The sequence below is a fragment of the Taudactylus pleione genome, unplaced genomic scaffold, assembly GCF_031769625.1.
Source record: "Taudactylus pleione unplaced genomic scaffold, aTauple2 ptg000995l, whole genome shotgun sequence".
Taxonomy (NCBI): Eukaryota; Metazoa; Chordata; class Amphibia; order Anura; family Myobatrachidae; genus Taudactylus; species Taudactylus pleione.
This window is the reverse complement of record NW_028285396.1, coordinates 713,277-857,455: the sequence shown is the minus strand read 5'-3', so window position 1 is coordinate 857,455 and position 144,179 is coordinate 713,277. Positions and strand designations below refer to the sequence as shown.

The following is a 144,179-nucleotide window of genomic DNA, read 5'->3' as shown; positions in this document are numbered from 1 at the left end:
CAACTGAACTTTATGAGTGAGTCAAGATGCAAACGCATCATGAACCAGTACGATGAATTCATCTTATTGCATGCATTTATAATGCACTCTTTTTAGATGCTATTATTGACCATGTGTCCACACCCAGTGTCCCACTGGGGCATGAAGGACCCACCAGAATGCAGTTATAGGGGCCCATACTTAGGGGTGTGGCCAGCCTCCACAGAGGCTTGGCTAACCATTACAGCAGTGATTTTCAACCTATTTCAACTCGAGGCAGACTTTGCAAGATTTTAAAATTGTCAAGGCAGTGACGGCGGAGCTGGAGGAGTGTACCATCTCCTGTTATCCTATCTAGGCAGGGAAAATTTAATAAAAATGATGACTTTCCCACGCTTACTGTACTTATTTCAGTCTTTGCCACTCTTACTTACGCACAAAGATACTTTAAAACTTAACGCTTTGTTTAGAAAATTCCTTTGGAAGGGAAGGCGTCCTAGAATAGCTCTCTTAAAACTACAGCAGGCCAGAGGCAATGGAGGAATCAACTTCCCGCATTTAACTTTTTACAATCAGGCATCTGTTCTGCGCTATTTGCGCAACTGGCTGCATAATACTAATACATATACAGATCCAATTATTTATAAGCAGTTTTTACCTAACGGTAACCTGATTAGTTTCTTACACCGGCATGATGCAGAAGTTAGTCCGGAGATACTAGAAAATCCCCTGTTGTGGTCCACGAGGAGGCTGTGGCATATATTACGCCATCAACATAATCTTAATGCACATAAATCATTATTTCTTCCTTTGTTTGTCCAATCCTGACTTCCAGGACGGACTAGCATCTTTTCCTTTCACTTTATGGTGGAGGGAGGGAGTGAAAGATATAAGTAATGTCATAGGCCCTGATTCAGACCCACTCGTAAGCGGCTGTTCGCTCGCAAGTGGGTCGATGGTCTGCACTGAGCATGCGCACGACGGAGGGAGCTCCGTCGTGCGCATGCGCGAGACGCGATGAGCGAAGGACTTTCCTTCGCTCGTAGTGTCTGATCAAAGGGGGCGTGCTGTCGATGTTGATTGACAGCACGCCCCCTTTGGTGGGCGTGCCGGGGGCGTGCCTGCCAGACGGAGGCGTTCCCAAGGGAACGCCTACCATCAGAAGCCGGCCCCACTGACATCACTAGTGATGTCAGTGGGAGTGATTTTGGCTCTGATAGAGCCAAAATCACTCCAGGGCTTGCGGTTGAGAAACTCAACCGCAGGCTTCTGCTCGCAGTGGCGATGGTCGCGATGGTCAAGACCATCGTGACCATCATCCTGCACGCTCGAATATGCTGTGGGTGGTGACACTGGTCAGAGCGTCCGGCTCTGAATCAGGGCCATAGATGTTTCTAATAAACGTTTATTAACCTTTGCTCAGGCTAGAGACAAATACCCGATTGTCACGACCCTGTCTAGTTGTCACCTTTTTGCCTTGAGACTTACCCCTGTCAGCTGTCCCATGGATCTGTGTTTGTAGTTCTCCTGGGGGATCCGTTCTGACTTCTCTATGCATTCCTGTCACAGTGATTATTGCACCTGGTCTCTCCTGTCTGTGAGCACTGCTAGCCCTGATTGGAGTCGCAGGTGTGCTTCTGATTCTCAGAGCTGCAGAGATGAATACTCCCTCTGCATGTTGTGCCTTCCACCACTCAGAATGCTACTGCCAGACCATCTGTCCGTATCCACCAATTGCTGCCAGACCCAGGGTATATATATCCTCCCCTGATAGCATTCTGGGCCTGAACATCTCGTCTTCCCGTGGTGTATGGTTCATGCTGTTTCTGTGTTCTAGTGTATCCCTGAAACCTGCTACAGCAATCCCTGGTGCTATCCAGAAAACCTGTTACAGCTATACCTGGCAATCCAGTAAACTTGCTGGCAGCAACCCCCGGTGCATCCTGAAAACCTGCTACAGCCAAAACTGGCAATCCAGTAAGCCTGCTGACAGCAACCCCTGGTGCATCCCGAAAACTTGCTACAGTAATACCTGGCATCCAGACGTCCTGTTACAGCAATACCTGGCCTGTGCTCTGCTGCTAGTCCTACTCCTGGTTGGTCCCTGGCACTCTGTAAACCTGCATCGTGTCACCCTGCCTTGCTTCCTGCTGTGGATCAACTCCTGCCCCTTTTACCTACCTACTCCCTCCCTGAACTTAAAATTCCCAAACCTACCCATTCCTTCCAGAAACCTGTTATTCCCAATTATCCAATCCAGCCTGCACCTGAGTTCCAGCCTTTGTCATAGAAATTCCAGATTACCCTGTTTAGCCCTCGTCTCAGCATTACCTGACTTCCCATCAGTTCAGTCCACATTGTTCCAGTCCAGAGTCAAGTTCCAAGCTCATCAGTTCAGTCCACGTTGTTCCAGTCCAGAGTCAAGTTCCAAGCTCATCAGTTCAGTCCACGTTGTTCCAGTCCAGAGTCAAGTTCCAAGCTCATCAGTTCAGCCCACGTTGTTCCAGTCCAGAGTCAAGTTCTTAGTTCATCAGTTCAATTCAACAAGTCTTCCTGCCGGTCCCAGTCCGGTCCCTCCAGTTTCTGTCATTTATCATCAAAGGCAGTTTTCACTGCTACACAAGTCTTGTAAATAGAGCTATCTACATCACCTGTGGTTCCAGTCATGCCGGCCTCCGTTGAAACCCGATCACCACCTGAGACAGGTAACTCGCAGACACCAATTGTGACAGAATGTTCAGGCCCAACGATGGTGGCAGATCAAGCACCTATTAAGGGACTAGATGCTTTCCGTAACCTGGTCACCCGCTTGGATTCACAGGAGGCCGTACAGCATCAAGTACTACAGCTTTTGCAAATCCTGAATAACCGGCTAGATGTTACCCAAACCTTACCTGAACCCCTAACTACCTTCCATCGACTGCTGGAACAGCTTCAGGCTCTCCTCAGCAAAATTTTTCAGATCATTCCTGAATTTCTTAGAGCTGCCTCTATCTCGACTAAAACCTCTGCCTTGGAATCCCTAAGAAACAAGGATTCTTCTGAACCAAGTAATGTCAGACATCGTAGTTACCCATGCCCCAAGCTCTCTGTGGCCGAACGCCAGCGGCGCAAAGATTTACAGCTCTGCCTCTATTGTGGGAGTTCTGACCACTTCATTAAAGACTGTTTCCTTTGCAACTCCAGCAGTGGTTCCAAGTGTCAACGTCTCAGTGCCCATTCCGGTCCCAGCCCGGATTCTGCCCGTTCCGGTCCCAGCCCGGATTCTGCCCGTTCCGGTCCCAGCCCGGATTCTGCCCGTTCCGGTCCCAGCCCGGATTCTGCTTGTCCCAGCAGGGGACTCCAGTCAACAGCCCCAGGAGGGGTCTCAAGTCTCACACCCCAGGAAGGGGTTTCAAGTCTCGCACCCCAGGAAGGGGTTTCAAGTCTCGCACCCCAGGAAGGGGTTTCAAGTCTCGCACCCCAGAAGGGGGTTTCAAGTCTGGCACCCCAGAAGGGGTCTCAAGTCTCACACCCCAGGAGGGGGTTTCAAGCCTCGTGCCCCAGGAGGGTGTCTCAAGCCTCGTGCCCCAGGAGGGGGCCTCAAGTCTCGCGCCCCAGGAGGGGGCCTCAAGTCTCGCGCCCCAGGAGGGGGCCTCAAGTCTTGCGCCCCAGGAGGGGGCCTCAAGTCTCGCGCCCCAGGAGGGGGCCTCAAGTCTCGCGCCCCAGGAGGGGGTTTCAAGTTCCAGTTATCAGAGAGAAGTGTCTTGTACTACAAAATCTGATTATGGTTCCTGTTCACCTTCTCCTGCAAATATCGTTCCAGAAGATGACAATCTCTGTAGTCTGTTCTCAGCTTTGATTGTTGATGCTACTGTCTCTAGCTCCTCTGGACTCCTTCCAGTTCCATCAATTGGTCAGAATTCCGAACATCTGTCAGCTTCAGTTATTTCGACTCCTCATCAATCGGAGCATCCTCAAGTTTCCTCCTGCCAGGCACCTGAAAGTGCTCCACCTTCCTTGAACACACAGGATTCGTTGGATTCTCCACCATGCATTTATTTTGATGGGGACTTATCTCAATACTATGCTTTATTGAAACAATTCTTCGGTATGATGAATTCTCTTTTGTCATGTGGAGTCAAGTCTACTAATATGGTAGAGTTTATTATCTCATCCTTTCAGGGTAAAGCTTGGGACTAGGTTGCCCCTATTTACAACTCCAATGATCCAATGCTTCAAAATATAAAGACTTTCAGTGAAGCTGTTGTCAAAGAATTTGGTCCTTACCCTGTAAACCAAAATTCTAGTGAAGTTCTCCGTTCCAAAATATTGTCCAATCACTCTGTTTGTGCTGCCAAGAATTCATCCTCCACTCCTCTGAAATCCGAACAAGGTCAAGTTTTCAAGGACCAGCGTACTGAATTCCAGGCATCCCAAGAGAGCAGCACTTTTGAATCTGTAACCCAGAACATGACTTGTGCACACACCTCCTTGTCACCTTTGTGCTACTGTTCTTCTGATCCTGTCCTTTCCAGCCACATATTTCCACAGGAGTTACTAGAGATTCCTTGTCTGTTGGTTGGCACAAAACGTTCTCGCAGTAAAAAGAAGAATCGGTGAAGGTCTTGAACTATCTACTTTGTAGACTTTGCACTCTAAGTACCCCAACAAAATTGAGAATTGGGAAGACCTTTGAAGAAAGTTTTTTTTTTTTTTGTGTGTCCGGAGTCCACCCATAAAGAGGGGGGTACTGTCACGACCCTGTCTAGTTGTCACCTTTTTGCCTTGAGACTTACCCCTGTCAGCTGTCCCATGGATCTGTGTTTGTAGTTCTCCTGGGGGATCTGCTCTGACTTCTCTATGCATTCCTGTCACAGTGATTATTGCACCTGGTCTCTCCTGTCTGTGAGCACTGCTAGCCCTGATTGGAGTCGCAGGTGTGGTTCTGATTCTCAGAGCTGCAGAGATGAATGTTCCCTCTGCATGTTGTGCCTTCCACCACTCAGAATGCTACTGCCAGACCATGTCCGTATCCACCAATTGCTGCCAGACCCAGGGTATATATATCCTCCCCTGATAGCATTCTGGGCCTGAACATCTCGTCTTCCCGTGGTGTATGGTTCATGCTGTTTCTGTGTTCTGGTATATCCCTGAAACCAGCTACAGCAATCCCTGGTGCTATCCAGAAAACCTGTTACAGCTATACCTGGCAATCCAGTAAACTTGCTGGCAGCAACCCCGGTGCATCCTGAAAACCTGCTACAGCCAAACCTGGCAATCCAGTAAGCCTGCTGACAGCAACCCCTGGTGCATCCCGAAAACCTGCTACAGTAATAACTGGCATCCAGACGTCCTGTTACAGCAATACCTGGCCTGTGCTCTGCTGCTAGTCCTACTCCTGGTTGGTCCTTGGCACTCTGTAAACCTGCATCGTGTCACCCTGCCTTGCTTCCTACTGTGGATCAACTCCTGCCCCTTTTACCCACCTACTCCCTCCCTGAACTTAAAATTCCCAAACCTACCCATTCCTTCCTGAAACCTGTTATTCCCAATTATCCAATCCAGCCTGCACCTGAGTTCCAGCCTTTGTCATAGAAATTCCAGATTACCCTGTTTAGCCCTCGTTTCAGCATTACCTGACTTCCCATCAGTCCAGTCCACATTGTTCCAGTCCAGAATCAAGTTCCAAGCTCATCAGTTCAGTCCACATTGTTCCAGTCCAGAGTCAAGTTCCAAGCTCATCAGTTCAGTCATTATTGTTCCAGTCCAGAGTCAAGTTCCAAACTCATCAGTTCAGTCCACGTTGTTCCAGTCCAGAGTCAAGTTCTTAGTTCATCAGTTCAATTCAACAAGTCTTCCTGCCGGTCCCAGTCCGGTCCCTCCAGTTTCTGTCATTTATCATCAAAGGCAGTTTTCACTGCTACACAAGTCTTGTAAATAGAGCTATCTACATCACCTGTGGTTCCAGTCATGCCGGCCTCCGTTGAAACCCGATCACCACCTGAGATAGGTAACTCGCAGACACCAATTGTGACACCGATACTCCAGAGATTTCCCTTAGCATTCTTTCAAGCGCAACATTATGCAAGCACTGTAATATCCGGATTTTCTAATTCGGACTGGCGAAATGTTGTGCTACGGTCTCCTCCACCCACCAGGAAGGGAATATCATTACATTACAGTATTTTAAGAAGGCAAATGGATCACGTACAGGTTAGACCAGGAGTCAGCCAATGGCAGTCTTCATTTCCTTCACTAACAAGTGATGTCTTGTTGGACAACTTTGGTAGCTCCTGTAGACTGTTGCCTGCGGCGCAGTATCAAGAAATGTTTTAAAACATATTCCACTATTTCACTCCCCATAGGCAATACTTTGCAGGAATGATCCCTTCACACAACTGCTTATGTTGTCAGGCCCCTCAGGCAGATTTCCACCATAGTTTCTGGTCTTGCCCGTTACTACGCCAATTCTGGCTGGCAGTTAGGAAGTTCTCCCTTTAGATAATTATTTCCCATTTACGGCAGAATGGGCTATATTTGGAATGGTACCCGCCACACAGAGAGTTTTAAGGGGATGTAAAAAGCTGCTCTTAACTTTCCTGGCAGCCGCACTTATAGCTATCTTACAAAATTGGATATCGACCTATCTTCCATCATTGCGTATGTTTAAAAATAAACTATATCATATTTTCAACATGGATTGGATAGAGACTTCATTGAACAAGGAGCGTTTCCCCACGATTTTTTGACACTTGGGAGAGCTTACATCTCCATTTTACCTGGGGAATTTCAACATAGAATCGAAGATGTTTTGAAAAATACCATGTGGTATGAGCAACGACGACTTTTTGGAGTTTTTCCCTTTAATACGCAGTGACCATATTGGTGTTTGAGATAGCTCCTGGAGGCTGGGTCTTGTTGTTCCGTGCGGCTCCCCCCTTCTCTCATTAATTGGTTTTCTCTTTGCATTAGTTTAAAATGTCTCTTCATACCAATTTATTGTACTAATTTATCTTTTATGATGAATAATATTCTATATATTATGGATACTGAAAAGTAATTATTTCCGCTTATATTTAAATGTATCTTGTTTTTATTTTTCTGTGTCTTCTGTTCAGAAACATATAATTGTTTGAATGTTTATTTAACACTATGCAATTGTATTATTTGTATTGCATACTAAACATTTTGGATCGCTGATACTTGGTGCTTTATACAATAAAAGACTTTATTGGAAAAAAAAAATTGCCAAGGCACACCACTGGCAATGCGGCATACATGAACTATGAAAAAACATACATATTGACTCCCACATTACACATCACACACTACATTTGCCTCCACAGGAATAAAACACACATACATTGGCCCCCGCAGGAATAATACACACTATATTGTCCTCCACAGGAATAAAACATACATACATTGGCCCCAGAAAAATAAAACCAGTGTGCCGTGGCCAAAGATGTAACTAGATTTTTTGGTGCCCTGGGCCAGAGAGAGCATTGGTGCCCCCCCCTCCATTTTTTAAATAGGGACATAAGATAGTGCACCTGAAAAAGGGCCATGGCCTCATGGGGAAGGGCCAGGAAAGAGATAAGGGTACTCCTGCGGCAGTCAGAAGATGCTGGGGATAAAAGGAAGCTACAATTGAGAAGATAATAAACAGGAAAATTGACAGCCCCAAACACCCCCCCTGCCCTGCGGTGCCCTGCCGCACTAGTTACGGCCCTGGTCGTAGCACAGCGGTTGAAAAACGCTGCATTATAGAGTACATTGGCCGGGCCCCTTCAAAAAATAAATCTATCTATCTATATATATATATATATATATATATATATATATATATATATATATGTGGTAAATACTGCTGTTGCATGCATGATAATGTACCAGATTAATTATGAAAATAGATCATAATTCTGTGCAGCATAATGTAAATATGTATAATTCAAATTCAGTCTGGAACATACTTGCCTACTTTGCTGCCCCTCCTCCGGGAGGGGGTTGCGAGTGGGTGGAGGGTTTTGTGTGCTGGAGATGGATGGAAGTGCGGGAGACTTGCCTACTTTTCCGGGTGGTCAGGAGTGCCAGTACAAATACAAACTGACTTGACCAATACTGTTCTTAACTATATTTATTTATTAACAGTTTCTTTATAAAGCGCAGCAAATTCCGTTGCGCTTTACAATTTGAATCAACATTATCATTTTACTGGGTTATAAAAGACATATGTAAAAGACATACATAAGGGTAAGAGGAGATGCAGTCAGGAAGCCGACGGTCGCAATGCTGACCGCTGGCTTCCCGACTGTTAAATCCTAGCAAGTGTCTAATAACAGGTGTCAAAATCCCGACGCCTGTCATTAGACCTATGCCGGGAGCCCGACACCCGGCTTACCGATCGAAGGTAAGCCGGGCACGGACAGCCGCGGGGGAGCGGGGAGGGTTAGGTTAGAGGCTCCTGGAGGGGACTTATGGTAGGCAACCCCCCAGGAGGTTAGGGTTAGGCTAGGGGAAGGGAGGGTTAGGGTTAGGCACCCCCGGGGGGGGGAGGTTAGGGTTACGCACCTCCCCGGAAGACTTATCAGGTATGGAGACACTAGAATGTTGACAGAAACCTTGTCAACATCCTCAGAATGTCGACATATTCACAATGTTGCCATGTGAAATGTTAACATGCTATCAAGTCGACATGTCATCTGTGTATACATGATAGATGTTGACATTCGGCATACTGGCATTTTGACCATGTCAACATTCTCATGCCGGCATAATGCATGTCGACATGATAACTGTTGACCTAACGAACCACACCCATGTTTTCAGTAGGAAAAATAGCATTTACATGTAAAATGTAGGGAATTGTTTTGCAGATTGTTATAAACTTATTGCAAAGAGTTTACCTATTAGCATATAAGTACATTTTGCAGTAGCTGAGTAGGACAGTTATTATCTACTAACTGATATGGGGATGGAAAGGTTTGGTCATTTCAAGGGAAATGAGCAGCAGGAGGAGAGGTTTGACAGAGGCGCTTTAAGAGAGGAGGGGGCCCATGCACAGGCTCCAAACGGGCCCCTCCTCTCTGGCGGCGCAGTAGACTCTGGCATTGTGCCAGAATCTACTGCGCATGCACAGGTCTCCGGGATCATGGTGCCCGCGCCGCGTTCCTGGGACATCTCTACTGCGCATGCACAAATCACCGGGGAAATGGCCACAGTGACCATTTTCTCAGTGCTTTATGCAGCAAGTGCTGTGCTGACAGAGAGGTGAGTATATTTGATTGGGTGTGCGGTATGTGGGCCTGTGTGCACCACACATCTTGCATGCATTATAAATATGCCCCTGCAGTTTGATGATGATCAGTATGGTGAGCAGCAGGATGAGCAGTTTGATGATGATCAGTATAGTGAGCAGGAGGATGTGCAGTAGGATGACTAGCAGGATAAGCAGTTTGATGATCAGTATGGTGAGCAGCAGGATGAGCAGATTGATGATGATCAGTATGGTGAGCAGCAGTATAAGCAGTTTGATGATGATCAGTATGGTGAGCAGTAGGATGAGCAGTTTGATGATGATCAGTATGGTGAGCAGTAGGATGAGCAGTTTGATGATGATCAGTATGGTGAGCAGCAGGATGAGCAGCAGGATGAGCAGTTTGATGATGATCAGTATGGTGAGCTGCAGGATGAGCAGTAGGATGAGTAGCAGGATAAGCAGTTTGAGGATGATCAGTATGGTGAGCAGCAGGATGAGCAGATTGATGATGATCAGTATGGTGAGCAGTAGGATGAGCAGTTTGATGATGATTAGTATGGTGAGCAGCAGGATGAGCAGCAGGATGAGCAGTTTGATGATGCTCAGTATGGTGAGCAGTAGGATGAGTAGCAGGATAAGCAGTTTGAGGATGATCAGTATGGTGAGCTGCAGTATAAGTAGTTTGATGATGATTAGTATGATGAGCAGCAGGATGGGCAGTTTGAGGATGATGATGATCAGTAATAGTGAGCAGCAGGGTGAGCAGCACGATGAGCAGTTTGATGATGATCAGTATGGTGAGCAGTAAGATGAACAGCAGGATGAGCAGTTTGATGATGATGATCAGTATGGTGAGCAGCAGGATAAACAGTACTTTTTATTGTATAAATTTACATTTTTAGAACTAGTTTTAGAAACAGGAAAAAATCAGTAAAATAATTTCAGAAATAAATACAATAAGCATCTGCACACTGATGCAGAGTGTGAGAGCTACTATATTGTATCAGCTTGTAACTTTAGGTTTGGTCTGCATATTATTACTACCAAAGAACCTAAATCAGATGCTAAATCAGGTAGCTCTGACACAGGGCGTGATAGCTGATTATGAAAATAATTTAATACCTGTAATTTCAGACAGGGAGTTGTACCTTTCCCATTAACAACTGTAAGGGAGACTCCTACAGGGTGGACTACCTGTTTGGGAACCGCTATTGTCATATTAGTGGGATTAATACAGTTCACATTTTAATTGGCACTTTTCGAGTCAGTATATATCATTACAGATGCTAGTCCCCATATATCCAAGTTACCAATAAACATAGAAACCTAGAATTTGCAGATAAGAACCACTTGGCCATCTAGTCTGCCCCTTTTTAACCTTATGTTAAACTCAAACCTTTCTTGATCCTTAGATCTATGTAAGGATATCCTTATGTCTATTTCAAGCATGTTTAAATTGCTCTACTGTCTAAAGGTCTGAATCAGAGATGGTCGCTAATGCGATCGCAGCTTCAATTTAACACAGAATGCAGCTGCGAAAACATGCTATTAGTTCCAAAGCTTACTAGAGCATAAGGATGGCCACCGCTGCCTTCTCACCAGCATACGACGACGCTTACCTGCGTAAGTATCGGTAACATCAACACACATTGAGCACCCATCTTGGCCTTGTGGCCGATCTGACCAGCCGCAAACACTGCAGCTCTGCTGACACGTAGAGGGCTCTCATGCTGCTTATGTAATAGCAATGGCTAATTTATGCATGCTCAAGTAACGGCGTTTAAACTACCCCCCCATTACCTCCCACAAACACTGACTACCTGTCACTCACTTTGCAAATGGATTCTATGTGTGTGCGAAATCGCAAGGCAATCACAGCGCATGCGCAGTGTGGCTTATATGCATGAGCAATGGAGATATCTTCTTCAGAACTGAACACAACAGGATTCTAGATGAGGCCGTACCAATGACCTATACAGTGGCATTATTACTTCTTTCTTCCTGCTACTGATTCCTCTCCCTATGCAACCAAGCATCTGACTTGCCTTTCTCATTGCTTTGTTACATTGCTTATGTGCCTTTAATTCACCTGAATTTGTGACTCCTAGGTCTCTTCCCTCCTCTGTACTTTCCATTGTAGTGCCCTTGCTACTAAATTTATCCTTTGGGTTTTGAGACTCAAGTCTCTGATTTTGCATTTTTTGGTGGTAAACTGTAGTTGCCACGCTCTTGACCATTCCTCTAGTCTACCTAGATCATCAACCATTTGTTTTACCCCTCCTTTCAATAAGACATCTTAGTTATTTTAAATAGGCTGGGGAACTTATTTGTTTCTAATACATACAGATTCTGACATTATAATCCATTTTAAGAATGTTTCAAAATGCACAAGACTAACTTTCATCAATAACAAAATTGCAGCTGGACTAACTGTGTAAAGGGGCCTATCCATTGGCGACCTGAAAAACTGAACGACTAGCGTTCAGTCCTTCAGGTCGCCTAGGTGCGGTGCCCTCACTGAACGTCATTCAGTGCAGGAGACCGACCTCCTATCTGTGAACATGTGGAACCTGACGATCGTCGTCAGGTTGACGAGCATGTTCCACAGATGGTCGGCGTCGGCAAGGACCCAGCGTGCACGCGCATCGCTGGTCCTTGCCGGCTATCCATTAGATGACTTTCTGAATGATCCGACCAAAACCTCCTGGTTTTGATCGGATCGTTCAAAAAGTCGTCTAATGGATAGGCCCCTTAACTCTTATCCACAAAGACCCATAGTATACAGTGTATCGAGATTTGTTAGTAATTCACTGTTACAATATATCTGCCATATAGGCAAGCTGGAATTTAAAGGAGATCATTTTATGATCTATAGCAGTTATAATATATAGCTTTGGTTTAATCACACCATAACATATACTTACCTTTGCTAACAAGACACAATTTTGAGAACAATGCACAGCAATTTTAATACACAATTGTTTCATGTTCCTTTCACTTTCTATTCATCTATATTTTAATTTTTCACTTTTGTCTAAAATAAAGATAAAAATTATTTATATAATTAATATGCATCTGAGGCATTATTACTGTTTTTATATGTGTATTATTGGGGAATAGATATGATAGACGTTTTCCCTTTTTAATGCAGACCCAATTAGTATATTTTAAGACTGAGGGCATAATAGTGTGTGCACCCTTAAATAGCTTTAATTATCCTTTGTTGTTTTGATAACTTCTTCTGAGTACCGGCACCTTTTCCATAGAAAAAACAGCAGCATCCCGACAGTCAGAATCCTAACAGTATCCTAAAAAAAAACCCTAACCCTAACCCACCTTTCTCGCAGCCTAAACCTAACCCTCCCCTCTGCAGTCTAACCTTTACCCTCCCCCTGCAGCCTAACCCTAAACTCTAAACCTAACCCTCCCCCTTACCCTAATACTTACCGTCGGGACATCAGCGGCTGGGATTCTGGACCCGGGATTCTGACGGCTGCCAGTATTCTGGCGCCATTATTCTGACCATCGGCATCCCATCTGCCATGATGCTGACTGCATCCCATATGGTGATAGGCGTCCTTGATGTCTATGTATGCCAACACCTCGTTTGCTTTCATCCCATTTATGGATGACCTTATAGACACTATCCTGAATTTGTCTATTTTTCACCTTAAATTTAACTCCTTTAAGTTTAAGATTGGTCTGTGACTGCTATCTGGTATCTGAACCAGAAAAAGATTGGAATAAAACCGGCTTGCACTAATTCTAGTGACCCTGAGATTTAGACATCCTGTTTAAATTCCATCGTTCTAACGACTCATCATTACCACAACTTCTTCCCATATGTGTGGTCGTATCATGGCTCCTATTAGCATTACTGCTGTGTAGCCTCCAGGTTAAGTGCCTGGAGATATTAAATTGACTGCATTGCGCCCGTCAACCCGGGAGTTGCATCATCACTAAACCCCCGAGAGACCACCACTAATTCCTGGGGCTTTGTTGCCATAAACTGCATCTCTCGGGTTAAGTACCAGGCATGATGCAGTTACTGCACACAGTGAGCTTGCGACTAGCACTGAGGTACTAGTTAACAGGGGGGTGCGAGCAGAAATCCGCATTAAGGGCTAGTTGTGGGTATACAGTAGGAGTAATTGAATATTCTTTGCTGCTCTTGTTGAGTTAGTTTGCATCCAGTATCTCATATCTCGCAGCTTCTGCGGAGATAGCTTATATCCAGTGCCTCACACCCCACTACTCCTGTGGAGTTACTCTGTATCCAGTGCCTCACACCTCACTGCTCCTACAGTGTGACTCTATATCCAGTGCCACCATGCACCTTACTACATTCCAGCCTTTTCTATTTCTGGGTCACTTTACTATCTCTTCCCACACAAGTCTTGCCCTGTGCTAACCCTCAGGCCGCGACATACGCGCTACCAGCAGCAAAGTCCATCCCACCTTGCTGTGGTTCTTGGTGAACACCAGAGAGTTAGCTAGACTCTGCACCTCAGATTTAATTGTGCCAAATTGAGACAACTCCAGGATCATTAGATCGAGTACACAAAGTGGCCGATTGGTAAGCTGCACACACGTACCAATTTACTACTCAATATGTCTTGGCTGACTTCACAACTGGGCAGGCATCTAAATTTGCCCGTCCATTTGAGATGTCCGTGTCGGGGGAGTCCCTGCAGCAAGTGTGCAGGGCGGTAGGCGGGTTGCCTGTACACACAGCCTGATGCACTGATAGATCTTTTAGATATATCAGCATCGGCTATGCTGCATTGCCCACCTGCTATGTTTGTGAACGATTTAGTGTACAGACATATCGTGTGTACACATCCATCGATGCACTCGTGATATATATTTCCTTGTGGTGTGATAGTAACTAATTTAATTAGTGGTAAGGGAAGGTGGCTGGGAGCCCTTAGCTATTGAATTTTCTCAGCAGTATGTCCCAGGTGCCAGGGAGAGCTGAGAACAGGGACACACACTACTTCCCCCTGGCTCTCACTGTGCACCCGGTAGACAGACATAGGGGGAATACAATAGTGGACGGGATTTTTAAAAACCCTGCAGCGCTGGGTTTGTCCGGCAGCCGTGGGGTTTTGGTATTCAATTAGATGCCTGAAAATGGGACGTGGTGAATTCTATAGAAATCACTGCGTCTTTTTTCTCACACCTCCAGAGCTAGTCTGATTTTTCCTAAAATTAATGATTTTAGGAAAAATCAGCGGGACTTGCTCTGGGTCACCCCGAAGTCTTTTTAAGCAATTGGAAGTTTCCAATTAACTTAATTAGTCCTTAATTACTCACCTTCCGAAGTGGTGTCTTCTGCATCCAGCGTCAGGAGCCAGGTCTTCTGCAGCCGGGTGAGTACGTGAGTTTGTGTGTTTGTTAGTGTGTATGAGTGAATGTGAGTGAATGTGTGTGTGCATGAGTGTGTGTGAGCGACCCCCAGTGTGTGTGTGTGTCCCCTTGTGAGTGTATACCCCCCTGTAGCCGGCGCTGGGAGAACTACATCTCCCAGCAACCCTTGTGCCTCCCTGCAGCCCCCGGGACTAACAGAAGCCCCCTCCCCAGATGGAAGGGAGACCACCGGGAGCCACGGAGACCACCGGAGACCCCCAGACACGTATTATTTTCATTTTTACACTCCGCAGGGTTTTCAGCTCATTGTATTTTTGTCTCCCGTATCACCTACAACAACTTTTGTTTTTTACAGTATTTCTGTACCATATACATCAGTGTGATATTGTCCCCACATTAATCCAATCTTTATATCCACATATTAGCTACTAAATAACAACTGTTATATGCAGGTGTCATCAGCAATTTTTGGTAAATTATCTCTGTACAAATTATATATCAGTGTTTGTTTTTCCATGCACTAACCACATCTTCCCACCCCTATATCAGTTATACCCCTTTTCCACTGCTGCAAAAACCCGGGTTATTGCCGTGTCAATCCAGGTCGTGGCTCAGAGGAAAAGGGTCCTAGGAAAAAATCCCGGGTCGCGAGCACGGTTCTACACAAGTAAAACCTGGGTCTTGCTCAGTGCAGATGGGTAACCCAGGTCATCCAACCCGGGACCCATATACAACATGCTGATTGGCTGAAACTGGAAGCTGTTTGTGACAGCTGTCACCAGGGAGGGAGAGATTGCAGCCTCCCCTTATGGACTGGACCGTTCAGGTTTTTACTCCAACCCCGCTTCTCACGGGGAGGCTGTAATCTTTCCCTGCATGTGCCTCCGGTGACAGCTATGACATCAGACAGCCTCTTGTAAGGACACCACCCCGACCCGCCGAAAGACACTCTCCCCTGGTCACCGATCCGGTCTGGCATTCAGGGGAGATCATGAGTTTCTGGTGCTTGGTGATGACATCATCTCCAAGCGCCGGCACTGCATCCGTGTGCAGTGTGAATGGCGCCGACCCGGGATATTCCCGTGTCGGAGCCGCAGTGGGAACAGGGTAAATCACGGGTCTTACCCGGCTTGGAACCGTGTCTCAAATCCCCGTTCAGACCTGGGATATTGGTGGAAAAGGTGTATTAGTAGATACCAATTGTCCTGTTCAGACTGCAACAATATATTTGTCATTTATCTCTCTACATTTTACATATCCAGCTAATAGGTAAAGTCTCTACAATAATTAGTTGATAAAAATCTGCATAACTCTTCCCTTGTATTCTACCACTAACCACCTTTTCCTCTACAGAAAACAGGCACTGGTGAACACTATTCCACTGGTTCCAGAGGCGTAACTAGGGTCTTTGGCACCCAGGGCAAGATGAAAAATCACTCTGGGAACATTGCTTTCCAATCCATATGCACCTTAATGTATGGTGGTTTCTCATAATGGGGAACCACTGAAGAAATGTATCCTCCCTGGGCAAACGGCATCTTCAATTGGTATTCACTATTCATGTAGGATATCTGGAAGATGCCTGTTTGTGTAGGAATATTACCAAGGTTATCATCATACAACAGCGGATCAACCAGACTCAAGCCCCCTGCATCTCTCAGCCACACCGTTTTTCCCCTGCATCTCTCAGCCACAATATCTCCCCCCTGTGTCTCTCAGCCACACCATCATCACCTCCTGCATCGTCTCTCAGCCACACCATCATCTCCTCCCTGCGTTGTCTCTCAGCCACACCACCATCTCCTCCCTGCGTCATCTCTCACACACACCATCATCTCCCCCCTACATCTCTCAGCCACACCATCATCACTCCCCTGCATATCTCAGCCACACCATTTCCCTCTGCATCTCTCAACCACAACATCTCCCCCCTGTGTCTCTCAGGCACACCATCATCACCTCCTGCATTGTCTCTCAGCCACACCATCATCTCCTCCATTCATTGTCTCTCAGCCACACCATCATCTCCTCCCTGCGTCATCTCTTAGCCACACTATCATCTCCACCCTGCATCTCTCAGCAACACCATCTCCCCCTGTGTCTCTCAGCCACACCATCATCTCCCCCCTGCATCTCTCAGCCACACCATCATCTCCCCCAGCATCTCTCAGCTACACCATTATCACCCCCTGCATATCTCAGCCATACCATCATCACCCCCTGCATATCTCAGCCATACCATCATCACTACCTGCATCTCTCATAGGAACGCCTCCGTCTGGGCAGCAACCCCCCGGCCCACCCACCAAAGGGGGCATGCTGTCACTCAACATCGACAGCACGCCCCTTTTGGTGCGAGACCAGGAGTGACGGATTGCCCCTTGCTATCCCGGTCTCGCGCATGCCATGCTCTGTCATGCGTATGCGCTCTGGGCCACCATCGACCCGGTTGCGAGCGCTCAGCGCTTGCGACCAGGTCTGAATCAGGCCCCGTGTTCCAAATCCCGGGTCAGACACAGGATATTGGTGGGAAAGGGGTATTAGTAGATACCAATTTTCCTGCTCAGTCTGCAACAATATATTTGTCATTTATCTCTATACATTTTACATATCCAGCTAATAGGTAAACTCTCTGCAATAATTAGTTGATAAAAATCTGCATAACTCTTCCCTTGTATCCTACCACTAACCACCTTTTCCTCTACAGAAAACAGGCACTGGTGAACACTATTCCACTGGTTCCAGAGGCATAACTAGGGTCTTTGGCACCCAGGGCAAGATGAAAAATGGTGCCCCCCCTAATTGTGTGGGGCATGGCCACTGGAAAATGGGGGTGTGTCAACATGACATGCCACCATTTTCGTAACTCTGGAAACATTCCTTTCCATTCCATATGCACCTTAACTATAAGGTGGCTTCTCTCTCCTGCGTCTCTCAGCCACACCATCTCACCTCCTGCATCTCTCAGCCACACCATCATCACCCCCTTCATCTCCTACCTGCATCGTCTCTCAGCCACACCATCATCTCCTCCCTGCATCGTCTCTCAGCCACACCATCATCTCCCTGCGTCATCTCTCAGCCAGACCAACATCTCCTCCCTGCATCATCTCTCAGCCACGCCATCATCGGCTCCTTGCATCGTCTCTCATCCATGCCATCATCTCCCCCCTGCATCTCTGTGCAACACCATCATGTTTCGTCTGCATCTCTCACCATCCCCATTCACTCTGTGTCTCTCAGCCTCCCCCTTCACTCTGTATCTCTCAGTCTCCCCCTCCCTTCATTCTGTGTCAAACAGCCCCCTCTTCATCCTGTGTCTGTCTTTGCCCCCCTTCTTTCCGTGTCTCTCTGTGCCCCCTCCTTCATTCTGTGTCTGTGTGCCCCCCACTTTTTGTGTCTCTGTGTCCCCCCTCCCTTCTTTCTCTTTTCTGTTTCCCCCCTCCCCCAGTAAATGCCAGTCGCCCTCACCTCTGCCTTCTGTCTGAATGAGCCACAGACAGTGAGGACAAGCAGACACCGGGGCTCTTCTTCCCAGTAGGACAGGGAGTGTGATATCATGGGACGCTTCAATCTCGCTCCCGGCAGGTGGGAGGTGCAGTCATGCCGCCGAGTACCATGGGCCTTGCTCAGTGGCGAGTCTGTGGCGGGCGCCCAGAGCACGTGCCCGGCTCACCCTAATTACGCCACTGACTGATTTTCAAACTTTCTTGTATCATGGTGCCTTAGAGTATCAGCATATTTTTCATGGCACCACCTCTAGGCCAAAAGTTTCTTATGGAGAAATTTCTAAAAAGAAATAAAAATAAAAAGTAATTTGTGCATACCTGTCATCCTTAGACTCAGTTATATGGTGGCGGACAGGGTTGCGCTTCTGTTTGTCTATATATTTTTTGAATGGTAGTGACCAGCACTGGTTTTGCCTATCATATCACAATGACCTTAAATAATTTTATTTGGTCCTGGACCACCAACCCATGGCAACTCTTGAAGTACCCTGAACCACTGTGATATTCCCTGCAAGGATAACCAATACATTCATCATTTAGTCCCTACAATTATAGCCGGTAATTTCATCACTATTTAACATCTACCAGAGCAATGGTTCTTACTTCAGTCCTCAAATACCACTAACAGATCCTGTTTTGTGGATATCTTAGAACATGCACAGATTAGTTAATCTACTTTGTTTGGTCAGTAATAATACCACCTGTATAATACCACCTGCTTCCACAGACAGAAATCTTCAAAGCATGGCCTGAGGTGAGAACTAATGCACCAGAGTAATGTAGGAATACTGTGTATTCCATCCCCATCCAACAGGAAATACAGTCCTGTTGGATGGGGATGGAATACACAGTTATACCCCTTTTACACCGGAGCTAAAACCCGGGTTTTTGAAGGGTTAACCCGGGCAGCTCCCTGGTGTAAAAGGGCAGAGAGTTGGATCGCCGGGTCGAGTGACCCGGCAATCCAACCCAGGTAACTAGCAGGGTTTAACACGGGCGTAGCCCGTGAAACCATGCTGTGATAACAGCCTACTCCGGGTCACGATGACCTGGAGTGCGCTGCTAGCCGGCCGATTGGTCAGTGGCGCTTGGAGATGACGTCATCTCCAAGCGACCACTTTCACTCCGCAAAAGCCGGGTCTATGCAGACCCGACTGCGGTGTGAGCGGCGCTGACTCAGGAATATCCCGAGTCGGCACCGGCAAAATTCCGGGTCTGATCCGGATAGGAACTTTGTTCCAACTCCGAGTAAGACCCGGAATTTAGGTGGAAAAGGGGTATAACTGATTCCAAATGCAAATGTCACACCTAGAATCAACTCCAGACCTTTTACCTGCTTAATTGATAATGAAATAACGAGGGAATAGCCCACACCTGTCCATGAAATAGCTTTGGAGTTGATAGTCCCATTACTTTTGGCCCCTTAAAAAGTGGGAGGCACATATAGAAACCGTTGTAATTCCTACACCGTTCACCTGATTTGGATGTAATTACCCTCAAATTAAATCTGAAAGTCTGCAGTTAAAGCACATCTTGTTTGTTTCATTTCAAAGCCATTGTGGTGGTGAATAGAGGCCAAAATATGAAAATTCTGTCAATGTCCCAATATTTATACACCTGACTGTATATTCCTGTATGTGCCACACTAACACAAAACAACTTGCAGATAGGACAGGAACACCAGAAATACACAGTATGGCAGCAGAATATCTCCATTTCCTGACATACCAAGCACAGGAACACCAGAAATACACAGTATGGCAGCAGAATATCTCCATTTCCTGACATACCAAGCACAGACGGTCTCTCAGCAAACAAACTGATAACACTTTAGCCCACTAGTAGAAATACTGATGCTAAAAGAAGATTAACAGTAAATAATCAAGATATGGTAAGTGATCAATTCAAATAGGAGTGAATTGGGTCCTGCTAGGAATGTAATGCAAATACAGTATAGCATTTTTCAAAATAAAAAATTAAATAATAAAATCTTGTCTTGTAGGCACAGTCCTGTATGTACAGTATTACCAAGTACATGAGTAAAAAGCAGAATGCTGAGGACATCTTGTGGCCATAATGCATACTGTGCTAGTAAAGTAAAAAAATCAGTGACTGGAATAAAAGGGATGCTTGTAGCTGATTCTGGAGTGGTCTGAGGAAATGTCTTATTTTTATGTGGAGGCCTTACATACAGAACCTGCCTGCAATATGGTAACAGTAAATGTTTAAATTCAGATCTGTACTGACTATGTTTACATCATAGAAGAGGGACTGTCTTTATTTCATATCATTAGACTTACTGAGACACTCATGAATTACACAGGTTCTGTGGCTGATTAAAACCAGGTAAAATGCAGACTTGAGATCAGCCGGCCTCTGGACCTGTGTAATTCATGAGTGTCCCCATTTAAAGGAATCGTATGGTAAGCCTACATATCATGCACCATTTCAAGCTGCATCTTGTGTGTCTGGGCGTGATTCAGCGATGTACGTTAATGCATTCGCAGCTGTGATCTCTCACACAACTGCCATGTGAAATTATACTATTGCTGTAGCTGGCTGGAAATGTATTGAGACTACAACCGGCAAATTTGCAGACCCAAGTGCATACAAATACGCAGCCGCCGTCGCAGACCATTCGATAATCAGCCATCTGACTCACTGAGTAGCCTATGGTCATGCAGAATGGCCGCCTGTACTGAGATGCTGGAACCACTTTATCTGCTTACGGGATCGAAGACATAGATTGTGACACGCCCTGAAAATGGCTGAATTTTTGGCACCACTCCCCGTTACCTCTCCAAATGGTCCCTGACAGTCATTCACTTTGCGAAGAAATCCTCATAGCCAGAGGCATTGCAAAGGTACCTCGGTGCGTGTGCAATGTGACCGTGACGCATGTGCAATTGACCAATAATCAATATTTGCAACTGTGCAAATATCGGAATACCGTACATCTCTAAATCAGGCCCTCTGTTCTATTACCCAAAGATCGGACATACTATATTGCTGCACTATAAGCCATTACTGGAGGGACTTATTATATTCTGTAAGACCGCCCATTATTGCTTTACTCATAAGTAAGTCTGTGTGAACTGATGCTTATTACAGTCACATACATATTATTTTATATGCTATCTTTATGAATGTTTTTTACATAATGTTAGTGAGAGGGGAGCGCTGTATGTGTTTGAAGGGAGGAGAGAAGGGGGAGAACTTTGTATGTGGGAGGGTTTGTGTGAGGAGGGGAAAGCAATGTGAGGGGGGAGATCTGAGTGAGGGGGGGTCTGAGCGGGGTGGGGAGAGCTGTGAGGTTTATATATACTGTATGTATTTATATATACATTAATATGGGACCCTGCGGCTGTATTTTGCCTAGGGCCCTGTGGGGTCTTAATCCAGATCTGGGACTGAGCAGAAGTGAGGAGGGATAGACACATGGACAATAACAAAGAGGGTGGAGTAAGCGGTACCCTCCCATCATAACCCCCGACTCCTCCTTTTTGCTTCTAGTGAGCTGGGTCCCACCTCCCACCCTGGCCCTGACATCAGCTGACCCGGGTTGCATGAATTAAGCATCAGTCACACAGGAAAAGAGAACATGGCAGCTGTGTCCCTGCTGCTGAGAGGGGCCTTAACCAGGTGCTGCTGCTAAGGGCACGGTTCGCGGCACCCATGACTGGGAGGAGCCTTAACGGTGAATCTGGTGAGGTGAAGTCGGACTGCTTTGATGCCACATGCCAATAAGGGGCACTACTGTTCATAAGGGGTACTACTGTGGCATAATGTGTATAAGGGACACTATTGTGACATAACAAAAATAAGGGGCACTGCTGTGTGGTGTAATATGAATAAGGGGCACTACTGTGGCCTAATGTGAATTGTGGGCACTACTGTGTGGCATAATGTGATTAAGGAGCACTACTGTGGCATAACAAGAATAAGGGGCACTGCTGTGTGGCATAATGTGAATAAGGGGCACTACTGTGGCATAATGTGAATTATGGGCATTACTGTGGCATGTGAATTGTGGGCACTACCATGTGGCATAATGTGAAAAAGGGGCACTACTGTGTGGTATAACATGCATTGGAGACATTCCTGTGTAGCATAATGTGAATAAGGGCACTATAGTATGGGATAATATCAATATGGGGCACTACTGTGGCGTAACATGAATAAACACTACTGTGTGGCGTAATGTGAATAAGGGGCACTGCTGTGTGGCATGTGAATTTTAGGCACAATGGGGCCTATCTATCAACTAGTTTCATCAAACGTGTGATAAAACTTGTTGCGTATGATAATAGTGCTCCAGCCAATCAGCTTCCATCTGTTTGAAAAATGACAGTTGCGAGATGATTGGTGGCAGCACCATTTATCATACGCACAAATGTTATCACTCGTTGTGTATGATAAAACTTGTTGATAAATAGGCCCATATGTGTCAATCTGAATTGTGGACATTATATTACAGTACATATAATGTAACATTGCTTATTTTATATTACTGATGTATATATTTTATTAGTGGAATTACTTAGTGGTTTGAAATATATATAGCCGTCAATGCCCCAGTTTGATACTGCCCCTAATGTTTATTTCCCTTTAATTTGCCCCTACATGCTGGGCATGCCCCCTACCTGGCACACTTGGGAGGGGGATATGACACACATGCTTCAGGCACCATGGCTACACACTACACCTCTGACGATATATATTGTTCCAAAGCAGATCGGATATTTTATTATTATTATCATTTATTTTTATGGTGCCACAAGTGTTCCACAGCGCCTTACACAGTACATAAACAAATAGGTTGATTTACAGTGACTTACAGTACAATACAGGACATGGATAATATACATTGCTACATTCGCGACCATAACACCCAGATAAGCAACAATGCAAGGCAACCAAGTGTTAGGTCCCTGGTAGAATAAGAAGTAGATGAAGGTAGAGTAAGGAGAAACACAAGAGGGTAGAGGGCCCTGCTCATAGGAGCTTACATTCTAAAGGGGAGGGACAGACAAAGAGGTGTGACACAGATGGGGTAGGCAGGGAGGAAGCAAGTTAAGGGAGGAAGCAAGTTAAGATGAGAGCTGGAAGGCTTTGATGAAATAGTGGGTCTTGAGAGCCCGTTTGAAGGATTAAAGACAGGTGGAGAGTTTGATGGGAAGTGGTAGAGTCCCAAAGGTGGGGAGCAGCGCGGGCAAAATCTTGGTACCGATCACATAGTGTGTACGGCCTGCACGTGCCAATGGGTCGTTCATCGCATTGTCACATCTGCTATGGTGCACAGCAGATGGGGCAATGTGATGAATGACCACCACTTTTTCAATACTAATTAACTATATATAGATAATTATATATATTGACATTTGCAGTACTGCACCAACTGGCGGTGCAGTGGTTGCCTATATCTTTATTTTTTATGGTAGTGCATAGATCCACTTCAGTATTTGTACCTGGAAGTGACGTTAAGTAAGGGCGGAAGTGCAGTTCCATGCCCATAAAGGCCACCAATAGAAGAAATTTGTTCGCTCGCCACAGGTTTATATTCCCCCTCTGTGTTCACGTGGATAGTAGGGAATGACGTTGGACAGTAACCATACCTCCCAACTGTCCCGTATTCAGCGGGACAGTCCCGTTATCCTGGGACTGTCCCGTGGTCCCACCCACGGGCCGCAGTGGGGGCGAAGTTGGGGAGAGCACATACCGCTGCTCTGCAGATGCCGTGCGCAGATGCCTGTGTATGGAGAGCCTGGGGATACGCCCCCTATAATGACACAAACTGGGGTTGCTGCGAGGCTCCGCCCCATTTCCAAGAAGCCACGCCCCCTGCGCGTGAAGTGTCCCTATTCTTGGTGCACACAAGTTGGGAGGTATGCAGTAACTGATGATGTCAGGGTACAAATACTGAAGAGGATCTATCCACTACCATTTTTTTTATAGCGCTTAGGGGGGGATTTAATAAAGCTTGGAGAGAGATAAAATTGGAGATAAACAGCACCAACCAATCAGCTCCTAACTGTCACTTTACAGACTGTGTTTGAAAAATGAAAGTTAGAAGCTGATTGGTTGTTGCTATTTATCTCCAATTTTATCTCTCTCCAAGCTTTATTAAATCTCCCCCTTAGTTTTGCCAATATTTATCCCCTCCACGGAGAGGTCATCAGCCAGTATCCAGCGTCATTCCATACGGTTGGCTTTATTTCCGCTTTGTGCTAGGGACCTGGAAGTGACGTGAGTGAGGGCGGAAGTGCAGTTCCAGCCCATGACAACCAGCTAAAGAAGTACTTTGTCCCCACTTAGCCAAGTTTGTTGTCCCCTCGCGGGCTTGCTGCGCTCACCACGCTTCGGGGACGGAGGCTTGCTACGCTCGCTACATGGTTATATTCCCCCTCTATGCCCACTGGGATGGCAGGGAATGACGCTGGACACTGGCTGATGACGTCAGAGTCCTCTCCGTGAAGGGGATTAAGACAGTACCCTTCCAGCATTGAAGGGGAAATAAGCTCTACCTTGCCAATATCTAAAATGGCGCTGTACGAATACTTCCATGGCAACTGACCAAACCACTTCCGTCTCCTTCATGACGTATGGAGTGCGCCGGACACAGCAGAGTGATACAGGGATTTGCCGGGAGCAGAGATTGTACCGGATCACCGAGGAAGAGCGGAGAAGTACCACGGGACAACATGATTACCTCGGCGGGTGAGGAATCTGGCGCCGGAAGGCAGAACTAGGGGCATATCGGGCACAGCGTGAGAGAGTCCGGATTAGCTGACTCATTGTTCGGGGGCTCTGTGTGATTGTATGGGAATGTTGTCCCGGCTCCGGTGAGCTGCGGCTGCCCCTGGCACCCTATAGTGGGGTAGCCGGCAGACTGTCCGCAGGAGGGAAGGTAGTGCAGGAAGCGGAGGCAGAGGCACATGCTGAGTCACTTGCGGCGGAGGGAGGGAGGCCTTGTGTCATCTGTGTGCTGCTGAGCACCGGCCATGCTCTTCCTCCTGCTCATTCTGTGTAGCTATTTGCCCACTTATGTACCCCAGCTCTATGATGTGTATGTGTGCCCGTTGTGGCAACTTATTTACAATTGTGATATATTCACTTCTGGATGTAAGCAGTTATAGAATGTCTAATAACTTGTAAACATCAAGTATCATTGAAACTTTCACTTCAAAACAACTTTCTATATATACTTTAGATGTTAAAGTGTGTATACAGATGAGTGTATATTGTGTGTGGTTCGGTTAGGCGTTATGGGGGTGATTCAATTCAGTGCGATGTTGAATAGCGCTAGGAATATTCAATTAGAGGATTTCTGGTCGCACCCTCCTGAGGTGCGAGCAGAAGTCTGATTAAACTAGTGCCGCAATGCTGTTTTCGGGCTTAGCAAGTGCGCTAACAGCATCGCGGCTGGCACTTATGTCGAAGAATGCAGGTTACCGCGACTAATCGCGGGCTTAAGGGGGCAGATGTATGAAGTTCTGGAAAGTGATGAAGTGGAGAGTGATAAACGACCAACCAATCAGCTCCCAACTGTCATGTCACAGGCTGTGTTTGAAAAATGACAGTTGGGAGCTGATTGGTTGGTTGTTTATCACTCTGTACTTTATCTCTTCCCAGAGCTTCATACATCTGCCCCAATGTGTGGTAACCGACATCTCCCAGCTTCAGTGCAGGGCATGATGGGGACAATTTAATAGCTCCGGGAATTCCTGGCGTTAGTCAAATTGCGCTGAATTGAATCGCTCCCTTTGTCTGTACAATAGGATTTTATTAATATGGAATTTTTGCTTGTAATGGGGGGTTGGGGTTTGCAGAGAATATTGGATACTAATTCACCTACCTTTATAAAAGTAGCAGTAGCCAGACAACATCTGACTAAACATTTTACTGCTGGGGCATGTGGTTTAGGTGCAACTTTTGTATGTCTGCCTGGATGCAACATTTTTTGCCTTTAAAATATTCTACAGCCTCCTGCATTTTAACATTAGTTTGGTCACCAGTAACAAAAAAAAAATTACTTTCAGTATGCATTTGTAGAGATTTGACATCTTCTGCAGTGGTGTATCCTCCTGTAATATATACACACACACCTCCTTTGGATTGCTGCGACTTACCTCTCCTCCATGAGACCGAGCTCTCAGTCAGCTCCGCCTCTGACAGAAACAGACACCATTGTATGTCTAGCAGTGCTCTCAGCTAGCTCCACCTCCGTCAGAAACACACCATTGCATCTCTAGCAATGCTCTTAGCCGGCTCTGCTTTCGTTAGAAACAGTCACCATTGTATCTCTAGTAATGCTCACCGCTGGCTCCGCCTCTGTCAGAAACATACACCTCTAGAGAAATCTCTAGCAATGTGAATCTAGAGTTCTAGACCATTGTTTCCAAATTCCTTAAATGCTCCCAATGGGCTCGATTCAATTCAACGCAAATTGAATAGCGCCGGGAATGAGCTCCCAGAGCTATTCAATTCAGCACGCTGTTAAGCCGACTAAGGATCTGTTCTCGCACCCCTCCTGGGGTGTGAGCAGAAATCCATTAAAACTCCTGGCGCAATGCTTTTTTCTGCCCTTAGCACAGCGGAAACAGCACCGCGCTGGGCAGTTTAGTTGGAGAATGCCGGTTCTCGCGACTAAACACCATGTTTAAGGTGCAAGAGCGGGCTTTCTCCGACCTAACAGTGTGCTGAATTGAATAGCTCCGGAAGCTTCTTCCCGGCGCTATTCAATTCGCGTTGAATTAATGCGTGCCCAATGAGCCATGCTTTTAGAGGCCCTAGGCCATCATACTCAAGCAAACTAGTCTATCTGATTTGGTCAGTAAATATCCACATAGAATGAAAATATGACTTGTTTGGGGTATTTGTACTGTAGCCTGAAGTGCTGGTTTTGATCACAATAGCTATATAATAGTTTCTTAAGGTCTGTGTGTCTCCTTCGTGCATGCGCACCCCTCCAATGGCTCCCGCTGCAGTGAGTGCCGGGAAGTGCTAAGTATATGCAGTGGGGGACGGACCAAGGTGACCCATTATATGCTAAGGGGTCTATTTACTAAGCATTGTTAGGAGACAGAGTGATAAGGTGCCAGCCAATCAGCTCCCAACTGTCATTTTTCGAACACAGCCTGTGAGATGGTAGTTAGGAGCGGATTTTCTGGCACCTTATATAATTTCACTCTGTCTCCTAACACTGCTTAGTAAATAGACCCCTAAGTCAAATACATTAGTATACAGAATGGAAGTTGCTTAATCAGTTTATTGGCCCATCGCAGGTGAGTGTAATGGTGGGTACACACCTAAGCGATATATCTGCAGATCGAGTAATCTGCAGATAATGGTCGTTCATACACGCTGAACCATCATCTGCATGTTGCAGCGGGTCCCAGCGGTGGGGGTGGGTTGGGTTGGGGGCGGGTTGGGGGCGTGTCCCGCCTCTTCCCTGCGGCTGCCGCTGTGTGTGTGTGTGTGTACGGGCGGTCTGCAGACCGTCCATACACACCTGCCGATGGACAGATATGTCTGCAGACATATCTGTCCATCGGCTGTGCAGCGCAGCCAATGCGATTTGTTTGTGAACGACGCCGTTCACAGACATATTGCTGGTACACACTTGCCGACGTGCAGCAGATATATTGGCCGATCAGTTGATCGGCCAATATATGTCAGTGAGTACCCAGCATAAGGGATGGTTTAAACTAGATTAAAAAAATAAAATAAAATTTTCCCCCAGCACTCTGCAAAGGATCATCAAAGGAGACTTGCAACCTACGTAATAAAACGCAGAGGACTCAGTTACACACATTTGCAAACATATTAACCTACCGGCCACATCAAGGCGTTTCTGCTCTTGTAGTCCTTCACTACACTATAATAGCACCACTGTAGGTCATATATCTATGCATTTCTAAACTTAGAGCCAACTCACCTGGAGACACCCCTGGATGCCCAAATATGGCACTACATGAAGCAGCATACCCTCCATCTAATGATTCCATACCTATTTTCTATTTTGGCAGGGTAGGGTCACATGGGGCATACTGCATAATTGGAAACTGGTCATTCATTGAAGTGTCAAAAGTCATGGGATAGCAGTATGTAATGGTGGTGGTAGGTGGCGTCACTGTACTGTGACATCTTGGAAATGCCCAGACCTACATCAGCTTTAATCTGCCATCTTGTGAGTCAGTTTGAACACAGGCTAGGCAGCTCATGGCAAAACAATGTGAATTATCAGCGCTCGAAAGGACATGATGGTGCCTGACGAATTGGACATTCCATTTACAAAGTTGTGCGAATATTTAACATTCCTCGCTCTACGGTGTCACGTGTGTAACGGGAATACCTCACGGAAGGCATTACCACTGGCTTAAATCGCTTCCACATTCTATACAGGAGGTACCAGGTGCATATCCAGCAGGTCAATGCAGCATTCTTTAGCTTACATGGGATATGGGAGCAGAAGACCCACCAGAGTGTCCCAGTTAACACTAAGACACCATATAACAGCGCCTCACCTGGCTCCTGACATCACTATTTGGGCCCTGGAAGATTGGCAACATGTGGCATGGTCCAAAGAGTCACGGCTCCAATTCTTTCAGGCTGATGATAGGGTTCGGGTGTGGGGGGCAGACCCCATGAGGCCATGGACCCCAATTGTTAACATGGCACTGTGCAGGCTGATGGTGGTTCCATAATTGTGTGGAATGTGTTTGCGTGGCATGGGTTGGGTCTGTTAGTCCGCCAGAACTTGTCATTAACCGGTAACCACTGTTGCGTTTCTTCATGACCATCTGCAGTCCTTCATGGACTTCATGTACACCCACAACGAAGAAATATTTCAGCAGGTTAATGCACTGTCAGCAGTCCCAAGAATTGGTTTGAGGAGCATTCTGAAGATTTCCGGCGAATGGTGTGACCCACCACGTTCGCCCGACATGAACCCAATCGAGCATTTAGTGGACTTGATGGAGAGGTTCATTCACACCCTAGATCCTGCACCTACAAATATTAGGGATCTGTGGGAAGCTATCCAGAAGGCATGGGCCAACATCTCTCCAGAGGTCTTCCGTCCACTTGTGGAATCGATGCTACATGAAGTTGCTGCACTTCGCTGGCTAGAAGGGGTCCTGGGGAAGAATAAGTCTAAAGCGCTGGAATTCGTATCAATCTAACAAAGGATATATATCAAAAAAATCATAAGATCTAATAAAAATATTGATTAGTCCAATTGTGTGGATAGATACACCTGTTGATAAGCAGCAGTTAAACCAATGGTAGCAAACCAAGAGACATACAAGAAGGAAAAAAAATCAGGTAACCGCGCTCTTGAAAGTGTAAACCATCAACAACGTGTGATTAGAAATTACATTTAATCCAGATATATGAACATGTAAAAAAAAAACACATATAGACACAATTAATGTACTAGGTAACACAATAAAAACTGGTGTATTAAATTCCCATCTAATTGGGTAATGTCAGCTGATAGCTGATTGTTCTGGTTATTCAGGATATGTGAGCACCCCACGCTCTTGGTGGTCTCCATTCCGGCATCAATAGCCTGCATACAGACCACGACGGGACCTGCAGACCAAGACCAGTATTTACACATAGAGGAGAAGGGAGAGCGGTGGGCGCCCACACACTGTGCAGCTAACAAGCATCACACACCGCGCTGACAGCACCCCCAAAACTTCATCCTCAATCTGGTCCAATTTTTCTGGTTCAACAAGAACTGGGTGAGTGACAATATATTCACGCTTACAAGGACAGAGCTTATTTAATGCACTGTATCTATACAGTTCAAATCAACATAAGCACCATTAAAAGTGAAATACAATTTATTCACATACTCGGCTCCATATTAATGTGAACAAAGTGGACACTGGCATTCTTAACTCTCTCTGAGGGATTGCTGTCATTCCATATACACCGGTGAATTTCCTATACTGATTCAATTAGCCGGACGCGGCTAATCAGTTAGGACTACCTAAGATATTGAAGATATTTATGTACACAAGTTTATTAGAACATCAGAGTTCATTTCAAGAGTTATTTTTCCTGTGAATTCAATACAAAGAACAATCGGCTATCAGCTGACATTACCCAATTAGATGGGAATTTAATACACCAGTTGTTATTGTGTTACCTAGTACATTAATTGTGTCTGTGTTTTTTTACATGTTCATATATCTGGATTAAATGTAATTTCTAATAACATGCTGTTGATGGTTTACACTTTCAAGAGCGTGGTTACCTGATTTTTTCCTTCTAGAAGAGGTCCTACATGATACTAGGCATCTATCCCATGAAGTTTTTCATTTCTCAGTGTTTAGTAGTTGTTTGCATATGCAAGGAAGAACAGTTATCTCAGATGCCGGTAAGGAATACTGATGTGTGATGTGCTGGAGAAAGTCTCCTCTGCCCACCAGTCTTTCATGCTGAGCGCTTTTACCTGTTGAGGTGCCAAGAGCAATGACTGATAATTTAGGAGGGAGTTGCTAGCAGATCAGTTTTTTTATCTGATCTGTTTATATACACCTCTATCACGCTTCTTACTCCTGGTATCTTGACTCCTGAGGTTGGTTACTAAATTGTACTCATTTGTTGAGGCTGTGAAATATCAAGGTATGGGGGAAATTCAATTCTCTTTGTAGGGATGCAGCTCCTGGGTTAAGTTCCCGGAGCTATTAAATTGCCTGCGCAGAAACCCGTGACTAGTAGATTTCTGCTCGCACCCTCCTGAAGTGCGAGTAGGAATTTGTGTTAACTATTGCCTTGGGGCTAGTCGTAGTGTTACCCCTTGCGGTAAAAGCATCACATACGGCACTTAAGCTGGGAGGTGCTGTTTACCGCGACTAAGTCCTGGGCATTAGTCAAGGTACGGTGCATCTGCCGGCTTAAGTGCTTGGCACGGTGCAGTCAATTGCATAGCTCTGGGCACTTAACCCAGGAACTGCATCCTCCACAAAAATAATTTCCCCCTATGAGCTTTTTTAAATGACAGATTATGATTAAAAGATGGCATTAATGGTGTTTGGTATGCTGTAGTTTTCACATACCCTTATTAGATTGTGAAGCAAATTTATATGGTGTGCTGTTAGTGATAAGATGTATATAGTCATGAACTGTAAAGGTACGAGATTGCATATGTTGAATTTGGCATTCATGTTATTTGCAATTAATTGTATTGTCTTACACTCTCACAGCTGGTATTCTTTCTCTTCTTGATGAAGATGAGCCTCAGCTCAAGGTATAGACTTTATTTTTTTGTTTTCATCTAATATTTTTAAAATTGGTTTAGATACATTATTTTAAGTATACTGCTTATAGAAACATTTTCCACTCCGAACCTGTAATCCACATGATCAAATATTTTTCTACTTCAGGGTCCATAGGGTATCCACAGGATACCTTGGGGTATAGGTGTGACGTCAGTCGCAGGGCACCAAAGAGTTAAGCTTTCAGCCTCCCAGGATGCACTAGGTCCCCCTCCTATACCCCGCCCCCGGGCCAAGGCACCCCAGTTTAGTTTGGTGCCCGGCCGGAGTCGGGTGCACCTGTTGGAGTGGGGGCTAGAAGAGCCCCTGAAGCTTTTTCTTCATGCAGCTGTGGCTGCACATCTGGATGAACAGCATGGACAGTCAGTCCTGACGTCCATGCTGTCTTCCCTACACCCCGCCGGTACCAGAACGCCGGTACTGATCCGGGGATGCTGGTGGGCGTCTGGGGTCACAGCTAGCGGTGACCCCAGATGCTCCGGACCATGGCCGGATTCAAGGGGGACAGAGGTAAGCAGCGAGGTCCCGCGGTGGGTCCCCGCTGATCACATGGTCCTAAGTCCCCAGGCAGGGGGCTCCCTGGGGACTGGCTGCAGCGTGGAGCCAGGCGACCAACCTGCGCTTCCACTACCCCCTGGGACAGCGGACCGCAGCAGAGCGGTAGCGCTGCGGCGTCCCAGGGGTTAAATGCATGCCAGGGGAGCGTGCCTTCCCTGTCTCACAGCCGGCGCCTCCCCCGCTGCACACAGCCCTCTCTGCACTGTGCTGACTGGTCCTGTGTCAGCGCTCCTCCCCCAGGCCAGCTTCTCTCTGCTCCTCGGCGGCCATCTTCTCTGCAACGCATGGTGAACGCTGCTGGAAGTCTGGAAGGAAGCATCGTGGTCTGGGTCCCCCCGCATACCTCTCCTCCGCTGTGGCTCAGGTCTGTGTATGCAGCGCTGTGTCCTACCAGGCCCTGTGTCTGTGTCTGTGTAGTTGAGTGATCAGCGCTGTTAGTGCAGGAATTGTTATTTCTCTGCATTGTATGTGACTGTGCTAGCGCTGCCTGTAACTTTTCTTCTCTAAACTGTCAGCTTTATTACTGTCCCTGTTCTTTCTGCTAAAGCCCTTGCGGTGCGGTGCTGCAGGGTGGTCTCTCGCCTATTTAATACTTAATTGGTGAGAGAGGTCACATACGTGGTGCCATCATGTCTGAAAGTGATTTTCCCCTCCGGCTACAGTGTACCACGTGCAAAGTACCGTTAGCGGAGGGGGAGGGTAGCGCGGAGGGCCTTTGCCGGCAGTGTTTGTCCATGGCGCGGCCTATTACGGTTACAGCACCGGTACAGGAGCCGCCCTGGGCTTGTTTCGCTCAGGCGTTAACAGCTTTAGTGGGCCAGTTAGCTCCGCAGCCCGCGTTTACTCCGATGGGTTTGTCCCAGCAGTCTGTGGTGTCGTCACCCATGCAGGGGTTCCCACGACAATTGGTGGTACCCCACAGTCTCCCTATTTCCCCGCTCCCGGGTTCTCAGGAGCCAGCGTGGGTTAACTCCCTGACGAGTTCTGTACAGCACTTGTCGGATGTGTTGCAAGGGGAGTCTGTGATGCGGCCTCATAAAAGGCCGGTGGCGTCTCTGTCCGCTCCTTATGAGGATGACGAAGGGACGTCTGATGATGGGGAGATTCTGGATCCTTACGATCAGGAACCTCTCCATACTAAGGACGCTGATGCTAAGTCCAAAGTATATATTCCTGGACTTATTTGGGCGGTCCGCACAGCCTTGGTGATTGAGGACGAAGTTCCCCCAGCGGCTAAATCTAAGTATGCCTTTTTCAAAGATGTGAAGGGCGATGCCACAGTCTTTCCTCTTTCGGGTCAGTTGGTGGACCATTTAGAGGAGGCGTGGAAACAACCTGGCAAAAGATACCAGCCGCAGAGACGCCTGGCGGTGGCTTATCCGTTCGCGGATAATTATTTTGCTAAGTGGGAATCCCCTCCACAGGTGGATTCTCACGTGACCCGTCTTGTCCGTAGTGCCACATTGCCGATGCCATCCATGTCCTCCCTTAAGGATGCTACGGACCGCAAGGTAGAAATCTGCCTGAAGTCCGCTTATTCCCTTGCAGGGGGGGCAGCACGGCCGGCTATGGCCATTTGCTGGGTTGCCAGAGCGATGGAGCGCTGGGCGGATTCATTAGAGGCTTCTTTTGAATCCGACTGTCCGGCCGAACAGGCGGAGTTGATTGGCAATCTCCGTGATTCGGCCACCTACATCAACGAGGCAGCTCTAGACATTAGTACTCTGGTGTCTAGAATTTCTTCAGCAGCGGTAGCTGCTCGTCGCACCTTGTGGCTGCGATCCTGGAAGGCGGACGCAGATTCTAAGAAAGGTCTGGAAGCGTTGCCGTTTACCGGAGAAGTTCTCTTCGGTCCGGATCTGGATAAGATTGTGGCCACGCTGGCGGCAGCCAAATCTGCTTGTCTCCCGTCGGCCGCTGCTCCTTCTGGTTCTGGACCATCTTCCTTTCGGTCATCTAGGGCCCAGGGCAGGCCCAAACCACAGTCGTTTCCTCGACAGGCTGGCCCTAAGAAATCGGTCAAGCCCCGGAAACAGGCATGGAGTACCAGACGTCCGGCCCCCAAGCCAGATGACAAGCCTGCGGCCTGACGGTCCGGGTCTCCCCTTGGGGGATCCCAGGGTGGGAGGCCGCCTGCTGCAGTTCTCCCGGTGTTGGTCGTTCACTACGACAGACACTTGGGTTCTGGAGGTGGTCTCCCACGGGTACGCCCTCTCCTTCCGGCACAGACCCCCGGCTCGATTCTTCACCACGGGTCTACCATCAGACCGGAACAAGGCTACGGAGCTGCGGAAGGTATTGCACACTATGCTCCAGGCTGGAGTTATAGTGCCTGTTCCATTCTCCCAGAGGGGCCAGGGTTTCTATTCAAATCTATTTTTGGTACAGAAACCCAATGGGTCATATCGTCCGATTCTCAACCTCAAAGCACTCAACAAGTCTTTGCGGGTCCCGAAGTTTCGGATGGAGACCCTACGGTCCATCATTCTGGCGCTGGAACCTGGGGACTACATGGTGTCATTGGACATACAGGACGCTTACCTGCATGTCCCTATAATTTTGCGCCATCAAGAGTTCCTTCGGTTTGCAATCCGCAGCGACCACTTCCAGTTTCGGGCGTTACCTTTTGGCCTGGCGACAGCACCACGTGTTTTCACCAAGGTGATGGCGGTCATGGCGGCTTCTCTGCGGCTGCAAGGAGTCCGCATGTTGCCGTACTTGGACGACCTGTTATTGGTGGCAGGATCTCCAGAGCTCCTGTTATACCACTTGGACCTGACCATTGCACTGCTGCAACGGCACGGCTGGCTAATCAACTGGCAGAAGTCCACTCTAATCCCGTCTCGGAGGATTCTGCATCTTGGAGCCTTATTGGACTCGGGACAGCAAAGGATCTTCGTGACGGAGGACAAGATCTCTGCTTTACAGTCAAGGGTGCGCAGTTGTCTGCACAGCCGCCGGGTGTCCTTACACTCGGCGATGAGGTTACTGGGCTCCATGGTGTCGGTGTTCGACATGGTGGAATACGCCCAGTTTCACTCCAGACCTCTGCAGCACCTGATCCTGTCCAAGTGGAATGGGCTGCCTCAGTCTCTGAAGTTCCAGACGATTGTGCTCACCCCGGAGGTTCGCCTGTCCCTTGCGTGGTGGTTAAAGACGACCCACCTCAACAAGGGACGTCCGTTCTGGGTTCCAAATTGGGTCCTGTTGACAACGGACGCCAGTCTTCGGGGCTGGGGAGCAGTTTCGGGTCCACACTTGTTCCAGGGCAGGTGGACGCCGACAGAAGCGGAGTTTCCAATAAATATCTTGGAACTCCGTGCGGTCTTCAATGCTCTCCTGCAGGCACAGCGGTTTCTCCGGGGTCACCCGGTGCAGGTCCAGTCGGACAATGCTACCACCGTGGCCTACATAAACAGGCAAGGAGGAACTCGCAGTCGGGCGGCTTTCGTAGAGGTCTCTCGGATCCTGGTTTGGGCGGAGCGCAATCTTCCGGCCATATCAGCGGTCTTCATCCCGGGAGTGCTAAATTGGGAGGCGGACTTTCTAAGTCGCCAGGACGTTCATCCAGGGGAATGGTCCCTGCACCCGGACGTTTTTCAACTACTGGTGGACAGGTGGGGTCTTCCAGAAATCGACCTCATGGCGTCCCGGCACAACAACAAGTTGCCGGTGTACGGGTCTCGCACAAGAGACGAAGGGGCGTCTCTGGTGGATGCTCTGTCCGTCCGGTGGACGTTCAGGTTCGCATACCTGTTCCCTCCGGTCTCCCTTCTTCCACGGGTGATCCGGAAATTCAAACAGGAAGGAGGGACGCTCCTGTTGATAGCTCCCGCGTGGCCCAGATGGCACTGGTTCTCAGACCTTCAGGGTCTGTCCGTGGACAGTCCTCTGCGGTTGCCGCTACGACCGGACCTTCTGTCTCAGGGTCCTTGTCTTCACCCGGACCTGACTCGGCTGTCTTTGGCGGCGTGGCTGTTGAGACGGCCATGCTGAGGTCCCGGGGGTTTTCCAGCTCTGTGGTGCGTACCATGTTACGAGCTCGGAAACCGTCTTCCGCGAGGATATACCATCGCGTGTGGCATACGTTCTTCCAGTGGTGTCGACCGAGAGGTTAAGCACCGCGGGAGTTTCGTCTGTCTCGGATTCTCGCCTTCCTGCAAGCGGGACTAGATCATGGGCTTCGCCTTGCTTCTTTGAAGGTACAGGTTTCGGCCCTATCTGTCTGGTTTCACCGTAGGATTGCTACAGTCCCGGTTGTGCGCACCTTTATGCAAGGTGTTCTCCGTATTCAGCCGCCCTTTGTTCCACCTGTGGCGCCTTGGGATTTGGCTGTGGTCCTGAGGGCTCTCCAAGGACCGCCGTTTGAACCACTGGGCTCAGTGGATATTAAATGGCTAACAGCTAAGACTGTTTTCCTTCTGGCCGTTGCTTCAGCCAGACGTGTTTCTGAGTTAGGGGCTCTTTCTTGTAGACCCCCTTTCTTGGTTTTTCATGGGAACAGGGCAGTGCTCCGCACTCGGCCCGAGTTTCTTCCCAAAGTTGTTTCCCAGTTTCATGTTAACGAGGAAATAGTTGTTCCGGCCTTTAACTCACCGGGTCTTTCCGTGGGTGAGGCCTCTTTGGATGTTGTGCGGGCCTTAAGGACTTATGTTGACCGCACTTCTTCGTTTAGGAAGTCGGACGCTTTGTTGTCCTCTATGGCTTCTGTAAAAAGGGTTGGCCTGCTTCAAAGCAAACTTTGGCAGCCTGGATCCGTATGGCTATTTCTGAAGCTTATCTTCATGAAGGCCTACCGGTCCCTCCTTCTCTGAAGGCTCATTCCACTAGGTCTGTGGGTCCTTCGTGGGCAGCTCGACGTGGTGCCTCGGCAGTTCAGATCTGCAAGGCTGCTACGTGGTCTTCTGTCCATACCTTCGTGAGGTATTACAGGTTTGACACCTACGCCTCTCAGGATGCTTCCTTCGGGCGGCGGATTCTCCTTTCTGCACAGGAGCGTCCCCACCCTTAAAGGATACTGCTTTGGGACATCCCCAAGGTATCCTGTGGATACCCTATGGACCCTGAAGTAGAAAATATGAGATATGGTAAGAACTTACCCTTGTTATCTCTATTTCTACGAAGTCCATAGGGTTCCACAGGACTCCCGCCCTGTCGCACCTGTGCTGCAGATGGGCTTTGCTCTGGTCACCGGTTTTCCGTCTCCCTCTGGTGAGAATGTGATTCTTGTATGTGTCCAGATCTTTGTTCTCTCTCTTCCTTCTCCTCCTCCGGCCTATGGCTTGGTAACTAACTGAGGTGCCTTGGCCCGGGGGCGGGGTATAGGAGGGGGACCTAGTGCATCCTGGGAGGCTGAAAGCTTAACTCTTTGGTGCCCTGCGACTGACGTCACACCTATACCCCAAGGTATCCTGTGGAACCCTATGGACTTCGTAGAAATAGAGATAACAAGGGTAAGTTCTTACCATATCTCATATTGTTTTAAGGTTAGTCATTGTGTATTATTTAATATAACTATTACTATATGATATATACAATAAATACTATAAGTCCTTCTTTACCTTCCATGCCACCAAAACTTATTTACGCTCTTATCATTTTCTGCTTAGACTACTGTAACCTCCTCCTCTCTAGCTTTGCTTTATTACCTCTCCCCACTTCAATCCATCCTTAATACTGCTATTTGCTTAATTTTCTCTCCTGCCATATGGCATCTGCTTACCCTTCTGCAACCTGCTTCTCTGCCTTACCTCACAATCTGGTTGAACCTCCTAACCCTTACTTACATTTTTTTTAACCCCTCCCCTTCCCTCTACATTGCTACCACCTCATCTGTCCACACTCCCTTCTGCTCTGCCCGCTCCTCCTCCAACCTCTGCCTTGCTACCACCCATGTCCATTTTCTCACTCTCCCTTCCAAGATTTCATTTGCGGTGTCCCTCTCCTCTGGAACTCCCTCCCATATCAGTCTTCCCAACTTCAAACATACCCATAAAACATACCTTTTTGTCGACGCTCTTGCTACTCCTCTCCTTGTCCCATCCTCAATGTATCCTCCCCAGTTCACCCACCCAACTGTTCACCCCTTCCCCTTAGGCTGGATACATATTTAACGATGTGTACCCAGCCAACCTGTCGTGTGGCGCACTTGCCGATGTCGGGAGTGACATAGCGACGGCCATGCTGTATGCAGGTCTGACGTGCAATGTCGCTGACGATGCTCGGGAGCGCGCATCGTCAGTGACATAGGGGGTCTATTTACTAAGCCTTGGATGGAGATAAAGTGAACGGAGATAAGGTACTAGCCAATCAGCTCCTAACTGTCATGTCACAGGCTGTGTTTGAAAAATGACAGTTAGGAGCTGATTGGCTGCTACCTTATCTCCATCCAAGGCTTAGTAAATAGACCCCATAGTCTATACACACTGGACGATGTGGACACATCGTCTGCATATCGTCTAGTGTGTACACAGCCTTAGTATGTAAGCTGTCATGAGCAGGGCCCTCTCTCCTATTCTTCCCTTGCACTATCCATGTCACCAGTGCTCTTCTCCCCTTCAGTGGTTCTGCCACTGTTTGCTTGCCCACATGTTTGGTAGGGGTCATTCAGTACATTATCAATTCCCACCCATGACTCGTCACAACACATTCCTCTTAGATACAGAGAGTTGCCCTACCCAGGCCAGTGCTATCCTCCTCGGTCCATGGTGTTTTTGTAATGCTTGGTACCTTGCTATGTACTGGTACCATGGTGCCAGCCATTGTGTGTGTGTGTGTATATATATATATATATATATATATATATATATATATATATATATATATATATATATATATATATATATATATATATGTATATGTATATCTGTTTTAGTAGTTCAGTTCTAATGTAGGTCTGTCATTTCACTCTGAAACTCTGCCTTCCTTACAGGAGTTTGCACTTCACAAATTAAATTCCGTTGTCAACGATTTCTGGGCTGAGATATCAGAGTCTGTGGATAAAATGTAAGACTTTTACAATGTCACAATAATACACTGTGCAATGTACATTTTTATTAATATGTAGCAAAACAAATATACATCCAGTTTAATAAAGTCACGTTTTTGTGTTCTTCAGTAGTTTGGTGTTTGAAACCATAAAACTTTATGGTTATGTCAATACCCAAATATATTCTCTATTGTCACACTGAATGCAGATACTGGTAGTATTAGAGTTGATAATGTGTCTGTTTATTTTGCAGTGAAGTGCTTTACGAAGATGAGAGTTTCAGAAGCAGGCAGTTTGCTGCGCTTGTGGCCTCCAAAGTGTTTTATCATCTAGGGGCATTTGAAGAGTCTCTGAACTATGCATTGGGCGCTGGAGATCTGTTTAATGTAAATGACAATTCTGAGTATGTGGAAACCATTATAGGTAAGTTTTGTCAGTGTAGCTTACAAACTCTTTTCAGACTTTGACCTTTGTTACAGGGTAAGTGGATAAATTGATCAGTCCTTCTTTTTGTAGCGTGCTTGTGATCTAGAAACATCACCCCACAGCTGTTTTAAGTTATTAAATGGTATTCTTTTGGCCATGGCTGTATCTGCCTATGTTTTTCCTTTACTTGTCATGACAAGGGGAGTGGTTCTAGATTTAAGATTATAGAGTCTTCCTCTGCGACCTATTGTACTTTATTTACAGTGTCCTTCAAAGTTGCTCAGTTAACAGTCTTGCTGGCATTGATATCTTATACAGAGTTTGCAAATGTGATTGCCGACTGTTGAACACAGTTTCCATTGCTGATCTGTCAGAACCATTATGGGCCACATCCCTGGCTTGGTCTATTTCTGAGCTCACTTGGCTTGCTGCTTGGTCTGAGTGATTTGTGAATGAACTTCTCCATCTATCTCCTTTGCTGAATCTGTAGCGAGTGAATCCATGTGCCTGACCCCCCCATCATCAAATCCTGTAACGCTGGCACAATCCCAGTGTCTGCACAATTGCCTGTGCCTGTATTAGCTGGTTCCATCCCAGTGTCTGCACAATTGCCCGTTCCTGTATTAAACCCATTACACAGCATCTTCATCGATTCTATCTCTGATACTCACCAGCTCCGTAATCCTGATCTTATTCGGTGCATCAAAGGTCCTAGGGTTCCAGCATCTGCAAACCTAGAACTGTCTCGTCTGTATATCCCTAGTTAACTATTCACACAGTTCTTTGTTATCCAGCTGTGTCTCTCTAATCTCTTGACTGCATGTAGAAGTTATAATTAATCTCCTAGTTTCCGTCCAAGCCTCACAGACCACTTCCCAGCACCTAGTCCGGCTCCACAACCAAACGCATCCATGACATGTAGCACTTAAAGGTCAGACTGAATAGGTAATAAATAAACAAACGTAAGAATAGTCTTATTTCTACTTCAGGGTCCATAGGGGGTCCACAGGGTTGACCTTGGGGTATAGCTGGATCTGGATCCACGGGCACCACGCAGTTAAAGCTTTGCTGCTCCCAGGATGCACTTGGGTCCGTCCTCCTCTATACCCCGCCCCGGCCACAGGCACCTCAGTTTTAGTTGGTGCCCGGCCGGAGTCGGGTCACCCTGTCGCAGTGGGGCTGCAGGAGCAGCCCCTAAGCTTTATTTTAAAAGAGAAATTTTTTATTTTTTTCTACTTTTTTTTTACACTTTTAGAGCGGCAGCATCAGACTGTCCTTTAGGACGTCCACGCTGCCGCTCCTTCTCCCCGCTGGCGCCGCGACGCCAGTACAGCTCTGGGGATCGCGGCGGGACCCCAGAGCCTGTACTAGCCGGGCTCTGGGGACTCCCTTGACTGCTGCCGGACGCGACGGGGATCAGGTAAGCCGCGGGTCGCCGCGTGCGGCGGCCCGCGGATACTTCAATGCAGTCAGGAGCCTCCGGTCTCTGGGGACAGACCGGAGGCGCTAGCGGCGGCGGCGGGCTCCCCCTCAATTGAGGAATACCCCGCGTGTCCGCTAGACCACCAGGGTATCAGGCTGGTAGCGGGACCGGCAACCCGGGGGTTAATTGGTAGCCAGGGGAGGCAGCCTTCCCTGTCTAGCGGCTCCTCCCCTCAGCTCAGCGCGCCTTTCAACTAGGAGTCTGGCGTCGCTGAGCTGCTCTTATCTCTCGGCCACTCCTCCTCTGAGGTCTCCGGCGGCCATCTTTACTGGCACATCGCAGACTCCCAGGCGGTATCAAGTGGACCGGTCCCCCTGTGTACCTCTCCCCTGCTAAAGGACAGTGTACACAGCGCTATAGCCCTCCCAGGCACTGAATCTGGGCGGTTGATTGTAGCGGAAGGTGCAGTGAGTATAACTTTTCTGCATTGTATGTGACTATTGCTAGTGCTGCCTGTCTGTGACTTATTCTCCTTGCTGTCAGCTTATAACTATCCCTTTCCTTCTCCTACGGCCCGGCAGGTGTGTGGGGGAAGGGCGTTTTTCTGAGACCCTCACTTATATAAAACACGTATTTGTGAGGTCAGTCACATACTGTTGTGTGCTACACAGTACCATATATGGGCTGTTGTGTCGCATACTGGTGAGTGCGCGGGTGTTAAAACCGTAATTCCTCTGGTGATACCTATTTCTTGTGATTTACGGTATCATGTCTGATGAGGAGACTGAGCGCTCTGTGGCTCCTGTGCTATTTTCCTGCAGACGTTGTGCTGCTGGAGTTGATGGGGAGGACTTATCTCAGGATGGTCTGTGCGGGCGGTGCCAGCTGGTACCGGACCCCTCCAACCCCCCTGTATCACAGGACCCTCCTTGGGCGATGTTTTCACAGGTGCTGGCGTCTATTGCGGACCGGTTATCGGTCCCATCAGCGGTCCCTTCTAGGGCGTTACCGCAGCCCACCATCCCCCATTCCCCGAGGGTTCCACAAATGTTGCGGTCTTCCCCCGGGGCCCAGACTGTGGGTCCTTACTCGGGACTGCCTGTGTATGTGCAGTCTTCCCCAGGGACGCGTCAGTCTGTAGTGCCTTTGCAGAGTTTTGCTCCGACGGCTCCTCCGCCTTGGGTGGATGTTCTATCCAGCTCCGTACAGAGTCTGGCGGCTTCATCCTCGGCGTTTCAGTCCATGTTGCAAGGTGATGTGCCACCAAGGGTGTCTAAACGTCCGGTTGTGAGTTCACTAGCTGCGCAGTTGTCGGACTCGGAAGTGTCCTCAGATGATGGAGAAATCCATGAGGACTCTGACTCTGATGTCATGGGGCAGGAGGTGGAAGCTAAGTCCTCCATTAATGTTCCAGCCTTAGGGCGGTGCGGGCTATCCTACATGTTGAGGATGATGCGCCGGCTCCTAGGTCGAAGTTTCCTAATTTTAAAAAGGCCAAGGTGACCTCAACTGTGTTCCCCCTGTCTGATCAATTATCGGATCATATGGCGGCGGCCTGGCAATTACCTAGTAAGAGGTTCCATCCACAGAAGAGGTTGGCGGCGAACTATCCTTTTCCTGAAGCTCATTGCAGGAAATGGGAAACTCCGCCGGCGGTGGATTCCCACGTTACCCGCTTGATCAAAAGCGCGACGTTGCCATTGCCGTCTATCTCCTCTTTGAAGGATCCCACGGACAGGAAGGTGGAGACTTGTTTAAAGTCCATTTATTCTCTTTCCGGGGCGGTGGCTCGCCCGTCCATGGCTATCTCCTGGGTGGCTAAAGCCATTGAGGCATGGGCCAATGCCTTGGAGGATACCTTTCCTGATGAGGCTCCGGATATCCAGAGAGCGTTAGTGGGACAGATGCGGGATGCAGCTTCCTATATTGGGGAAGCGTCTTTGGATGCCAGCCTGCTCACTTCTAGGGTGTCGGCTGCAGCGGTATCTGCTCGGCGCTCCCTGTGGCTGAGGTCCTGGAGGGCTGATGCAGATTCAAAAAAGGGTCTGGAGGCCTTGCCTTTTAATGGTGATTTACTATTTGGTCCGGATTTGGACAGAATAGTGGATACTTTGGCTAAGTCCAAGTCGGCTTTTCTCCCTTCGGCCTCTGCGCCGGCTAAAGTGAGGAGCTCTGCCTTTCGGTCCTTTCGGGTTCAGGGTAAGGCCAAGGGCCAGTCCTTCCCGAGACATTCGGCGACCAAGGCCGCACCCAAGCCCAAGAAGCAGGCATGGAGTGCTCGGCGCCCTTCTTCCAAGCAGGAGGATAAGCCTGCTGCCTGATGGGACGGGCCTCTCTCTGGGGGACCCCAGAGTGGGAGGCCGACTTCTCCAATTCGCCCAGTGTTGGCACAATACCACCACGGATGCCTGGGTTCGAGAAGTAGTCTCTCAGGGGTATGCCCTGTCTTTTCGGTTCAGGCCGCCCCACCAGTTTTTCTGTACGAGTCCTTCTCTGGACAAGACCAAAGCTGGTCAGATTCAGGTAGCTATAGAATCCTTGCTACAAGCAGGGGTCATTGTTCCCGTTCCGCAGTCTCAGCGCGGGACGGGGTACTATTCTACTCTGTTTCTGGTACAGAAACCCAATGGTTCTCATCGCCCTATCCTGAATTTGAAGTCTCTGAACAGATACCTCAGAGTTCCCAGGTTCAGGATGGAAACGTTACGTTCCATCATTCTGGCGATGGAACCCGGGGATTATATGGTCTCCCTCGATATCCAGGACGCCTATCTCCATGTGCCCATAGCACCGGCACATCAGCGGTATCTGAGGTTTGCTATCCTGAACCATCACTACCAATTTCGGGCGTTGCCTTTTGGCCTTTCAACGGCTCCGAGGGTGTTCACCAAGGTGATGGCGGTTATGGCTGCACACCTTCGGGGTCAGGGTCTACGTCTGTTGCCGTACCTGGACGATCTTCTGCTGCTGGCGAGCTCCCCGGAGGTGCTTCTTCGACATCTCCACCTGACCATTGCTTGTCTTCAAGCACACGGGTGGTTGATAAACTGGAAGAAGTCCTCCCTGATTCCATCACAGCGGATGGTTCATTTGGGAGCCCTGCTGGATTCTCGTCAGCAGCGGATTTTCCTGACTCCAGAGAAGGTCTCCTCCCTGCAGCTGCGGATACACAGTTGCCTGAGCAGTTGCCGCCTGTCGGTCCATTCAGCTATGAGAGTTCTGGGGTCCATGGTGTCGACATTCGACATGGTGGAATTTGCCCAGTTCCATTCCCGGCCCCTGCAGGGGCTGATTCTATCGGAATGGAACGGGTTACCTCACCGGATCCGCTCTCAGATGCTGGTGTTGTCCGCGGAGGTTCGGCAGTCTTTGGCTTGGTGGCTTCAGACGGTGCATCTGGTCGAGGGGCGCCCCTTTTGGATCCCGGACTGGGTCCTGCTCACGACGGATGCCAGTCTTCGGGGTTGGGGGGCAGTGACCGGCTCATTATCGCTTCAGGGTCGTTGGTCCGCGGAAGAAGCACTTCTCCCCATCAACATCCTGGAACTGCGGGCTGTGTACAGGGCCCTGCAGTCGTCCGGCCCCGCTCTTCACGGAAGGGCGGTTCAGGTGCAGTCCGACAACGCCACCACGGTGGCGTACATCAACCACCAAGGGGGAAGTCGCAGTCGGGCAGCAATGTCGGAGGTGTCTCGCATTCTTGCTTGGGCGGAGTGTCACGTTCCAGCGATCTCGGCAGTCTTCATTCCCGGAGTCCTCAATTGGGAGGCGGACTTCCTCAGCCGTCACGATGTGCATCCCGGGGAATGGTCGCTTCACCCAGAGGTGTTTCAGCTACTCGTGGACAGGTGGGGGCTGCCGGAGCTGGACTTGATGGCCTCCCGTCACAATCACAAGTTGCCCGTTTACGGGTCAAGGACAAGAGACGCAGGCGCCTGTCTGGTAGACGCTCTGTCGGTGAAATGGACGTTTCACCTGGCGTATCTGTTTCCTCCGATATCCTTACTTCCTCGGGTTCTGCGGAAATTCAAGCAGGACGGCGGCACGCTCGTGCTGGTGGCTCCGGCGTGGCCCAGACGTCCTTGGTACTCCGATCTGAGGTGCCTCTCCATCGACGCTCCGTACCTTCTTCCTCAGCGTCGGGACCTGTTGTCTCAGGGGCCCTGCCTTTACCCGGATCTGGGTCGGCTGTCTTTGACGGCGTGGCTCTTGAGACAGCCGTCTTGAGGTCTAGGGGTTTCTCCAGTTCAGTGATTGGTACCATGCTTAGGGCACGCAAGCCTGCCTCCGCGCGGATTTACCACAGGGTGTGGCGCACTTATTTTCAGTGGTGTGAATCCAGAAACTATGATCCGCAGGTGTTCCGGGTTTCCAGAATCTTGGAATTTCTTCAATCGGGTTTGGACCTCGGCTTACGCCTGGCCTCTCTGAAGGTTCATGTGTCTGCTTTGTCCGTGTGGTTTCAGCGACGGATTGCTACACTGCCAGATGTTTACACCTTTTTCCAAGGTGTTCTCAGGATCCAGCCTCCCTTCGTGCCTCCGGTGGCTCCGTGGGACTTGACGGTGGTACTGAGGGTCTTGCAGGGTCCTCCTTTTGAGCCGCTTGAGTCGGTGGAGCTCAAGTGGCTGACGTTTAAGACCATTTTTCTCCTGGCAATTGCTTCGGCCAGGAGGGTTTCAGAATTGGGGGCGCTTTCCTGTCGCCCTCCTTTTCTGATTTTTCACCAGGACAGGGCAGTGCTCCGCACGCGTCCTGAGTTTTTGCCCAAAGTGGTTTCAAAGTTCCACATTAATCAGGAACTTGTTGTGCCAGCTTTTCAGTCACCTGATCTTTCTGCTGGTGAGGCTTCCTTGGATGTGGTCCGGGCACTTAGAATCTATGTGGACCGGACTGCTTCGGTTAGGAAGTCGGATTCTTTGTTTGTCCTCTTCGGTTTTCACAAGAGGGGTTGGCCTGCTAACAAGCAAACGTTAGCCCGTTGGCTTCGTTCAGTTATTTGTGAGGCTTATGCGCAGGAGGGTTTACCTGTGCCAGCCTCTGTTAAGGCTCATTCCACTCGTTCTGTGGGTCCCTCTTGGGCTGCTAGACGTGGCGCCTCCGCTGTTCAGCTGTGTAAGGCGGCTACTTGGTCTTCAATTCAGACGTTTTTGAGGTTTTATGCGTTTGACACCTTCGCCTCTCAGGATGCATCCTTTGGGCGCCGGGTACTCCTTTCAGCACAGGAGCGTCCCCGCCCTTAGTTGAACTGCTTTGGGACATCCCCAAGGTCAACCCTGTGGACCCCCTATGGACCCTGAAGTAGAAAACAAGAGATATGGTAAGAACTTACCTTTGTTATCTCTGTTTCTACGAAGTCCATAGGGTCCACAGGGCGCCCGCCCTGACGCACCTGGCTTCAAATGGGCTGTGTGGCTGGTCACCGGTTTTCCGTCTCCCATTTCTGTGAGTATGGTTTCTTGTGTGTTCCAGTCTTCCTTCTCTCTGTTTAGTCTCCTCCTCCGGCCTTAGCTGCTTACCAACTGAGGTGCCTGTGGCCGGGGCGGGGTATAGAGGAGGACGGACCCAAGTGCATCCTGGGAGCAGCAAAGCTTTAACTGCGTGGTGCCCGTGGATCCAGATCCAGCTATACCCCAAGGTCAACCCTGTGGACCCTATGGACTTCGTAGAAACAGAGATAACAAAGGTAAGTTCTTACCATATCTCTTGTTTTTACTATGTGACTGCTTCTGCCCCTCTGAAACCCAGTTCTGATTCACTAAGTAAGGCTGCAACTCCTGGAGGGTCTGCAGTCTGGAAAGCATATGTCTGAAATCTCTGCCTCAAAGCTTAGGAGGCTAAGAAGACTGAAATACCTGGGCCTGATGCAGAATTGGAGGTAATTTAGGCGTATTTTGCTTAAAAGCGTGCATGGAAATATGTGAAGCTTCATAAGCATCTCGAGATGTGATCACATCTGCATGTGCACCTAGCTTGTCCTCAGTCGTCGTCCTCAGCCTGCATCTCCCTATACTAGGTGTAAATGATAACCAACACATGTATTTTTGCTTGAGTCCAGGTTTAAATAGGCTACATTTGCATGAACCTGCCCTCGCAGAGATTTGCCTACATTAGAACGCAGCCCAGTTCCGCCTCTTCAGTCATGGGTGTAGATGCAAAAGAAGCGTGCTATTCTGCTTTTCCCTTGTGAGCACCCAACTTTGCAGCATGCTCCATGCACTGTCATGCAAATTATTACTACAATTAAGTGCATTCAACTCTGCATCAGCCCCTTTGCTTTTTTCGGTCAACGGAGTTGCCAGGCAATTGTGGGAAGAGTTCTTTCTTCTTCAGGGTCCATAGGGCTTCACAGGGAGACCTTGGGGGTGTAGGTTGTGGTTGAGGACCAGGCACTATGCAGTTAAAGCTTCCAGCTCCCAGGATGTATCGGTCCCCCCCTTTACCCCGCCCCCGAGCCAGAGGCATCTCCGTTTCGTCGGTGCCCTGCCGGAGTCTGGTCACCATTATGCAGTGAGGATCGGTATGAAAGACCGCCGGACCTATGTCCGACGGTTCAAATACCGACTGCAGAACACCGGCAGCCTCAAAAATCCCAATCGTAAGTATGTTAACCGTCACTAACTCTTTCCCTCCCCTAACCCTCCTTTAGGGGTGCCTAACCCCCCTGCTTACCTTCGTTCGGTATGCCGGGGCTCCCGGCGTAGGGATAATAACAGGCGTCTGTATTTCGACGCCTGTCATTATTCCCCTGTCTGGATTAGAGTGTTGTGAAGCCGGGGGTCGGCCACAACTCGGGCCCCATTCAAAGAACAATATGGAGGACTTTGATAATCCTGCTCAATGTTACTGTGGCTCACTATCCCTCACAAGCTGGAAGCCATTACATGGGGAGAGACTGGGGCTGGGCTCCAAAGACTAGCATGCGGACTCCGGAGGTGCCAGAACAGATGGATGATGTATGGGCAGGGGTGCCGCACTATAGCATCATAGTGGAGGCAGGCTTGTGATGTAGTTAGAAAAATGCAGTGATTAAATGCTGCAAACGTAGAAAAATGTGGACTGTGAATAATGTCTTATAGGGTGGGAATCCTTAAATATATTTGATATGTATGTGGAGATATATAATACACTAGGAAAAGGAGCCAGGAGAGGAATTTGAAAATAAAACCCCAACCATCGGAACACCCATCAAATGATTTCCATTCAAAGGTGGCAAACATCTGACTGTTCCCATGGAATTGTAAAAAAAACTTCCACTGAAACAAAAACATCGATGGTTAGTAACCATCGGATTACTATGTCCATCCCTACACTGAACCTGTAGGAAGACTCCAGTCACCACTCCTTCACCGTGAATTGCTCCCTCTCCAGCGTTCCCGCTCAGCCACACTGTTCTCGGATAGGGGCACCATGGCGAGGAAGCTCAACAGGAAGCCCAAAAAACACAGGGCGCATTGTGCAAAGAGGACATTGCTCATTGCCATGGTCGGCAGGTGGGGAGGGGCACGCATAGAAGCTGCAGAAATATGCACAGGTGCCCCAGCCCCTGCTGATAATGCTCACAGTAGCTGCAATACAAATCTCTTAACCTTTTGTATCTATGATGATGCACAGCGTGGTCTCAACAAAGTGCCCTCCTCGGTGATCAGCACACTGCCCGAGAGTGAAAACTAATGCCAACATGGACAGTTAATAGTTTGAGATTCTGTTTTGACTAGATTAAATGGATCAGTTTATAGCATTCTGGATATCACATAGGAAATAACCCACCTACTGTACATGGGAATAGACAATACCATTTGGTGCTTGTTTTTCATAGTAGCTAAACTCTGGAAGGAATCTTGGTTTCTTAACTCTTTTTTTTAACTAGTAAATCTTTCTTTTTTAATATTTAACCACCCCCCCCCTAATTTTGTTGTTCTGTGTTTTTAATAAATTCAATTTATTTGAAAATAATAAAAGAATTCGTCAGAGGTACACTTGATTGAACCCAGCCAGACCTGCCATATAAAAGATCAGACTTTTATATGTCATTTATTATGTTTTGTGCAACCATGTCACTGAATGCTCGTTGGAGCTTACAGTATAAGGGTCTGATTCAGACCCGCTCGATCGGCTGCGTTCGCACGCAGCCTGTCGATGTTTGCATTATGCGTACGCAGCGCAGTGCGCGTACCAGTGCGAGTGATCGGGCTCATTGTGCATAGACTACCCGGCTGAGTGACAGGAGAAGCATTTGCGGGTGGTGACGGGGGCTGGCTGCTAGAAACGGGGGAGTGGAGGTGCGAACGCAGGCGTGTCTGAGCGTCTTAATGCTGTTTTCAGAGGAGTGCAGCGTCCTAGTACACGTCACTTGGCTGAAATTTACACTGAAGCGCTCACAGTACTTGCGGCAGGGTATGGTCAGCCACAGCATCCGATGTTACCGATGGTTGCATACACTTCCCGGAGATGATGTGTGCAAGTGGGCGTCTTAAGACAGGCTGGTGGGCGTCTGCATACACAATGTGATCGCACGCTAAGACAAAGTGGGAGTGCTATTGCCTTGCCGTGCGATCGCCTGCCTTGCGTAATTTGCATACTCATCTAGCGAACGCATCTGGTGAGCGGGTCTGAATCGAGCCCTCAGTTCCTGGCTCACAGAATCCAGTTAACACATCATTATGGCTTTTTTTTTTTTAGTTTGAGAAGAAAGGGCATATAAACGCCATGCAGGTGTGGCCCTGGTTGGGAATTGAGCTCATGGCTGCATTGCTACTCACTGTGCCAATGTGCTGCTTTTGTATATCTGTATGGCCTGGATTTCTAATGCAACTAGAAAAAAAAATCCGTAATACAAATTGATTTAATAATGTTTGTTTAAAAGTCCTTTACTTATTTGCAGCCAAATGTATCGATCATTACACCAAGCAGTGTGTAGAGAATGCTGAGCTCCCAGATGGTGAGAAGAAGCCAATTGATGAGCGCCTAGAAGGGATTGTAAACAAGATGTTCCAACGCTGTCTTGATGACCATAAATACAAACAGGCTATTGGCATTGCACTGGAGACTCGCCGACTAGATATCTTTCAGAAAACCATTTTAGAATCGGTGAGACCAGTGTTTTTACTCTATTTGCTGTCTGTAGTCTTGCGTGTGGTAATATGCTTTATTTTTCTTTATTTGTAAAGCATCTTTGGCACAAATACACTCGTACCTTGTTTATTATACTTTTGAATTATGTTTCTTTGCTTGGTATACATTGATATTTATCACCTGTCCCTTCTCTGTAGAATGATGTCCCTGGGATGCTGGCGTACAGCTTAAAGGTCTGCATGTCATTAATGCAGAACAAACAGTTTAGAAATAAAGTTCTCCGAGTCTTGGTGAAAATCTACATGAACCTGGAGAAACCGGACTTTATCAATGTGTGCCAGGTAACCTCAATATCTTGCTCTTAGGATGCCATCAGTTTGAATACATTAGGACTACAAGTTAGAGAAAAGCATGAGTTCATTTTATTAGGCTGCGGTTCCAATTTCTTCCATTTATAAGCCATATTGCTCAGCAACATTTAAATATGTTTATTTAACGTTTGCAAAGCGAATTTGTGTACCTTGTATATGATACATTTGGATAATATTTGTAAACACCAATAAGTTAGATTTACTTTCATAACTGGCTGTTGTTGAAAATGTTAAGTGATTGGTCGGTCATTGTTTTCAGTCATTATAGGGTTTATTATGGTGTAGGGAATGGAGACTTACCAAAGAATGCTGCTGCAGTGACTACACCATGTTTTCTTGCCTCTTCTGCCATTAACTTACCTCATATGTCCCCTCTTTTCCCTCCACAGTGCCTCATCTTCTTAGATGACCCACAGGCTGTCAGTGATATCTTGGAGAAATTGGTGAAGGAGGACAACCTGCTCATGGCTTATCAGATATGCTTTGACTTGTATGAGAGTGCCAGCCAGCAGTTCCTGTCTTCTGTAATACAGAATCTCCGTACCGTTGGAGCCCCCATTCCATCAGTGCCAGGTTCAACAAATACAGGCACAGTACCAGTGGCAGCAAAGGACAGGTGGGACTGGCAGAATTCTACACATTTACATTTTAAAAAAACAGTCAAATTATGTTTGTTTGTTTTTTTAATGTATGACTCTAAGGTTATTTTGATCATGGAGATGGGCAGAGAGAATTATACGAACATACAGTCAATTCAACCATAATCAAGCACAGTTTTAAATATCATTCATGTGGACAGGGTTTCCTAATAACTTGCATCCGAGTTCTATACAAACAAGCAGCTCGGTCAGGACAGCAGGCTGGTTTCAGAGATGGCAATAGCCTGTAAGATGAGAGTTAGCGGCTCTGAGCCGGGGTGTTGGGTCAGTGGGTGGAGAGTGGGCAGACTACATCTTATGCATAGTATTCTGTACAAACATAACAGTAACTCCAGATGTGGGCTCTGGGATGATCACTAAATAGAACATTTTTCTTTAAGGTGTATATCGCAACAATTCTGCTACAGTTTTCTATAAAATATAACTTTTATGCAATATACATTAAAAGTTCAAATATGTTAACTCATTGGAATAGTAAAACCAAAATGCAGAGAATAGGTAATATACATGTGACCAAGTTCAACCCTAAAAATATTTGAATACATATTGAGTAAAAGTTATGTTTTATGGAAACTATTGCAGAATAAATGTGATCTATGCCTTAAAGATAATACTTTTTCTATTTAGTGACCATCCCAGAGTGCCCTCTTCTGGAACATCTGTTTTTGTTATGTTCGTATCGATACTGTATGTTCTGATGTGCACCCTATATGGATGTCCTGGCTAATACTAATTCACATAAAAGTAAATGAGATACATGTGTAATTGTACTTATTATTTAACAAGGGGGAGATTTATCAAAGCTTGAGAGAGAGAGAGCGAGATAAGTACCAATCAATCAGCTCCTAACTGTCACTTTGCAGACTTTACACTTTACATTATACTGTATACTGTATAATGAGTCTAATTACTCCTGTTCTGATGAATTTAGTAGGAGTGCAGCACTTGGTGGGGACATGCAGTGACTGTGGATTGTGTTTTCTGTGGCAGCTATATGGCTCTGACTTTAATGCTGTAGCATTCAATACTATGACAGAGGGAAATATCTCCCCATCACTTTCATACAGAGCAGGCTAGTTTGGAATCCGTTACAGGAAGACTATAATTAAGGACCAAGAAGGATTGGGGCATGTCCAATTGCAGGCGTGAAAATTAAAAACCCTGCGACGTGGGGTTTTGCCATCCAATAAGGTGACTGAAAATGGGACGTGGTGATTTCTATAGATCTTACGGCATCTTTTTTTCTCGCACCTCCAGAGCAATTCTGATTTTTCCTAAAATCATTAATTTTAGGAAAAATCAGTGGGACTTGCTCTGGGACCCTGACAGCACCCCCTACCCAGGGATTAATTAAGCTTTCCAATTAGCTTCTTTAGTCCTTAATTATTCACTTCCAAAGTGGTGTCTTCTTCCTCCAGCGTCGGGAGCCAGGTCTTCTGCAGCAGGGTGAGTATGTGAGTGTGTTTGAGTGACCCCTGGTGTGTGTACTGGGCGCTGGGAGAACTACATCTCCCAGCAGCCCTTGTACCAGCTAGGACCCCGGGAGCCTCTTTGCGGCCCCTGGGACTCCAGCAGCCCCACCCCACAGTGACAAGATGGAGGGGCGGTCACTGAACTACGGGTATGTAAGTATCATTTTTTTTTTTTTTTTTTTTTTACGCGCCGCAAGGTTTTCAGCTTTTTTTATTGGATACCACGGGTATCTGGAGCATGCATACCCACCCGTGCTAATCCAAAATTGTGCACAAAGTTTTTTATCTTGCTAAACATCGCACCCAATTAGATATGCCCACTGTATCCCTCTCTCTCTTCTCCATGCAAGGGCAGTAGATTACTGGGCTAAATTTAATAGAGTGCAAGTTGGCGCCACTGTGGGAATACATGAGCATATTTTTTTTTTTTTTTTTTTTTTAAACAGCAAGCATATTAAAGGCAAAACAAGCCTCACTGTGCTTATTTACTCCTTAGCTTCCACTCTCCTCTTAGCAGAGCATGTACATCATTAGGCTTTTTAATTCTGGTAAAACATTTACTACATTAAATATTTGTGTACTGTTCTCTTTTTGCAGTGAACCAATGGAAGCAGAGGATAAAGATGGGAGCCCGGTAGGCAGCAAATCAAGCGATTTGGTTAGTGTTTTCACGCAGTGAGCTCATTTCTCTTGCTTTGCGGTTACAAAAATAACTTAACTAAATCTCTGGGAGTTTTTATCATAACTCAGAGACTGACTTTATTGCCATCTACAGCTTTTCGTTCTATTAAGCATGCCAGTCTGGGCTTTCCCTAACATGGTCGCATCGGACGTGACCAGTCAGAAAAGCCCACTGGGTGGCTGCTGGAAGATAATCTTCCAGCAGCCACCAATCTCTGAGGGTCCCCCGCCCCCCCTGCACCCTTGGGTCCTTCTCCAGTGTGTCCTGATCATTGCTTGTTGCATTGATCTGGCAGCCAGGGCATCCCCATCTCGCCAGCTGCAGAGAGGAGCAGGCGCTAGTAAATCCAGCAATGCCCCACATGTACCCAGCGGCTGCAAAGCGGAGCAGCTGGGCAAATGTACAGACGACAGTACATCCCGCAGCATGTACTGTGGGATGTTGCCATTTCAGGCTCTGTTGCCTGGGTGTAGGACAGGATGAGGTCCTGGGGACTCCGCATCACTATGGCCAGCTGCCGGGACCAGTGCAATGGGTAGGGCCTCACAATGTACAACCTTCTGGTGCACTAGCAGTTGTGCATGGGCTTCATGTCCCTGGCCGGAGTGTGTTATGCAGTATCAGTAGCCAGAGATCAGAGTCAGCAACCTGCTCTCTCCTGTCGCGCTGGAGTGTTGGATAAGGACTCCCGGGTAGATTGGGGTTAGCTACTAAATGTACAGACCGCAGTGCCCTCAGTTTGTCCTGATTTGAATGCATATCGATATTTTCGATCTATGAAAAATATCGATATGCATGATTTTCACCAATAAACATTATTTTTTTTCGTAGTGTCGTTTCATTCAATGTATTGGGGGGAGGAGCGATCTGCTCTTGTAGTCTACAGGTGGTTCGGGGACTGATACAACAGTGTAGCACTAAATATAATTTTTTTAAATAAAAATTTATAATAATAAATTGAATATGGTGATCCCATAACGATCAATAATATTGATTACAGGATGGCCAATTTATAGAAATCCTAAATAGTTTAAAAGCACTTGAAGTTGAAGTTCATGTATTTAAAAAAAAAAACAAAAAAAACAAGAAACTAGTTTTATGCTATGCTGTGTTTACAAAAAAGAAATATTTTAAGTAAAATAGTGTTGGATAAGTTTAAAATAGATGTTTTTGATTTAATTCAATAAGCAAAAAAAAACCTGACAATTTCTGAGCGTTTGTTTGGAAAACATATTAGCCTGCTAAGTGGTTAAAGAGAAACAATTCTTGGATATTAGTGATGTAATCCTACTTTTCTACGCTTTGGTAGAGGAATTGATGCGCTTTTTGTGAACCTTCTGCAATATATTCAGTGCTTCAGCGCTTGGCTTCTGTTAGTCATACGTGGCTAGCAGGATGAGTCTCATACTGCAAATTTATAGCAGAAATCTCCTTGCACTTCAATTATCCTGAAAATGAAGGCCATAGTGTTGGATGTTGTACTCCTCACCTGTTCAGCCTTGTAATATAAATTCAGTAAACTTGTTAGATGATTACATGTAAAAATATTAGGATGTTCTTTTAAATTTAATGGACACTTTTTTTTTTTGTTTGTTTTTGTTTTATAGACCAAAATGATCTCTTGCAAATGTTACGCCTTCTTAACTTTACCACAGGTTTTATGACCCGATTCCTAACCCGGTCTAATAAAGACTTTTATGGTACTGTTTATTATCTTACACTAACATTTTCACTAACCTTATGTACTTCATATTTGTTTTCCTTTTAGAGTCCAGAGCCTAAGGACCAGATTTCTAAAATGATAAAGATTCTTAGTGGAGAAATGGCGATAGAACTGCACTTGCAATTTTTGATACGGAACAATAACACAGACTTAATGATCCTAAAGAACACTAAGGTTAGTGATGATCCCTGCTATATGGTTTTTATGAATAGTGATGTTTATAGTTCATCTATATCTCTTAAATGATCTTTTACAGGTAGCACCCATTTAAAGGTAGTAAATGCGCACACACACACACACCCTGTTCATGTACTGCAACACTGGGGTATAAATGGTAATGTGTAGAGCTTGGCACTTTAAATCTTAAATAGTTTGAATAGGGCTCTTCACCCTCTAAACCCCACCTGACTTCAGTTTAGTTTAAGTGCCCGTTGGAGGTGGATGTTTTTTCTTTATAATTTAAAAAAAATGATCTGTTCCTGCTGGGTCGACTCTGTGCTATGGGAGTTTCCCTGCTACGTGGGCGCCTCTGATGGGACCCTCCACATCTGGAACTGGGTTTTCGGGCTTACTAAGCACAGCGTCTCCTGACGCTGCAGCTCCACCTTCACCACTCCCCTAAAACCAATGTTAAGTAGGATCTGTGTTTGAAAGGATCGGTAGTGGTGAAAAACCGCGTTCAACCGCCTCTCTAGAAAGGGAATTCTTGTGTGGCTATGATGCCGGGATCAGCGCAAGGAGGAGGCGGGGCCAGTGAAGGAAGCTTGTTACCCTTGCTTGGAATTGGCTGCCTCTAGGAATGTTTCTCTTTCCTTCGGGCATAGCCTGTGGTCTGGCCCCAGGAGCCGGAGTTACTCCCTGTACTCCCTGTTTTTCCTGGCACGTGTCTGCCTGTGGGCAGCCCGTCAGAAGTTCCCACAGCTCCTCTGCCTCTCAGTTGCAAAAGTGTAAACATCTGAGTAATTCTCCAATCCGGCGAAGGCTTTAACTCGGAGGCTTCTCAGGCTGAGGATGACCACCTGGATGATTTTGACCTGGACCTTTCCTCCATGACGGAAGATGAGGCAGAAGTTCAAGGGGTTGAGGCCTTCATGAATCTGTTACACAGGCTTTAAATATCTCTGAGTTATAGACTCTGGAGACACAGGAAGTGTCCTTTATCAAGAGGAAGCTCCCTGGTTACTTTTCCTTCCTCACCTCACTTGGAGGATCTTCTAGCTTGGTCCTATGTGAATTGTAAGTTTCAGATATTTCACCATCTATTCTCTTTTTACTCTCTTCTAGCAGAGGATAGAACAAAATGGGTATCTCCACCTCTAAATGAGATATCTCTAGCGCTAGACTGTTTAAGACTACAACTATTCCAGTTCTGGGCTCAACCTCTCTTAGATTCAGCCCCAGCCCATATCTATGTGGTGACTGGAGCCTCTTATAGGCCTATTTTGGTCTCTGCCTGGCTCAATAAGGCAGTGGAAAAGTGGATAGACCTACTCTGTGACAGTCTACGTTCATGTACATCGCGGACTGACTTGATTTGGCTTGCAGATTTTATCCAGGAGTCTGCTTCTTATCTGGACGAAGGATGCTGGACTGGTCTGTTCTAGAGTCTCAGCTTCTGCAGTCACAGGCTGTAGTGCCCTCTGACTGGGGGTCTGACAAGCGGATGCAATCCATGGAGATTTTTTTTTTTTTTTTTCCTCTCTCTTCTGGAGATAGTCTCTTCGGCCGGAATTGGACCATGCTCTGGCCCCTGGGGGGGAAGAGAACTCCTTTCTCCTCTTCTCCGATCCTAGGTCTAAGACTTCTCCTGAGCCTTCCTTTAGTTATTTTCGGCCCTCAATTAAGACATGTTCCCAAAGTTCTAGGGGACAGTAGTCCTCAACAAAGGGGGCAGATCTAGAGGCCACCCTGACACCAGACCTTCTGAGGTACCATCCGCATGACAGGTTACCCTCACGCACAGGGGATCCTATGTTGGGAGCCCGTCTGCTTCAATTTCAGGACATATGGCTTCAGATGCTTGGGTGTGGAATGTCTTTTCTGGAGGGGTACAAAATATACCTCTTGGGACATCTTTTTCGGGGATTCTTTTCCATGGGCCTTCTGGTTTCTTAGAAACGTCTGCCTTTGGGATGGGTTGTGTGGAACCTGATTTCCTCCGGTGAAGTAGTTCTTGTACTGTTGGTGCAATAAAAACAGGGTTTCCGTTCTAATCTGTTTGTTGTTCCGAAGCTGGACATATGTGCGTTCAATAGTAAATCTAAAGTTTCTGAATGACCATATGAGGATTCAGAGGCTTAAGATAAATCTCTGCATTGTCATTTACAGCATGGAACAGGGAATTTTTGGTGTCTATGGACTTGAGGGATTCATACCTTATCAGTACCTTCTTAGGCTTGCAATTCAGAGCAAGCATTTTCAGTTCAGTGCTGTGCCCTTTGCCCTTTCTACTGCCCCACGGGTATTCCCAAAGGTGATGGCGTTCATGTTGGCCCATCTTCGCTCGTAGCCTCCTATCTGGATGACCTACTGAAGTTCTTCAGTCCCATGTTCTGCTGACTCACTGTATTCTGACCTCTCACTGTTGGATTATCAATTTAGACAAATCCAACATTATACAGTCACAGAACAAGTTGTCCTTTAGGCATGATTTTTGATACCCCTCTACAGATCTGTTTCTGCATGCGTCTGTTGAGAAAACTTCTTCTCTTTCGAGGCTGTTCCGTAGGTTCCATTTTAGTGAATTTCAGTTGGATCTGTCCAAGTGGAATCTTCTCCTATCTCAGGGAAATCTGTTTTCTCAGTGAATCTGACTGTCTGTCTTCTGGATGCTCCAGGAGAAGAGGTCCAGTAAGTCTCTCGGTCAACGCCTTGATGACTCCATGGGATTTTTCACCTGCTCTTCATCTTTCCTCCACTTCCATTGCTGCCGTGTGTTCACAAATGCATCAAGCTGGAACAGGTGACTGACATTTTGGTTGTCTTCGACCTCTAGGGCCTTACTGTGGACGCCCCCTGGCAACTCCCTGGTCATCCAGACCTCCTCCTTCAAGGTCCATTTGTCCACCCTGCCTTACATTGGCTTCATTTAACGGAGTAGCTGTTGAGGCTGCCAACTTGACATCTAAGGGGATCCTGGAGGTCATTATACTGATGATACTGAAAGCTAGGAAGTCTATATCTGCCCAACATTGTCACCGACTTTTGCATGCTTATGTCTTAGTGCGAGAAGTTTTTCCTCCTTCCACTTTTCTCATCTGCTTTTGTTTTTCCAAGATGGCCTGGATGCAAGCTTGTGTTTGGGGTCCTTGAATGTGCCGTTTTCTCCGATTTTTTTTTTTTTTTTTTTTTTTTTTCCCCCAATGCCGCCTCGCCTTTTTTCCGGAGATTGATGTTTCTACAGGGGGTCCTTCATCTGCAACACGTTTCTTCCTCACACTGCTCCGTGGGACCTGAATGTAGTTTTTCTGCAGATGGATCCCTTTAAGCCGCTTGAAGACTGTTTTCATCCTTGCCTTTACCTTGGGTCAGAGGGTTTCAGAGCTTAAAACCTTGTCCTATTGTTTAGTGTTCCATGATGACAATGCGGTGCTTTGTGCCCAAAGTGGTGTCTGCCTTGTCACTGTTTTCTGATTGCCCAGGATTCTTCTTATTCCTTGGATGTGGTCCAGGTCTCCAGATCTATGCATGCCATACCTCGCACTTACGCAAGTTCTTTGACTCCCGCAAGCAGGTTGGCAAGCTGAAAAACATATGGTGTCTTGTTGGGTTTGGGCTTACATTAGCTGGGTTTAACTGGCTGCTTGCCGGCTTGCGGCTCATTCCACTCTGTCACTCCTCTTGTGTTGGGCGCCATGAGGCCTCTACTGACCAGCTATGTCTGGCAGCCGCCTTGTCTTCCATGCACACTTCAAACACTGACACTTTTGAGTCCAGACATGCAAGTTATAGGTGCATGGTGCTTCGCACTGCTATGACGCGCTCGCTCCTTGAGGGTTGCTTTGTGACTTCTCTAGTGTTCCAATGTCTCCCCAATGGATGAAGGAGCATACAGGATTTTTGTTTTTATCAGTAAAATCACTTTCTCAAGTTCCATGGGGAGCTGTGAATGCATCCTCATGACTTCCAGTTGTTGTATGTATTTTGTTTGGTTAGTTAGTTACTTTTTCTCTCTTCAGTCTCCGTCTCTTCTTGAACTTGGTGAAACTCAACTGAAGTCAGGTGGGGTATAGAGGGGGAGGAGCCCTATTCAAATCATTTAGGTTTTAAGGTACCAGGCTCCACATACCACCATCTATAACCCCTGAGTTCCACTATCTCCCATAGTATTGGAGACAGGGATTTTACTGGTAAGTACAAAGAGAATTTTGGGGTACTTACCTTTGAATCCTTTTCTCTGATTCATGCTTGGGACACTGGACCATAGGGTTGTAGCTGGGACTGCAGGAGCTGGCACTTTACTAACTAAACGTGTAGCTTTTAACACAAAGCTCCTCCCCTCTGTAAACCCATTATGTCAGTACAACTTGAAAAGTGCCTGGTAAGGAGAAGCAGTAAACCATTGAAACTGTTATAACCAAAATAAAAACAGAACAGCAGGGACCAACCGGTAAAAAAACACAACTCAACGCGGCTGAGGGAACGCAGTGTCCCCAAGCATTAATCTGAGAAAAGGATTCAATGGTAAGTACCCAAAAATCCTATTTTTTTTTTTTCTCTCTTTATTCAATGCTGGGGGACACTGGACCATGGAATGTTCAACAGTCGCCCCCAGGGGAGGGAACAGAACTGTACTCCCAAAGTGGACGTCGCCGGAGGCAAAAAAACATGAAACCTGTAAAACCGAGCGAACGTGTGGACAAAGGACCAGGTAGCTGTGGCAGATCTGTTCAGCTGAGGCCCTGTGGCGCGCCACCCAGGAGGTTGCCACTGTAGAATGAGCCGACACCTTGGCAGGTGTCCGTTGCCCCGCATCAGAATATGTCCGAGAGATGACTGAGCTGATCCAATGTGCAATGGTCTGCTTCGTAACTGGCCAGCCATGTTTCTGAGTATCGTAGAGAACCAGTAGGGAATTCGTACAACGGAGTTCAAAAGTTCTATCCTAGTAGATCCACAGGGCCTGGGCAATGTCCAACAAAGCCAGATAGTCCCAGTCCCGAAATTTCTCTGATGGGGAAAACACAGGAAAGATAATTTCCTGGGTCAAGTGGAAAGCCAAAAGAAGCTTCGGTTGGAATGAGGGAACTTTTCCGAGAACCGCCCTATCGTCGTTTAACATGAGGAACTGCGGTTTGCAAAACAAGGCCCCCAACTCGGGAACCCACCGAGCTGAGGCAACGGCCATAAGGAAAACCAATTTCTATGTGACGAATTTAAGCTCCATGGAATCCAAAGGCTCAAAGAGAGCCTGCTTAAGAGCTGAGAGGCCTAAGGTAAGATCCCATGGAGGCACCCACGGCTGAAACTAAGGTTGAACCTGCAACACCCCTTGCAAAAAGGTCCGAACCTCTGACAGAAGGGCTAGACGCCTCTGAAAATAAATAGACAGAGGCTAAAAACTGCGGGAGTGTACTGCTCACAACATAAGATGTAGAGAGGGGGTAAAGGTATGCCAGATGAAAGTACCACGGAACGGTCATGGCATCCTCTGCGAAAGCCAGTGGGTCCCTGGACCTCGCACAAAATTTGAACTTTGCAGTTGTGCCGAGACGCCATCAGATCACCTCCGGAAGTCCCCACTTCCGATTCAACTGCCAGAAGACCTCCGGATGGAGAGACCACTCCCCCAGCAGGAAGGTGGTGGTCCTGCTGAGGAAGTCCGCCTCACAATTTTCCACGCCCAGGGTGAACACCGCCGAGAGTGCCGGAACAAAGGCTTCCGCCGAGGCTAGAATGCGGGTTGCCTCTGCCATTGCTCCCATGGTGCCACCCTGATTCACGTACGCCACTACTGTGTCGTTGTCTGATTTGGATCCTCTCCGGCCAGGTAGATGGCACGGAGCACCAGCACATTGATTGGTAGGGCAGTCTCCCATGACGACCAAAGACCCTGAAGACGAAGACTCAACGTCACAGCACCCCAACTGGTGAGACTTGCGTCTGTGGTCCAAGGCCCCCCTCTTCTCTGTGTCACGGGGAAGAGCAGTTGTGAAAAAACGTCGCAGGAGCGGACCCCCCAGGTCGATGACCTATGATCTGGAAACTATGCTCTACATCCAGGTATCAGCTATCGACGCCACCCACCGGTCCCTGTACTGGAGCAGGCGTCCGCCTACCACCAACCGGCTAGGGTGGGCAGAGACCCCGTCAGGCGCTAGGCTTCTCAGGAGCCTTGGCTCCCGAGCGCCTGCAGGTACCAGAAAACCTGCCCTGAGGAGTTGAACCCCTGCTGAGGAAAAATCTGCCTCGGGCAGACTTGCCTCTGGTAACCGCTTCTCCTCAAAAGGAGGAGTGAAAAGCACAAAACCGATGTCCCGCTGTTTTTGGGCCACTATGGGCAGGAAAGTGTTTCCCCCCGGCAGCTTGAGAAATATGGGTGTCCAACTCGGTGCCAAACTGAACGCCCCCCCCCTTCCCCACCAGAGGGGAGAGAATCCAAAGAGCACTTTGATTCGGCATCCACGTCCCAGGTGTGGAGATAGAGTTCCTTCTGAGCCGAGACAAAACCCCGGAGGCCCACCTGAGCGCCTTCCTGGATGGCCTCACACACGTATACAGCCGCCCTGCAAAGCTGTTCTGCCGAATCCAGTAAAGCATCTCTCGACAAGTCCCCCTGAAGTCCAGCAACTAGTTTGTTAGCCCCCGTCTCCATGGTCCTAGCGACCCAAGCTGAGGCCAGCAAAGGAAATAACTGCCCCAGAGCCAATAAAAATGGACTTAAGGCAATCTTCCAATTTGTTATCCAGAGGATCCTTAAAGGAAGCCGAACCCTGACCCAGAAGCGCAGTGTGCTTAGCCAAACGTTCCACTGCCACATCACACTTTGTGACATGGTCTGGCGGAAGCTGGTAAAGGAACTTGCGAACAACGGATAGCTTCTTATCTGGGGCCTTCCACGGTTCTTCCACGAGATCTGCGAGATCCGAGGAAGCAGGGAAAGTAACAATCCTCTTGCACCTCTGCTTGAACGATCCCACCGCTTGGGTATCCAAGTCCAGGGACTGCCACACCGCCGTAATGAGGTCTTCCACACCATGACCCAAAGAGAGTTCCAGATCCGCCCACTCGGGGATAACCTCCTCTGGAAGTTCACCCGCCACCTCCTCTTCTTAATCCAGAACGTCTAACGGCCCCTGAAAGAAGGAAGACGCTTATACGCCTCGCGTAGTTTAGGATCCTCAAAGAACCATTCCATATAAGAGGAATCTTTCTCGAATCCCGCCTCTGTGCGCTCCCTGGTATGAAGCCAGGGTGGGCCAGGTACCAGCTGGGGGACCACCCCGTCCGCTGCTGGCTACCCAGTACCTTGTATGGTGAAAGGGCACGGCAGCCGCACGAGCCTGTTCCTCATGCTGACGCGCCATAAGCTGCATCAATTCAGCGAGCGACCGCCCCATTGCATGTGCCCACATCAGCTTGTCTGGTGTGGATGCTTTGCCATTTGATGCCTGCGCACAACTAGGCCCCAACCGACAGTCTGCGCACAGCACCCTGTAGTCCAACTGTTCACACGGTAACTTTAGATTACACTGGGCACAAGTAAAGTATAACACCATAGTGGTGGACTTCGCCCTGGCAGACATTGTTTTGTCTGTCATAGTTGCCACGTGGTCCCGCAAAAAAGACGCGGACGCAGGTAGCCAGTAAAAACAGAGGTCACTGGGAAACTGCACAAATCCCAAACAAACAGGCAATTGTAAAACACAAATACTTGGAGAGGCTAACCGCAGCAGAGGAGAGGAGCTTGTGTACCCTTTGTGCCTTCACTCTTCTCTTGCAGAGGTGGTTGCTTCAGGGCTGTAGCATCCTACGCAGCCAAATAACCTGTACCATCAGCTGCTGTGTAGCAGGGGGAGACCAGCCCTGATAGGCTCTGCCACCCTGCACTGTACTAACGGCGTCCATCTGCGTAGTGTTACTTCCGCCTCTGGGGAAAACATTTGATATGCCCTGTAGACGGGCAGCCTGTGCCCAGCGTGCTCCTAATAGGAGCCGCCTCTCAGAAAGTCTGGCAAGATGGCGCCCTCTACCAGTGCCCAGACAGTCTCTGATGAGACCGGAGTGCTATGGGGTTCCACCTGTCTGCACATCCCTCCCCCGCCATGGCTTTTGACGTCCAACAAAACCCAGCAAGCTGCGGCTCCTGCAGCTGATGCACTGTCCCTGCGCACAGTACCTGACGAATAAAATTAAATTAAATACTACAAATAAATAAAATAATCCCTTGCTACAAAGGACAGCCCTTCCAAAACGTGCCTAACTCACCAGGCACTTAAATCTACATGGACATGATGGGGTTGCAGAGGGCTGGAGCCTAGTGTTACAGCTACAGGGTTAGTTAGTTAAGTGCCAGCTCCAGCAGTCCCAGCTACAACCCCATGGTCCAGTGTCCCCCAGCATCCTGTTTTATTTTTTTTTCTTTACACATTTTGGCAGGAGAAATTAGTCCCATGCCTCTTTAACCAGCTCAGGATGATTCACTTATTTTACACATGCATCAGCCTGGACCTTTTTCACACACTTTAATTATTATATTCAGTGGCAAGTTGGTGTCACTGAGTTTGGGACAGGAAATATTATCTTGATCTCTCATCTAAGCTTCTTTCTAACCTTTGTTTTCCGAGGTCTGGTGTACCATCCAAGCCAAATGTGGCTCCAGTAGGACTAAGATTAGACTTAATCCAGGAATAGGGGGTGGACACACTGGTGCCTCCTGTATTGTGCAAGTGAAGCATCTAGTCTCCACAGGATTTGCTGGTATGTTTACCAGCCATATGGAAGGAACACCTTTTTTTGTTGTGCATCGTAATAAAAGGATGTTTCTGTCACCCACTTAGGTTGATATAAACAACTAAGAGTTAATGGGAAGGCCATGGGTGTCTCATATGGTTGACCGCCAGGCAGACAAGCCAGCTGGCAGGGCAAAAAGAGCTTGACATTACCTAGTTATCCTCACAAGTGGTGTCCCAGCTAAAACCACATCTACAATGAATTATTGAGCAGTGTAGTATTATTATTATTATTATTATTATTATTATTATTTATAAGGCGTCAAAAGAATTCCGTAGTGCCAAACGGGGGTACAACTGACAGGTTCCATGAGTACAGACTAACACAAACAAGTAAACTGTGTCCCATAAATACATTTCTCTTGTAGCAACGCTGGGGAACACTGGACAATGGGATTGTAGCTTGGGGTTGGAGCTGGCACTTAATGAAATGCAGCTTTAAATCCTATGCTCCTCCCCCCTGCAATCCTACAATTCCAGTCGTCTTTAAGTGCCTTAGGAGTAAGGCACGATTTGGATGGGCTGCCATGCAGCCCTTGTAGGTAGCTATGTTTTGCCTTCGGCGGCACCCACTTTAGGCGTACAGTACTCCGGTCAGGCAGCCTGAGCGTTCCCTCCCCTGAGGGTGGCTTTTGAATTTCCCATTGTCCAATGTTCCCCAGCCTTGCTGCAAGAGAAAATAGCATTTTTAGTCAATTTACCGTTGAATCCTTTTCTCTTAAGCAGGCTGGGGAACACTGCGATCCATCCCTCTCATGCTCAGTCATGCCAGGCTTTGGTTCTTGACCGTCCTGTATCCCTACTGATCTGTTTGGTTGTTGTACAGTTTCACGGGGTTCCTGCTTCTCCTCTCCAGACTCTTTTAAAAAAAAGTACTGGAATTGTGGGATTGCAGGGGGGAGGAGCATAGGATATAAAGCTACATTTCATTAAGGGCCAGCTCCAGCCCCAACCTACAATCCCCATTGTCCAGTGTTCCCCAGCTTGCTTAAGAGAAAAGGATTCAACGGTAAGTTGACTAAAAATCCTATTATTTACAGTATACATATAGCATAATTATGTAGAGATGGCAAGACAAAGGGGAGACTGCCCTGTTTGCACGGGTAATATATTTACAAGGAGTTGTCTTAGTAAAATAATTTCTGTGAATTAGTATTTTACACGCACATGTAGGTAGTATTCAATAGCAAATCGTTAGCCTTTGCGGTACTTAGCTAGTTAGACTACGCATTTCATTCCCAAGCAAGGTCTTCTATTCCAGATTGATCCTATAAAGTTTTTTTCTCTAATTAGCAAATTATGAATAGGTCCTGGTACCCACATCTTGCAAAATAACTTGCATGCTTGTCCCAATAGTACATTGTACTGTTGGTAGCACAGACGTGTAATTTGTGGCCTTACTGCCTCACAGCACTGAGGTCATGGGTTCGATACCCACTACGGCCCTGTGTGTAGTTTGTATATTCTCTCTGTGCTTTTGTGGGTTTTCTCCAGGTAATCCGGTTTCCTCCCACAATCCAAAAATATACTGGCAAGTTAATTGGCTCCCAACAAAAAAATTAACCCTAGTGTGTTAGTGTGTGTGTACATGTGGTAGGGAACATAGATTGTAAACTCCACTGGGGCAGTGACTGATGTAAATGGCCAAATATTCTCTGTAAAAGTCCTGCGGAATATGTGTGCACTATATAAATAACAGGTAATAAATAATTGTAAATAGTACTATTGGACATTGAGTTTATTAACTTGTACCGGGAATTAATTTGCTGCCATTGAACAACAATTTTTTATTTATTTTTTTCAGGACGCGGTGAGAAATTCTGTCTGTCACACAGCTACTGTAATAGCAAATTCTTTCATGCACTGTGGCACCACCAGTGACCAGTTCCTCAGGTAAATTCTTTGCTGGGCTGTGCTTCAGCTGCAGACTGCTTTCTGTGCACAGAATGCTGCTATTGATCACAGAGCATACAATACAAACCCTGACCATAAGGAAAAATTATATTTTAATAATTTAATTAACAGACTGTATTGTTTGCACTTTTGTTTAATGTTACATGTATTTAATGTCAGTCCCTCCCATCTCATATTCATCAAAATTGGAGGGTTTTAAAATGTACATTTCTTCTTCAGGTTCCATAGGCCCCACAGGGAGACCTTGGGGTGTGGGTGATGGCTTGGACATCCGGGCACCACGCAGTTAATTTTTCTCTCCCAGGATGCATCTGGCCACTCGCCACCGAGCCAGAGGCACCTCAGTTTCGTTTGGTGCCCAGCCGGAGTCGGGTCACTGTAACGCAGTGGGGTCTGTTTTACAGCCCCAGAAGATTTTATTTTTATTTTTAAAAAGAAATAACTTAGAGCAGGCAGCTCCGGACTGTCCATCGGACGTCCGCACTGCCGCTCCGTTACCCCGCCTGACAGCGACCCCAGTACTGAACTGGGGATGGCGGTGGGACCCTGAGGTCTGTGCTAGCCAGACCTCTCGGGACTCCCTGACTGCAGCCAGATCTACGGGGAGCAGGTAAGGCGCTCACTGCTTGCAGCGATCCGCGTGTTGCAGTCCTTTCCTCCGGGACTCAGGGGACAGACGGGGGATGACGGCAAGTGGAGCCAGGCCACCAGTACCCCTGCGCTTCCACTAGACCACCAGGGACCTTACGCTGTGCGGGAACCAGCATCCCAGGGGTTAAGTGCCGGCCAGGGGGAGGTAGCAATCCCTGTTACAGCGGCTCCTCCCCTTAGCTCAGCGCGCCTTCCGCTTAGGTCTGGCTTGTCTGCAGCAATACTTCTCCCACGGGCACACCCACTCTGAGGTCTCTGGTGGCCATATTCTCTATTTGGCTTATCGTAGCTCTCTCAGGATATCACGGAGCTCTGTCCCCCTACATACCTCTCCTCCTGGTCAGTGTATGTAGTACTATATCCTACCAGACACTGAATCTGTGTAGTTGATCTGTAGTGCCATCGTGCAGGTGTTTCTACATTGTATGTGACTTGTGCTAGCACTGTCTGTATCTTTTTTTCATTACTGTCAAGTATATTACTATACCTTTCCTCATATTTCTCCTGCTCTTACAGTACTGGGTGTTGTCAGGGTGGTTATATTACCTCACATTTATAAGAAATATATTTGTGTGGTTGGTCACATACCAAGTACTTTTCCTCAGCCATTATGTCTGACAATGAGCATGATGTGCACTAGGGATGTGCAGGCTCGGATAGGTTCGAGTTTGCACGTGGAGTTCGGATTTTTCCCTCCAAAAAAACGGAACTCAGAAAGAGGCAAAACGTCATCTTACATGGACGAACATCATCATTCCTGGGGTCTTCCAGAAGTTGCCCTCATGGCCTCCAGACTCAATCACAAGCTGCCAAGATACTGGTCCAGGACAAGAGATGCCGAGGCACTATTGGGTCGCTCTGTCAGTAAAGTGGACCTTGTGTACCTGTTTCCTTCAGTCTCCCTTCTTCCTCTTCCTCCGCCTCCCTTTGTCCCCCCTGTGGCTCCTTGGGATTTGGCTCTTGTCCTTTAAGGCTTTCCAGAGCCCTCCATTTGAACTGCTGTCCTCAGTGGATCTCAAATGGTTGACAGCTAAGAGAGTTTTTCTTCTGGCCATAGCTTCGGCCAGAAGGGTGTCAGACTTAGGGGCACTCTCCTGTTGCTCCCCCATTTCTGACTTTTTACCAGGTCAGGGCGGTTCTTTCAGACTCGCCCTGGGTTCCTTCCTAAGGTGGTCCCTACTTTCCACATTAATGAGGAAATTTATTGTTCTGGCCTTTCAATCCCCAGACCTCTCGGCTGGTGAGGCCTCATTGGATGTGGAACGTGCTCTCAGGATTTATGTGGACCGTACCATTCCCTTCGGAAATCTGACTCCTTGTTTGTCCTCTACGGTTTTCACAAGAAGGGATGGCCAGCCAATAAACAGACATTGGCTAGGTGGATTCGTATGACGATATCTGAGGCTTACACTCAAGAGGACCTTCCTGTTCTGCCTTCTGTTACTGCTCATTCTACTGTCTGTGGGTCCAACGTGGGCAGCTTGCCGTGGCGCCTCGGCTGTTCAGCTTTGTAAGGTGACCACGTGGTCTTCTGTCCAGACCTTTTTAAGGTTCTATGCATTTGATACCTTTGCCTCACAGGATGCTTCCTTTGGGCGCCGGATTCTCCTGTCAGCTCAGGAGTGTCCCCACCCTTAAAGGACATGCTATGGGACATCCCCAAGGTCTCCCTGTGGAGCCTATGGACCCTGAAGTAGAAAATGAGAGCTATGGTAAGAACTTGCCTTATCTCTTTCGTCGAAGTCCATAGGGTCCACAGGGCACCCACCCTGACGCTCCTAGCTTCAGATGGGATTTGCTCTGGTCGCCAGTTTTTCCGTCTCCTTCTATGTAAGAATGTGATTCCTGTGTGTTCCAGACTTCCTTCTCTCTTTTATCCTCCTCCTGCCTTTGGCTTATTACAAACTGAGGTGCCTCTGGCTCGGGGGCGGGGGTATAGGGAGAGTGGCCCGGTGCTTCCTGGGAGAGAAAAATTAACTGCCTGGTGCCCGGATGTCCAAGCCATCACCTACACCCCAAGGTCTCCCTGTGGATCCTATGGACTTCAAAGAAAGAGAGATCTTACCATATCTCTCATTATAATCACTATTTTATTTACCCTATAACACCATCTCGGTTTCTTTTATTTTTTGTTCTGTTTTGTTAATAGAGATAATTTGGAGTGGTTAGCAAGAGCCACAAATTGGGCAAAGTTCACGGCAACAGCTAGCCTAGGAGTTATTCACAAGGTGAGTGATCTGGAACCCTTAAGTATTAATGGCAAGAATTGTTGTAAAATCCCTTTTTCTTCTGATTTTTTTTTTTTTTTTTTTTGTTCTAGGGCCATGAGAAAGAGGCATTGCAACTCATGGCTACTTATTTGCCCAAGGACACGTCACCTGGCTCTGCATACCAGGAAGGGGGCGGCCTGTATGCTCTCGGACTCATTCATGCTAACCATGGAGGTGACATTATAGATTACCTGCTTAACCAACTGAAGAATGCCAGCAATGATGTAAGATATGTTTACTTGCCATATATGATCTGGATTATAGAACTGTCTTATATTTGCATATTGTTATTGTCCTTTTACATAATGGGTCAGCCTTATGTGCGTGTCCTTTGGATATAAGACTGTTTTTTTTAATGAAACTTAGCAGTCAGTAAATAGACACAAGGTAGTTTACCATGCAACTTTTTCAACTGGCTATAATCTGCAGAGAAATCCCTCTTACTGCTTTTAAGGAATGTTTAGGCAAAATATTAAATCCCCATATCTTCTTGCATGCAGATCACTACAGTTCTTCATATAGGGTAGACTAGTAAATGTCCATGTGCTTCGCACACATTGCTAATCATCTAGCTAACTGTGTCGACGTCAAGCAACCTGCTGTATGATTCCTTGAGCAGTAGTTGGGCACTAACTTCTCCGGGCTTCACTGGACACACCTCCTTAATACCATGAATGTGTTTTCCCTTAATTTGTAGCATACCTTTTTGGGAATAGACTACTCACACATTAAAGATACATTTAAACTGAAACTCTTCTGTTCTACTGTCCTGCTGTAGAGGACCATTATTTTTTAGTTATCTAATTGTTTTATATCTAATCTCTCTCTTTAAACATATTTTCATCAGATTGTACGCCATGGTGGCTGTCTAGGTCTGGGTTTGGCCGCAATGGGGACTGCACGCCAAGATGTATATGACCTGCTTAAAACAAACCTCTACCAGGATGATGCCGTAACAGGTGACTACTTAATTACTTAGCACTGACTTAATAATAGTGAATATTCTGAGTGGGAGTTTCCTCAGACACTGGGACTGAGCAGCCTGTTATACCCCTTTTACACCAACCGAATAACCCGGGTTATTGCCGGGTCGATCCAGATCGTTGCTCTATGTGAACGGCTCCCAGAAAAATTTCCTGGGTTGATTTACCCGGGAATCTTACTCGGGTTGAGAGCAGGGTTGACCACGGGTTGTTCCCGTGTCATGCGGCAGTGTGAACGGGTGCTACCCTGCTTATTTGACCCGGCTAGCTCTGAAAGATGCTGATTGGAGCTTCTGGGGCACCGACAGATGATGTAATTTGTCAGTGCCCTGCAGAGAGAGACGCACATGAAGCCATCGCTTGCCTGCCTAACCTCCTGCACCACAGCAGCCTGACCAGCAGCCACAAAAGCAGGCAGGCACACAGCCTGCCATAGCCAGAACTGCAGCCTGCACCACAGCCTGACCAGCAGCCACAAAAGCAGGCAGGCACACAGCCTGCCATAGCCAGAACTGCAGCCTGCACCACAGCCTGACCAGCAGCCACAAACGCAGGCTGATACACAGCCTGCCACAGCCAGAACAGCAGCCTGTAGCAATGCTGTAATCAGTCCCCACCTCTCTTTTGTTGCCTTTTGTGACCATCTTTGTCAGACCTTAAAACAGACCATTTTTAATGACTTCTATAGAGAAAAGCAGGGATTACCTGGGTTCAATGTGAACGGGGCAAACCCGGGAATAACCCGGGTCAAGTTGCAGTGTAAACGGGGTCTGAAGCCGAGTTCACCCCGGGATTGAAAATTAGTGAAAATATCATGCTATAATCTGCCAGAATCTTGAGTGCCTCCTGGGCATGGCTCTGGGGTCTTGGCTGAGCTGCTGTTTGGGGCCACCACCCGGTCATCGTTTTAAGCACCAGATACTACAGCTTTCATGTGTTTGCACCAAGTGATGCCACTGAGCATACACAGACATAAAAGCAGCATTGCACTCTTCCCAATCTAAAAAAATGAGGCTTTTTGTACTTAAAACCTTTCATTGGCAGACTTTGGGTGCACACCGTTATGCCCTTGTTCTGCTTTATGTTGTTTGATGTAGTAGGAGGACAATGCTCTTTTCCTCCTCGTTCTTTTCTCTCAATGTCTTGCTGTGATTCTATAAACATATCTGGGTCTTTACAGGCATGAAGTATAGAGGGATTATGGGCAAGCTTTCAAAATTAAAGTGTCCCCACTCCTGTACCTACAACTATACCCTAATGTCTCCAGTGTCCCCCAATGTACTCACGGAAAAGGATTTAACCTAAGTAGGAAATTCCTCTCTTCTGTTTCTGCTCTATTTTGCATATATTTTTCAACGTTTTGATCATCTCTAGGGTGCTAGTTACACATTACTTCTGTTTGACTTCTAGGAGAGGCAGCAGGTTTGGCTCTTGGTTTGGTGATGCTTGGATCGAAAAATGCCCAGGCTATTGAGGACATGGTTGGATATGCCCAAGAGACACAGCATGAAAAGATCCTGCGGGGGCTAGCTGTTGGCATTGCTCTAGTTATGTATGGCCGTATGGAGGAGGCAGATGCTCTCATTGAGAGTCTTTGCAGAGACAAGGTAAGGGGGCAATACAAGTTGGTTGAAGTCTTAAGCTAGGTACACACTGATATCGCCCATTCCATTGAACGGGCGATAGATCTATAGTGCATTGCCGGGTGTGTACAGCGGATATGTCTGTGAACGACGTCGGTCAGACATATCCAATCTGCTGGGCAGCACAGCAGGTGGCTGATATATCTGAAATATATATCTGTCATCTGCTGGTGTGTAAGGGCGACCTGCTGATCGCCCGTACACATGCTGCGGGGTCTTACTGGCGATTGACAGCTCAACTGGGCGGGCAATTTAAATGGCCACCTATTTGAGCTGCCAAGCCCGGCACATTGGGCAGACCAATTGGTAAGTGTGTATAAACTCACCAGTCATCAGGTCGATTCAGCCGGCACGTCAACCTAGTTTGTACCCAGCTTTACATGGTTATAAACAAGGCAGATCCTATAGGAAGTGAAAAGCATGGCTCGCCATGTTTTTAATGGATCAGTTGAATGACAGACTTTTGATACAGTGTAATATTTGTAATAAGATTTTGCAATCATAATTGATTTTAGAAGGCAATGGGTTTGGAGAGGACTGTGGTGTTTTAACATGGATTGTAAACAAAAAAAAAAAATCCCTTAGCATCTTTTTTTTTTTTTCTTGTAATACCTCCTCCAGAGTCTGGCTTGACCTCATTCCTGTAGAATTTATAGGATGTGTCTGGTTTACCTCCCTGCAGCAAACATGTCTGGCTTCCAAATAGTTCCAGCATTGGAAGCAGTGGCAGGGAACATCAATTTTATTCTCCAAAGGATCGTTCTAAATAGTAGTATAGGACAAATTGCATACAAAAACATGAGGTTTAGAATGATTGTACAAACACTCCACAAATTACTGTCTGTAGGAAAGTGCCTTACTATTCCTCAATGATGTAACCTGTGCTGCAGTGCTTTTACAGTCTTTGTGTGTGGTTCTTGAATATGTTCTCTTCTCTATTACAAAAAGTCTTGTCCTTTCATCCTCTCAGGACCCAATCCTTCGCCGTTCTGGCATGTACACTGTTGCTATGGCATACTGTGGATCAGGAAACAATAAGGCTATTCGTCGTCTGCTACATGTGGCGGTAAATATACATTTGCAATAATTATTCAGCTGTATTAATGTAAATTACATTTTGACAAGGGTTTGCATCACATCGAATTTATTCCCTGTAATCTCAACAAAACAGCTGCATTTTGAAAAAGTTTAATCTACCTATAATTTTTTTATTTTATCGAATGGTACTTTTATTTGCTTGTCATGCTTTCACCTTTTACATATTTTTGCACAAAAGTAAACTGTAAAATAACGAGCGTTAAGAAAAAAAAAAAAAAAGTGCTGAATTTTCACTTAAGTACTCACATACTTTGGTTATTTGTTGAACCCCAGGAATTAAAGACAGTGGTCTTTTTGGATAACTCTCAAACATTGATTGCCAAAGGGTAAGTTTACTAAGCAGCGCTTTTCAAAGCAGGCAATAACCTTTTTGACAGACTGGGGATCGTGCTGGGGCTGCAGATGTTCCGCCTCCTCCTCCCAGTCACACCTCTGCTGCCCCCCAAACACACAGGGTCCTCCCCCCTTACTGCCAGACTGATTCATCTTCACCCCCCTGCCAGTCTGTACAACCTTGAGGAAGAGTCAACAGGACTCCAAACACGTTGGTGGAGCTCTATGGACCTACGTGCACATATTTGACAAACTGAACCATGGATTAGCCCAGCAGCACCTTGCTTTGAAGGGAGAGGGAAAGGAGATTCCGGAACCTCCCATCCTTACACTCACTTCTAGGCACCTAGTAAGGTGCTAATTACGGTACGGTTTCATTCTAGCCATTTAAGGATAAAATCTGTCTTCTGTTACAACTGCATTTTAAGGCCATCATTTGAGGCCTGCTATTTGTGATTTTTGAATAAATAGATTGTGTGGACATACTGCACTATTTTGTGTTTTTTTTTTTTTTTCCCCTGTTTTGGGGTCTTACTGATGAACGGTACGAAACCGTGATTGTCTGAGCAACGATAGACTGATATCATTGAATTGTACACTGTGACCCTTTGAAGGGATCCACAGGACCCAAGCATTGCAAGAACATTTATATAGTAGCGCCGCTACGGTTACATGCACTTTTTATTCTATATGACCTCACCAGTCCAGTCTATCAGCCCCTGTACAGGAGCCATCTTGGGTGTCCTCCTTGTCTCAGGTTATGAGGGAGCTAGTCGACTGTTTTGGCTGCTCCCACACTGCCACCCATAATGGGATACCCACAGCAGTTCCAGCCTGCTATGTTTGCCTGCTCCTATTCATCCTTCCTGGATGGATGTCTATGCCCACCCAAGTCAGAGTACAGCTCAGTCAGCTGCTGCGTTTCAATGAATGGTGCAGACAAACAGGCCGGTAGCCATTAAGTGGGCTCTCCATCCGGGAGTTTTTTAACTCCTAATGAACAAATTGGGCCTACCAGACGTAGACCTTATGGCCTAACATCACAACCACAAGGTACGGGTCCAGGACCAGAGATCCCTCAGCCGCCTTCCTGGGCGCACTGGCGGTGAGGTAGGACTTCAAGCTAGCGTACCTCTTTCCTCAGATTTCCCTCCTCCCAAGGGTCCTCAGGCAATTAAAGCAGGAAGGCAGCACAGTGGTACTGGTACCTCCTGCTTGGCCCATGCGCCATTGGTTCACCGACATATGGAATCCATAGATGCTCCGTTCCCTCTTCCTCTATGGCCGTATCTACTAGCGCAGGGTCCCTGCTTGCATTCGGACCTACCTCGTCTGTCTTTGATGGCCTGGCTCTTGAGTCTTTCATCTTAAGAGCTAAAGGTTTCTCCAGCTCTATTTCAGACAATACTTAGGGCACGAAAGCCTTCCTCTGCCCGCATCTATTGGCACTCCTTTGGTCAATGGTGTTCCCACAGAAAGTATGACCCTAAGGTTTTTAGGGTTTCCCAGGTACTTGCTTTTCTCCTGACTGGGTTTGACCTCTGTCTCCGCCTGGCCACCCTGAGAGAACAGGTTTCTGCTCTGTCAGTTTGGTTCCAGCAGAAGATCGCGTCTCTGCCAGATGTTAGAACTTTTTTTCAAAGTGTTCTCCGAGTTCAGCCACACTTTTTCCCACTGGTGGCACCGTGGGATTTGTCTTTGGTTCTAAAGGGGCTACAGGCTCCCCCATTTGAACCTCTGGAATCAGTAGATATGAAGTGGTTGACAGCGAAGACACTTTTTTTTTTTCTCATCACTATCTCCTCTTCCCCCAGAGGCTCTGATTTGGCAGCGCTCTCGTGTCGCTCACCCTTTTTGATTTTTCACCAGGCTAGAGCTGTCCTCTGTACACTGGCGGGTTACCTTCCTAAAGTAATATGTTTTCATGTGAATGAAGAGATTGTGGTTCCAGTCTTCAGGCCTTTCTGTAGATGATGCCTCCCTGGATGTGGTTCGTGCTTTCCGTATCTATGTGGATCGTACAAAATCTTTTAGGAAATCAGATGCTCTTTTTGTATTGTATGGTTTTCACAAACAGGGCTGGCCAGCTAACAAACAGACTCTGGCTGGATGGCTGCACATTACTATCTCTCAGGCTTACACGCAGGCTGATCTCCCTGTTCCAAACATGGTGACATCACATTCTACTCGGTCTGTGGAACCATCATGGGCTTTTCGATGTGGTGCCTCTGCTGAACAATTGTGCAAGGCGGCCACGTGGTCTTCTGTCCACCATTCCTTTCTTAGGTTCTACGCCTTTGACACTTTTGCCTCTCAGGATGCTTCCTTTGGGCAGCGGATTCTCCTTTCTGCTCAGGAGCGTCCCTAACCTTAAAGGAACTACTTTAGGACATCCCTATGGACCCTGAAGAAGAAAATAAGTTATGGTAGACTTACCTTTGTTAACTTTTTTTTTTTTTCCTTCGAGGTCCACAGGGCACCCACCCTGATGCACCTGGCTGCATTGGGTAATTTTTCTTACGGATTTCCTCATCTTGTGTGTTTCTGGTGTACATTGTCCGTCCTTCTCCTCTTTCCTTCTCCTGCCTTGGGCTTGTTTACAAAAACTGAATGCTTGTGGCCAGGGGGTGGGTATATGGGAAGGTGGACTAAAGGCATCCTGGGAGCTGAAAGCTTAACTGTTTGGTGCCTGGATCACTCCAACCACATTTCCCATGGTATCCCTGTGGACTCTATGGACCTCGAAGCAAAAGAGTTAACAAAGGTAAGCCTACGATAACTCTTATTTTTCTTCCATTGCATTCACTGACTTCTGTTGCTCATGTAGGACCTGATTCTGAGTCTCATGCAGCTGCATCTATTGACGATCGTCCGTCTACGACTTTATTCAAATGCTGGTACACTCTTAGCACCTGTGAACGCTGTAATACTGATTGGTGTGTCCCACCATCTGTTGCACCATCAAAGCTTGCACCAGTCCTATGGCAGGTGTAGTGGCTCGGTCTGACCACAGCCTCCTAACCTTGCGGCTGGGCTTCTCTGAATACAGCCGTTTGCACTGACACGTCCGCAACACTCCCATAACACGCCCAGTGAACAGACCATTTTTGGCTGCACTGCTAGCCACCTCCCAGTCACCGCCCAGGAATGCCCATCACTTTTCAGTCACACTTTTCTCATACCACCTGTCCTGATCGCAGCAGCACTGTGTAACTCATGCGCCAAAGGTGTTTTCAGAAATTTTTGCACATGCGCAGTTGCAAACAATCGCTCAACTACGTGAAAATTTGCACTGTAAGCGGCTTTGAATCCGGCCCTTAATGTCACAATTGGACCCAGAATATCTAATAAGTGCCCTACATATTCAGCACCTTAGTTTAGGCAGCAGCCTGATTTATGCAGCATGGTTGTAGGTTCATACTACATACACTTATGTACAGTGGTCTTCACTGAGCTCTGAATTTTAATGCATTTGCAATGGTTTTGTACACTACCCTAGACTAATGCCTCTCTATAAGGGGTGTAGTTATGAGACCGGCGGCCGGTCTAAATCCTGACGGGGGAAGCCTGACAAGGGACTTAAGATCGGCGTCGAAATACTGATGCCTATCTTAATCCCGACGCCGGAATCCAGAAGGACACCAGCCCGAACGAGGCAAGTCTTGGGGCGCCATTAGTGTTAGCCGCAGTGTGGGAGAGTTAGGTTTAGGTTAGGTTTAGGTAGCGTAGCGGGGTAAGAGTTAGGTTTTGGGGGGAAGTTGGGGTTAGGCACCACGGGGGGGGGGGTGTTAGGGTTAGACAATGATGGGGGAGGGTTAGGTTTAAGCACTAATGGGGAGGGCTAGGGGGTGGGGAGGGTTAGGCTTCAAAAATGGAGGGTTAGTGGGAGAAGGGGGAAGGGTGTCAGGATACCAACCATCAGGAAGGATGCCGCTGTCTGTATTTTGACAGGAGGCTTCCCGACAGCCGGCATTACATACCAATTCCCTCTAATACTATATCTGACTTGTTTGGAATCTTCTTCTGTCTCCATTTTCAATCCCCATTCCCCCCCCTTTTTTTAAACCAAGCCTCTACCATTCTTTAGGACATGTCAGGGGCGGGATATTTATATTTACAACAAAAATTTGTAACAGTTGATCCACTCATTCTTTCAACAGGTCGAGTTCATAAAACTGAATGACTTCTGACATAATCTTGTGTCTGAGCAAATGTAACCTAACAGTTACATAATTAGTTTTTTACTTTTAATAACTTGTGCAAAAGTTTTGTAATATTCATTTTGGTTTCATGGTGGCCCTATACATTTATGTATGTATGTATGTATGTATGTGTGTGCCTGTGTGTGTGTATAAGAGTGAAGTCTTGAACTGATGAAACGCGTTGGGGCCTGTTGTTTCCATACCTGCCACATGAACTAATAAGCTGCTACCTCAGATAAGCTGCTCTACCTATATTTACCTTTTGCATTTCTTTTCTATTTGTACTAAATCCCGTGGTGTTGTTTTTTTTCTGTATGTTTATTAATTGCCTTGCTTTTAAAGACAAGTGATGTTTTTATTTTAAATTATTATTACTTTGTATTTTTAACTTTCACTGGTATGCACAATTTAACTCAATCTCCTTGAACTTGATTTTATTCATTTATATTTATACATGAATTAAGCTATTGCACATTTTGGCATTATTTGCACGTTTAGTACTGACACTTTAAAATATATGTATACATACATATATATGTGTATATATGTTTACACGTGGTATTTAAGTCACACAATTTATTATAGTTATAACCAACTAGCCGGTCGCTCTATAGTTAATATCCATGTTCAACCATCTATGCTGTTAGTAAATTCACCATTACTAACTATTTATTGACAGAGAGCTGACGCCTTTATTTGAAAGGCTGGGGTGCAGTTGTTGGAGTTTTGATCTAAAACAAAAGTGAGGGGTACATTAATCATTGGCGCTTATATCACCAATTATATATATATAAGTCCAGTATTAGTCCACACTCACGTCTGAAAAAACCAATTGCTGGGGTAGCCACCCAAATGGGATCACCTGTATCCCTGCATACAAAAAATGAACAAAGGGGGTGCACTCACCAGTCTTCTAAAATGAGTTTTTATTTCATCTTTTTTTAAAAAATTTGACAGCATCATAGTAAAGCTCCGACGTTTCGGTCCTAGCCATGGACCTTGACAAAGGTCGGAGCTTTACTATGATGCTGTAAAAATTTTTTTTAAAAAGATGAAATAAAAACTCATTTTAGAAGACTGGTGAGTGCACCCCCTTTGTTCATATTTTATATATATATATATATATATATATATATATATATTTATATATTAATATATATATATATATATATATATATATATATATATGTTATAATATAATCAACGTGTATGTGTAGTATTGCTTTATCCATAAAGCTTGCATTTAAGCTTAGTTTTCCTCTTCTCTTGGCATTAGGTGAGTGATGTGAATGATGATGTTAGGAGGGCAGCTGTGGAGTCTCTTGGATTCATCCTGTTCAGGTCAGTGATTTCTCCTTTCCTCCATGAATCACCTGTTACTCTTAGCAGGAGGCTTTGATGGTCTTGCTTGATTACTTGTCACAATTATGCTGTATACATGTGTTTTAACTCTAATTTGGTTATTTAAATATGCTAAAACTTTCCAGCAGGTGTAATTCGCTATATAATATGTAAGTTCGTATATCTTATACTGTGCCAGGGTGCAAATGGCATGTATCATGGTCCTCATTTTATAGTCTGTTTGTATAGAAGCATTATTCTTATCTGACAAAGCCAAATGTTGCATTTAAAAATTATAAAGGACATTAATTATTTGAAGAATCACTTATTCTGATACAGTAGTTTTGAAAGGTGACCCTCTTTATGGTGTCCTTAAAATTGTACAGCATTTGTTTTGTATTAGGCCTATACCTCATAGTGGACAATCCTTTCCATTGTTTCCAGGTGTCTTGTGGATACTGTTAGTTGCTTGGAGCTCAGTCTTTAAATTTAATCTTTCAACTTAAATTGCTGAGTGTGTGGCTCATGCAGTGTGTCTCTTATGTATGGTGTTGAGGTATAAGCAGCAACTGAGTTGAAAATGCTTAGCGAGTGTGTACTGCCTGGAACAAGCTCCGTATTAACTGAACTTGCTGACGGAAAGCTGGTGTTTATACAGCCGGTGACAGCTCTCCCGGGATGAGATGCAGGCTGGGCTGGACTTGGAATTGTGCATAGACAGCCTTGTTAATGGTGCATTTAGGCCACAGGTAACCCTTTCACTGCCCAGTGTTGCTTCACAGATGAGTTAATTCTTACTTTTCTAGTTATGTACTTTATTAGTGAGAACTGGGATACACAGTTATCCCTAATGAAATGTGCATCTGTTTTCTTTCTTTATAAGCAGTGTAAATGTTGTGTAGGTTATGTATTGCTTTTTTTAATGGGCTCTGTTTACCAATTTTTAGCGCCCAATCTCTTACCCACACTTATGTGTGGTCTTCTAGTATCATAGGGAAAACTAGTGTTGCACAGCATTTCCTTTGTGTGTGCTTGATATGCTGTTGGGCTATCATTACATTTATGGACGATTCCCATGTGGAAAACCTTTGATAGCCAGGGACAGCTTATGCCCGCAGGCCTTTTTGTTTCAAGTGCAATCCAAATGTTGCTATAACCTGCTAGCAACATCAATGTAGAGAGATTGTGCTTTTGCATCTCCTAGTTTTTAATTTTGTATTTTAATTTGGTACTTGTATACTTTACGGACTCATTGCAGAGAGAACCTAAGTGTCCTACACTCATTATTATTATTATTATTATTATTATTAATCATGGTAATGTCTAAATCACCTCCACGAAGAGGACCGTGACTTCATCAGCCAGTGTCCAGTGTCATTCCCTACCATCTAAGTTGGCATAGAGGGGGAATATAACCTGGCAACAAGTTTGGAAGACGACGGACGAAATCCCGACCGCCGGCTTCCCGACTGTCTAATCCTCGGCAAGGCACTAATGACAGGCGTCGAAATCCCGACTCCTGTCATGATACCTACGCCTGGAGCCCGATGCCCGGTATACCGAACGAAGGTAAGATGGGTGTGGTCAGCCTTGGGGGGTGGGGGGGGGCTTAGGTTTTAGCACTCCGGGGGGGACTTGGGGTTAGGTTTAGGCTAGGGGAAGGGGGGTATAGGGTTAGGCACCCCCGGGGGGAAGGTTAGGGTTAGACATCCCCCCGGGAAATTTAGGTTAAAGCAGCGGGGAAGGGGGAGGGGTTAGGTTTAGGCACTTGGAGGGGGGCTAGGGATAGGCTCTGGGAGGGGAGGTTATGTTTAGGCATCCCTAAGGGAGGTTGGGGGGGGGTAGATTAGGGTTATTTTACCTTTTAGAAGCAGTCGGGATTTCCACCCCTGCCGGGCTAGCGCTGTCGGGATTTGATCCACCGGCCATGCGGTTAGCGGGATTACATACCGTCCTGTAATCTTGTGACGAGCGTAACGAGCCACCGAGCCCGAAGTGTGGCGAGCGCAGGTGGGGACAACTTTCGGTACTTGTGTACGTAAAGTACACAAGTACACAAGTACCATTGAAAACATTCATTGGGTTCCTTTAATTTTTTTAATCAGCAGTTTGGGTACTTCTGAGCTTCTGAGTACAATTGGTCCAAGTGTAGAGGATCATTGAACCCTAACATTGGAATTTGCAGATAAGAACCATAAAAGAAAATCGTGTATAGTGGCTATTTGACATTCACTGCAGCCATGTTGAAAAGTAAAGTAATCCTTCCTCCTCTCCATCTCAGATGAAGCTCCTCCCACAACTAGAGGGGAAATCATACAGGTCAAAAAGATGCACATGCAGTCATTTGAGTTACTGTGACATCACTGGCCCTGCCCCCATGTATGAAGTGGTCAATCCACACAATGAATTTCTGCAAAGCAGCTTTTCAAACTGTCTCTCAAATTCTGCCTGGTTAGTTATGCCGGGTACACACTGGGTGATATTTATTGTTCAGACAGCCGATACCGTTCAGTCCATCTGCGCATGTGGACACACACTATATCTGTGAACGACGTCTTTCACAGATATCAAAAAAGGAGAAAACAAGCGCATTGCGCTGTATGTGGTAAACGAATCTGCTCAGTTTTTAATACATTTCAATAATAGAGGTAAACGAGCGCTTGTGTGACTAAATGTGATGTGTGTGTGTAAAAGAAAAATAGAGGAAAAAAGACCTTTTAAAATGAAGGAGAAAAAAAACCCCTTTTAAAATAAATAAATGAAAAATGAAAAGGAGAAAGAAAAAGGAAACTAATTTTATTGAATGAGAAAAAAAGAAGAAAGGAAATTGGCAGATGGGATAATATCGAACAGATATATCGTTCACATATAGTATGTTCAAACTACTGCAAGAACCATTCCAAATGACATAAAAACTGGGCGGGTATATTGAAATGGTTTCTTCCAGTCAGACATATTGTGCAACGATTGGTAAGTGTGTATGCTTACTAAAATCGGTGGGTCCATCGTCCAAGTGTGCACCTCACAATAGAGAATCACCTGCCTCCTAACATAGCAACCATATGCAGTGAAGTGATAAAACAGTTGGACATATTTATGTACAAAACACTCAATAGTACACAGTCTTTGACACATTTATGTCACATATGGACTTCCTTTGCCCTTTAAAGGAAGGGGATTCTTCTCTCAAGGCCTCATTAATCAACTAGTTTTATCATTCACAATGAGTGATAAAACTTGTTACGTATGATAATGGTGCTCCAGCCAATAGGCTCCTAACTGTCATCTGTTTGAAGAATGACAGTTGGGAGCCGATTGGCTGGAGCACCATTTATTATACGCAACAAGTTTTATCAGTCCGTGAAAGATAAAACTCGTTGATAAATGAGGCGCACAGTTTGTTGACCTATAAGGAGACAGCAAATTACTAATATGTTGCTACAACCCAAGTAGAATGTATAATTATGATAATTCTGCAACTTACAGAAGAGTTTGTACTATGCTCATAAATATTTTAGATTAGAGACTTTGGGCCTGATTCAGCAAGGAACGCACGGTTGCAGGCGCACGCACCAGTCCGCTGTGAGCATATGCTAATAAATGCATACACGCAGAATAAGCAGACGCCTAGCACTACACTATCAACCACTTCCCTTAACGTGCGTCCTGTAATACTACGCAAGACAGTGGAAACATTGGTAACATTGAGAACCATCGAACACATTAGCATAATAATGGTTGACCTGACTTCACGCAGGATTTCTGCCACTTCCTGCGTGCAACTAGACCTCAGGCTTCGTCCGTCGCCGCCCCTAAAACGCCGTCCAAATGCACAGGCACGTTTGCCCAACCACCCCCCACAAACTGCACTTCCTGTCAATCACTGTGCTCCGGGTCTGCGTAGCCTCTGCAAACGCAGTCCCCATCGCAGTAGCTAGTTTGCGCACGAGCAATGCGATGCATGCGCAGTACGCAACAATCGGCCAATTGCATGCATCTGCATCCGTGTGTTCCTTGTTGAATCAGGCCCTTGTTTTTTTACTATTATGTCTCTATGGCAGCAATATAATAATTTGGAAGATATACAAATGTTCACATAGTGGGGTCTATTCGCTATGCCTTGGAGACTGATAAAGTACCAACCAATCAGCTCCTAACTTTTATTTCTTCTTCAGGGTCCATAGAGCTCCACAGGGAGACAATGGGGTGTAGGTGGGACTTGGAGGACCAGACACCAACAGCAAAGCTTATTGACTCCCAGGATGCTTTGACCTTCCCCGCCCACTGCCTGAGGGAAACTCCGTTTCGTTGGTGTCCGGCAGGAGCTGGATCACAGCTATTACCTACATGTACCTATAGCGCCTTCTCCTCAACAATATCTCCTGTTTGCTATACTACAACAACATTGCCAATTTCAAGCTCTGCCTTTTGGCCTTTCAACGGCTCCTCTGGTCTATACCATGATAATGGCAGTTATAGTGGCCTATCTTTGTCGTCAAGGGATCAGACTGCTCCCATACTTAGACGATCTCTTGCTGTTGGCCAGCTCCCCAGAAATTCTTCACCGCCATCTACAGGTAACCATTGCCTTTCTGCAAACACACGGTTGGCTGATCAACTGGAAAAAGTCTTCCTTGACACCTTCTCAAAGAATGGTACATCTGGGAGCCCTCCTGGGCTCTCGGGTTCAGAGAATCTTTCTAACAGCAGACAAAATCTCGGTATTACAGCATCGGGTGCACAGACTTCTACACAGTCGCCGAGTGTCAATTCACTCTGCAATGCAGAGCCTGGGATCCATGGTGTCCACCTTCGACATGGTGGAGTTCGCTCAGTTTCACTCCAAGTCCCTACAACACCTGATCCTCTCCAGGTGGAATGGGCTGCCCCATCTGCCCAGATCCCAGACTACGGGCCTCTCCCCGGATTTTTGCCTGTCCCTAGCCTGGTGGCTACAGACGTCCCACTGGATATTCAGGGCAAGCCAGTATAAGTACAGTCCCGACAACACCACGGTAGTGGCCTACCTCAATCACCAAGGAGGCACTCTTAAGTCGGACAGCAATGGCAGAAGTGTCCTGCCGTCTCACATGGGCCCGAATGCCATCTCCCAGCCATCTCCGTAATGTTCATCCCAGGAATCCGCAATTGGGAAGCGCATTTCCTCATCCGTCACGACGTGCATGCAGGGAAGTGGTCTCTACATCCAGAAGTCTTTCAGCTCCTGGTGGACAAATGGGGTCTACCAGATGTGGACCTCATGGCCTCACGACACAATCGCAAACTTCCAGTGTATGGAGCCAGGACAAGGGAACCCAACGTGGCCTACATGGATGCATTATCTGTGAGGTGGACCTTCCATTTGGCTTACCTCTTCCCTCCAGCCTCCCTTCTTCCTCGGGTTCTTCGGAAGTTAAAACAGGAAGGGGCACAGTTCGGTAGCTAGCTTCGGCTTGGCCCAGATGCCATTGGTACTCCGATCTTCAAAGTCTCTAAATAGACACTCCTCTTCAACTTCCTCTACGGCTAGACCTTTATGTGTTGTCTCAGGGTTCCTGTCTACATCCAGACCTGGCCCGCCTGTCTTTAACTCCATGACTCTTGAGACATCCCTCCTAAGGTCTAAGGGATTTTCTAGCTCTGTGGTCCAGACCATGCTCAGAGCACGTAAACCGGCCTCTGCCAGGATTTATCACCGGGTGTGGCATACATATTTCCAGTGGTGTGCTCCTAGAAATTATGACCTTTTAGGTTTTTAAGGTTTCTAGAATACTTGCCTTTCTTCAGGCTGGATTGGAACTTGGACTCCACCTAGCATTTCTGAAAGTACACATCTCTGCTCTGTACATCTGGTTCCAGCGCAGAATTGCTCCTATACCGGGTGTTCACAATTTCCTACAAGGTGTTCTATGAATACAACCCCCCCTTTGTCCCTCTTGTGGCTCCGTGGGATTTGTCAGTGGTTCTCCACGCACTTCAGGAACCTCCATTCAAACCCCTGGAATCAGTAGATGTCAAGTGGATCACTGCAAAGACTCTGTTTCTTCTGACTATAGCATCTGCCCGTAGGGTATCTGATTTAGGCGCTTTCATGTCGCTCCCCATTTCTGGTCTTTCATCACGACAGAGCTGTTCTTCGAGCAAGCCCTGGTTTCCTTCCCAAGGTGGTTTCTCCTTTCCACGTTAATGAGGAAAAATCACTAGAGCTATCGCAGGTGAGGCTTCTTTGGATGTGGTCCGTGCTCTGAAGATCTACGTGGACTGTACTAGTTCCATCAGGGAATCCGACTCACTCTTCATCCTATATGAATTCCATAAGTAGGGATGGCCAGCTAACAAACACACTCTGGCCAGATGGCTTCGCATGACTATCTCACAGGCTTACTCGCAGACTGGCCTTCCTGTGCTAGCCACAGTATCTGCTCATTCTGCTCACTCTGTGGGTCCCTTGTGGGCAGTCCGCCGTGGTGCCTCTGCTGAACAACTATGCAAGGAGGCCACATGGTCTTCTGTTCACACCTTTCTTAGGTTCTATGCCATTGATAGATTTGCCTCTCAGGATGCTTACTTTGGGCGCCGGGTTCTCCTCTCAGCTCAGGAGCGTCCTGCCCTTGAACAACTGCTTTGGGACATCCCCATTGTCTCCCTGTGGAGCCCTATGGAACCTGAAGAAAAGGAGAGTTATGGTAAAACTTGCCATTGTTAACTCTCTTTGCAGTCCATAGGTTAAACAGGGCACCCGCCCTGATGCACCTGGCTTCTATGGGTTTATTCTCTTGGTCCTTTGTTTCCTTCTCTTTGTGAGAGTGTGATTCTTCAGTGTACCAGTCGTCCTTCTCTCCTCTCCTGCCCCTGCCTTGGGCTTGTTAAAAAAAACTGAGTTGCCGTCGGGCTGTGGGCGGGGTATAGGGGGAAGGAGCGTAGCATCCTGGAATTGAAAAAGCTTTGCTGTTGGTGTCTGGTCCTCCAAGTCCCGCCTACACCACATTGTCTCCCTGTGGACCCTATGGACTTCGAAGAAAGCGTTAACAAGGGTAAGTTTTACCATAACACCTCCATTTTTCAAACACAGCCTGCAGCGTGACAGGAGCTGATTAGTTGGTACTTTATGTATGTGCACTTTATTTCTCTCTAAGGCTTAGTAAATAGACACCAAGTGTTTGTTGTAGCTGGTTGTATATACTCTCGGAGAGATTGGTCATACACAAAATGCCATATACATAAACCTGTTACGTGATTGAAATTCTTTCCATGCAGTAACTTGTTCTCACTAATACAGGTCTCTTGGATCTCTGTTCCATCCATGAAAAGACATGTGTGGAAACCATGTGTGCAAGTTATATTTAAAAGGAAATAATACAACTTACATAAGACGTTGTACCCATTTGAGTAAATCATAAGGCCACTAGGAGTCCTCACTGAGACCAAAGGCACAGAATGCTTGTATACAGGTCATGAAACTCATAGGTGAATTGTCAGATAATCTTATATTTGAGTATGTTATTTCTTATGATATGTGTTTCTGTAATTGTAATTCAAGAACTCGCCATTTATACGTTCATTGAATTTACATCATGTGTGTATTACTTGAAAATGTGCCTAACATTTTGTTTGAAAGGACTCAACAGATCCCTGTACAGAAGTGTCCATATTCTAAGCAATGATGTGGCTTAAGCCGAGTACACACTGGCTGATATTCAATATATTCAGTCACAATATCGTCCAGTGTGTATGCATGATATCGTTAACGTTATCTTTCATCGCCTGACCATGCCGGCCAACCTGACGATATCATCAGGTTGTGCATGTTCAGGGATGCTGCCGGTGACATCACTCAACGATTTTGTTAACGAAATTGTTCAGTGTATAAGCGCAATGTCATTAAGGACATTGAGCCCGGCAAACATTTAATGATATCGCTCATGTAGTGATACCGTTAAGTGTGTATGCGCCTTTAAGCTTGGCAATAATGGCTTTGAATATACATATGTTTAGTCCATTATCTTTGTGCTGCCAAGAGAAACTTATTTAATTTATTTTGGGAAACTATAAAGAAAATCATTAATTAAAGAAAATAAAAGAAGGTGTTTGGCTTTCTCCGTTACTTGCCTCAGTACCCAGCAGATGGTGCTATGAAGCTACAATTCTCTGTCCGTTTCTTGCCAGCACAGGTCAGCTCAGATTGATTGGACTCGGCAGCCTTAAATATACAGAAGGGAAATTCCGCACGTGCCTTTCAGGGTATTAAGCCTTGTGTACAGATCCTATGGCCGTTGACACTATTTTGCTAACCTGTACCCAGTGCTGTGTGCTAATGCCATTCACATGTACTCTTGCTACAAACACCACCTGGAAATCCAGGCTAAACATCAGCATAACTTGATATAATTACTACATGTCAGTGGTGGTGGTCATCTTTTATACTGTGTTTTTAACCGTAGTGTTTGTGCACATCGCTACAGTCAGTCAGTAAGCCTGAGATTCCTAAATAGCTTAATTTGCCACAGTTAAGATAACCACGGAGGTCTGTAGTGAAATGGAAGCTTTGACTGTCCTGTCTTGAAAGGGTTATGTAGATGTGTTTAGCTGTTCTGTGAATGTGAGAGAGGAAGGAATAGAGCCACTGGGCTAATTGAAAGCAGTTAGCGGTGTAATGGTTGAAAGATGGTTGTGCCAGCTACATGAGTCACAAAATATCAGCTATATGCAGTCATTTGGGGCCAGCTGGTTTAAAGTTGGAGAAATAACAGAGGCCGCTGACTGTAGTATCCGGGAAAGGGAGCCATGCATTGCATGCATCCGTAGTTTTTAAAGGTGAATTACATAGATTGCAGATGGCTTACAGGTTAAATCAGCTGTCATCAGACATTTATGTCTGTGTCTGAGTGTGTTGTACATTACATTGAATCTATGAAAAGTGACTCATTAGTAAACATCCAAATGGATCTACTGATTATATCAAAATGTGCATTAAAACATTTTTTTTTTCTTAGTGAGCAATTTATTTCTTAGCAATGAGCCCCAGATATCATTGCAATGTCTAGCTGCGCACAATACCATTTAACATGGCCGTCAACCTCTACTCATTAACCTGTGCACCTCTATAGGGTGTGACTGCAAAATGAAGAAAGAGATTGCTTGCAGAGTGCCTTCTCCGGGCCGTTCTGATGGCACCCAGTGCATATGGTCAACAAATGAGTTGTACTCTCAAATATGTACATTTTCACATACTGCAAGTTTATATGCATGCACTCTATTGCTGTGATGCAGAGTTAAACTTATGCCAGTTTGCATAGCGTAATTTGCCCAGATTTGCACAGCAAATACCCACAAAGAGGACACATATGTGCAGACATGTGCATGTCTGGCACTTGCAACTGGTAAGGTAAAACGAGTAGTAGGAAGGTGTGTGCAAAAGCAGGCAGAGCACAGTAAGGGCATGTTGGCGCAAATGTAGCTCATGCAAACCTTCAGAAACACTAGTATATATCAGTAAGGTGACATATCTTTTGTACCTGGTATAGGACCGCTGTAAACCATGTCCATAGTCTGCCAATGCAGAACTGGATGTGTCTCTAGAAAATACACTTAATTTGCATGTGAGGGTTTTCTGTATTTAAATGTACTCCCATTTTGCAGATAACTAATAATCAGTCCCTATATTTTTTAATCTCTAGTATAAAGAATCTAAAATCGAAAAATAGAATGTCATTTGTAGATGGTTTATAATAGTATTATGGTAAAATGGGGTGCTGTGTTTACACAGTGTAAGTGAACAGTGTTGGAGACTGGTCACTGACTGCTACGCACTTGCTCTGACTGTTTTACTCCACTCACATGAAAAAGCAATGAATCACTCTCTTAAATAAATGCACCTATTTGATGCTGTAAGGAGCTAAACACCAGCTCTTTCCAAATGCTTGAAGAGGGTCGCTCGCATCCAAAAAAGGCCTGTGATATTGAGGTGAAAGATGAGCTGGGAGATAAAGTGACACTTAATCATTTTTAAGTAAATACGTCATTTACTGCACGCTGGAAATTAGGAGGCCACAAAATGAGCAGGCGTTTTGGCGAGACAGCCAGGATTAGCATTGGGGGGCTAGTGAGAATGCCACAGGATCTCTTGTGTTCCATGTCTGTCTCTGTCACTAGCCATAGTTTGCTGTATAGTCATGTCACATTTGTTCTAATAATTATAGAATAATCCTAACATTTCTATCACCAACAGAATACTCTGATCTATAGTTTGTTCTTCAAATATTTTGTCAAAAATACAGTTCTATCTGTGTAATTTTCCATAATATGTCCAACGCTAATAGACTGCTTTTCCTCCCATCCAGCTAATACCTGTTCTTCTCAGTAATTATTGTATGTTTATCAACTTACTTCATTAACTTGTTAGTGTGTATTAAAACGAATTAGGTAATTAGGGGCATGGGGTTTGTGAGACATGCTTTTATTTCAGATTTATTGTTGTTATAAAACTCTGCTAGTGAACTAATCTCCTTTGGAAATGCCTAGTTTAACCAATCTTCTTGGACTGTTTATTTGGTGTAGTGTCTATAAAACAAACATTTACACAGCATGGGGTGTAGGAGTGATGCGATGCACTTTCCTGGCTTCCTACTGACATTCTGCACATAATTTTGCCAAGCAGGGCAGGTGCATTTTACTGGGAGGTACTGTATGATATATACGAACTTCTGGAAATCAGGTTATCTCCAGAGCAATGCAGACATGGTCACTAGATGTAGTATGCTTTGCTATTCAATATTTCTTTTTAAGGGTCTAACACAGACTTATGTGTTTTGGAGTTATTGTGTACGTATAGCTACAATTGGTTTTATCTCAATACTTTCATGTAATATGCTCAGAGTTCATTATACTTTTGAGTATTACAGTACAGGGAACTTGTTACTAATTGTCAGTAACTAGTATTGCAAAAGATCACAAAGAGAGGTATCAAATTTGTGCTAAAATGCTTCCCAGAATTTAATTGGAGATGACGTTAATCTACATGTTTACTTTTTCCTAATAATTTCAATGAAGTGTATGCAAGCAAAGCCTTGATGGGCTTTGGTCTCTAGTTTAGCTTTTGCAAAATGAAATAGCCTAGATACTGTGCTAGTAATGATATAGATAACAAAATACCTGATCTGCTGGGCCCAATGCACCCCTGCTGCTTGGGGCCGTCCTCTACTCTGTAGAGCGGCCAATGGGAAACACCCTGCTATTTAAGTGCTGACACCACACCCCAAGGGATTGACTCTTCTAAAGTATCTCTGGTGTTTCCTTTCTGAGCGCAAGGTGGAGGGCAAAGCAGATGTAGCTGTGTGGAGAGACTAGGTGGCCAGCTCAGAAGTAAGGGAGGCAACCCTACAGGTCTTATTGACCCCTGTGAAATTTTTCTTTAGGGTCCCCAAAGTTCTAGTTATATCCATGGGCTGACTACTGGCATACTGAGATTTAAGACCGTTTATCTTAACAGCAGATTGGGAGCTACAGGTTACATAACCATGTTCAATGCCATAACTGTTATTTTGAATATCTAGATACATAACTCGGGTTATTAGAAGCAACAGCCGTGGTTGAAACGTAATAAACGTTATTGATCATGTACTGCTTCTGTGATTGCTGCTACACACATATCAACATGTAAATACACCCGTCTCCTCTTGTACGATTGTTGGGAATACTAGGATAGAATACAGGTGGTAGTTTTGATTAAAACCAGTATAGGTTTATTGTCTTGTTAGTCTTTTAGAACTAACAGCAATAATGACATAAAATTGAACAGGCAGGGCCAGACAGAAGTGACTGTGCACAGTGTAACATCCGTCGTTTCCTTGCTCGCTGCTATTTACAGCATGTGCGCACGGACATTGATAGGATGTTTAACCCTGTTCATTGATTGTCCTGTTACTCTTTATTGCGGAGACTAACAATGTGTGGCTCTCCAGCTGTTGAAACCTACAACTGCCATCATCCTCAGTCAGCCACCTTTGTTGTGGTGTGAGCACTAAATTTGACATGGAGACACAGTAGTACCTAATACTCTGGTTGATTAATCGCAGTAGCTCCTAAAACCAGACATTTTGGATTAATGAATACTGGAATGTTTTTGAACTTGTAGCTTTCCATAGTTGTTCTATGAAAGTGTAATTTCGGCCTCTATTTACAGCCCTCCTCTGACTGCGGTACTTAATTGTGACTCCCAGTAGTCCCATTTGCAAGCAGTTCAGAGGTCTTGGTATTATGGTCTCCCCCAACCCCCTTTGCTGTTTTCCAAATGTAGATGCTTCCTAGAGAGCATTCACATGGCCGCTGTCATATTCTACTAGTTAATGCTAAGACCTCCAGTAAAGTCTGCAGTATGGAACTAGAATGAAGAAAATAATTTTCTACAAACAGCATATTTGTTGCAAATATAACAATTTATAAATTAATGTATGATGAGTTTTGTGGTTTGCACCAGATGTTTTGTAGCTGACTTATACATAGCTCACTTGTTCCTCAGTCTTTCCAGCTTCGTTATCAGTAAGGAATAAGGTGTCCAGCAAGATGGCAGATGACTCCAGCTGAGAATTGTGCAGTCTCAGTGGGCTCTGGTACATGACTGGGTTAATCCCATTTTTCATTCCATGTTTCATGATTAGCTTTGAATTTTCTGCCATTGAGTTCCGGAATGATATTCGACTAGAACAGTTCCGTAAGAGGGTTACAGACCGTATACCACGGAAATTACAGGTGATGTAACGACCAAAAGCATCTCTGAAAGTCTTGTTAAATAGAGTATAGACCAATGGATTGACCCCAGAGGAAATGTACCCAACCCACACAAAGATCTCCATTAACATTTTGATTACATTGGGGTCGCAGTCATTTGGGTCACATAGGACTGAGGCAACATTGGTAATAAAAAATGGACACCACATAAAAACAAACAAAAAAAATACTATGCCCAAGACTTTAGAAGCCCTTTGCTCATTAGTTATGGTCTGCATGGACTTTTTACCCACACTGGAAAGCCTTCGAATGGGCATTTCATCACTGTTAATCTGCAATGCTCGATCTCTTCTTGGACCATCCAGCATGGCAACCTTCTCTGGAGAAGACCCAGGTGTCATATCCCTCTGAAAAACGGTTGACACTGTAGACCATGTGAGGCGCTGAGGTGGCTTGTTCTTGATCAGATATGCCTTTTTCCTCAATAAGTGAATAGTCAGAAAGTAAATTACCACCATGATCCCAAAAGGGACAAAAAATGCAGCCATGGAGCCATAAATAATAAAGTACTTGAAGTGCTCAGTCCGAACTACGCAGGTGTAGTTTGTGCTGAAGATGGTGTCCGGGTCGAGGAGACCTTGGATCGGTATAGGAACAGCAATGCCTGAAAGAATGAAGATCATTTACTTATGTAAACTTGTATGAAGTTTTTTTTAAGCCCTGCACTGAAGATGTTTATATTTGTACCTATCACACACTTCTTGGAACCAGGTTCTTTGATGTTGACTAATGTTTATATGTTACCTAAAATAACACTGGTGTATTTGGAATAGATGTTCTAGAGTATTTAAAGAGTTGTATCAAGCTGTCCAAAGAGGACAGGTAGAGACGTTGCCCACAGCATCTAATCAGCTTCTACAAATTGTATAGACCAGGTGTAGACAAAATGTGGCACTCCAGCTGCTTTGTGACAACACTTCCCAGCATGCTCTGTCACAGTTGTGCTGTTAGGACATGCTAAACCTGTGGCAGGGCATGCTGGGATATGTGCCACAGTTGGGGATATGTGCCACAGTTGCCTACTCATTTTATAGACCATTTTTGATAAATGATAGTTAGAAGCTGATTGGTTGCTAAGAGGCAACTACTCAACTTGTCCTTTTAGAAGGGTTAATCCATCTCCCACTTAAACACTAATGCTGCGCAGGTTAGTCCATAGCAGGTGGAATACATTTAAGATACAAACCAAGTATTCATCACAACAAGTGTAGGTAGTTTCATTACTGATTAGTTACATGTTTCAGAAAATCGTATTTCCTTTGCTGTCGTACAGCTGCCACAGGCTGATTACCAAAGCTTTGTCGTGCAATACCCAAGTAATCTGATCTGTAAGCTATGTCAGGCCAGAATAAATTAAAGGAAAGTGTTTCTGATCCTTTCTGTGGAGGAGCATGAGGATAGTTTTTCAGCATGTCCCAGTTATGCAGTGCACCTCCGCAGCTGCAGGATTCAGAGGATCAGCGGGTTGTCATAGCTCTTCTAACTAGCAGAGTCTGTTGTCAGTATCTTGTGGCTGAGGATTAGGAGCAGTGTTTTACACCTTGAGCAATATTTGTATAACCTCCAGTTTTTCATATTAACTAGGGTAATTTTATTAAAAATACCTGTTCTATGGGGGCAATTCAATTGTTTTTTTTAGGTTTCCGTTCGTAAAGGGGCGCCCGACAGAGCAATTCAGTTGTTGCTCCGATTGGGTGCGAGTGCTGTGGGCGCCGATATTTCTGCTTGCAGCTTCCCAAGGTGGTAAGCAGAAATGTGGCAAAAGTCTGTGGTTTGGGCGTCTGGGCGTCCTATCCAGGTCTTTAGATAGGTTTAGTTGCTTTACACAGCTAAACACGGTGCTTTTGGCCACTACAAGTGCGATAATAGCCGCCCCAAACAACTGAATAGCTTCGTCGGGCGCCCATTAATTATCACCACCCAAAAAACAGTTGAATCGCCCCTGTAACCATAACCTGTTTCTGTAACAGGCACTTTTTATTATTATTAGTCCATTATTGGCTTTTAAGTGCTCAATTAAAAGGAACATTTTAAACCCAAATGTAATTGGTGTATATATAGAAAAAGTGCCTTTAAACTGAATGAAAGAATTACCCATCAATAAAGCATCATATGTGTGTACAGGACACTTTTGTATTGCGATTCTGAAATGTGTTTTCAGTGGTCTATAAAGAAGTTGTTCACAAAACTCTATCATGTTTGTGAAAGTCTATTTGCATGAAAGACTTTTTGTTGGCAGGAAGTGTCTTTGGTCTTGGACAAAAAAAAGTCTTCTAATGGATAGGCCCCTTCAGACTTCTAGTCTGGAAATTTGGTTCTAAACCTAAAATACAAGTAGAAACCATTTCAAATCGCATCATGTGAAATTCACAAATCATTTTATAAAAGCTTCTTCTGATGACAGAACTTTGAGATGTCTGACAGTGTTTTTGTATCTGCTATAAAACGGAGTGTAAGCAATTCAGCATCTGACAGGCACTTACTCTGTCATTCAGTTGACATCTTTGTAGGAACTGTGCTTTGCCAGGAGACAAAGACTTCCCCCTACACTCACAGAATTATTTGTAATTTATTGGTTTTATCTGAAGCACAATTTGTTAATATTACTAATGGCTCTTATGTAACTTTACTGGTGACTTAAGGAGCTTTTTATGAGCGAGATGATCCACCAAGCTAGCCCAAGCAAATCTAATAAACAGATTGTCAGTTGTTTCTGAGACTGTAATGCTGAGTATTAAATACAGACTACAGCAAACACTGCTTTGAGCACTTCTGAGTTCTCTTTGGCTTACCTGCTGATATCAGCCACACCACTGCAATCTTGATAAGTGTTTTTGCTCTTGTGTTGAATCGACTGGCTTGGATAGGTTTCTTGATTGCAATGTAACGGTCTAAAGATATGGCGCAAAGGTGTATGATGGATGCTGTAGAAAACAGGACATCGAGAAATAGCCAGATTGCACACAGGCACTGCGGCAGTGGCCAAACAGGTTCTGAAACAAATGAAGAATGTGAGCTAAGGCCAGTCTCCTTATTTCATTCATATGATGCTGATGACATACTGGACAGAACCTACATGTAATTATTTGCTGTAACTACAAGCCTATATATGCATTCATTTCATGTCCCACACTTTCAAGACACAAATGGGCACGTTTTATGTTAATATGGTTTATAACTGTTGGAGTGCTTGGTGGCCAAAGTCTCCTGATCTTAGCCTTTATTGTGATAAACATTCAGCAACCATCCTAAAATAAATATGAAATATCTTCTCTTGTCTTTTTCTCCCAATTGTGTCCGTCCGTATTCCTATTGATTGTAAGCTCATATGAGCAGGGCCCATATCTCCTCCTTGTCTGCTGTACCTAATTATGCTATCTGTGCACTGTAATTATGTACCTATGTGAATTTATATACTGTCTGAACTTGTGTATCTCGTCGGTTTTTTCCCTTGTATGGCACCACAGGCCCCTTGCGGCACCGTACAAATCATGATAATAATTTAGCTATTTAGCAGAAGTGGTTGGACAAGTGATTTTACCTGTCCATTGTATTTTGCACGCTCACATACACAAGGATTCTTAATATTTCCTCCTTATCCAGCTAGAACCCTAGTAGACCTTGCACAGGGTGTGGTATGAAAAGTCGACATTCGCAAATGTCGACATGTTCACAAGGTCCGTGTTTAACATATCAACACCAGACTGTTGACAGTTTTTGCATGTTTTAACCTAACTTTAAAAATAACACACACGTGTTGTCGACATTCTGGTGTTGACATTTTAAATGTTGATATTTTCCTTGTCGACCTTATGTTCATGTGTGACTGAAGGCTATGGTGCTTGTAATAAGTACGGATTTACAGATGTCGTCCTGCACCTAGCCTCAATATGCCATATGGCGCGGGACGCCAGGCGCAAATTGGCCGCTCCGAGATTTGTAGCGTACCGTCCTTTTCTTTACATTTTGCATCTTCTTCACATCGCAGACGCAGTGGAACACCAGTCAGTGTACTACAGACCCTGGGTTGTGACTTTAAATGTATACGGAACGTGGCGTTAGACTATACCCGGGCATTATAGCACTTTGTACATAGTTTCGGTCTCATTCACACACAGATGTACAAATGTCGTATATATCAAATTGATTAGTGCAAAGTGGTTTTGTCACTTCCATTTGTTTTATTAGTGCGAATAAGATGCAAATTTTGAGCGAGAAAGACGCTTGGCGTGGCCAAATCACCCAGGATCTGGTGCACTGTGAGGGGCTGTTTGGGGCGACTTAAGCCAGAGCACATGAGGACACATCTGAATGCTGCCTACATTCAAAGTATGTAGCAGAGTCCAAAACCGCAATTGTCAACAAAGACAGAAAGGGCAGATGACCGGTGGAGCAGATCCTAAAGTAAGCCTCTGGAGCCGTCATTTATAGTTTGATTAATAGCCAAGATGTTTGGTACAAGGGTATTGGACAAAAAATGTGTTTTTACAGTTTAAAGCATTTTTGTTTGTAGATTATTTTATACACTGTACATCATTTCATGGCGTTGTGGGGAGTACAGGCAGTAGGTTAAATATAAGTTAAGCAATTGCTTATTTAAAACTATTATACATAGGGGGAAAAATTTAGCTGCGAAAACGTGCTAACTTTTCACATGTTAAGTTTTTGCACCGTTCACCCGCTAATTCCACTTTTCATGAGAGAAAAACCCTCATCGTGTCTATGCGCACTCGTTTTTCACATAATTCAATTCCAAAAGTCACGAAGCGGCATTTGCATGAAAATTCTTCCTGCATTTAGCCACAAAAACTATAGGTGAAGATGTTGAAATCTGCCTGTGCCCCCATCAAAAGGTAAACTGATATAGGATAATAATGTAGAACTGTAATAGTGGCCCTAATAAAAGCATTTGCTGTTCTTAAAATTGTGTGAAATGGCTATTTTATGCATATATCTCCCAGTCAAATAATGATAGAAAGCAAGTGGTTTTCTGCAAAAATAAATGTACTTAAATTGGGGGCGCATGTATTTATATATGCATTTATATGCCTATAAGTATGTGTCATTTAAAGCCACTTCAAAATACACCACTAACACCCACATGCAATTTTAAAAACACCTGTCCCATTCATATAGCACCCCATATACCTGTCCCACATCAATTAATCTATTTTCCTGCACTTTGCACTTTTTCACCCCAAAACTGACATGTCATTATTGGCCAAATTAAGGTAAAAAAAAATATTTTGACCTAATTAGCCATTAAGGAGAGTGTCCTAGTGGTTCTGAACAAAGCCCTGACTTTTTGTTACCTAAAGATAGGGATTTTGCCCAACTTTTCAGCTACTCAAGAGGTGGTGAAAACGTTTCACGGCTTAATGCTATGGAGACTTTGCACCAGTGAAAAGTCACGGCTAATAAGATTGCGCTATAAGTACAAATTCGCACAAAAAGCAGGTTTTGGTGGAAAAGCAGCTTATTGCGTCTAATTGAATTCCCCCCATAGTATTCTATTTTTGCCTTTCAATTATATTTAGTATTTTTTTTTCTCTTACTAATGCTGGGCATACACTATACAATTTTCTGTCAGATATCTGTCCAATCTGGCTGGTTGGAATGAAAACCTGGTAATGTATGGGAGCAAATGACAGTCAATCATGGTTTTAAACACTGGAAAACAAGACAAAAAATTCAAATTGGTTACATTCGTGTGTTTTAATCAATTTGTCTGAACGACCATTTTTGTCTGTTTTCCAGTGTTTGTGAGCAGATTGTCATTTGCTCCCATACATTACCAGGTTTTCATTCCAACCAGCCAGATTGGACAGATATCTGACATATAATTGTAGAGTGTATGCCCAGCATTAGGCGTTATAATTTGTATTCTGTATTTGTGACTTAAAAAACACAGTGGGGCTGAAGAATTAAAGCTGTTTTCTGACCGTCCTGACATTCCTTATAAATAACAAATCCGCCTCCCTTCTATTACATACACCTGTGCTTCTAACCGATATGACCTTTTACAGATTACTGCAGGACACCTCATTTTATACCTATTTTCCCATGTTGTCGATATTTGTCCTTAAGAATTGCTGTCTACCAACTACAGTTGGATATTGTGTTGTGAATTCAAAGGTCCGTTTTCATCCGTGAGAGGCAGAAATGTGGACTGCAGATTAATAACATTATTACAGTAATGTACTTTTAGCTCATTCTTTTTATAGCTTTGGTCTAATGATACCTCCATTGATTTAAATGTGCCTGATGTAATAACAGCAATTTCAAGATGTATTCTCTTTAATCAGTGCAGCCAAGTTATATGCATCCTTTGTGCGTTTCCCAATACTCTGAACACTTGCACAGTATTTTATTAAACTAGTGCTGAGTATGGTTAATATTTGTAATAGTGTGGGGAGGTTCATCTGTAGGGACACACAGAATATATTTCTTTGCAAATTGTAGTTTTTTTTAAGTTACAGGATACATATTAAAATTGTGTGTACCTAATCCTATTGCCACATAATGTATATTTCTGCTGCAGATTGCAGTGACTGCTCCTGGCTTTATGCGGTAGCAGAGAAGAGCTATAGAGCTGTAGCAGTTGATCCTCGATGTATATAAACATACACAAGATTTGTATATATAGTGCTATCCTGTTCCTGCAGTCCTCCCCGTGCCCTCGTATGTCATTTTATAGATATAATCTCATTATATAAAGGTTCATAATACAGCAATTGATGTATGTATATTCGAATGATGCTTTAAAGCCATCTGCTGCCGCTTTAAGTTGTCTTTCTTCATTTGAGACAAAGGCCTTAATCCTTATGTTTTTACTGGGGCCTGGTGATTTTGGCTCCCTGTTTATGTATAAGAAATAGTATATTAATGTGTTCTTACATTAATATATTTTTCCCTGCCTATATCAGTATATTGTAATTATTTTAGTTGAAGTATTTTGTATCCGTTATCCATGTTTATTTTAATGTAACACAATATTCTAGAATGCGTATTTTCCCAGAATACTGACCCCATGATGCTCTCCAGTAATAATAATAATAATAATTAGTGGGAGGCTTCCTTTGTGTGTGTGAAGGGGGGTATCCACTACAAGATCTGAAAACAACTGCTCGATTACGACATTGTAATCGTTCAGTCGTTTGCCAGTCGTGTGATGGGCCTGCACTGAACAAGCAGACGTTCAGTGCAGGGTCATCTATCATCTGGAAACATGCTGAACCTGACGTTATTGTCACGTTGACCAGCATGTTTGAAATATTTATAGATGTCTAAACGACGATCGTTATCGTTCAATCGTTCAACTTAATAGTCTAGTGGATACCCCCCTTAATGTACATGTAACCTATGTTCTAATTTTTACCATCCGAACTCATTTAGATTAAAGTTCACCCTGTCTCATGTGAAGTATTTAAGAGTTTCTCGTACACTACGTGATACCATTCTCTTCCCGAGTTACATTACTTCCATTCTAAACTAGAACATGTCATTGACCATTTTAATCTAGATGACATCCTAGTCCATCTGTACATAATACCAAAGCAGCTTCTTCAGTGCTCCAATTGCTAGTGGTATAACTACTCACTTGCCACTTCAGCTCTGAAGGAGTAACAGGCACACTCTTTGGTACTTACTGAATATAATGGTGAGAAGTGCGACTGGCATCACAAATATTCCAACCAGCAGGTCTGCCACAGCCAGCGACATGAGGAAGTAGTTGGTGGCATTCTGTAGTTTCTTCTCTAGTGATATCGCCAAGATTACCAGGATATTGCCTCCAATTGTGGGCACAATGACCATAAGGGTGAGGAGTGCAATCCAGCACTTCTGAGGTGCCGTGTCCGTCCTGGTGTCATTTAAGATGCTAGCAGTATAAGAATGATTGAGCTCTGTCATTTCTTGCCCGTGAACTGAGCCAGGGTTGGAAAGTGCTCCAGCTAACCTTGGGTATGTCAAAACTGCTTCTTGCATGTCCCTTTCACTCAGCCATGATCATTATCTTGTTTTTCTTATTCGACCCATATTATTGATTGTCACTTAGTTTGTATCCATTATTGTTTCTGCTCAAGAGAGAACGTAACTCTTTGCTATGCCCTTGCAAGGGTCCATGATGTGGCTGTGACTCCACTGATGGAGGAGAGATTAAACTTTTGAATTAATCTGGGACCTGTTCTTCCCATGTACCAGAGTGAGGTCCACTTGCGTTGTCGTCTAATCACCAGCCTTCACCATCCTTTCTCCTGCCACACAAGGAGTGTCTTGATTTTTTTTTTGTGGGAGCTATTTGCTTAACCCCTTAGCTGCCAGAGAGATGGCATGGAATATCCAATGTGTGTGTGGATATGAAACTGTAACCTCTTCTTCTGTTCATCTAGATAAGGCAGAAAATGTATATGTGTGTCTATATCTCCAAAAAAGCTTTTTCAAATATCCATTTCAATGTTTTAATATCATTTAAATGCCATGCTCATCCCTTGTAATGAGGCAGATGAGGGATTTGCTTAATTTAAACCCATCTGTTTTGCCTGTGTGACTGTGCTCCCCCCTCTATGATGGGCATTATCTGCTAGTAACCTAACCCCAGCAGCAAGCTTAACTGCTGTTTTTATATGACATTGCTGCAGTCTGTCCTTCTAGAAATAAGATCGCACGTGGGAACATTGTTTTTTAGCACATTCATGTTCCACGTGTAAGGGCAGTACATCTTAATTTACATAAGTGTTTTGCAGTATCACTTAGGAATAACGGTCTGTTTTATACAACGATGCTGTAAATGGTTGTCCTAGTTTTTGTACTCACCAGGAACTGTTCAGCTGCATTCTGTGAAAACTTTGTGTGAAGTCATTGTGAGCAGTGCCTTGTACCATTGTGCGTCTTATAGAATCCTGGCAGTTTACATTCCACTTCTTTCAACTGAAGCAAGAGTCTTCATTTCTTGTTTTCCGTCCATGGATTTAGTCGCAGCTCTCACACCACATCTATGCCTCTCAGATACATAGTCGGTCCTCAGGAAGTGCATGTGTATTGCATCTGTACTCCCGCGTTGAAGCACTCAGTCTCCTTAAGAGATCTAACAGAGGTTGAGAGCTGGAGGTCAGCCAGAAGCCAGACTGGAATCTCTCTCTCCCCCCATTTTTTTCTTTTACTCCTGTCCCTCCTATCCAGCTGCACCCTTGGGGCTTCACACCACATACTGACAACACAGACCCCTCAACCTCAGATTTAATAGGAGGGAGGTTTTTAATACATTATTCTAGAAAACTGTTAGCAGGTCCCCATGAGCTCATTAAGAATATATCCTTAACACCGTGTAATGGAACTTTTGCTTTTTTCCTTAAATTTCCATTATTTAGCCCACTCACCCATGTGCCTTTTCCCATATAACTAATATATTTGCTGATTCAGTTCGTTTATTGGTATTAATTCTACTTCATACGCAAGGGAAATATTGTGCAGTCTTTTCATATCTTATTTGTGCTTTTTCAGCTAAACCTAATTAAGACCAAATATTTTGTTTTAACATAAGGTCCAATTACCTTGAGATGAAATAGGAGAGGACCACTGTGCTGATTATCCTAGTCCATAGTGACCATAATATAAATATATTGCTGTGCCTTAAGGGCACCCTAAGAGTCTGGAGATTGTCACGTGCAGATTTTGTATACACTGGACAGGCAGTGCATAAACTACTCCAATCAAAATGATTTATTTTTAAGCTTTACAGACACAATCCTACACATTAACCCCTTGGCGTCCTTCTTTAATACCCATCAAAATGAAAAACCTGTGTGGAACACCTTCCTCTGTGTGCTTTATTCTATAGGAACTTCTATAAAATCACTGTTACTAGTCACACTACAGACAGCTGAGTGTGTTTGTTTCCCTTATACATAGCACAGAGCTGCATTAATTCTTCTGAAGAAATTTTATTTTCCAGAAACGTAATGTTGAGAAGAACGACATACAATGGATCACATAAGGTGATAACTTGCACAGCTTACAACATGACTCTTATTACTTTTATTCATAAGATGAATGTCCACAGCGGTGTTCAAGAAGAATACAATTGGATAAACCAACAATACAATATAAAATATAAAAAGGAATTGAACAGGCATTACAGGTTCAAAAACCACCCAACAAAATGACACAGTTATAACAGGTGCAGTCAGTAAGCCCATGCCTGGAAAGGCTGACAGAGTCCATCACTGGAGCGCTGTAAGTGGTGGGAGCACAGGAGACGGGGATAGCACAGGGTGATAAGCAAAAGACTAGAGGAACCTGCTCTAAGTAATTGGAGCATATCATGGAGGAAAACTGGAAAGCAATGTGAGGAGGGAGGACATGTGTTTAAGAGTGTTAGAAGAGCTGGAAGGCTTTGATGCACAGTGGTGTTTTCAGGGCACGCTTCAGTCTTTGCAGTCTGATAGCCTGATAGGATAGGGGATCGTGTCCCTGAGACTGGAAGCAGCACGTGAGAAGTCTTGGATTATATAGCTACGTATTCTCCCGTATAATGATTTTTTAATTTTTTTTTAACCTCTAGAATGAAAATCTCTTGCTATACAGTATATTGTCTGGTCCGCTGAGCGTCATTGGAGATTTAATTCTGCAACACTAACAGGGGCAAACGTAGGTTTTCCAAATTCTTGATTTTAGAGCGAGTGCGACCACCAATAAAGAAGTCCTAATTAGAGCTTAACCAGCTATAGTTGGCCTCATACAAAGTGCAGTGTATGTAATATTTCAGACATATACATGGTCAGCGTTCAAAGTAAGCCATTAGATGTGGCAGTAGGGCCAGCCCGGGGCGGGGGGGATGTAGTGTGTGTGGAGGAATAGGTTTAGGGTTCCCCGAGAGGTTTGGTTTAGGTTAGGGGAGACTTAGGTTTAATCAGCGGGGAAGGGGGGGGTTAGGTTTAGGCACTTAGAGGGGGGATTAGGGTTAGGTACTGGGCAGGGAGGTTAGGGTTAGGCACCCCTAAGGGAGGGTTAGGGGGTAGAATTAGGTTAGCTAATACTTACTTCAGGACAATTGGGATCTCCACTGCTGCCGGGATGCTGGTGTTGGGATTCCCTAGGGGTGGCTAATACTAATACCCCCCCCCCCCCCAAAAAAAAAACAACAAACCTAACACTAACCCCGCTAAGTGGCCTAAACTTAACAATCCAAACCCACCCCTCCCGCGGCTAAAAGGACGCGCGGCCCATACTTACCTCATTCGGGCGCGCGTCCTCCTAGATTCTGGTGTCGGGATTATGATAGGCGTCGGTATATACTTTGCTGGCATTCAGCAGTCGGTATGTATCGTGACCGGTCACATAACTACATCCCCTTGCTGACACATCGTAAAAGATTTGTGCTACTGAGGAGATCTGTAAAACATGCAGTTCTAGTAATTTAAAATATACTATTGCGATCATAATGTGGGCAGTGATGGGTGGTTTCCAGGCACTCCTTAACGCTACCCTTCCCCCCTGCGTTGCCTATAACTAAAATTTGGAAAATTGGTCTGATCTCTGTATATATTTAGGATGAGATATTTTACTTCGGTTACATTCAGGTGAAATTTAAGGTGCAAACATTTGATTTTTGGATGTTTTACTGCTTTAGGGTTTAAATACAAGGTATAAATGTATTGGCTGTACTAAGGGTAAACACTTTCCCCTAGCCGCCTCACTATGTTAACTGGCTGACTTAAGTTAATTGTACTGAAAAGCTGTTTGTGTTACTTAGATGAAACCTAAAAGCTCACCAATTTACTTTTCTCTTTCCTCAAGGCTGGGGGGCACTGGACCATGGGTTGTAGGTGGGAAGGTGTGGAGTTGGCACTAATGACTGAAATCTATAACTCCCCCCATTGCCCCCCCCCCCCTCTCCTCTGCAACCCCTTACATCAGTGTAGTTTTAGTGCCTGTGGAAGGAAGGCAAATTTTTCTTAGCATAGGTTTTTCTTTATGTGGTGTGAGCGGCATAGAGTGCATACTGCCCAGTTCCGCCTTCCAAGACTGATAGCTTTTCTTCAGGGTGGTTTGGAAGCCGACTTACTGCTTCAATCCTTGAAGGTACAGATTTCGGCTCTGTCCATTTATTTTCTGCAGCGTCTGGCTCTCCTTCCAGAGGTGCAGACTTTTTTACAGGGGGTTTTGCAAGTGCAGCCTCCCTTTCAGCAGCCAGTAGTGCCATGGAATTTGCCCCTGGTTCTGTCGGCTCTTAAGCGGGCTCCGTTTGAGCCATTGGAAACCGTGAACCTTCGGTTTGTCACGTGTTTTTTCTTATGGCCATTGGCTCGGCGGATTTCTGAGTTGGGGGCTTTGTCTTGCAAACCACCTTTTCTTGTTTTCCATGATGACGGTGCGGTCCTCAGAACGGTTCCTTCTATTTCAACCGAAGGTGTTTTTTTCTTTTCACTTGAACCAGGAAATAGTTTTTCCTGTTTTCTCACCTTCACAGTCTTCAAGGGACCAGGACGATCTGTCACTGTTGGATGTCGTCCGGGCCCTGTGGATTTACTTGGACAAAACTTTGGATTTACGTTGCACGGACTCTCTATTGGTCCTCTATGACGCCCACAAACGTGGCAGACCATTGCAAGATGGCTCCGCTCAGTGATCTCAAGGGCTTATTCGGATGCAGGGCACCCGGCGCCAGCCAAAGCGACGACTCATTCCACTCTGGCTGTGGCGGCCTCCTGGGCGGCGCGTCACTGGTCCTCAGCTGAAAAAGTTTGTTGCGCAGCTACCTGGTCCTCTGTGTACACGTTTGCGTGGTGCTACAGGTTACATATTTTTGCCTCTGGTGATGCCCAGTTTGGACGTACAGGGCGGCTTTAGAACGTCCCATGGTCCAGTGTCCCCCAGCCTTGAGGAAAAAGAGGATTTTTGGTACTTACCGTTGAATCCTTCACTATCTGTCAGGCTGGGGGACACTACGTTCCCTCCCTCACGCTCAGTTATTTTGAGTATGAGTTATGATTTTGGTCCTAAATTGACCCTTAGTTTCATTATTTTTCGGCATGACAGTGTCACTGAATATTGCTTCTCCTTACCAGGCACTTTTGAAGTTGTACTGAAGTCAAGGGTTGCAGATGGGGGGGAGGTATAGATTTCAGTCATTAGTGCCAACTCCCACACCTTCCCACCTACAACCCATGGTCCAGTGTCCCCCAGCCTGACTCAGAGAAAAGGATTCAACGGTAAGTACCAAAAATTCTCTTATGTAGAGTTAGCATTTTACGTAGCGTTTTACAATTGGGACAACCAGTAATACTAAAACTAGACAGCGTATTAACAGACAAAAAAAAACTGTTTTAAAGTCCTGATTGTTTTTCCTAAGATGTTTGAGGGCTTCAGGAGTTAGTAAAGTAACCATGTTAAACTTTTACAGATGCTCAATTGAGAGCATTCTGAAGTTTGGTATTATCTGGTATGGTAACTGCACAGCGAGTGAAAGGAGTGCACTGGAACGGGTTGTTAGGACTGCTAGCAAAATCATTGGCGTGCAGTTGCCAACTATCCATGATGTTTATGGACTTAGGGTTCTAAAGAGAACCAATAGTATCATATTTGATCCAAGCCATCCATTTCATGAATTTTTTGATAAGCTTCCGTCTTTAAAGCGGTTCAGAGTACTACGGGCACGTACGAGTCGCTTGAGGGATAGTTTTCTTCCATCTGCTGTGCGCATGCTGAATGCTATGAATGTATCTCTTGGTTAATTTAACATCATTATTTTATGTAACTGTCTGTAATAACCTCTACCATGGATTGCTATTTCACTGTTTTTTAGCGTGGTTTTGTGCAATGTAATTTTCGTCTGTCAAACTTGTTTTGCTGATGATAACAAATAAATACAAATCATAAGCTTACCATTCATAACAAAAGAGGCGTTTGATACATAAGGTTAAGTATTACTTTATAGTTCTTAAATCAACTATTGTAGTCTAGTGTGGTGCATATGTAGCTTATATACAAAATAAAGGAAAATTAATCAAATAAAACTATCTTGGCCAACATGCTTTTTTTCCAAACTGATGACTCTCTCTGTACTTATTTAGATAGGTGTTCTTAATCTTATGTTTAATTTTGAGGGATGGAGGTTTGGCAGACCTGATATAACTAGATTATAACTAGAATCAACATTTGAAATAAACTTTTTTGCTTTCAAAGATGTTTGAAATTCTGTTTGGAGTATTTTGATCTCTCCTGAGTTCAGCCATGAACCAGAGATGTCAAACTGACCACTTCTAATGGTACTTTTACATTATAAGGCAATTGTGTTTCAAAAGCATGTGAAAGTGGTTCAGCTAAGTTAGTTTGGATCTGTGCTATTTACCCCTGTACTCTGACCATATTTAGAAGTGAGATGTTCCCTTGTTGGCTCTTGCACATGGGACCGGATTCCGATGTGGATGGTATTGCACAGCCGCAAGGAAGCAGCCGTGCAATACCGTCCAACTAAAATACAAATGCAGCAGTAGGTGTCTCTAGGAAATGGACAAGTCCTGCATGCATCTGTGATCCGAGAGCTGCGTGTCCGTAGATGCTGCTTAGGATCACAATTGTCCAAGTTTTGTACAACTGCCCCTGTTTTGTACAACTGTCGCTGCCCCCCAAACCATGTAGCATGTCAATCATCCTGCGTCTAAGGGGGACTGCGAGGGATCAAGCAGGACCTGTTCTGTACATGCGCAGAACGGTGCCTGTTCAGACCCCCAAACATCTGGGATGTACGTAAACCATCGGGTTTACATACATATCAGAGTTAGAGCCATGGTCATTTTAAAATATCGCCTTCAGAATGTCTGACATTTGCTGGTAACAACTCTACCTCTTTTCTCCTTTTTACTCTTACTACTTTTTTGCATCAAGACCAAGGGGCATATGTATCAAGCTGATTTTGACTTAAAATTATGCAGAAACTGCAGTTTCCCCCGTAGCCCCTGGCCAGTCCCAGAAGCTGACACTGTGCGTATGCGTGGTGTGAGCTTTCCCAGGAGAAGTCTTTCACTTCTGTGAAAGATAAATGCCGGCGATATGCCTCGCAGGGACAGCAGTTACCACAACCGCTGTCCCTGCGAGTTCCCCTTGGTACATAGCAGGGATATTTTCATTGAAAATGAATATTACAGACGAAATGGATACATAATAATCACAGCAGTGCCGTGATTATTAGTACATAGACACCTAAATTGCTAAATTCTGCTGTTAGGTAGTGGAACACTCAGTCCATTGTTTTTGGGGCAGGATACAGTGTAATTTAAATTATGCACTGTAATAAGAACAAGTGGGGACCCGACAGAGCCTGCACTTCTGTTTCCTGCTGAGCAATGTGTTCTGTTCCAGGCTGTATATTTTTGTTGTACAGTACTGAACACAAACACAATCAGTGCTCTAATAACGTGTGACATTATAGTAGTCTATCAGATCTCGGGCGGTAACAAGAGGGGCGTAACTTACACAGGAATCCAAGGGAATTAGTGAGTGTTGAAATGTTTCTTGAGAGACTCAAAGTGCAGTCTGTTACAGAAGTAACTCCTGCGTTCTTAAGATGGAATGTGTGTATAATATCCATTTAATGTATATTTATACATGCCTGGAGAATAGAACTAATGATCGCCATTAATTTGTTTTGCTGTTTTAATTGAAAATATATTTGAGGATATAATAAATGTACTTTGTTTGCACAATGCAACTTGGATTACTTGGAATTTTTTGCTGTTCCTTAGAAAATGTTGTTTTACTATACATTCATAATGTTTACCTGAGTGAGGACATCTATTTATTTCTTAAATGAAATTTGTTCATGTAGTTTTTGAAATGTCCTACTATATGAACTGTTTGTGTATAACTTTGTTGCTTGCTGGTCTGCAGATGTGTGATTGCCATACATATTAGTTGCTTGCCCAAGAGTTTACATTGAGCCACAGCTTTCATCTACTTCAATCACTGATGTTTATGTACAGCAGATTCCTCCTAGTTTAGCAAACTTTGCAGTTGAGTTTTAAGCCTTTAAGTGTACAAGAAAAAATGCACTTCACACTCTAACCCAGAGGTTCCCAAACAGTTCAGGTTTTAAGGATATCCATGCTTGAACACAGCTGACTTAATTAGTACCTCAGTCCATTTGATTTAACCAACTGTGCTCAACCATAGATATCTCTAAAACCTGAATGGTTGGGGTGCCTTGAGGACCGCGTTTGCAAACCTGTGCTCTAACCTAAAACACATAAGGCCTGATTCAGAGGTGCATGCTAATGCATACGCAGTTGCAAATTTTTATTTTTTTTATGGAGTCGCAGAGGTGGTAATATGCAAATGTTAGTTTCAGCCTTCCCCTTGTGTTCTAGTGTGTGCTAGACAGTGCGAGCCCTGAGATGCCCACTTTAAATGCCTGCAGACAGTGCAAATCTGGAGGTGGTCTCAAACACTCAATTATTGCGTTCACCATTGACACTTGTACCAGCCTATGGCTGGAGCAGTGTCTACTTCTGATCTCCAGCTAAACATGTGGCTCTGCGTCTAAGAATGCAGCACTCTGCACTGCCAAAACACGCCCATGAGATGTCCATTTTTTGTGCACACTTCAGTCCTCCTCCCAGTCACCACCCAGAAACACTCATGTGTTTGCCTCACCAGTTCTAATGCCAGTGTCCCCACACGCCACAGCATACTCAGTGGAACGCATGAGCCACATGGGGTTTCCAGGACTTTTTGTGCACGCACCCTAGCAAATAATCGCTGCACAAACTTCGGCAATATATGCACCTCTGAGTCAGGTTTGTACTGTGTTAGCAGGAAAATGCACATGCTAGATATATTTATGTGCAAACATCAGGGGTGGTATCTGTGTCCCCATTGTCTGCTCTTTTTCTGTTTATCAAACAGTCATTGCCCATAATGACATTGGACCCCCCTGGCCACATTCAAAAATAGTTTTTTATTTATTTTTTTAAGATTTTCATACATGAAGAAGAATAACAGTGTAGGGGTTTGGTGGGATATTCAAACAATAGCACTCTAATGCCGCGTACACACTAGACAGTATTTTAAACGATAATATTGTTCAGCCGTTCAAAATATTAGCTAGTGAGTATGCAAAAAAACGACCAGCGATGCACTGGTCACTTAGGATAACCCCAGTCTGCTGTACATGCAGCCCAATGTGGGGATATAGTGAGTGATGCAGCATGGTCCCGCTCCCCCCCCTTTCCCCCATCGCTGTCCATCACTGGTCGGCATTGGCAGTGTATACACTTGCCGATGACGATATCACCGCATACACACATCGTGTAGTGTGTATGCAGCTTAAGGCAGCAGCCATTCATGGAGCTGCATGTGTCCGTTAGAAGCTCCACCTGCAGCCCCCACCTCCTGTTTTGTGTTCATCAGTCCTTTTCTCTGCTTTATCCCCCAAGCTTAGCACATGGTCCCAACTTTCATTGGAAGCTGGGGCAGCAAGCAAAGCCTTTTCCTTTCACAAAACAGAGTATAATATTGAACTCGATCTTACTCTTTGCTTAGAGTGGCCAACTTCCACACTGACCACCTTCTTACATCGCAGGATGGTCATTCAGTGCCAGCAGCAAGGGTGTGTAATGCTTTGCTGGTACATAAGTTGTGTAAAACCGTGTAATGGAAATAGTGTTATATTTTTGTATTTGTCGAATATTAAAAGATAACTGTAAAATATTCATTTTCCCCTCTGATTGTTTGCTGAATGTTATCCAATAAATTTCTTTGTTAGACCTTGTCGTGCTAATGTCCTCAATGCTGGCTGATCAGTCTGGCATACTGTGGGCATCCCACATTCATTATAACCATGCTTTAAGATTAAAAAAAAAAAAAAAAAAAAATGCTTCAATTAATTCACATCTGCACTGGGTATGTTGTGGAGAACTGTAGTGCTTTTCTGTCATATAGATTTATAACTTGAAAGGGAAAGTATTCATCAATTGGCAATGCATGTTTTTTCCACCAGTATAATTCTGATGCTTTAGGCATATAAAACATTATTTTTGAAATGCCACCTCTCATTGGAAATATCAGCTATCCTAGATGTGCTTGGGATAAGTATATACCGTTCCTTCTATGTCCATAAGAATGTGTTGTACATAGTTTGAGAGTTCATAGAAAAGTGAACAAACTGCAATGCATAATTGTATCAGAGAATCGGCATGTTGTTTGGTACTATTGCTATATATGGTGGTAGCAGCTCTAGGTTAAACTCACTATGCACTAGTGACCTTTGACATTAACACAATTGTTAATGCTTTTATTGTTCATAAAAATGACAGTGTTCGGTAAAGTCATTTTAGTTTCTTTGTTTGGATATCGGAGATACCAGAGTTTACATAATGTATTAACCAGCTCACTATTTTTAATGTTTAAATAAAACCTTGAGAATGAACAGCACATTTTAAGGTTGCGTATACCATGACCCTTTGTCACCTCTGTTAATTAGGCAAGTATTTCTAAATGTCTTTTGTAGGTAATATTCATGTCATTTGTTGCTTAATGAGTATTTTACTTTGTCTTGTGTTATGCAATTTTTATTTATTTATTCTTTAGCTTTGTTTACAAATAACTGTGACTAGTATAAACCAGTGATGGACAATAGGCTGCCCTGCGGCCACTTGTGTCCCTCCACATCTTAACCAGCAGCCCCTAGATACTTCCCGCTTTGTTGTCACATTTGTTTCTTGTAGCCTGTGACGTTTGTTTAAAATGCCTGCTTATGTGCTATTACAGATACAGTATGTGTCTCTTTCTTTGGTTAAATGTATTGATTTAACTATTAATGAGTTTAAGCTTATTGTGCAGCCCTTATGAAGGTCAGAGGGTCACCCAATGTTGCCAATTACTGGTATAAACACTGTGATTGTCTATTTTGGGGAAGTGGAAGTATGTCCCAAGAAGAATTAGCAGGCAGAACTGTTCTACCTTTCCCATCTGTTACTTCATATTGGCTAAACTGAACTTGATGTTATTAAATAATTGTATTCTGCTTCTGGCAGCTTTTACTTATCCTGGCTGTTTAAGGTATATCACACTTAGTGAATAGTGGTAGTATGTTGACATAAAATGTGCTGCTCATCAATCTACTGTCACCACTACTTGATTAGATTATATTCTTGCACAACACTTCTGTGTTAAACTAGCTGGTATTTCATTTTTACTAATAAACATCCCCCATCCATGTAGTATTTGCAATATGTTCTGCCCTGTTTTATAGTGGTACATTGAGATCCTAACTGCCTGTTCCCTTGCTGGGGATGTCCTGTTATGGAAGTTTATAGATCCCCCTTCAGTTTTTGTACCCTGACGTCATCAGCTTACTGTCCCACGTCATTCCCTACAATCCACGTGGACATAGAGGGGGAATAGCCACGAGGGTTCAAGTTTGTTTCTTTGGTGGTCTGTTTGGGCAGGGAACCGCACTTCCGCCCTCACTCCACATCACTTCCAGGTACTGAAACTGAAGGGGAAATATACCTTTCCATCCTGTTATGCAGCAGGAACTCATCAGTGCCATTATTCATTCACATTTCCATGTCCTATCTTTATACTTTGTGACAAATCAGTTTCTTCTCACCATATAATATGAATACTGATTTAGTGCATTATTGTATTTTACCAAGGAATATGGTTAGTATAGTGCAGGTGTAGGCAACCTGTGGCATTGCAAAGGCTACACTATGCACTAGAGCAGCTGTAGAGCCACAGATTACCAACCTCTGGTTTAATGGATTATAGTCAGTCTAGTTAGAACCATTTGCTTGCGTTATCTATCCCTTTTAACTATCTTCTGACTCAAAATGCTCTTTTATTCCCTTTAGAACACCAGAGCAATGTCCCAGTGTGGTGTCACTGCTCTCTGAGAGCTACAACCCTCATGTGCGGTATGGAGCGGCCATGGCCCTGGGTATCTGCTGCTCTGGCACTGGCAATAAGGTGAGAAGCACATAGTTTGACCTGCAGAATATGTAATATTAAGTACCTAGTAATTAGGGTATGCAGTTGCAGACTAAAGCCCTTCTGTCTATTACAGGAAGCCATTAACCTCTTGGAGCCAATGACTAATGACCCTGTAAATTATGTACGCCAGGGTGCACTCATCGCATCTGCTTTGATTATGATCCAGCAGACTGAAATTACCTGCCCCAAGGTGAGTAAATAGGTTCTTACTTCCAAGACAAGTATTAAGGACTCTTCCCAACACACAGCATATCAATGTTCCATGTTGTCACTAGCTTGTTATCCCCTTAGCGCCTTCATCCAGGCACAGATGTACTGCTATCAAATTATATAATATATATTAATATAGGTTGAAATTGAGATAAATGTTGCACAATGTGAGCACAATTTTAATGGCTTTATTTTTAAAATCTGTAGTTGGCTCTGTAGTTTTTCTCCCAATTGTTTACCACTTTTCAGATGTTTGTTATATTACCGGTAAGCCTATATGTTTTGTATGTCCTAGAGTCTTGCTGATTAAATGGAGCAAGATCAAATTCTAAGTGAGACCAATCTGCTGTGTAAGGGGTATATTTACTAAAGTGCATTTTTTTTTTTAGAAGTTGAGATTGTTGTCCATAGCAACCAATCAGATTCTTCTTTCATTTGCCTAGCACAGTGATTTTCAACTTGAGGCACACTGCGCAGGATTTTAAAATTGCCAAGGCACACCATCCGGCTATACGGGCTGCGCGACCTATGAAAAAAAATACACATTGGCTCTCACATAAAAAAACACACCCACTGGCCTCCACAGGAATTAAACACACTACATTGGCCTCCACAGGAATGAAACACACTACATTGGCCTCCACAGGAATAAAACACACTACATTGGCCTCCACAGGAATAAAACACACTACATTGGCCTCCACAGGAATAAAACACACTACATTGGCCTCCACAGGAATAAAACACACTACATTGGCCTCCACAGGAATAAAACACACTACATTGGCCTCCACAGGAATAAAACACACTACATTGGCCTCCTCAGGAATAAAACACACTACATTGGCCTCCTCAGGAATAAAACACACTACATTGGCCTCCACAGGAATAAAACACACTACATTGGCCTCCACAGGAATAAAACTCGCATCCACTGGCCCCAGGGGGTGTATCTAGGGGACCGGGCACCCCAGGCAAAGAAAGACTGGTGCACCAGAATAATTACACTCTGTGAAGGAGAGGGGGCACCTGAGTGCATCCGTACAGTCCCTGCTCTGGTTCACTTCCCTGTCTGTGTTGTTCTGCTCCCCCCTCCTCCCCATCTGTGTGACTGTGCTTCCCCCTCCTCATCTGTGTTATTGTGCCCCCCCTCCTTTCTTTCCATCGGTGTTATTGTGCTAACCCCCCTTCCTCATCTGTGTTGTGTCCCCTCTCCTCCCCATCTGTGTTGTTGTGCCACCGCTCCTCCTCATCTATTTTTGTACACACACCCCTTTTGTGTTATTGTGCTCCCCCTCCTCATCTGTGTTATTGTGCTCCCCCTCCTCCTCATCTGTGTTATTGTGCTCCCCCTCCTCCTCATCTGTGTTATTGTGCTCCCCCTCCTCCTCATCTGTGTTATTGTGCTCCCCCTCCTCCTCATCTGTGTTATTGTGCTCCCCCTCCTCCTCATCTGTGTTATTGTGCTCCCCCCTCCTCCTCATCTGTGTTATTGTGCGCCCCCCTCCTCCTTCTCATCTGTGTTATTGTGCTCCCCCCTCCTCCTTCTCATCTGTGTTATTGTGCTCCCCCCTCCTCCTTCTCATCTGTGTGTGTCCTGCTCTCTCCCCTCTCCTTCCCATCAGTGTCAGTTATTCTGCACTCTCTACCCCTCTCCTCCCTATCACTGTCCGTTATTGTGTGTGTCCCCACCCCATTCACTTACCTCTTCTGTGCTACTCCTTCACTGTCAGTGCATCTCCTCTGGTCTTCACAGGGCTGGGTGACTGGCAGGGCGGCCGGGCTGACAGGCAATGCATCGTGCGTGACCTGTGATGTCACGCCCCGCGTCTAGGCACAGCCCTGGCACATCTGAGCCTCCCAAAGTAGCTCAGTGGCAGTTCTGCCCGGTCCGTTCTATAATGTGACCGGCGGCTCTCGCTTCTTGCGCCGGGCACACTAAACAACCGTCCGTGGTTGGTCACAGCTAGAATCGGTTTGGCTGCTATGGGCAACAACTCCACTTTTAAAAGCCCGCACTTTAGGAAATATACATCTAAGACTCTTGTAGAGACACAGTGGACCTGCTTGTACAATGATGTCAATCAGTCTAACATTAACATACCATTTTGTTATTGTAACATTAACTATGTGAAACGTACAGATAGCACCTTTTATGTTACTGTGGGAAATACTAATCCTATATTCACAATTTAGTCCTGATGATTATAATTTCTTATCTCCAATAGTAGCCCATCCCTTCGATGTATAAAAAGTAAAGTGATCAATTATAAACAAAAAACATTTTACTTTCCAGTTTTTGTCCTGACATTCTTACTGCACTTGTGGAAGCGACAAGTAACAAAGAGAGATCCTTTTAATTCCGCTCCATTAGGTGGAGACATAATTTTTGTGAATATCATCCAAAAATGTTGTATGTTTTTTAGAAGATTTCCTGCAACATAGGCCCCTGTGTTTGTAACTTTTCATTCCATTGCCATTAATACCAGCATGCCTCACTCCCTAAACTTCATTTCATTATTCCTGTACTTGAAATTGTTAACTCTAGAGCTACAGTATATCCCTCTGCTTTACGTCATGAAATCAGTTAATATGCGCAACAAAGCCCCCCTTTAGATTTGTGCATCTATTTACTCTTACTCCATAGATTTTCCCAATTCCAGACCTAAGAGGACCCCTAACAGTGCATGTTTTTCAGATCTCCTTCCGTATCACAAGTAGAATAAATAAAAAAAAAAATCAACACCTGTGGATCTTTTAAAATGTGTCGGCAAGCAATGAAAATACCTGGGCAACAGCTAGGAGATCTTGAAAACCCGCACTGTTAGTGCTCCCTTAGGACTGGAGTTAGGAAACACTGCTGTAGATGTTTGAAATGATAAAATGGAAATCTGCTCAGTTTGTAACCAAGACACACAATGAATTTGCAGTAGTCCTGCTAAAGCAGCTAAATGAAGTTATACTTTAATGAGCCGAAGCAGCAGAGGCACATGGATTACATCTTGTCAAACCCTGCAACACGGACGTTGAGACTTCTTGTGTACTTTGTATTCCCACACACATACACACTCCCTCCCCATTTCTAAATATTATTCTACCAAGCCTGTACTAGCTTGTAATGTAGTATATTTTGCCCCCATGTTCTGCCATGTACAGAGATCGTCTCCCCACTTTGGTATGCAACTCTTTCCAGAGTGTTCCATCTGAGAGAACTTGACATTGAAATAAAATAAACAGTCTATAAAAGAGATAATAAAGTCTGTGTCCACAGTCGGATCCATGCACAGAGCAGAACCTTTATAGTGACTCAGACTCTCCCTGGAAGAACCATCAGTCACTATGTGCATGGAGATATGAAGTGAGACACATTTCTCTCCCATCCAACACTTCTTTGCTGCAGCTGCTGGCAAATCTCATATTGGTTTATAAAAAAAAAATAGCCGTTAGCCCTGTATTGGCTCATTGACTTTTGTAATAGCCAGCCTCCACGTGCTTGCTTATTGACTTTATTTTTGCCCTGAGCATAAGAATAATTATCCAGCAGTTCAGGGGTTTGCACAGAAGACGTTATGTCACCTATTTTACTTGTCATTGTGCCATAACAAGCTGTAAGCGTGACGATGCCCATGATCGACATCCTGGACATGGCCCTTTGAGCCGGCAGGCGCCAGCGGAGCATTAGGTCTGCTGTGCTTCTGCCTTCTTGTAGTCTTGCTTCCTGAAGATATGATTATAGTTCAGGCGGTATAGTGTGCTGTGAGCTGTCACTGTCCCCAAGGGCATGGTTAGTGCCCACATCGGTCTTAATACTTTCTGTGTGAGATATGTGGCTGCAGAAACTAGAAGCATATAAGATGCAGGCATGAATGTGAGTTTTATTACAAATAACATTTATTCTGCTTCTTAGTAATTTTCTGTCTGTCTAACTCTTCAACCATTTATTTTTACAGGTCAGTCAGTTTCGTCAGCTATATTCCAAAGTGATTAATGACAAACATGATGACGTAATGGCAAAGTTTGGTGCCATACTGGCACAGGGAATACTGGATGCAGGTATGTGGAACGTGTATCGCAGTACAGATAATGGTTTGCCCTGTAAAAGTTGCATTACCATATATTAGTGACTCGCTGAGGCCTTTGAGCTAGAGTTGGCCGGTTAACTTAACAGGAAGCTATCCAGAAACTAAAGGGTTATCCTTGTTGGGGGAATGTCACTGTGTATATTACTTTTCTCTAGAAAACCAGGGATAATGGCTTTATAATAGTATTAGACGACTGCACCTGGCCCCATGGCGGTAATGTCCCTGCTGCTGCCCTCTTCACCCTGCACTGATGGAAGATGGTCTGGCCTTAGCCACTCGTTTAACCACTCAGCTGCCGCACACGTTTATGGACTGATGTCATTATATTAATTTTAATGCATTCTTTTAAAGCCTCACAACTTGTGTCTCTTATTGTGTAACAATCACAGACAGATCTGGAGCTGTACTGATCTCTGTAGCTTTTTGATACAATACCATTTGTCTTGTGCAGGAGGACACAATGTGACCATTTCATTGCAGTCACGCACTGGTCACACTCACATGCCGTCAGTGGTAGGAGTCCTGGTGTTCACTCAGTTCTGGTTCTGGTTCCCACTCTCGCACTTCCTGTCTTTATCTTTTACTCCTACCTGTGTCATCGGTCTTAACAAGGATCTTAAGGTGAGTGCTCTCAGATCTATACAATATAGTCTGCGTCCAGTTTGTATCTCCTACTGCCCATTTGGTTGGCCATGTAACAGGTTTTTGGTATAGCAATGAATGGGTTACAATATCTGTAACATCAAGCCCCCCTAAACTTGAAAGGGAAAAGTATAATCCTCTTACAGACCTTATGATGCAGGATCACTCATCGCTCATTAGCAGCTCATAGTAATGACAGACATCACGGTTAATGAGATTTGTTAACACTTGCTTCACTCCACTCCCTGTACAATAGGTACTCAGCAACTGTCAAGAAAGCCATACCATGATCTGAAAATCAACAAAGGGTTAATATTAACCCAGTTAGTCATTCAATGTTAAACCTGTATAGAGGATTGGTTGTTCGTACATAGCATACAGGTTGATTTTTCCATCTGACATATTTTCCGTTGACACACTGCTGCCTCTAAGCAACGTGTTGGTGTCCCTGGCATCTGGAAGAAGAGTTTTATCTGTAGAATTGCTCTCCTTGAATAACCTGACTTAGCACCTTTGCTGTAGGCATATTAGGAAATGATTCCCATTATTTCATGGCTTCCATATTTTCAGGAGAGATAATTAAGTGAATGATAATTACTACTACTAAGCTCTGTTGCACTGCTGAAGTGGCTACGTTAAATATATGTTCTGTGGTCTGGATTCTTGTTCACGATAAACGTACATGTGCACATATAATGAAATGCCTGCGTTTGTCTGTGTGGTGGCTGTTTGAGGTGTAATATATTCTGATATGTGTAGTACATAGAGTCCATCTTCTATTTTCAGATGCCAAAAGTTCAGTATCGATCAAACTGCAAGCCCTCAACATTTGCTTACCCTGCCCCCCTAGAAGTGCCCAAGGAGAAAGAGAAAGAGAAGGTAGGTGAACAATATTACAGTGTTTGAATGTACAGAATCATTCATTTAGTCTCGTGTCTCCTCTAATATCTTCCCTGTAATTCTGGAACGGCAGTGCTGCAAAACATGTTGTGTTAAAAAAACAACTTGTCCTGCGCTCAGGCACTTTGCAGGTTTTTGTTTTTTTTTGTAATCTTTTACTTCTATTTAAATTCCCACGCATCAGGATATTAATATTGCCATCCTGAAAACGTAGATATCTCATAAATGTGAAAACCCTGTCCTCACTCAGGTCTCCACGGCCGTCCTGTCCATCACAGCCAAGGCCAAGAAGAAGGAAAAAGAAAAGGAGAAGAAAGAAGAGGAGAAAATGGAAGTGGTGAGTCTCTGCAGCTGCTGTTATGATGAATCATATGGCACGCTGATTCTCTGGCATCAGTAAGACTCGGTCATTAGAGAACAGAGAAAGCCCCCGTGTTACTTTTATGATCTATGTGGTGGCACATTTAGCATGAGCTATGTGGGTGAAGGTAGCTCAACCGGCAATGCAAATAGGGCTCATTGAACCTTGTGAAGAAAGTGCAAGCAGCACACCCGAGCATTCATTTTAACACTTGTGTGCTGTCTGCACTTTAGTGAACCCTACTTCAGTGACCGTTGAACTACATACACCAAGCGGAAAATATAGCTCGTACCACTTCCGCGAAGTGCCCATGTGTATAAGCCCTTAGTGTAGTGTCTCAAGCATTGCCAGGTTTGTTACTAGATCTGAGAATTGATGCAGTTTAGGTTATGCCATAGAAATTATAGCTACAAACAAGTAAAGTTCTGTAGTTAGTAGACACACAAGGTCTGTTTTTATGTGAATAAATGGCAAATAAATAAACAAACAAGCAAATAGAAAATAAGACATGGAAGAAGGATGGTGCCACCAAAAATTTGTATGATTGAACGAAGGAGGATATATAGATTAGGTGCTACAGAGAAAGATTGTTAAATGGAGAACATGCGTTTCTGCCTCTTGTGGAAGAGACAGGGAGCCAAGACTTGAGAGAAGAGATAGTAGATTATTTGATCCCTGCATACAACATGCCAGATGTGTTTTGTACTATCCAAGAGGGAAAGGGGATCTACGTTCTGCCAATGGGATGCAATGGCTGACTTGGCTGTTTCCAAAATATGTGAAGTCTGTTTTTTGGAGTGCTTGGATAGGTGGTGGGGGGAGGGGGAAATATGAGAGAAGAAAGGTCCATAGAACCCAGGGCAAGAACAAGCGTATCTTGGGACATGTCCACCATAAGTGCTAAAAGGTTCCCCTGTGGCCACAGTTCCTCCAGTACAATGGATCACAGGTGGGAAACATTTTGCTCAATTTGTCAAATATGTGATACAATCAGTAGTAACCCTTATAGGCCACAGTCTTGATCACAGTGGAATCTCCTAACAATAATACTCCTCTGGAGGTGGGCCCAGACCAAACTCACATCATGCCTGCAATAGAGCTCTGATGTAGAGTCTAAGGGCATATGCTATAGCAAGGAAATCATGCATTGTCTGAGGTGAGTGTGCAGACAGTGTTTCAAAGGTGAGAGGTGTATGGTAAACAGCATGGGTGGGGGAGAGTTTGTGAATAGTCTGACCTGGAAGTACTGGAAGAGTCTTGCACCCAGCAGGTGATACCTTTCCTGAAGAGCGTCCTTAGACACAATGTGTTCCCTCAGTAAGATGAGTTATACATTTTAATACCCATGCTGGATCAGAGCTCCAAGTACCCTGCTGTGCATCTCAATGGGAAGTTGGGTTTATCCCGAATGACGGTTAATAGAGAATATGGCAATATAGAGTTTATATTTAGATGCACATTTTTGCAGCAAATCAATGGTATAACTTATGTTTGTGAGTTCTGGGAAGTCCCCAAAGGCTGGAAAGAGAGGTCTTAGTTTCAATATCTACCTAAGCAGCCATACCCAGGAGAGTGCTGCACTCGCTGAACATGTTGTGAAGCTCTAATTACAACCACCATGGGTTCTATGACCAGGACAAATACCAGTGGAGACTGCAGGCATCCCTTTTTACATGTCATCGCAAATGTTGTGGTATGTAGGTTTAATGCCCTTGAGAAAGTTGCCCAATTAGGTCATTTTTAAAGTTCGGAGTATGATTTGCCAAGAAATCCTGTCTTACATCAAGCATCAGGTCGACCGCTGGGTTTAGTTATTATTAGTAATAGTGATTCCCTGTGTGATGCACAGGATATTTACATACATTCAAGTACGTGAACTGTTTCTATGCTACTAATTTATTTTTATGGTGTCCAAGTCTTAAAAGCATTTGTGGTATAGAAACAGTTCACGTACTTGAATGTATGTAAATGTCCCGTTTGTCTCGCAGAGCATCAACCAGTAGTAATTTGGATTAGTTACACTGTCTTCCTGTTATTATCCTTTGTCTGCCTGCCTGGGATAAATCCTACTTAGAGTGTATTCAGGATGACAGAAGGGTGTTTAATTGGTTGTCCAAAATCTTGGCATAAAGTATGATATTGTTGAATCTTTGCTCTCTTTATATATAACTACCATTCATGTTTCTAAGATAGAGTTTTAAAATGGGGTACTCCGGAGAGCCATGCTGAACAGCGAATTGGGTGAGGTGTCAAGTAATGTTCTGTAGTAGGCCACCGTGAAGCCATCAGGTCCTGGAGATTTGCCAGACTTCTTTTATCGATAGGGCTGATTCCTTGGTATTACTGCTATAAGATCTGGGGCTGCATGAAGGAGATTTGGGGGAAATCCATTGTGGACAGGAAATTCTTAACATGAGAATCTGCAGAGGAACAGCCAAGCTCAGGATGGGGAGGGTGGTTATAAAGGATGGATTGCTTTGGGTTCCTAGGTAATAGTGTTTGAGGAGATCTTTATGGCTAAAAGAATACCTTTCTCATAGTAAGATCGTTTTCAGTCATTTAAGGTTATTGGCAGTTTGTTCTGAGAAGCTGGGGTTTAGTTCTCCCTTTATTACCTTAAGTCTCTGCAAGTTGCTTGGGTCCAGTGAGTTCTTGTGCTGAGTCTCAGGGACATGGAAGTTGTTTGGTCAATTCTTTTGTTCACAGAAGTTTATTTTTTTGTCCCTAAAAATACATTTATAGAAGATGACTCCTTATCACTGCTTTATGTGCCTCCCGGAGTGTGTCAGGTGTAGTATCGGTGGATGTCATGAACAGTTTGAATAATTTGTGTATGGTCTCAGCATGGTGGATTAGAGTCTTATTGATACCTCTAAATCTCTATACCCAAATGTCGCTATTTAGCACTACAAGTCGCTTAAGAAATAATTGCTTTCCAATCCAATTGTGGTTCCAAAGCACAAAAAGTTATATTATTCAATGAAAAGTATAACGCGCTGTGATCTAGACAATTAGCGCAAAAAGCAAGTAAATACAAAGGTACAAGCCGATACATACCCGTGCGCACTGGTCCCAGTTTACAGTCTATCCAGATGCCTGTGGTCATCCAAGAAGAATGGCTGTATACTATAACCAGTACTCAGGTTATATACCTTACAGAACAAAGAAACTAGTTGACAGATGTCTAGTGTTCATTCTAGCTCCGGCGCGAGGCAGGGCGCCAGAGCTAGAGAGGGCACGATCTTGCGCGCGCGCGACCGAGAAAGGGGCCGTGGTCATTGAAAAGGGGGCGTGTCTATAAGACGCTTCCCATTTTTGTCACTCTTGGGGGCGTGCCCGGCACTTACGGACACGCCGGGCAGCCCCCAAGCCCTGCAGACAGTGAGAATAGATGCCGGGCGCATGTCTATTCTCCAGCGGTGACCGGGTCACCGCACATTTCTTCACCCGCGGGACACTGCAACCCGCGGGTGAAGACGGCTCCCACAGGCTGTTAGGGCAGGCCGCTTTTTGCCCTCCTTCTGGAGGGCAGGGCGCTTTTGCCTTCCAGAAGGAGGGCAGGGCGCCGCGCCCCGCTAAAACAGCCTAGCGGGAACGCTAGATGTCCATTGAGTCTTGCTCCTGGACATTCTGGTACGATGCAGGTCATAGGACAGTTCATACAGCGTCACTTGGGGTGTGTCCCAGTTCCTCAGACGTTGCTTTGTGTGGTTTTCCTGCCGAAGAACAGGTTTAAACTAGTCAAAAGACACTACATACAGATATACATTCTAACCACTAATTTCCTATAATTCATAACTTGCAGACGCATGATGCGATCTCCTTGCCGATAGAACCGGAGATCTGCAAATAAACAGTGATTTAGAATGGTACCAAACATGACATGTCTACTAGTTTATGTACCTTAAATATCATATACATTACATTTCACAACATAAGTATTTGCTAATGAAACCTCTAATATTAACCTTAATGCTTGGGAATCTTGTTATAAGTGATTGCATGTGTGAGTGTGAGAATATTGTGTAACTTCACTAGTATGCTTTGTGCGTCTGTGTTTTGTGCTTATCTGCTTTGATGTACAGCGCAACTATGCGTTGTGCGTCTTATATATTTTATATGTATTATCTAATGTGCGTATAGGTTTTGATTGGACTTTCAACAATATGCGGTAGCAAAACAGACCCACAACGCTAATAATCAAATATAGCATCGTACACAATGGCATTGTACTGAGGACGCAAAATAGTGTCGTCAAAGGCGACACAAAATGGCGTCGCCAGATATTAATTTACAAGATTTGGTCTCAGCCAATCACCCGGCTTCCACAGCCTCACTGAAAAGGAAGAGAGGTCGACTGGAGCATTGTCTGACTAGGTATTTGGATGTATATTAGGAGTAAAAATTTTAAACGCTAAGTCCATGACTAAGTAGGGTCATGTCTTTCTAGAATATGAAGAAGGGACATGAAATAGAACGCCTCCAGGAGTCATACAGGCAGTGTAAGAAAGTCAGACAGAGCCTCTTATATAACTGGGTATCTGATTTGTCTGGAGATCGGGCCACGGGAAGATTTTTCCATGGAAGGGTCCAGTAATGAATTAAAGTTCTCCTTTTCTGATGGAAAAGTATAGAAAAGAAAGTAGATTTGTCTTGGTTGGGGGTGTAAACAATTATTAGGGTACAAGAGAGGTTGTAAAGTTTGCCTATTAGGATACTATATCTTCTGACCTTATCTTTGAGTTCCTAAGAGTTCAAAGGTAATCTAATTGGCTAGCAGGATTGCAGACTCCCCTCCCGTGTTTTTTTTTTTTTGGTTGGCATCACATACATGGAATGTGGTGGAGTAGGATAAGGATCTGAGGTCAGGGTGGAGAGATTGGGAGAAGTGCGTCTCTTGTGGGAAGACCAGATCTCATTTAGTAGCTTTGAGCAGGACAAGTAATTTAGCTATTTTTTGCAGCTATTAAACGTTTTGAGATTTTTGGAAATGCGTTGTGCAGAATAGACAGATATAGGGTTATCGGTTGGTTGGGTTCGTAGATTGAGTAGCACAGGTGAAATTATTATGTATTTAGAAAAAAATTAAAATCTTCAGCATTGAAGAATACTCTGATATCTGATGTCCTTTGCTAAAAATGAAAAGCACAAGTCTAATAAAGTAGTGCTGTCAGATAGCCAGAGGCAAGAAGATTGTGATATGGTAGCAACTGTTCAAATGCAAGGGAAGTAGCTGACCCTTAAGGAGTGTCAGTAATCAAGGAGCTATTAATACTCAACAGTTTATGTAGTTCTTTATGAAGTGACTTAATAAAAATAGACCACAAATCCTTCCCAAAATGCATGCATTTGTACATATGCATCAACGTTCTGTTTTGTAGGATGAAACTGAGAAGAAAGAAGAGAAAAAGAAGGAGCCAGAGCCAAACTTCCAGCTCCTTGAGAACCCAGCTCGTGTGATGCCAGCTCAGCTCAAAGTACTTACCATGCCAGAGGGCACCCGATACCAACCTTTTAAGCCTGTGAGTACAGCTGGAGTGACACGATCTATGTGGGATCATGCGGAGTGATGTTATCTGTAAAATAGATGCTGCAGTCCTTAGCAATCAGATGTGCGCATTCATTTCTGACGGCTAGATTCTGGTTGCTACTACCTTGGTAGATCATTTCATCATTATAAGCGCACCAGTTTTCTTACTACAATATTTTTAAAAAATATAAAAACTTGCAAAAAAACACCTTATTTCTGCTATGTCTTGATGAAACAGTATTTCATACAAAGTATTTGGTGAATGTTTAATTCTGATATACTGTAGGTAGTAATAGTTAAAAGGACTAAAGGGAAAAGTAAATGGCTGATTCTGCAAGCTGCTGACTTGGAAAATCCTGAGAAATATGTTCTGACTATATGGGCCACGTCATTTTACAGAACACAGGAAAGTGGGTCCAGCAGTTAGCTTTTTGTATGTAAATAAATGTGTATATTGCTTTAAATTTATTTTACTTTATTATGCACTTAAACATATCCATTCTTTGCAGCTTTCAATTGGTGGCATCATAATCCTCAGAGACACTAGTGAGGAAGAAGAACAACTAGTGGAACCAGTTGCTGCTCATGGTCCAAAAATTGAGGAGGAGGAGCAAGAACCAGAGCCCCCAGAGCCATTTGAGTATATTGATGACTAAAAGTGCAGGTACTGACTGTGAGACATAGGTGGTTTGTCTCTTAGAGAACCATTTAGTGGAAAGTATAGCAGGATGGGAGAGCTCTGCCATAGCAATGTCTTCCTTTCCTGTCACTCCCGTTCTAAAATGGCTTTGCTTCACCACAAATAATACATGAACAGATATCTGTGGAAGATATATTATATTTGCTTATCAGTGGCCCCTAATTTATAAATTACAGCAGCTACTGATGTCTATATACAATGACCAAATATGTGTATACCCTTGTATGCAATCATTATTTATTATATATATTTACATATTTGTCCAATTTTGAATATTTAAAGGGAGATGCAAGGAAGGACTGTTAATATTTGCTTGTCCAGTTGTAGATCTCCTATTTTTATACATATTTGCTCCAAAAGTGGACAAGACTTTAACATAGAAAAAACGTAGTCAAATTATTTTGATTCCAAGAAAACAGAGAGGTTCTCACCATTGCAAATGAAATGCAAGGCCAACTAGTGCATATCTACATAATTCCAAGTAATATGTGAATGTCTAACCTTATGCAGAAAAAGCACAATAAACATTATAGGAAACTGTATAATTGTTGCTAACAATTTACTATTTCTTTGTAGGTTTCCCGTACTTGAATTTCTGGTATCTGAATAAGTGTCGCGCCAGCAACACAACCAAGCTGCATATTACTTGTCTGCCACCAGGTGTGCTGTTTTCAGCCCTCCTGTGCAGTCACCCTGGATTCATTGTTACTGAGCTCACTGGTCTGTTTTCAAATAAAAAAAGACAGAAAATAAGTGTTTTGCTTTATGCCAATTATTACATTGTTATAGTGGGTTTGGTACGCAATCGCGGCACTGGTGATGCCAGCGGTCAGAAACCCGGCAGCGCAATCCCAACAGTAGAAAGCCAGACGCATGCAGGTAAGTATTCTAACCCTAACACACCTTTGCCACTGTCTAGCCCTAGCCATCCCCCACCTACCCACGGCCTGACCCTAACCCTCCCCTCCCACAGCCTAAGTCTATCCCTAACCCTATTACTCACCGTTGGGACCGCAGCCGTCGGGATTTGACACTGTCCGTTTTAGTAACACTGAACAAAATAAAAATAAAAAAGTACATCCTCACATTTTCTGTCCTACAACTGGTGTGTGGTGGTTGAGGATGTGAGACAAACTTTGGCGCGGACATGTTCAGACTTAGAGCTTAATGGTGGGTTGCATGGTAAATCCTACTTCTAATGGGGTGTTGGAAAGACAGATGTCAGGGACCATATGATTATTATGGGTATGAAGTAGTACAGGCTGCACAGTTTTTTTTTTTATTTAACTATATTATTTAGAAATCCATAATCACAGCAGGTATTGACCGTACTATGGAGATATTTATAAGGGTAAAGGAAAATCTGGGCCTGTAGGTGAAGATTGTAAAGGAGGGACCAAGAAACAGGGAAGGAGGAGGCAAAGGTTAACTTGAGTACAGTATATGTTTAGAGCATGAGTTGGGGGGAGCCTGCAGAGTTGGATCATAAGAGGAGTAGTTGGTTTGCAGAATGAGAGATCAGCAGGTTCTAAGTTGTTACTATAGGCCAGAGGTTCCGAAACGCGGTCCTCAAGGCTCCCCAACAGTTCAGGTTTTAGAAATATCCGTGGATGAGCACAGGTGGTTAAATCAAATTGACTGAGGTACTAATTAAGTCAGCTGTGCTCAACCATGGCTATCTCTAAAACCTGAACTGTTGGGGAGCCTTGAGGACCGCGTTTGGGAACCTCTGCTATAGGGATTAATGTTGCAGTAGCTGGACAATCCCTCACTACTGTATGCTAGTTTGGGAAGTGGGCAACTGGGGTATAGCCAGTGGTGTGAGGAGCTTGGCATTTTAAAACTGAAGCTTTTTGAACTTTGCTTCTTCCCCTCTATACCCCAGCTGCCTTGTAAGCTTCAGATATTTTCTAACAAGCCCAAAAAACAGAGACCGAGTACAGGAGAGGAGAGAAACCAGCCCGGTGCTGGTTGTCTGGCTCAGGCCCTGATTCAGAGCCAGACGCTCTGACAGAGCGCACGCTCTGAATCAGGGCCGTCCCTCTGAATTTAAGAGCTGCCTCCTGGCCTCTCGCATAGCTGTGGGTGACGACCCACAGCTATAGCGAGCAGTCAAAATGATGGTCGCGATGGTCAAGACCATCGGGCTTGCGACAAGACCCTTGTGGTAGGGTCTCGTTGCCGCAAGCCCTGGGGTGCTTTTGGCTCTATCAGAGCCAAAAGCACTCCCAATTACATCACTAGTGATGCCAGTGGGGCCGGCCCCAGACGGTAGGCGTTCCCATGGGAACGCCTCTGTCTGGGCAGCCACGCCCACCAAAGGGGGCATGCTGTCAATCACCATCGACGGCACGCCCCCTTTGGTGCGAGACCCATAGTGACGGCTTGGCCGTCGTTATTTGGGTCTCGCGCACGACGGAGCCGGCTCCGTCGTGCGCATGTGCACTTGGCCAACATCGACCCGCTTGCGAGCGCTCAGCGTTCGCGAGCGGGTCTGAATCAGGCCCTCGGTGTTTTCCTGGTCAAATTCCCTCTCAAATTCAGTACTTAAAATGTTGTGGTAATTACATAACAGGAGAGCTGACAAAACGAACTACAGACAACAAAAATTCAAAACTGAGAAGAAAGTTCTATCCGATCAGGAAAAATAACACCCAAAAGTGGAAACACTGCTGCAGACCTAGAAAACAAGGAAAAGAAAAAAAAAGTGGAAACACCGGTCTGACTGCATATAGCCTCACTGAATTTTTCTCTTTTTATTTTATTTCTTTATTTTTTGAATTCACCCCTACAGAGACTCACTGGGGCATACTCTGGGGGTACCACTTAGACATTCCCAGCTATGGGAGTCTGCCTCTACAGCGGGATGATCTCCGGGGTACCCAACACAACCATAGCAGGCCAGTGTCTGGAAACCGCAAGCTTCAGTCAGGCAGGATTGCACTCCTGAGATAAATGTTGTGGGTAAGTAGCTTCCTGACTCTGAGAGGAAGCAGAGATTGCTCAAAGTCGTGGTTGCCCCCTCTCTCTTTTTAGTGGATATGAGCTAAAGGGGGGGCTCAGCCACCATTATGGGTGCAAAAGGGAGACACAGGGAGCCGTCTGGTATGGATCGGCAGAGTCCCTTCGTACAGGTGCTAGGTGCATTAACCATCCCTGCACCTCCTTCTGAGCGCGCTTTCAACGAGGAGCAAAGCCGCCAATTTCTTCCCTATCAGACAATGATAGCCATTTAAGTGCCTACAATTGCATTCTTGTCTATATCCTCTACCTCATTCTTTAATATCTGGGAATGGAAATTTGACCAGGATCCACCCTGACAGATGAGGTGTGGCATCCTAAAAATTGTTTGCCTTTTAAAAATGTCAAAATACATTTATCCAGGAGAGCACACTGTCTGTGTAGCCTGTGAGGCAGAGTGCTAGTGATCCTTGCTTGTTAACGCCCCTACAGTAAGAAGTACCCTAGCTAAGAATATTGGGTAACTCTCTAGACAGCTACTTTTAAAAGAGAGCATATGATATGATTTTTCTATCTACTACACTGGTAGGTAGTAGATAGAAAAATCATGGTGGTACCATCTCCTACTCAGGTGGTAGTGGTTTGGTTCTCTCCAGTACGTATTGCCCTCCATCCACAGAGCCACCCTGAGTAAAGATTTCCATGGAAATGAAAACCACTGACAGATGACGTGAATAATATTTCTTGTTACAATGGCACCTGTCAATAGGTGAGATATATTAGGCAGCAAGTGAATAGTCAGTTCTGAAGGTTCATGCATTGTGGCTACGTAGCTGCAGACCGGTCACAGTGCCCATGCTGGCCCCTGTCCACTGCCAAAATAACTACAGTGGGCACATGAGCATCAGAACTGGACCATGGAGCAATAGAGGCATGTGGCCTGGTCTGATGAATCACGTTTCCTTTTACATCATGTGAACGGCCAGATTGGTATGAGCCATTTACCTGAGGAAGAGATGGAACCAGGATGCACTATGGGAAGCAGGCAAGCCAGCAGAAGCAGTGTGATGCCCTTGGCAATGTTCAGCTGTGAAACTTTGGGTCCTGGCATTCATGTGTGTGTTACATTGACACATACTACCAACCTAAACATTGTTGAAGACCAAGTACACCCCTTCATGGCAACGGTATTCCTTGGTCTCTTTCAACAGGATAATGCTCACTACCACACTGCAAAAATTGTTCAGGAATGGTTTGAGGAACATGAAAAGAGTTTAAGGTGTTGACTATAAATTCCCCATAACTCAAATCTAATTGAGCATATGTGGGATGTGCTGGAAAACCAAGCCCGAGCCATAGAGGTCCCACCTCGCAAATTAAAGGATATGCTGCTAATGTATTTGTGCCAGATACTACAGGTCATCTTCAGAGGTCTTGTGAAGTCCATGTCTTGACTTGTCAGAGCTGTTTTGGTGGAACGAGGGGGACCTACACAATATTAGGCAGGTGGTTTTAATTAATGGCATGGGTGTATGTATGTATATAAATAAAATATACTGTATGTTTCTATAATACAGGTTGAGCATTCTCTCTCCTTCCTGGAATGCTTTGGCATTATCTGGCATTCAATATATTTATATTTCTACTTCAGGGTCCATAGACTCCACAGGGAGACCATGGAGGTATAGGTGATGATGGAGTCATCCGGGCACCATGCAGTAAAATTTTTCTTCCAGGATGCACTGGGTCTCTCCCTCCTATACCTCGCCCCCGGGCCAGAAGCACCTCAGTTTCATTGGGTGCCCGACTGGAGTAGAGTCACTGATGCGCTGTGGGGCTAACACAGCCCCTGAAGATTCTTTATTTTTAAGAATATTCCTCCAAGCGCAGACAGTCCAGGGGACGTCCGCGCTGCTGCTCCGTCACCCTGCCGGCACAGACGCCGGTGCTGATCTGGGGATCTCGGCGGGCCTCCAGGGGTCTTGGCTAGCAGGGCCCCCTGAGGATCCCTGGACTGTGTCCGGGCGCTCTGGGGAGTAGGTAAGCAGCGGGTCACCGCGTGTTGCTACCCGGTGAGCAGCAGTCCTTTCCACCAGGGCTGGGGGGGGACTCCCTGGGGATGACGGGTGGAGCCAGGCACTGAGTCATGCGCTTCCTCTAGACCACCAGGGACACACGCTGGATATATAAAGGCGCAAATCCAGCTTTCTGGGGGTTAATCACCAGCCAGGGGAGGCAGCCTTCCCTGTTATACAGCCGGCTCCTCCCCGCTACACAGCGCGCCCCTCCACTGCATTCTGGCTGGGCTGTGGCAGCTCTCCTCATCCGGATCCGCCTCCTCAGAGGTCTCTGGTGGCCATTTTCTCCTGGCTAATGTGCAGATCTCACAGGCGGTGCGGAGCCCGGGTCCCCCTACATACCTCTCCTCCAAGTGGTCAGCATATGTAGCACTATAAGCTACCAGACACTGAGTCTGGGTAGTTGAATAGTAGTGCCATTTGTGCAGGTGTTATTATTATTCTGCATTGTATGTGACTTTATGCTAGCGCTGTCTGTCTGTATTTCTTTTTCTGTCAGCCATTTTACTTTCCCTGTGCTTTTTCTCACTGAGCCCTTGCAAGTGTTGTCATGGTGTGTATTTGACCTCACAGTTTATTCTTTCTGTGTGGTGGGTCACCTACAGTGTACACGCTTTCCTCTACATTATGTCTGGTAGTGAGGATGACGTGCAAAACTTGGCTACTGACCTGTTGTCATGTATGAAGTGTACTGCAGGATTAGGTGTGGGAGACATAGTACATGAGGGGTTGTGTGAGATGTTCGTCAGAGGCAATCAAAGCTGTGTTAACAGGGAAACGCTTTAGGCATCTTTTCTTGGAGGATACCTTGGACAGGAAGATCTTACACCCATTCATCCAGCTACCTGTGTCTTTTGCTGGGATCCTGGACACGCGGACGACGGTCCTTTTGCCCACCAGTCATCCGTCCGCAGAGCCCTGGAAGCATCCAGCCACTGTCTCCAAGAGACCAGCAAAGCAGTAACTTTGGGAAGTCCTACATCACCACTTCTCACCGGGGTGGATATATCCGCAGACTGCAGCTGCCGATCACCACCCCGCTTCAGGCTTTACCTGTGCCCCGGGATCATCTCCGCTGCTGTCATTCATACACGGCAGAGACTGACGGATACACCTGCCACCGGCTCCTGTTGTGCCCCAGGACCACTATACTGCTGCAAATTTTACTGTCAGTTCCATAAATTTTTCGGGGGCAAGATTTGCACGGGAGAGTGTCCCACATACAAGGACCTCTACGGCTCTAAAAGGCTCCTTCTCCATTCGTTTGACTACCCACCTATAAACTAACACTTCAGCTGCCGTTCACCACCCCATTTCAGGCTTTACCTGTGCCGCGGGATCATCTCCGTTGCTGTTATTCAAACACGACAGAGGCTGACGGATATATCTTGCCACCGGCTACTGCTGTGCCCCAGGACCAATATACTGCTGCAAATTATACTGCCAGCTCAATACATTGTTCGGAGACAAGATTATTTGCAATGGCAGAGTGTCCCACATTAAGGACCTCTATGGCTTTAAAGGCTCCTTCATTTGTTTGAATACCCACCTATAAGCTAAGGTACTGTAACCCATGCATTGTGGATACATGTGAACATATCCAGCTTTCAGTGCTGAGGGGATTGGCAAGGCACGCCACGCAGGATCCCACATACACAGGATTTAAGAAATCAATATGCTAGCTATTAGTGATCACTAATACATTCAAGCTATAGTTGGATAACGATTGATCTAATACCACTAGGTTATTCCATCCTCCAGATATTCTCTTTTTAGATTTTACTGTTGTGATATTTGTATACTATCATACTATTATGTAGAGAGTTATTTTTTGTTTGATTTTATACCATGACACTATTCATGTTGTAATTTGTATTCTTGGAAAATTATATCTTTATTTATACTAAATTATATTTTTTATTAACTAAATACTGCAAGCGCTGCCTATCATTTTATTCTATTTGTGCCCTCTCAGAGCCTGCCTCAGCAGACTGTACCCATACAGGTTGTTCCTAATCCTCCATGGGTCAATACTTTTTCTACTACGGTGCAAAACCTTATGGATTTGCTGCAGGGGGATGCACCCCAAATTAGACTGACTAAAACACATTTGCCATCATCTCAGTCTACACAGTATGATGACAATGACACATCTGATGATGGGGAGTCCCCAAGAAGACTACCAAGCCCAAGAAGCAAGCTTGGAGAGTGAGACGTCCGGCTGCCAAGCCTGAAGACAAGCCCTCACTGAAGAAGTCGGCCTCCCACACCTCGGGCCTCCCCTTGGGGGATCCCAAGGTGTTGGGAGTCCGACTTCTTCAGTTCGCCCAGTACTGGTGTCAGACCACTGCAGACGCCTGGGTAAGAGAAGTGGTCTCTCATGGGTACGCCCTCTCCTTCTGCAGAAGACCTCCCCATCAGTTTTTCTGCACAGGCCTTCAGTCGGACAAAGATCAGGTTCTACAAATCCAGAAGGCTGTACAATCCATTGCTTCAAGCAGGTATCATAGTACCTGTCCCGTTACCCCAGAGGAGAACGGTTTATTATTCCAATCTCTGTTTGATTCAAAAATTGAACGGATCCCGTCAGCCTATCCTCAATCTCAAGTACCTGAACAAATTCCTCAGGGTACCTCGGTTCAGGATGGAAACCCTACGCTCAATTATACTGGCTATGGAACTTGGATATTCAGGATGCATACCTGCATATTCCAATTGCTTCGTCTCACCAGTGTTTTCTCAGGTTTGCTGTACTGCAACAACATTTCCAGTTTCGGGCTCTACCGTTTGGCCTCTCTACTGCACCTCGGGTGTTTACCAAAATTAAGGTGGTAATTGTAGCCCATCTGCGGCTGCAGGGGGTCCACCTGTTACCCTACCTGGATGACCTGTTACTGTTGGCAGGGTCTCCAGAGGTAATTCACCACCACCTACAGCTGACTATCTGTGCTTCAGGCGCACGGGTGGTTGATCAATTGGAAGAAGTCCTCCTTGATTCCATCTCAAAGGATGCTCCATCTGAGAGCTCTGTTGGGTTCACAACAGCAGTGGATCTTTCTGACTGGAAAAGATCTCCACTTTGCAGATGCGAATACGCAGACGCCTTCACAGTCGCCGAGTGTCCATCCACTCAGCAATGCAGTTACTGGGAACCATGGTATCGACTTTGAACATGGTGGAATATTCCCAGTTTCATTCCCGAGCGCTACAGAAATTGATCCTCTCCAAGTGGGACGGGTTACCCCATCGAATAAAGGCAAAAATGATGGTGCTCTCTCCAGAGGTGCGTCTGTCTCTTGCTTGGTGGCTGCAGGCGGCCACCTCACCAGGGGTGCCCCTTTTGGATCACGGACTGGGTCCTCCTGACGATGGACGCCAGTCTCCAGGGTTGGGGCGCAGTGGCAGGTCCACACTCTTTTCAAGGGCGATGGACAGCAGAGGAGTCTGCCCTGTCAATCATCATATTGGAACTTCGGGCGGTATACAGGGCCCTGCAACAGGCAAGACTCATACTTCACAGAAATCCCGTGCAAGTTCAGTCCGATAACGCCACGACCATGACTTACATGACCCATCAAGGAGGAACTCGAAGTCAGGTGGCAATGACAGAGGTGTCACACATTCTGACATTGGCGCAAGGTCATCACCCAGCCATATCAGCAGTGTTCATTCCAGGAGTTCTCAATTGGGAAGCGGACTTCCTCGGCCATCACGACTTGCATCACTGGGAATGGTCTCTTCACCAAGTGGTGTTTCAGCTCCTAGTGGACAAGTGGGGCCTTTCAGACATGGTCCTCATGGCCTCCCGACACAATCATAAACTGCCAGTGTACGGGTCCAGGACAAGAGACGCCAAGGCTCTCTTGGTAGATGCTCTGTCAGTCAAAAGAACCGTTTGCTGTTTCCTCAATGTCCGGACCTGTTGTCTCTAGGTCCTTGCCTTTACCCGGACCTGGGTCGTCTGTCTTCGACAGCATGGCTGTTGAGACACCCCTCCTAAGGTCCAAGGGTTTTTGTGGCTCTATGGTTAACACCATGCTCAGAGCATGTAAACCAGCCTCTGCCAGGATTTACCACAGGTGCGGCACACCTATTTTCAATGGTGTCGTCCCAGAGATTATGATCCCCAGGCTTTTCAGATATCCAGAGTTTTGGCTTTCCTGCAGGCGGGTTTGGATCTTGGTCTCTGCCGTGCCTTGCTGAAGGTGCATGTATCTGCTCTTTCAGTGTGGTTTCAGCGAAGGATTGCTCCTCTTCCTCGCATTCAGCCTCCCTTTGTCCCTCCTGTGGCACCTTGGAATTTGACTGTTGTCCTTAGAACCCTCCAGGGTCCTCCATTTAAACCCCTGGACTCAGTGGATCTCAAATGGTTTACCACTAAGACTGTTTTTGTTTTTCTTCTGGCTATTGCTTCCGCCAGAAGTGTCAGACTTGGGGGCTCTCTCTTGCCGTTCCCCATTTCTAGATTTTCACCAGGACAGAGCGGTGCTTCGGACTCGCCCTGGGTTCCTTCCTAAGGTGGTTTCTAGTTTCCACATTAATGAGGAAATTATTGTACCGGCCTTTAATTCTCCAGACTTCTCGACAGATGAGGGCTCGTTGGATGTGGTACGTGCCCTCGGGATTTATGTGGACCGTACCAGTTCCCTTTGGAAGTCAGACTCCTTGTTTGTCCTCTACGGATTCCACAAGAAGGGATGGCCTGCCAATAAACAAACTTTGGCTAGATGGCTTCACTTGACTATCTCTGAAGCTTGCACTCAGGGCCTTCCAGTGCCGCCCTCTTTCTGCTCATTCTACTCGGTCTGTGGGTCCTTCGTGGGCAGCTCGCCGTGGCGCCTCGGCTATTCAGCTTTGTAAGGCGGCCACGTGGTCCTCTGTCCTTACCTTTCTGAGAAACTATGCATTTGATACCTTTGCCTCTCAGGATGCTTCCTTTGGGCGCCAGATTCTCCTCTCTGCACAGGAGCATCCCCACACTTAAAAGGACTGCTTTGAGACATCCCCATGGTCTCCCTGTGGAGCCTATGGACCCTGAGTTATGGTAAGAACTTACCTTTATCTCTCTCTCTACGAAATCCACAGGGCACCCACCCTGACACACCTGTTCTTCAGATGGGCTTCGCTTTGGTCACCGGTTTTTCAGTCTCCTTCGGTGAGAGAATGTGATTCTTGTGTGTTCCAGACTTTCTTCTCTCTTTTATCCTCCGGCCTTTGGCTTGCTACGAAACTGAGGTGCCTCTGGCCTGGGGACGGGGTCTAGGAGGGAGACAGTGCATCCTGGGAGAAAAATTTAACTACATGGTGCCCGGATGACACCATAATCGCGTATACCCCAATGGTTTCCCTGTGTACCCTATGGACTTCGTAGAAAGAGATACCAAAGGGATCCTCAGGGGGCCCTGCTAGCCAAGACCCCTGGAGGCCCGCCGAGATCCCCAGATCAGCACCGGCATCTCTGTGCCGGCAGGGTGACGGAGCAGCAGCGCGGACGTCCCCTGGACTGTCTGCGCTTGGAGGAATATTCTTAAAAATAAAGAATCTTCAGGGGCTGTGTTAGCCCCACAGCGCATCAGTGACTCTACTCCAGTCGGGCACCCAATGAAACCGAGGTGCCTCTGGCCCGGGGGCGAGGTATAGGAGGGAGAGACCCAGTGCATCCTGGGAGAAAAATTTAACTACATGGTGCCCGGATGACTCCATAATCACGTATACCCCAATGGTTTCCCTGTGTACCCTATGGACTTCGTAGAAAGAGATACCAAAGGTAAGTTCTTACCATATCTTTCATTATTTTTATTTTCAAGTTGTGATGTACTAACCTTGCCTGGTTCTGGGCACTGTCAGTTTGCCGGCAGTTCAGAAAGTGTATTAATATTATTATCCTTTATATGCCACCACAAGGGTTCCACAGCACCTAACAAAGTACATAAACAAATAAGCAAGACAAGTACATGGTATATAAACATTGCAGCAACAGCGGTCATAACACTCAAGTAGTACAATGGCAGAAGTCAAGGGTTAGGTTCCGTAATTAATAGTAAGGGTAGGAAAAGCACATCGGGATAGAGGGCCCTGCTCGTGAGAGCTGACATTCTAAAAGGTAGGAGTAGATGGACAGGAGTGACACAAATGGGGTAGATGGTGAGCATGGTACAGTGTTCGGATGAGAGATGGAAGGCTTTGATGTATAAGTGGGTATTGAGAGCCTGTTTGAAGTTTTGCAGAGATGTGGAAAGTCTGACAGGTTGAGGTAGAGAAGGCCAAAGGCAGGGAGCAGCATGTGCAAAATCTTGGAGGCGTTCGTGGGAAGAATAATCGGTTGGCATGAGAGGCAGCATTCTTTAGCGTAGCGAAAAGGACAGACAGGAATGTAAAGGGTCAGCGATGTAACTGGGAGAGGAACAAGTGAGGTCTTTGTGAGTGTGAGCCTAAATTGGCTTCTGAAAGGGAATGGGAGCCAGTGTAGGGCTTGTAGGAGAGGGGAGACAGATGTAATATGTTTGGAGAGGAAGATGAGCCGGCCAGCAGCATTGAGGACAGATTGGAGTGGAGTGAGGCGGCAGTCAGAGGCTAAATAGGGGTAGGTTACAGTGAGAGACTTGGGAGCATCCAGGGTGAGAGAGGGTCTGATCCAGGAAATATTTCTGAGATGAAAAAGGCAGGACTGCGAAAGCTACTGAATGTGTGGTTTGAAGGTGACAGCACACTTGGGGGTCTAGAGGAGATGGTTTTGCTGTCAATAGATAATGAAATTGTGGGTAGTGAGGTTATGCGGTAGGGTGGGAAGATGATCAGTTTAGTCTTAGACATACTAAGTTTAAGTAAGCGCTGGGACAACCAGGAAGTGATAGCAGAGATACGAGTGAGGAGAGAAGGGGAGAGGTCAGGGAAGGAGAGGTAGATCTGAGTATCATCAGCATAGAGATGATATTGGAGGCCAAAGGTGTGATAATCTAACCTAAAGAGGACGTATAGGGGAGAACCTTGGGGTACACCTACTCGGAATCTGTATGATTTACCGCCAGACCCATGCCCGGCGGTTGGAATCACGTCAGAGGAGGAAATACCGATCGTCCTAACCCTAAGTCCCACCCCGGGGGTGCCTAACCCTCTCTTCCCCTAGCCTAAACCCAACCTCCTGGGGGGTTGCCTAACCCTAAATCCCCCCCAGGAACCCTAAACCTAACCTTCCACCACCCCCCCGCGCGGCTATCTGCGCCCGGCGTCCCTTTGATCGGGAGGCCGGGCGCCTCTCTCCCGGCGTCGGTAAAATTACAGATGTCTACATTTAGATGCCTGTCATTTAACTCTCGCCGGGATTAAGCAGTCGGGGGGAAGCCGGCTGTTGGGATTAGGTCCGCCGGCTTCCCTACTGCATACCACCTACTCTTAGTGTAAGTGTGGGGGGAAGTAGACGTATGAGAGGAGACGGAAAAGGAGCTGTCAGGAAGTAGGAAGACAGCCAGGACATAGACCAAGGGAGTGAAGGATATGCAGGAGGAGAGGGTGGTCCACAGTGTCAAAAGCAGCAGAGAGGTTGAGCAGAATGAGCAGAGAGTAATGGCCCTTGGACTTGGCAGCAAGGTGGTCATTGCTGACTTTCGTCAGGACATTTTAAGTAGAGTGGAGAGTACAGAAGCCAGAGATGGGTCAAGCAGAGAGTGGGAGTGAAAGAAAGGTGGTAGGCGATTGTAAAGAATACCCTCAAGAAGTTTGGTGGCAAAAGGAAAGAGTGATAAGTCTGTAGTTGGAGAGCGTGTTAGGATCAAGGCTAGGTTTTTTTTAGGAATGGCGAAAAAAGGTCATGCTTGAATGCAGAGGGGGACAGTGCCTGATGAGAGGCAGAGTTTGAGGAGGTGTGCAAAATGGGAAAAGGCAGAAAGAGAGTTAGTGGAGGAGGGAACAGGGTCAAGGAGGGAGGTGAAGATTGGATGAGGGCCATAACTTCATCTCCAGATACATGAGAAATAGAAGTCAGAGTTGGTAATATGAATGGGGAGGGATGCTGAGGGTCTGGTGGTATGATGTCCTGACGTATAGTCAATTTTAGATGTAAAGTAGGTGGCAAAGTCGGGCAGAAAATGAGGAAGGGAAATGTGGAGGGGGTGAGCAGAGGAGAGCGGTGTAGGTGGCTAAGAAGCTCCGGGGGTTTGAGGGCTGGGAGGAGAATGAGGTTTTTGAAATGCAACTATTTAGAGAGGGAAAGGGCAGCACTGTAGGATGAGAGCATAAATTTGAAGTGGAGGAAATGTCCACGATCGCTTGGCGGTACATGAACACTTTTGTAGGTATCTGGTGCAGTTAGTATGCCATGGTTGTGGTGTGGATTTGTAAAGGTGAGTAGATATTGCTGGAGCAACAGAGTCAAGAGCAGAAGTAAGTAGGCATTGTATAGGGTAGCAGTTTGTTCAGGGCAGGAGAGAGAGAATAGGGGAGAGAAGTCAGTCGAGCAGGGAGGATAAGGAAGTGGTGTCGATAGCCTCAATGTTACATTCAGTGATAGTAGCCTTAGGAGGCAGAGGTGGAGAAGGTGAGAGCGATAAGTTAAAAAAATAGAAGGCGATGGTTAGTGAGAGGGAATGGGGAATTTGTGTAATCGGAGATATCAACGGTGAGTGAAAACCAGGTCAAGTGAGTGTCCACTCACATGGGAGGGTGAGGAGATCCATTGGGAGGGACCAAACAATATGCCGTCTATTATAATGAAAGGGCCTGTCTCTAATTGATAATTTAACTGTTCTACATGAAGGGAGATAGTTATCCAGTAGTCACACAGAACCAGCAGTCCAGAATGCTGCTTGTGAGGTTGAGTACTGCAATCAGTGCATGTTTTGAAGTGATCTGGCAGAGGCGCTATTGTCTGCTGGGTGTAGCAAGGGTTAGTACTATAACGGATTACCCATGTGGCAATAAGTATGAGGGGTAAGTGTGGTTGCCCGCCTTATCTTCCCGTGCCGGGTCTCTAGCATCCATTCCTCCTCTGAACCAACAGCAAACAGTAGGAGGTCCTCCCATTAAAGGGAGCACCTCTAGTCTAGGGTGTTTTACTGCTTAGACTGCCTCTTAATTTTGTAGGCAGGTTTTTCCTGTGTACTTTCCCATGCTAAGGGGGGAGGTTTTAGGCCCGATGGGAAGGATTAGTATAGTTGGGTACATTTCTGGCTGACCATGGTATTGACGACCTGCCTTGCTTGATCGTCAGATTTTGTCCAGTAGTTGGGGTCCTATAGCTACAGCCTGGTGGGTTTAGGTGCCCACAGGTGGCATGCTTTCAGCCTGATTGTAATGGACCCATCCCAGGGGAGTTCTATTCATGTTTTCTTCCTACCTGAAATAAAGTGACCTTCAAGGGGGGTAGTGTCGGGTAGCCTTTAGCCATTCTGTTCCAATATTTAACGTTACTAGAGGAGCAAAAACAATGTCTGGGATCCTCAATTCCTGGCAAGGATCAACTTGGACCTCACTTCCCAAATGGATGATGAATTTCTGGAGGAGTCTAACCCAGAACTTTATTTTCAGATGAAGGAAAAATCAGATTAATATATAGGGGGTCGAGGCTTTAATCTGTGCATGGGTGCTGTACATGCAAGGAGGCCAAAACTCCTGATACCTCACTCATTAAATGTAAAAGGTGATCCTCTCCCAACCTGCTTGGAGGTTTAATTTTTAGGTTGATTATTTTCCTTTTTCTTCACTATTCAGCTCCTCAACCACCCTTGCAGCCAAGATCTTTATCCAGCGGAGTGTTCCCTTCATCCAGAATTCTTCCAACTTCTAGCGTATAGGTGTGGTCTGCCAGATGTTCCCACAACTAGCCCTTGCTGCTCTACCTTTAAATACAATGGTAGCATTTTAAGATTTTACTTGTAAGTTTTCTTTGGTGGTTTTCCTACCATGGATTTTTTAATTTTTAATGGCACCAGAGTTCTTAGTATTTGGAGTTCCCTGTATGATGGACACTTCTCCATACTGTCTTTCAGTATGACCCCACATCCTGACTCTAGGGCCTTTGCAAGATTGTCTGAATCGCACTATGGGCCATATTCAATATTGGGCGAAAAGTCCGTTATTGGCAATAATTTATCGTCTATGACGTTATTTTTTGCTTATTTCCAATATCTTCGTATTCAATTACATAAAATTTTCGCCGGTGTGAAAAGTCAATGTTAAAAAGCCGGGATAATTTTTCGCCAGCCTTTTGCTAGTGAAAGAAAGTGCAGAATTGGGGTTTTGGGGTGCAGGCTTAAAAAAAAATAGCCTGCACCCTTGGGAATGCCCCCTTAAAACGATCTGAGTTAAAGTAAAAAAAAAAAAATAGGGACACCCCAAAAGATTAATTTCAATTTTGGGGTTTAAAAAAAGAAAAGAAAGGGAACACACTTCTAAATTAGCGGAATTGAGTCCAGAGGGGTTCCATGTATGCGGCAGGTGTTTTCTTCAATGCGTGAGTAGTGGCAGGTGCATTTTTGCATAATTTTAAAAAAATCATTTCAGGGACTTAAAAATATACTTGCACCCATTTTCAAGTACCCCAAATTTGATGGCTATAGTTATTTCCCCCCCCCCAAAAAAATCTTAAGTGCTATTCTTCACCCCTTCTTCATAGCCGCAAACATGCACCTGCCACGGTTATTACCCCAACTTCCTTCAGCAGGCAAAAATGGGGGTACCCATAGTGATCCCCCATGTCTAGACATCTTTAGGGGGGTTCCAGGAACAATTCCCGAAAATCCAATTTTTTTTTGGCAAAACTTACCTTTCTGCCGGCTTTCGTTTTTGTTGATTCCTAATTGAATACGGGGATAAAGCAGAATACCTGCGATGAGGAGCGAAAAGTCCAGCATGGGCTTTTCGCTCCAATATTGAATACCCCCTGAGTTGTAAAACATTGGACAATCTTTTTCCATCAGGAATTTTCAGATTGTCTAGCAGACCTATATTTCTTGGAGTAAGCAGAAGTTCCTTAGTCAAACCTTCAGGTTGGCCAGTTTTCTCTATTTCTGCAGGAGGAGATGGATACTGGCTTGTGGCTGGGATCCTTAAAGGTGTTCTGTACTATCAGTCTACTTGTTATGACAACTCAAGTTGATTCTGTAAATGTAGTTGTTCCTGCAAGGTGTGCTTTTTGTTATTCTAGTGGTCCCCTGTGTCCTTATTCTGGTTCTTGAGTTAGCGTTGTTTAAAGTTAAACTCTTTGGGCTCAGTAGATTGGAAGTATATGACCTTAGTAACCTATTAGCTTTCCTAACAGAAGCTATAGCGAGGAGATTTCAGAACTTGGAGTTTGGGTTGAGTATATGAGATTAATAGTCACAACGGGGACACTGTGAGGTCGAACCCAGCATGCCAACATGTTTATGCAGTTTGCAGCTTTTTAACAATGTATGCTTAAAACATTCTGATAAATGGTAATCCATAGTAGATGCAGTACCTTTGCAGCTTGTATGTTAGATTGTCATCTGTATTTTATTTAGCCTTTCTTTAGGGTTTCAAATTGAGGAGAAATGTGAGTCGTGATTATGGAGTGAAGAATGTTCCTGCCAGGTATTCTAACTCTCCCCCTTTCCCTACCCTACAGTGGCGTCACAAAGGGGGTGCGGGCTGCACCCGGGTGTCACCCGCCGAGGGGTGACACCAAGGTGCAGCCTGTAGCTTTAAGTGCAGCACTCTGCTCCTGACACTGTGAGGGGGCCGGCACTGCACAAAGGGCAGTCCACAACTCTGGCACCCACCAGTAATAAGTACAAGACCACGGGTTCGGGCCAAGCCCCCTTTTGCCGGCGCGCGGCCTCCCCGCACTTGGTGACACTGCGGGGAGGGACGCCACTGCTACCCTAACCCACCCTCCCCAGTTCCTAAACCTAACCTTCCCCCCCCCTAGTACCTAAACCTAACCTCCCCGCACCCTAAACAGGCACAGCTAAATACAGTTATGCCTGAGAAATCACACCAGTTATGGTCCATTTGCTAGATTTTGGGGACCTTGACCAACTCCTTCCAGATACCAAGACTTTTCTTTTTTTGTTTTCATTGTCCATTAAGAAAAAGATAAGTAATAATATTTTCAGCTATATTTCATTGAGGATCTCCACTGGTATGGAAAGGGATAAATAAAAAAAAGGAGGGGGCGCTTTCTCTAGTGCTACTTTGGTGCTTTAAATCAATTTAGATGATGACCGTGTGGTTAAAGTGCATCATTCCTATATGGTATAGTATGTGAGTTAAAAATGAATAAAGGTCAGTCTCTACACATTGGTGAATATGGATGGGCCACAGATGGAGAGCAGGCAATCTCTTCCTGATGGCGGATCTTCACTTGAGCGCTACGAATCACCGGACAGTGCTGACTATACCAGCAGTGGTAGAGATGCCTGGAATTGTGTACAGTGATATTAATATTGTCCACTGTTCAATAATAGCCATCAGCAGTAATGACTAATAAAATGCCTGCAGTAATATGTCTATTAATATGACAACAAACACAATAATTTCCAGTAATATGCCATCTTTAGCAGTAATGCAATTATCCTAATGTTCAGTAATATGTACCAGTAATAACAGAACACATTGGGGTAATGCAATCATCCATGATTTGCTGCTGCACACATTACTAATAATTACGGTTGCAAAATTGCTCATATTACTGCCTACCCCTATGGGGCTGAGAAATAAAATTATTGATGTTGCAGTCACAATGTGCCGCCATTACAGGCAATCCCACTGCACATCGCCAGTATTGTACGTAATTGAGTTGCCCTAATGTCTAATAAAATGCTAGGATTACCAGTAATACCCATTAATAGGCCACCAGTATTGGCAGAATTGCCACAGTTGTAGTAATAACAAATAAAGTTCCATTTGTAGTTGTAGTGCCCAGTAATATGCCACTAAGAAGAGTAATGTTCATTAATATGGAAAGGTAGTAGTGATGATTAATAAAAACCCAGTAATGCCTACTAATAGTCATATGTGTCATAAAATGTGCACTATATTAGTCATAATTTTTCATTTCTGATCTGCTCCCTGGCGTACTTAGAATAAGAGCGCCCCTAGTGGCATTGGGCTGCTAACTTCTAATTTGGTCCCCAACAGTGGCCATTTATAAACTGCATGAACATAGCTATATTCGGTGACACAGGATGTGGGATATTTGAAAGTCTCAGGACATTAATAGTTTTCAGCAGAACTCCCCAGTCGTTCTTGTGCCCATGGCCGCTGGCTAGGCACCAATGCCCTTGGCTTATATAATGTGCATATGCTTCTGAAAACTGAAGCTCTACTGCCTCCTCTGATGGCTTTATACCAATTTCATAGTTGTTTGTCATTAAGGCTTTATCAACTGCAGTGCATTATGGTTATCCATATAACTTCATATGGGAACTTGGGAAAAAACTTACTATAGTTGTATTAATGAATACAACACAGATCTGACATTTAAGGTTTCTTAGAGCCAGATATAGAGGCTAAACTGTTTACATAGTGGTTTGCTGGTACATTCCTTGAGCCAGCAGTGTGAGGACAGATAGATTATGAACATTGCTGTTTTCTGTGCTGTGAATGTGAGCGTTACCAGAAAGGGATACTTAGCAAGTCTGACAGGAAATGCCTCAGATAAAAAGTGAAAGATCAAATGTAGAAGATGAACAAGCCCAACTGAGACCTAACACATAAAGATGCTGAGAGTGGCAGGAACAGCTTGTACATAATATGTTGCCAAACTACACTGTTCTCAGATCCCGTGATGGACATCAGGCGGTGTGTAAAAACTGCATATTGAGAGCAACTCTGACAAGAGGCTGATAGTAATATTGCTTGTGGGATTTTATGCTTTTGCTTTTATGATTTGCTAAACCAGCTACCAGCATAGCACATTGTAATGGATACCAGGTAGAAGCTTAAGCAAGGAAAGTTGTTTCTATAAAGGGATCATCATATCTGGTGTATTTTGATGAATTGTGGTTGCTAAAATGAGTCAAATAGTCACTGCGTATTCTAGAGTACAAATCAGGAGAAATACATTTATTGTATTTCATAAAACCGCTAATTTGGGACCTCAGGGAATAGAATAAGGTGTACAGCCATAGCCAACAGTTTTGTGAATGACGCAAGTATTGGTTTTCACAAAGTTTGCTGTCTCAGTGTTTTTAGACCTTTTTTGTCAGATGTTACTATGGTATACTGAAATAAAATTACAAGCATTTCATAAGTGTCAAAGGCTTTTATTGACAATTACATTAAGTTTATGCAAAGAGTCAATATTTGCAGTGTTGACCCTTCTTTTTCAAGACCTCTGCAATTCGCCCTGGCATGCTGCCAATCAACTTCTGGGCCACATACTGACTGATGGTCGCACATTCTTACCAAATCAATGCTCGGAGTTTGTCAGAAATTGTGGGTTTTTGTTTGTCCACCCGCCTCTTGAGGATTGATCACAAGTTCTCAATGGGATTAAGGTCTGGGGAGTTTCCTGGCCATGCACCCAAAATTTGTATGTTTTGTTCCCAGAGCCACTTTATCACTTTTGCCTTATGGCAAGGTGCTCCATCATGCTGGAAAAGGCATTGTTCCTCACCAAACTGTTCTTGGATGGTTGGGAGAAGTTGCTCTTGTTGGATGTTTTGGTACCATTCTTTATTCATGGCTGTACCAGGTGGGAGCAGAACAGTACTTTGTGTGCTCTAGGGAATAATTATTCACATTTTACCCATTTACAGTACTTAAAAAATGCTGTTTAACTGTGCGGTCTAATGTAGAACAAAGGATTGTCTATTATTGTCAAGTATTGTTAAATGATGTGGTTATAGGAAATAAATAGGCATTTAAGAGTCTGTTGTGATTACAATACCTGCAGCTTGGTTAATAATTATTTTACATTTCCTCTTCTCCATATTTGAAATATGGTTTCGCATTGCAGTATGTCTCTCAAGATATATCATAGAGAGCAGTTCACTCTTGACCATAGCCACTGAAGGAGCTTGTGTTTAAAGCCATTTCTGTAGAATAGCCTTCCAAGCTATTGTGACTAAAAGGAAAGGAAAGGTACATAGTCCACAGGGACTAAGATAGGTGACCATGAGTCAAAATTGATTTATAGTAATGTAGGGGGAGTGTAGTTCTAGTGATTTGCATGGTGAACTGATACATTTTGTGCCAAAATTTCCTAATATTAGAAATTGCCAGATACAGTATGTGCAAAATCAGCTGTAGTAGCATGACATTTTGGACATTCACATTTTGGAGATTTGCGAAGATACGCGATGCCTCTGTGTCTGGGAAATATATGAATGGTTGAGGAATTTTACATGGACGACTTGGAGCTTAGCTGAGCCCATTTAAAATCCTATGGCATAGAGGATAAATTACAAGAAGAGAATGTAAATTCTGGGAAGTCACACCACCCCAATTTTTGGACATCACTTCTCAACATCTGCATTCAGCAAATCACAGTACAAAAACATGTAGTTTAAATTTCCTTGATGTGCAGATCGTAGAAAGAGAATGCATTGGACATGGAGTAAAAAGTAAACTAAAGGTGCTCGGAGGTAGCAAACTGAAGGCGTAATGCAGGACTTGTAAATATAAAAAGAATTGAGAGTAGGGTATTGCATACTTATGTAATCAATAGACACCGACCCCACACTTTACCGTTTATTTGTCATTGTGGGGCAGTCTTCACCCCCATCGCTAACCATTTCCCATTATCTCGCCTGGAAGATTTTGACCCAGTAGGCTCTTTTCAAGAACTTAAAGATAAGTATGCACTCCCCATCAATATGTTTA

General features: G+C 45.2%; 2 protein-coding genes across 3 annotated transcripts; one reads left to right on the top strand and one right to left on the bottom strand.

Moving 5' to 3' along the window:
* The first annotated feature begins 24,674 nt into the window (after window positions 1-24,674).
* On the top strand, window positions 24,675-124,110 carry PSMD1 (proteasome 26S subunit, non-ATPase 1). The gene is made up of 25 exons (XM_088460931.1): window positions 24,675-24,816; window positions 31,320-31,363; window positions 38,881-38,954; window positions 39,191-39,360; window positions 49,671-49,876; window positions 50,059-50,202; window positions 50,622-50,848; window positions 52,961-53,021; window positions 54,814-54,942; window positions 65,524-65,612; window positions 68,434-68,512; window positions 68,605-68,778; window positions 69,402-69,513; window positions 70,948-71,144; window positions 72,151-72,246; window positions 78,090-78,154; window positions 110,794-110,908; window positions 111,006-111,122; window positions 115,093-115,195; window positions 115,676-115,845; window positions 116,653-116,745; window positions 117,017-117,103; window positions 122,509-122,649; window positions 123,167-123,321; window positions 123,934-124,110. Exons 1-24 carry the CDS (start codon window positions 24,702-24,704, stop codon window positions 123,311-123,313), a joined length of 2,955 nt encoding a protein of 984 aa, XP_088317057.1. The 5' UTR covers window positions 24,675-24,701; the 3' UTR covers window positions 123,314-123,321; window positions 123,934-124,110.
* Window positions 90,610-99,984, bottom strand: HTR2B (5-hydroxytryptamine receptor 2B). Of its 2 annotated transcripts, XM_088460930.1 has the most exons (4): window positions 99,755-99,984; window positions 98,590-99,326; window positions 93,733-93,933; window positions 90,610-91,544 (listed from the first exon to the last, which is right to left on the bottom strand). In XM_088460930.1, exons 2-4 carry the CDS (start codon window positions 98,924-98,926, stop codon window positions 90,646-90,648), a joined length of 1,437 nt encoding a protein of 478 aa, XP_088317056.1. In that variant the 5' UTR covers window positions 98,927-99,326; window positions 99,755-99,984; the 3' UTR covers window positions 90,610-90,645. The 2 variants fall into 2 exon arrangements, with proteins under 2 accessions (XP_088317056.1, XP_088317055.1); XM_088460929.1 differs by having other exon boundaries at window positions 98,590-99,984.
* Window positions 124,111-144,179: the final 20,069 nt, after the last annotated feature.

Bases quoted from the DNA above. Each gene is read 5' to 3' on its own strand.
- HTR2B (XM_088460929.1), bottom strand. From the start codon at position 98,926: ATGCAAGAAGCAGTTTTGACATACCCAAGGTTAGCTGGAGCACTTTCC. The intron at 93,934-98,589 runs GTAAGTACCAAA...CATTTGTTTCAG, and splicing joins ACTTCTCACCATTATATTCA to AACCTGTTTGGCCACTGCCG. The intron at 91,545-93,732 runs GTAAGCCAAAGA...TCATTCTTTCAG, and splicing joins GGTGTGGCTGATATCAGCAG to GCATTGCTGTTCCTATACCG.
- PSMD1 (XM_088460931.1), top strand. From the start codon at position 24,702: ATGGAGTGCGCCGGACACAGCAGAGTGATACAGGGATTTGCCGGGAGC. The intron at 49,877-50,058 runs GTGAGACCAGTG...CCTTCTCTGTAG, and splicing joins AGAAAACCATTTTAGAATCG to AATGATGTCCCTGGGATGCT. The intron at 53,022-54,813 runs GTTAGTGTTTTC...TTTTCCTTTTAG, and splicing joins GCAGCAAATCAAGCGATTTG to AGTCCAGAGCCTAAGGACCA.